Source organism: Staurois parvus, unplaced genomic scaffold (genome assembly GCF_062004578.1).
Source record: "Staurois parvus isolate SC_StPar_1 unplaced genomic scaffold, SC_StPar_1.0 ptg000548l, whole genome shotgun sequence".
Classification (NCBI taxonomy): Eukaryota; Metazoa; Chordata; class Amphibia; order Anura; family Ranidae; genus Staurois; species Staurois parvus.
Window position 1 is genome coordinate 6,547,621 of NW_028318344.1, and position 144,179 is coordinate 6,691,799.

At 42.5% G+C, this 144,179-nt stretch overlaps 1 protein-coding gene across 1 annotated transcript; it reads right to left on the bottom strand.

Moving 5' to 3' along the window:
• Positions 1-11,694: 11,694 nt before the first annotated feature.
• On the bottom strand, positions 11,695-60,756 carry KDELR1 (KDEL endoplasmic reticulum protein retention receptor 1). Its single transcript, XM_089690984.1, has 5 exons — positions 60,567-60,756; positions 24,321-24,421; positions 19,591-19,749; positions 15,260-15,512; positions 11,695-12,439 (listed from the first exon to the last, which is right to left on the bottom strand). The coding sequence occupies exons 1-5, from the start codon at positions 60,655-60,657 to the stop codon at positions 12,405-12,407; spliced, it is 639 nt and encodes a 212-aa protein (XP_089547110.1). The 5' UTR covers positions 60,658-60,756; the 3' UTR covers positions 11,695-12,404.
• Positions 60,757-144,179: the final 83,423 nt, after the last annotated feature.

Genomic DNA, 144,179 nt, shown 5'->3' on the forward strand with positions numbered 1-144,179 from the left:
TTCCTATGGGGTTTAAAGTTCAGATAAGCAGTATTTGACATTAAAAAACAGAACAGAAAACAGGAGTGCAGCACAGTACTTCCACCAACCTCCAGTGGCCTTCACTGATGTCCTGTGTCTGTGGGAGCATAGATTAGACCAGATTAGTCTCTTCCGGACTTTATCAACAAGGATACGGACATAAGGTTCCATATGTCCGTATCCTTGTTGACAAAGTCCGGAAGAGACGAAACGCGTCCAGGGCACGTGACGTTCCCGGAAGTGCTGCGGCAGCCATTTTGGATTCTGGAATCCCTGTGTGTTGGAGGTCTGGAGAGTAACGGTGCACTTCAGGTTTCCCCCAGAGCTACAAAGTGATAGTGCTGGATAGGAGTAGCAAGGGGGAATTACCTGGTGATCGGGAGACCCTCTACACACGGAAAGGGGATCGTATACTGGGCATGAGGAGTTTGATGCTGTCTTGCTGATCTTATCGTTTTTATATGTAAGTGGCTACAATAAATTTTATATATGATTATAATTCACATACTGATTCCTGGTCTGTTTGTGAGGTCCTGAGGAACAAGAGGATACCAATCTAAGGACACTCTGTACATATGTGGTTGATTACAAGCTGGAATCTGTTTGTTTTAGGGTAATTATGCACTTTATATATAGTTTGCAGTGATATTTATTAATTTTCTTTTCACATGAGTGCTGTGACACTGGAGTGTTTTTTTGTTTTTTTTTGCATGATACACGTGTGGCACTTTAGTTCTGGGATTTAAAAGGTAATATACTATGTTGAGATTTTGTTTTTTGAGGTATTTGAAGAGCACCTGTGATTGATTTGCATCTTCTTCAGTGGAGTAGGAAGCGTCTTCCTATCAAGAAATTGATCTTTGTTTGGACACATTATTTGAACACTTTGCATATTGGGACTTTATTTTATTTTTGTTCTTTTATATATATTTTATATTTTTTATTTTTGGGTAATCTCTTTGGGTCTTGATTTTTTCACTATAATTGTGTGTTTTTGGGTTTAAGTCAATGAATATATGTTTTATTAGTACTTCAGGGGAAGGATATTGATATGACTTTAAGGGATTTCTGAGGATTTTATATATATACGTGTGCTGATTTATACTTAAACTTTACAAGTAGTCCCTGTGCATTGCAGGCTAATGCTCTAGGATGGTGGGTAAGCAAGCCCAGATCGTGATCTACCAGTCACCGGGCCATGATCTACTGGGTACTGACCACCGGATAAGACCATAGATCTGTAATAGGCAATGGCTGAATTACATATTGGCATGAAGTTTTAAAAGAGCTCGGGCTCACTTCCCTTTTATTTCCTACATCTTGCCTGTGATGAAGAAATTCAAAACTTTCACAGCACAAATCTGCGTGTAAAAAAACAATCAATCCCACCCCCAAGCATCCCCAATATAATAGGGGTGAGGTTAATGACCAATAGAGAGGCTCAGGGGTGGTGCCAAGGTTGACTTTTCTAAGTAAAGCCCATATTTGCATAAGACCTTAGTTTGTTATACCTCTGGATTTCCTATCATTTTGAAACATGGTTTTTAACTGAATGTGACATCTATCTACATATATATGTGATCTACCTATCATATGCTTAGTTTTGTGACAGGTTTGCTTTATGTTATCTGTCAGCTGCAGTCAGCAAGTGTTTTAATACAGATTTCAGTGAGACTGATGCCTGTCACTTTAACCACTTGCCCTCCAGAGGATTTCCCCCCTTCATGACCAGGCCATTTTTTGCGTTACTGTGCTGCATTACTTTAACTGAGAATTGCGCAGTCATGCAATGCTGTACCCAAATGAAATTTGCATCGTTTTTTTCCCAACAAATAGAGCTTTCTTTCGGTGGTATTTGATTGCCTCTGCATTTTTTATTTCTTGCACTATAAAAAAAAATAAGACAGACAGTTTTGAGAAAAAAAAAACAATATTTTTTACTTTTTGCTATTAAATATGTCCAGTAAAAAAAGTACAAAAATCAAATTTCGTCATAAATTTAGGCCAAAATGTATTCTGCTACATGTCTTTGCTAAAATAAAATCCTAATACATGTAAATTAATTGGTTTACGTGAAAGTTATAGTGTTTACCAATGGCAATATACAGTATCTCACAGAAGTGAGTACACCGCTCACATTTTTGTAAATATTTTAATACAGTGATCAGTACTAATAAACAGCACTGACTAATGACACTGGGCAGGAAGAGGTTAACATATGGGGAAATCAAAGGGTTAACTGTGTGCTGTTTTACTGTGTGCTGTATTAGTGCTTTACACTGTAAGCACACTGCTTTGTATGGCTCTGCTATGCAGAGCCATACAAAGCAATGTGCTGGAGCTTACACTGCTTGTTTACTTATAGTTCTCTCCCTCCGTGGGTAATGCTCCTTGATCACCAGGTGCCGGCAAGTAATCGCTGGCGCGTGCGCCCCCTACCTGGAAATGCAGAGTCACGTACAAACAGGTAGAAAAATATTGGGTCATCGACACAATTCTAACATTTTTGGCTCTATACACCACCACAATGGATTTGAAATGAAACAAAACAAGACGTGCTTTAACTGCAGACTGTCAGCTTTAATTTGAGGGTATTTACATCCAAATCAGGCGAACGGTGTAGGAATTACAAATGTTTGCATATGTGCCTCCAGCTTGTTAAGGGACCAAAAGTAATGGGACAATTGGCTTCTCAGCTGTTCCATGGCCAGGTGTGTGTTATTCCCTCATTATCCCAATTACAATGAACAGATAAAAGGTCCAGAGTTCATTTCAAGTGTGCTATTTGCATTTGGAATCTGTTGCTGTCAACTCTCAAGATGAGATCCAAAGAGCTGTCACTATCAGTGAAGCAAGCCATCATTAGGCTGAAAAAACAAAACAAACCCATCAGAGAGATAGCAAAAACATTAGGCGTGGTCAAAACAACTGTTTGGAATATTCCTAAAAAGAAGGAACACACCGGTGAGCTCAGCAACACCAAAAGACCCGGAAGACCACGGAAAACAACTGTGGTGGATGACCAAAGAATTATTTCCCTGGTGAAGAAAACACCCTTCACAACAGTTGGCCAGATCAAGAACACTCTCCAGGAGGTAGGTGTATGTGTGTTAAAGTCAACAATCAAGAGAAGACTTCACCAGAGTGAATACAGAGGGTTCACCACAAGATGGAAACCATTGGTGAGCCTCAAAAACAGGAAGGCCAGATTAGAGTTTGCCAAACGACATGTAAAAAAGCCTTCACAGTTCTGGAACAACATCCTATGGACAGAGGAGACCAAGATCAACTTGTACCAGAGTGATGGGAAGAGAAGAGTATGGAGAAGGAAAGGAACTGCTCATGATCCTAAGCATACCACCTCATCAGTGAAGCATGGTGGTGGTAGTGTCATGGCGTGGGCATGTATGGCTGCCAATGGAACTGGTTCAATAAACTGTATTTATTGATGATGTGACTGCTGACAAAAGCAGCAGGATGAATTCTGAAGTGTTTCGGGCAATATTATCTGCTCATATTCAGCCAAATTCTTCAGAACTCATTGGACGCCGCTTCACAGTGCAGATGGACAATGACCCAAAGCATACTGCAAAAGCAACCAAAGAGTTTTTTAAGGGAAATAAGTGGAATGTTATGCAATGGCCAAGTCAATCACCTGACCTGAATCCGATTGAGCATGCATTTCACTTGCTGAAGACAAAACTGAAGAGAAAATGCTCCAAGAACAAGCAGGAACTGAAGACAGTTCCAGTAGAGGCCTGGCAGAGCATCACCAGGGATGAAACCCAGCGTCTGGTGATGTCTATGCGTTCCAGACTTCAGGCTGTAATTGACTGCAAAGGATTTGCAACCAAGTATTAAAAAGTGAAAGTTTGATTTATGATTATTATTCTGTCCCATTACTTTTGGTCCCTTAACAAGTGGGAGGCACATATGCAAACTATTGTAATTCCTACACCGTTCACCTGATTTGGATGTAAATACCCTCAAATTAAAGCTGACAGTCCACAGTTAAAGTACATCTTGTTCGTTTCATTTCAAATCCATTGTTGTGGTGTATAGAGCCAAAAATGTTAGCATTGTGTCGATGTCCCAATATTTATGGACCTGACTGTATGTACATGTGATTTTGCGCACTCCTGCAGCAGTATATCTGCTATAGGGTGGGGGGAAAGCAGTTAAAGAAGCTCTAAATAGGTTGCAGCCTACACAGTGGTAAATCATTTGACAGCCTGTAGACTTTTAAAGTTATAGTTGTACTCCAGGCAGATATAAAAGACACCCATGTACTCATTAAGGCCCCGTTCACATATTGTGTAGCGTGAAAGAGCATTCCCACTCGCATTTTTTGTTACGCGATTTCAATGCGTTTTCCCTTGTCGTGAATAGGGCAGCCCATCTACTTGAATGGGCTGTCAGCCAAAAGAACCTTCTGCTTCTTTTTGGGGCGACGACTTTAGTGGAATTTTTTAAATGCGCGTTTTGCCGCAATATGAAGTTGCAGGCAGAATCACAGCGATTCTGCCCATTATTCCAGATCCCGCAATGTGAACAGGGCCTAATACATAGCTACAAATTTGACTTAGTATTATTCTTGCAATCCTCTATACAGCAACATTTACAGACTGGTAGATGAAAGGGCAGAGCTGAAAGCCAATCACAGAGGTCACAATAAAGATGCTGTGCCACCTCCCTGGCATTAAAGCCCATCCCATTATGAGGTAAATAGTGCCTGTGAAGGCCTTGTGAGTTTTCATGGCAGTTCAGAGTAAACTTTGGCACTTGTAGGAAGAGGAGATCCCCTATACAATAGATCATGTTCACATGACTCACACATTGCCCTCATTTTTTTACTAGGGAACTTCTATGATCAATAAAAAAAAGTTGCAATGGAGTCTGCACATACTTATGTTCCTATGCTGTCATCCCCAACCAATGGATAAGCAACCACGTATCTTGCAGTCTTTTAGCAGGTAGGTATTCATATCACATGAAATCAGTATACACAATACATGTGCATCAAAAAGAAACAGAAATCTATAATAAAGATAACAGCGTACAGTCCAATAATATGAATATCTTCCACATGCTATAAGGAAACCAAGAAGTTCAAATAAAGTGGAAAATTCAGCATTTCACCCATCAAGTGAATATATCTTGAATGGATTACCAAACACCTTCTGCCCTCCACTACAGTCTACAAGAAACTATGGCCTCTTACCAAATATAAAATGACCCCTATGACAGAGATCAAATCAGCATGTTTGTATCAAGCCTCCAGATGTCCATCAATGATCACAGCAAACCACCAATATTGCATTTCAGTGACTCCCAGGGCAGCATATCAGGCCAGGGAGTATCCATACTCAAAGAGAAGAACAGAAGCTGCACATAGTGTAAAACCGCTATGTAAAAGTTTGACAGGTACTTACAGAGGTAGATAAAAAACAACATGTAACAGTGTCTCATCACTGGCATCCACTCGACAGGCGTAATGATGTCACTAGTCAAGCCCCACCTATGAAATCAGTAATTACTGTATTTTGCGCTGAACCTTTAGATAATAAATCTCACAGATGTTAATATGGTGCACAACAATACACACTTATGTGAATAATCAAGTGCTCAGTCACTGTGGGATCAATATTGCATCAAGTCCAAATGATCCTCTGTGCAAGTGCTTCAAAATTCCACCACCTCCACATATAAAAACCGCTTACTAGATGGCAAGACCTTGGAGCAAAGGAGGACTAAAAACACATAAAGTGACGTTAAAGGCAAGTTATGTATTTTTTAAAATAACAAACATGGTATACTCACCTGCTCTGTGTAATGGTTTTGAAACAGCAGCCCCAATCCTCCTCTTCTCAGGTTCCCCACCGATGCTCCTGGCTCCTCCCAACTGCCAAGTGCCCCCACAGCAAGCTTGCTATGGGGGCACCAAAGCAGGGTCGCTCCTGAGCCACTGCTCTGTGTATCCATGCACACACAGAACCGTGGCTTGACCCTGCTCCCTCTCTCTCATTGGCTCACTGGCTGTGATTGACAGCAGCAGGAGACAATGAGAAGGGAGAGTCCCCAGTGAGCCGAGGCTCTTGTGCACATCATTGGATCCAGAGGGGGCTCAGGTAAGTATTAGGGAGGGCTGCTGCACACAGAAGATTTTTTACCTTCATGCATAGAATGCATGAAGGTAAAGTAAAAAACCTTGAGCCTCTACAACCACTTTATTCTTAAGGAAGTGCAACACAGGCAGCATGGATGAAGACTGAATTGAGTAAGACTGAACACCATTTATTAAAATGAGGAGATACATAGCATGAAATTTTTAAAACCCATGGAACAAACACCATACAACTTTGGCCGTCAGGTGAGCGTGATGAAGTGAGCGTGATGATGTCGCAGCTCAAAGGGAGTGCAGGGGAGTTTCAACCATGATGCCGGTGTTGAGAGTAAGCATTTTAGACCTCCTTTGCTCTGAGGTTTTTCCATCTGCTCAGTGGTTTTAATATGTGGAGTTGGTGGAATATTGAAGATTTTCATGGAGGATCACCAGTGTTCCAGTTTAAGGACTTGATTATTGATCCCACTATAATTGAGCACCGAGTTCACTTATATGATAATTCGACCATTCACTTGTGTATATTGTTGGGAGAGTGCGTACATGTGCACCCAAAGCACAGGGCTTGCTAGTGGCTACTAGATATGTGTATTTCGTTTCCATTCATTTTTGGAAAGAAAATGTCATTATCAGAGATTTGGATGTATATGAATCTCCAAATGGACACAGTAACGAAGGCCAATAAAAAATTATGATGGAACTAATGAATGCATTTGCTTCATTTCGATGAGGTCACATGATGCAACAGTAGTAAAATTTTCGAATTTGTTTGATAATTCATATTCGGATACCTAATGGATTCGAATTTTGTTCCATTTGGTAATTCAGATGCACATGACACCTGTCGATATTGTCCAATCAGCTTGTGCTATTTCTCTTGGTGGGTTGGACTAGTGTCCAAAAATATTGAATCCATCTAATTCGATATTTCAAATATATAGCAATCTTCCAGAAAAACTGCAGAATTTTTATAATTCACCTGGACCAATGAATCTATGAAAAGAATGCCGAAGATACAAAACAAATTCCGAAAACGAATTGGGTCAACATAACGAATATGGCGAAACAAAATTCTTAAATGAACAAATGCATCCGAATGAAACAATTTCTGGTGTGCACATGTCAAGTGGCTACAGAGCTGTACCTTAGTAATGCCCACAAACCAGATTTCCATCAGGGGAGGACAGAGAAGCTGGAAAGCAAAGGGATATTCTTCACTTATTGTTTGGAGAAACCAGTATAGGTATTAAGAAATGATTTATGGACCTGCATTTAGTTTTTTTAAATGCTTATGAGAGTTCTTATTGAAAGCAACCTCTGGAGGAACCCTGATTGAGAAACCCTGATCTAGACTGTGTTACTTGAAATGTAGTTGGTACAACCATACAACTTTCAGGGCCATTCACACTGTGGTAGAATAGATTTTGACCTAAATTTATGATGACATTTGATTTTTTTAAATCTTTTTACTGGACATGATTAATAGCAAAGTCAAAAATATTGTTTTTTTTCTCAAAATTTGTGGACTTTTTTTTATAGCGCAAAAAATAAAAAACGCACAGGTGATCAAATACCACCGAAAGAAAGCTCTATTCATGGGAAAAAAAAGGCAAATTTCATTTGGGTGCAGCATTGCATGACTGCGCAATTGTCAGTTGAAGTAAGGCAGTGCCATAATGCAAAGAGTGGCCCGGTCAGGAAGGGGGGGGTAAATCCTCTGGAAGGCAAGTGGTTAACCATTTCCATACTGGGCAATTTTACACCTTTCCTGTCCAGGCCATTTTTCAGGTTTCAGCGCTCTCACACTTTGAATGACAATTGCGCGGTCATACAACATTGTACCCAAACTAAAATTTGATCATTTTCTTCACACAACTAGAGCTTTCTTTTGGTGATATTTAATCACCGCCGGGGTTTTTATTTTTTGCTAAATTAACAAAAAAAAAACAAACATTTTGAAAAAAAAACAAGTTTTTCTTTGTTTCTGTTATAAAAGTTTACAAATAAATTGTTCTTCATAAATTTAGGCCGAGATGTATTCTGCTACATCTTTGGTGAAAATAACCCAAATTAGGATGTATTTTTTAGTTTGTAGGAAAGTTATAGAGTTCACAAACTATGGTATAGATCTGAATATTGATCAATCCTGAAGTACTGACAGCCAATCTAATTTCTTGAAGTCCAAGAATGTCAGAACAGTACAGATATCCCCCAAATGACCCCTTTTTGTAAAGTAGACAGTCCGACGTACTTCATAAGAGGCATGGCGAGTTTTTGAAGTTGTATTTTTTTGTCATAATTTTTCGGAAAATGAAAAAATTATCACTATTTTTTTTTTACATACTGTTACCAGTGCAGTACAGCGTCATCATATAACTGGCATGGCGGTGAACAGGGACACTGACTGGTGACAGTATGAAAAAAAAAATATATATATATATATTTTTTTTTTTTTATTATTTTTTTTTTGTTTTTTAAGATTTTTTTCATATTTTACTATAACCAAAGTAGTACAATGTTACCATAGTAACATTATACTACTTTGGGGAAGTGATCAGTATTTTTTGTTTTTTTTACACAATTTGCTTATAGCAAAGAATTACTTTGCTATAAGCAAGCATTTACCTGAATGACATCGATCCATTCAGGGGTTTTTTTTTTTGTGCTTAGCTGTGATTTGGCCACAGCTAATCACATGACATGTGCATGTGACCATTTACAGCTAGGCACTAGTATACAATGGATGGCATGAATGAAGCCATCCATTGTATACAACTGTCATGTGACCTGCTGTGATTGGTCACAGCAGGTCACATGGTACCGGCAACGGGGGCCGGTACTCAGATCTGTCACCGGCCGTGTCCGAGGTACACGGCCGGTGATAGATCGCGCCGCTGCGCGGCTCTTCAACCGCGCGAACTGCGCATGTGCGGGAGGACGCCGAAAGCTAATGCATTTTTGCGGCCGCCAAATGGCTATAGGCCGGGCGGCTTATGGTTAAGATGAGCGATAAAAAAACCTAAATCCTGCAAAATTGGTACCTTTATCCTAAACGATCAAGAATTAACTATAGGCACCGTAAAATAAAAAAATATTTAAACTCCATATTGAATGATAAAATAAAAAACTAAAAACAAAAAAACAGCTTTTTCTGAAAACTTTAATTCAGAGATTTTCTCTGCAGTGTTTTTTCCTGCCTATAGAGGTCTTCAGTCTGATGATCAGCCTCATTCAATCCATTCCTCTGAACCCAGGTCATAGCCTTGCATAGCCTGTGACTTGACAGTGAAAGGGGAAGTACAGTGATGAGCTCATCTTTCTGTAAATGCTGCTTTCTCCTCCAATCATCAGGCTTCTTGTCAGCACATGAACTGAATGGCTCCTTTTACTACTTCTTTCTCCCACAATCCAGACCAGCTATATAGGGAGACTGATACTAAAAAGCATTTGTTGGATGAATGTGTATTTGTCCAGGCTGCACACAAATACCATCATATGATCCCCAGCCAAAATGCAGTATATTTTATGATTAAGGTATTCCAGAAAATGATACTGCATTTTGGCCACTAGATTAAAGTGGAACCTCACTCTCTCAATCATCATGGACTATTTTTAATCCTTATGCTGCTAGCTTTAGTAAATAGCATTAGTAAATAGATAGGAAGGTATATCATATTTACTTTTTTTTAACATTTCTTCAGTTACTTCCTGGTTTCCATGCCTAGGCAAATGATGTCATGCATCCCAGGAGTCTTCAAGAGGGGAGGGAGGGTTCTCAGCTTAGCCAATGCCTGAGCTAAGGGCAGATGGATTCCAGGAAGTAAATGCTACATAAATCATCTGCCCTTACTCAAGATGGCCATGGCCAAAAATGCCAGGGGGTGTTTTTCAAAATGATTTCTCAGCAAAATAAAGCGTGGAGACATGGATGGGTGAGCTTGCTTTGTATATTAACAATTAATAAAAAGCATTTTTGGTTTGTGTACAGATATAGTGTAGTTCTACTGTAAGCTGATTACTATAGGAAGTCATATGGGCAAATTCATGCAGCCTGGGTGAATGCTTGTGACAAAGAATGTTTTATAAATAGATCCCTCTGTCAAATTCAGTGCTTGCATTTAAAAAAATAATGATGTTTTAATGATTCGAACACTGCATAAATTTGTGTCTTAAAGTGGTATTAAACCCATAAACAAAAATGTAACATATTCCAGCTTACTAATCATTAGATGTGGCAGCTGCATTAGTTTTCTTTTTTTCCTATTTCCTTTTATTTCACCTGTTGATCCAGCCAGTAACACACTTCCTGCCTACATTCTGGTTTAACCACTTCCCGTCCGACCCATGTTCATAAACGGCCGGACGGGAGCAGTGCAGAAGCCAATCAGTGATCACATGAACAGTAGTAACCAAGATGTCACTTCCTGACATCATTGCTTACTAAGTGTGAAATCTGTGAATGATCACAGAGGTCACATGGTACAAGGCTATTCACAACAGCCTTGTACCATGTGACAAGCTGTGACCAATCACAGCTCGCGCAGTATTTCTCAATGGCTGCAAGAATGCACCCAGAGAGAAGGAGAAATGATTGCTTTTATAGCCTTTATGGGTGTAAAAGCACTCAATGTAAAAAAAAAAAAAAATCTTCATCACCCCCCCACAAGTAGTACAGTGTCGCTATGGTGACACTGTACTGCTAGGGCGACAGTATGTTGAAAAAAAAAATTATATAAAAATGTAAACAAAAAAAAATTATATTTTTTGGTTATAAACTAAATTTGTTTTTTTTTCTTTTTACTAAAAAGATAGCTGAATACATTTTGGCCAAGATTTATGAAGAAAGATTATATATTTGCAACACAAAAACACTTTTTTCAAAATGTTTGGACTTCCAGTGGTGAATAAATACCACCAAAATAAAGTTTTATCTGTCTCAAAAAAATGCTAAAAAATTCATATGGGTACAGTGTTGCATGACCGCGCAATTGTCATTCAAAGTGTGATAGCACTGAAAGCTGAAAATTGGCCTGGACAGGAAGGGGATGAAAGTGTCCGGACTTGAAGTGGTTAAATAGTAAAGCAGACACCTTTGCACAGCAGGTTTATCAGTCTGAGGGATGGTAGTGTTAGAATAGCAGATTTAGATGGATCTCACTAACAAATTGAAGCTGAACTTCAGCTAACACTTTATAAACAGTTACAGTACACAGTTTTGTTCCTTTTGGGATAAAGGTTTTACATAACTGAATAAAGCTGATCCTTGTAAGCACCCATGTGAGTGGTAAATGGTTTGTCTCAACCCTTTATCCACTACTGAAAAACAACAGACTTACTGGCCAGATCACCCAGCGAAAAACCATATGGAGCAAAAAAAAAGTCTAACAAATTAAAACTAATGCAGCCACCACATCTAAGGACTGGCAAACTGGTTAGAACCCCTTTAAGTTCAAACATGCTCATTTTGTGCCTTGATTTCAACTTCAATGTAGGTTTTTGATGTACTTTTCCAAGCAACCTGGTCAAAAGTTTATGGACAATAAATAAACAAATTTCTAACATTCAACATCATTTAATGTATACAAATCTTGAGATTGCATAGAAAGATTTTCAGGTTTTTTTTTTTGTTCAAAATTTAAATTTTTGATGTTTCTGTAAAAAATATACAGATTATGTTACAGGAACAATATACAGTTCAAAATTCCATTTTCTCCTATTTTTTTTAAAAACACCTGCAATCTGGAAAAAAAGGAAATGTCTTGTTATCAAAGGAAACCCAGGCCTCATACGCTGGCTGTAAATGCTTTAATTGCTATTTAAAAATAAAAACCCAAAAAGGTAAAAATCAGGTTACATAACTGTGGTTTTTCACACCCTAACATCGCCAGCAAAAGATAAGGGATGAAAATAAGAAGAACAAAGGGTATTAGAAAAGGAATACAGAAGAAATCTATACTGAAAGTGTTTTGTTAGATTTTTTTTTCTTTTTTTTTTTTTTTTTTTTAAGTCCCACACTATAAAGAATGGGCGTAATGGAGACCGTTCTCTCGGTAAGAAGTGATCAAAGGTCAGCTTGATAGGGACACTTGTCTTCTTAACGTCTCTTCCTCTTAGTGTCTCTGAAGTGAAAAAGTGGAAAGCAGCTCCTGTTCAGTTTTTGTGTCATAACGCCCTGGAGTTTGCACTTGAAGTGGTACAAATCCTTTTTCCCTGCATTATCCCTCTCCTCTCAGCGGAGACTAGACGAGAGGACCATATCTGCTTATGCTGGTAAGCTGAGTTTCTTCCCCTTCAGAACTGGAATTGACAAAGAAAAATAAGGAGAGAATTAAAAAACAGACACATTTACCTTCTTCAAAATGAGCTCACCAAGGGGTGTCAAAATATGCATAGCAATTTGCTCAGTGAAAGTGCATGTACATTCAATTATGTGTGAATGTTGCAAAAAAAGAAAAAAAAAAAAGAATGTTAGTAGGCTGTTTCCTGTGCCAGTCGAATATATTTTTTTGATTTAAAATGCAAAATACTGTATTTGGCCACTAGACTGTGCTAGGTATCACAGGAATTTTCTAAGAAACGTTTCGCCATCTAGTGGTCAATTGAAGCATTTTCCATTTTATTCAATTAAACATATGTATCCAGCACAGGAAGTAGCCTGATTATTTTCCCTTTTTTTTCAGAAAATGCACCAAAATCACGGGACATCATGATAAATGTGGGTACACTATGCTGTGACTAAAGCACAGCAGATTAGTCTGAAACCGCCCTTACATACCCATATGGAAAAAAATATATATATTTGAAATATATTTTAAAAATATTCTTCCCAAATACATTGCCATATATTTGAAATGCTCCAGTTTTGGCCATATTCAATATATTTCAATAAATATAAATTATATATATATACACACACACACACACACACATACATAAACACACACACTGCATGTTGAAATGCGTTTCTATTACAAAATTTATGAAAAATATTTTTAAAAATACATTTCAAGTATACTGTATGTCTTTAAAAATACAAATCTACATTTTTGGAATGCATTTACAGATATATGTAAAAATATATGTTAAAATACTTTATGTTTAAAAAAATCTGAAGAATATATTTTAAAAAATATATTTTTTGAAAATATATATTTTTAAAATATATTCTTCCGATTGTTTTTAACATAAAAAAGTCATTTTAACATATATTTTTACATATATTTGTAAATGCATTCCAAAAATGTAGATTTGTATTTTTAAAGACATACAGTATAGTTGAAATGTATTTTGTAATAAAAACGCATTTCAACATGCAGTATGTATATTGAATATGGCCAAAATTGTAGCATTTCAAATATATGGAAATATATAAGGGAAGAATATTTTTAAATTATATTTCAAATATATGTTTCTTCCATGTGGGTAGCGCCAGAAGCGTGAGCGGTGGTTTACAAAATTAAGGCCCCTGGGGGTTTGCGATCTCAAGCAGAATTGCAGCGATATTTCCCGTGATCCCAAATCCTCTGCAATACTGACAAATCACACCATGCATGTTCGGGTGCCATTCATTTTGCCTGAGATTGGAAATGCCCAGATGTGAACGAGGCATAGACCAGGTCCATTTTAACATAAAAAATTATTAATGCACATGTTTTTGCAGGAAAACAAATGTGTATTTACTATTTACGTATTTAAAGGAGACTGCAAAGTATTGCACCCACAATCAATGCATGTGATGGTAACCTTTAAAGTGGTTGTAAACCCTTACATATATTTAGTAAAGTGACTGGCTCAGGCGATACAGAGATGAAACAAATCTTCCTACATTAGTTGTACCTGTTTATCAGGAAGCCTTCCCCTCTCTACATCCATTCAAAGTCCAGAATTTTTCTAGCTTGTCCGGGATTTCAGAAAACGGGGCAGAGAGCTGAAATTACACTACTCAGAGCTCAATGAGGAGAGCTCTGAGAGCTCATCTGAGGGAAGGGACACCCCTCCTTGACACTGCCCCCAGGAACAGAGCTGAGGCTGTCAATTACGGGCTGTGTGCTAGAGGTCACTCCTCTGTCAACTTTTTTCTCTGGGTGTCAGGAAAACTTGTAAGAAGTGATTCATGCTGATAGTAGTGGAAAGAAGCAGCAGATGAAAATGTCACTTAGTGCTCTAGATTGAGATAAGTACACACTATGCTTTGTTCCTATTTCATGTCTGAAGTTTACAACCACTTTAAGGCAGACAGTACAATTACAATTCAATCCAAGACAGGAGGGTTTGGTGTCCCTGGTTTGGTGTCCCTACTCATGAGAGCTTACAATCTAAATGCAGATGGGGAATCACCAAAAAAATTGCTGAATCTGCCCCGATCAATGTGCCAAAGAGATGACACAGACTGCTGTTATATTCTATGGCATTTTCTTGTCTGTAAGCAGCACATGAGCTGAACATGGTTCATTGCAAAATGGTGAGAGGTGCAGTGCTGGATGAGGCCGTAGAATCAATTTTGGAAACTTTAAGTACTTGTATGTTTATGCTTAGTAATTCTTAGGCCAAGGGGGGTGTTTGCCAAACTGTTGTATGAAAATGCAGCTGCCCTTTATGTTTCTTTGGTGTCCAAGGGGCTTCCTATTTGACAAAACAGTCTGCCACATGAAAGACACATTGAACATCCGAGCATTGCACAAACTGCACATTCATCTGCTGTGCAGTTCAGTTTTTTGGCCTTGAATGTTTGCTTGCCTTCTGCTGAATCAATTAAAGGGATAGCGAATATGTCACTGTCTGGTTGTCTGATTACAGGATTCTTCAGAACTAGACCAACTTCAATACACTGCTTTTTTGTTTTGTGTTTTGGATTCTTCAGAACTAGACCAACTTTGGTACACTGCTTTTTTGTTTTGTGTTTTGGATTCTTCAGAACTAGACCAACTTTGGTACACTGCTTTTTTGTTTTGTGTTTTGGCGGATTGATTTTACCGTAGCAGAGTTAAGAGGTCACACTGACAATATGCAGTCAATTATTAAAAATTAAGTTATATTCTATGTTTACAAGAGCATACCTACAATTACCAATGTGGATAGTTAGTCAATGATAGCGTGCCCATTCTCTGCATATCTTACCTTTGGTAATGTATAGGTAAAAAAAGTCACAATACAGGATGGTCTGCACAAGTCCAGCAACAAGTGCAATCAGATCAAAAAATCCCTCAAATTGGTAGCGCCAGATCCAGTTGAAGAGATACAAAGTACGGTAGATTCCCAAAGCAAAGAGATAATGACTAGTTATGGTCTCTGCCTCCCCAGTCTTGCTGACCATGAACAGCTGTGGCAGGATAGCAACAGACTCCAGATAAATGGAGAAAGTCCACATAATCTGCAAAATAAATCACAAAACAACAGCCTCGGTTAATGAAATTATTAAACTGAACTCCAGGTATATTATTATTATAATTATAATACAGGAGTTATATAGTGAAAATACTGTAATACACAGTAACCAGATTCTCCAGGTACATTTCTACATAATTCCTGCACTGGTAACAGAATAAAACCCTAGATGACAAGTGGGCAAGGAAGGATACAGTTGGGAGCTATTAACAATTTGTAACTCATGTCTAGCAAGAAACAAGAGATACCTGTGGTCAAATCCCAATAGCTAGTGCATGCATTTATCTATTAGGTGCTAAAGGGGCGCAACCACATATTAATACTAGAAATTCTGAAGGACCCTCTGCACACTGGTATATACCCTTTCCAGCAGACTTTGCAATAAAGAATAGGGATAACTGGTTCACATATATTGCAATACATGTTCACGCTGGCCAACTGTGTCAAAGTAAACCCTCTATGGCCAGTCCTACTCTGCTCTGCCTATGTAAATGCTACTATGGACACAATGCCAACATAGGGGAAAAGACAAATTGGGGGAGAGCTCCCAGGTTCAGGTCTGACTACTAATCACAACAGCTATTGGGATTTGAGCACAGGTATATCTTGTTTGTTGTATTGTGGGTCAGTAGCCAGACCTAGACCTGGTAGCTCTCCCCCACTTTAGCATTGTGTCCACAGTAGCATTTGCGTTTGCAGAGCAGAGTAGGACTGGCCATAGAGGGATTACTTTGACGCAGTTGGCCAGCTTAAGCATGTATTGCAATATGTGTGAATTAAATATCCCTATTTATAGCAAAGTCTGCTTGAAAGGGTATATATCAGTGTGCAGAGGGCCCTTCAGAATGTCTCATGTCTAACAAGAATCACAACTTGTTAGCTCCTGTTTAAAAAGTATATGTAAACCACAATTCACTTTTTTACTCCCCCTCATCTGCTCAGTTACACATATAATTGGAAGCATTTTGTTATTAAATATACCTTTGCTCAAATCCCAATACCTTGTACATTAATTTATCTATCAGATGCTAAAGGGGTGTTGGATGAAATAGAAAAGAAACAGAGGGCGCATCAGCCTAGTACATTATCTTTTTGCTTTATTGCTAAAATACGTGGTAAGCATCATCCTCACAAACCAACAGCAAAATCACAGCATATCAGTATCCAACCGCAAGTGCCAACTCACGGGGCAAGTCAAATGGTGGTATCCATATAGGTCCAACTGGCTGACGTATCTATCCATATAGGTCCAACTGGTGGACGCATTTCGAGGCTTTGCCTCTTCCTCAAAGCCAAATTGGATTTTGCTCCTCGAGTTGGCACTTGCGGTTGGATACTGATATGCTGTGATTCTACCACGTATTTCATCAATAAAGCAAAAGGATAATGCACTAGGGCTGGTGCACCCTCTGTTTCTTTTCCAATTCCTCCAGCATCCACAGACATCCCCACTCTAGAAAGGGCAGCAAGGTGAGGCATATCCAACAACTTCAGGACCAAAGTTTAGCTGACCACCACTACTACAGAAAACTTCAGAGCACAGGAGACTTGTGGAGCCATCCACTTTGCATGCCATAAAGGGGGGTGACCACATGTTAACATTAGAAATTGTGGATAAACCCTCTGCGCACTGCTATATACCCTTCCCAGCAAACTTTGCAACACAAAACAGGGATTTTTAGTCCACACATATTGCAATACAGGTTTAACCCTTTGAGGACCATAAGATTACGGAACGCCAAAAGAATCAATTTTTTGTTTTTAAAGTTCGTACACTTCAGTTGCTGTAACTAAGCCATTTCATGAAATAATTGGAAAAAAGCTAGATCCATTTGTTGATAAGAACTAATATTGTGACTCAAACCAAAAAAAAAAAAAAAAGTATTTTAAATTCTTAATCAGATGATACAGGCAATTAAAAAAACATGGGACAAATACGTCCCTTGGTCCTCAAAGGGTTAAGCTGGCCAACTGCGTCAAAGTGGCCCCTCTATGGCCAGTCCTATTCTGCTCTGGAAATGCTACTGTGGACACAATGCAACATGGGCCAAACAGCCACAAAGTGGGGGAGAGCTACTAGGTTCAGGCCTGGTCACTGACCTGCAATGCAACAGCAGTGTCTGCAGGGTGCAGAGGGTTCATCCAGAATTTCTAATGTTAATATGAGGTCACGCGCCTTTAGCACCTGATAAATTAAATGCATGTAAAAGCTATTGGGAGTTGGGCACAGGCATATCCTATTTTTATTGCATTGTGCACGTCAGTGACCAAACCTAAACCTAGTAGATCTCCCCTACTATGTGTCTGTTTGGCCCATGTTGGCATTGTGTCCGCAGTAGCATTTGCGTTTGCAGAGCAGAGTAGGACTGGCCATAGATGGATTACTTTGACGCAGTTGACCAGCTTAAACCTGTATTACAATATGTGTGAGCTAAAAAAATATGTGTGTTGCAAAGTTTACCGGGAAGGGCATATAGCATTGTGCAGAGGGTTTATCCAGAATTTCAGTACACACTTCCTATGTTATCTCTAGGAGCCTAATTAGCCCTCCTGGTTCTTATCTTGAGACTAGATTAATCTTCATGTTTTGGAGAAGAGAAGAAGGGGTACGATTTAATAGGTTAACAAAGGAATGCTTAGCAGGGCTGACACCACAAAATCAATGCTGTGTGTTGTGCCCACAATATACTTACAAGTTCATTTATGGTAGATCAACAGTTATTTTTCTGTACTTGCAGGGTCTTGTATGGGATAAAACAGGAAAATATGCATGCATTGCAGATACTGCACATTTCTTTCTGTGTCCTACTGCTTTAAATGCACTTGTATAAGGTCTTCGGTTTGGATCACAATTCAATGTGAACACTAATAGCAACTAAAGCAGTTAAGAGTTTCTCTGTGGCAACTTATGTATATTTATTTATGAGACATGGTGGCTCGCTCATCAATGCCATTTTCTTGCACAGCTAGAATTCTAGTCTCAGTTCCTTTCAGACATCGCTGAATTTCCCTACCGTGTACTTGATAGTCTCCTTTGAGTGAGGTGACTTTCTCCTACAATCCAAAAATCTAATGAATCTTAAAGATTGTAAGGTCTAACGAGCAGGGCCTCTGATTACTCTTGTGCCAAATTGTATTGTAACTCTAATGTCTACTGTCATTTTGTAAAGTGTTACGCAAACTGTTGGCACAAAGAAAAAGAAGAAGAAAAAAAGGAAGAGAAAAAAGAAGAAAAAAGAAAAAGAAAAAAAGGAAGAAGAAAAAGGAAAAAAGGAAAAAGGAAGAAGAAAAAAGGAAGAATAAAGAAGAATATTGTTTACTAATTATTGTCATTGGCATGAGTTGTAGGGACATTGGACTGTACACAATAGTGAGGGAAGGAGGTTGCCGTGGAAATACATGACCTAAATAATGCCACTGTAAAAGTCTGGACTTTACTTGCACTATAGAGTAATCACCCTCCATGCCCGGTCATCTTTCCTGTTTTAGATGCCTTGAATACCAAGCCAATATAGTATGGAAACATGGACCCAGCTGCTAAGCCTAAGGCCTGGCCCTGCCCTTCTTTACTCCCCACGTCTAACTACTGTTTCTGTAACGGGCAGCCTCACCAGCCAACAGTGGGGTGTAGGAGAGGAATGGGGATGAGCTTCAGTAAGTTGAGTCGATGTCTTCACAGAGCATCCTGGGGTTCATGGCACCTGGGGAAAGGAAAGGAGGACCTGCCCCTGCCCTTCTTTACCTCCGAAACCTAACTACTGGCTTGTTTCTGTGATGGGCAGCCTCACCAGCGCACAGTGAGGCTTAGGAGGGGAATGAGGTTGAGCTTCAGCAAGTTGGGCTGATATTGTGTTAACAGAGCATCCTGGCATTCAGGACACATGGGCCACTGAAGAGGAAAGAAGTGGAGGCACAAGAGCCTTCTGTGCGAAGAGTGGTTTAGGGAAATCTATGTCATTGTATACCATGGGGTTTAGAAGCTGATGGGGCACTGAACTCATTGGCTTCCGTACAACACTGAGTAACCAGATCTGGAAGGACATTCCCTTACTATTTTCACTTACCTCTAGAGGTGTGAAGTCATGGTTGACAAGAAAAGCCAAAATAGCAGTCGGGACGATGAGGAACTCCACACGAAAGGTGTCATGGTTCCCATCATACGTGGCTTTGAATTTGCTGTAGATCATCCATACTGTGGCATAAGAACTTGCAACATATACAAGCTGAAAAAAAAAGGAAAAAAGTTGTAATAAACATATACTAAAAGGTTCTTACTGGGAATGTCTGCTCTAATGGAAAGGTGAAAGAAATACATGAAATATGAGGTTTCAGGGTAGGCTCTATCAGTGTGGAAGATCTTTAGTAGTCAAAAAAAATAAAACTTTCCAACTTTTCTGGACAGATAGAATAGAAGCTGCATTCATTGAATTTTTACAGAGATTGATCTTGGAAGTCAATGTAAAAAAAGGGGCGCCAGAGGACAAAAGACTGGTCACCAGTATTGTATGAGGTCTCCTTGCAGCTGGTTTTTACCCTATTACTGACTTAACATGCCTTGTTCTACACTGTGACTGTGTGGAGGCAGCCATCATGGTGTAGGCAGGTTTGTGCTTAGAATCAGAATAATCTCCAGCAAGAACAAAGGTGTAGTACAGAAGTAACATCACAAAACGTCACTCTAAATCTACCAAGCTTGGCAGTCAAAGACAGCAGTGCCTTAGATCTCACTTGGCAGATATACAGCTATGAGGCTGTAGCCAAGGCCATTAATATGGGGGTACAGCTGGGCCTCCTGTAGGGGGCCTGGCCGGCAGCTTCAGACTTCATTTGGATGTCAATATGTATAGTCAATCAGGGTATATAATATACTATTCCCCACCAGAGTCCCAAGCAATCAATCATACTCCCTGCTGGGCTGGGAGGGGGCCCCCATCTGTTCACCTCTAGAAACTGGAGCCGGGAGTCAATAGATTGCGGCTGTCAGGGACTTTTTTTTCTTTTTTTGAGTGGATGTATACACTATCCTGTGATGGGATGCAGTAAGCCCCCACTGCTGGACTGGGATTGCCTTGCACACTGCCTGACTCCTCCAGCAAGGAAGTGGTGAAGGAATCATGCAGAAGAAGAGCACTTGCAGGCTGGGGGCAGCTGGCTGGAACTAGAAGGGATCAGTGTACAGGTCCACTCAGCAGGCGACCCAGCAGTGCAGACATAGAGGGATGGCCAGCTTTGAGCCTATGGCAGAAGTCACAGGACAGGTAGATTGTCTCATGACATGACAGCACACACATTTCCCTAGGCCTGCTTTTAATTATACAGCAGAGAGCAGCCACATGTGATCATCATTATCATCATGATGGCAGTCACACTCACACAGTACAGGTGCTTTGAGCCCCAGCACCTGTACTGTGTGATTATCATGATGATAATGATGACGATCATTGATGGAAGGTCAGTGAAATGTAAGCCATAGATGGTTCAAATCTAGACCAACTGAAATTTGAACCATGTATGGGCAAGCTTATTGTACCCAAGTCAATTGTTGAATGGCTTGTGTACAACCAGCCTGTCGGATTTTACATGCGATTATTGCTAGCAGCTAGTATAGCCACTAGCAGTAATCAATGTGTTCTCCTGGCAGAGACTCCCACAGTCTCCTGGGATATGTGATGGGTTTACATCCCAGGAGACTACAGGAGCAGGGAAATGTCATTTGTCTATGGAAGAAAACCACAAAAAATTAAAATGAGTTTACAGATTTAGTTTCCAAAAATGAAAATTAAGTGTCTTAACGTGATTGGAAAGCTTTTTGTTTAATTAAGCCTGGGTTCACACTTCTGCGGTGCAGCACATCACATGTGATTCGCACAGGAACCGCACTGCATTCCTGTGCAAATCACATGCGAATTCTGTGCAGTGCAATTTGAGCCATACATTTTGTACGGCTCAGATCACACCGCATCTGCAGCAAAATAGTGCAGGACCTTTTTTTTGTCTGTACTAGAATCGGATCACATGGGTATTCACACCCATACAATCCGATTCTACACATCGCACCGCCTTTTGTGAACCGAATTTGGGGTGTCATGAACTTAACATACACACCCGCAGTGGTTTGCATGAATGGGGTGTGAACAGAAACTGATGCGAATTCCACACCGCATCAGTGTGAACCCAGGCTAAACCAACAAACATATTATACTTACCTGTTCTGTGTAATGGTTTTGCACAAGGCAGCCCTGATGGGTGGGCGGGATTGGGAGTGGGGTCCGGGGCGGGGTTGGGGGCCCCATCAGGTAGGCTGTATGGGGCCCCATGATTTCTAACAGCAGCCCTGGCTGTACCTATTTGAGTACACTGCTTAATTTCAGGGGGAATTCATAAAAAGGCAACATTTTCATGTTACTGCTTTGGCACAATTTGCATTCCTAAACATTTCATATAACACAGAACATTTTTTGAGTTCAGCTTCACTTTAAAAAGTACAAAATACATTTGCAAAACACATTTTTATTTCTCTTTAAAGCTGATGCTGATTAAAATCGGCTTTTTTACACTCAAACATCATAAGGCAAATGACAGCTTTACCGAATCACATTAATATTTCAAGTAAAAAAAGGACTTCTAACTTCCTAGGAACATAAAATGCTTCTTCGGAGTTGACTCATATGCCCTAAAGCCTAAGCAGCCTAGGTTGGTGTTTCACCGCATTACAAACTGCAGAGTCCACTACCAGAGCCAATGAAGAAGACTTGTATTGAGATAAGAGGATCTGAAAGGCACAATTATTGAGCAGTACTACAAAGCAGAGCCTGTATATGTAATCAGCAAGTTAATTGCAGTGTACACATATATTTACAAACTATACATACACACTGCCAAATGAATAATCTATGCAAGGTGAAAGTTACAGTAGAAAAATAAAAATGGATGTCTGTGTATTTAGTGAGAACAGTGATCACTGCTTGATTGCTTTTCATTTAATAGTCATGCACCTGGAAGTGGGTGGGAGGTAGGAGGGTAGATGATGCAGAGTGTGTGCTAATGAGGTCAGCTAGTCAACTCCTTCCTGTGTCATGAACTAAAGGCTCTGCAGAAAATGAAGCAGAAGTAATGGATACGTTTTCTGGACAGCCATGTGGACATGGACATAAAGGTGGGTAGAAAAAATGGAAAGCTTTTGAATTTCTGCAAAAGAAGTACATTAAAGCGCAGCTCCACCCAAAAGGGGAAGTTCCGCTTTAAGCCTTTGTCCCCCGCTCCCCATTAAGGATTGGCACCTTTGGGGAGCGGATTCCCGAATTTTATAGGTACCCGCTCTCACTTCTGCTGCGATTGCCTAGGCGATCGGAAGCGGAAGTTGTCCTCCCCCCGTCTCTCCCTGTAGTCTTCTGGGACATGTGGCAGGTCCCAGAAGACTATGGGGCCATTCACAAAGCGCAGCGCTTCTCGAGCATGCACAGTTGGTACCTGGCTGTGAAGTCACAAGCTGTCACAGCCGGGTGCCCACACTGAAGATGCCAGAGCTGGGGAGAGAAGATGGTCAGTGAAACCAGCCATGGTGAGGACACCGCTGGGCTGAGGGACAGGTAATTGTATGTATTTTAAAAGTCACCAGCTACAGTTTTTGTAGCTACTGACTTTTATTTTTTTTTTTAAAGTCCACTTTAATGCAATATTGGTACATAGGGGAGCTGGGGTGCGCAAAATCACGTATATATATGTGATTTTGTATTTCGGGGTAGAGCGCGTCGCCCCCTACCCACGCCGCCATTCGCGGCCGTCAATCACTGGGTGCCGACCAGTGATTACCAAGGATCTCCGATGGGGAGGAGGGCTGCTTTGTTTACTAACAGTCCTCCTCCCTGTCGGGCACAGCACAGCCATCCAGAGCAGTGTGCTTACAGTGAAGCACGAACACCAGTTAAACATTCCCAGCACACAGTTAACCCTTTGATCGCCCCTCATGTTAACCCCTTCCTGCCCAGTGCCATTAGTATAGTGTCAGTCCTTTTTTTATTTTAGCACTGATCACTGTATTGGTGTCAGTGACACCAAGTCAGTTCCCCCCAGTGTCAGAATGCCCGCCGCAGTCCCGCTATAAGTCGCTGATCGCCACCATTACTAGTAAAAAAAAATACATTCCAGTATATATTTGTAAACGCTATAACTTTCACTTAAACCAATTCATTTACACGTATTGGAATTTTTTGTAGCAAAGACATGCAGCAGAATACATTTTGGTCTAAATTTATGACAAAATTTGAGTCTTTAAAATTTTTTTACTGGACATGTTTAATAGCAAAAAGTAAAAAATATCGTTTTTTTCTCAAAATTGTCAGGCTTTTTTTTTATAGCGCAAAAATTTAAAAACCGCACAGGTGATCAAATACCACCGAAAGAAAGCTCTATTTGTGGGGAAATAAAAGGATGTCAATTTCATTTGGGTGCAGGGTTGCATTTTAATTGTCGGTTAAAGTAACACAGCGACGTAATGCAAAAAATGGCCTGGGCAGGAAGGGGGGTAAATACTCAGGAGGGCAAAAACGTAAACATAACAGCTAGGAAACTAACATTTTCTAAATGGGAAGTAGCAATGGTATGTAAAAAGTGACAACAGTAAACTTTTACTTATCACTTTCTGTACGGCGGGATATGGTCACTAGGACAAATAGTGTAACCCTTCCCTACTGTATTCCAGACAAAAAGAAAAAAAAAAAAAGTTTAACTACACTTAAATTCATTTTGTATACACACTTGGAAAATGAGATGTAATTTGTGAATTGTCTATTACCTTCATAGAGGTATTATAGAGGGAGATAAAGTTAGTGAACAGATCTAGGTATCGTGACGTGAATACAACAGCAAACAAGATTTGACTCTTCCCAGAGATACCTGAAAGAAAAAAAAAACAGAGACATCATCTCCAGCTTTACATATATTATCATTTTCATATCGAAAGAAATACAAATCACATATGCAAAAGTACGACAAATCCTTATTATCCTCTAACTGCAGTGATTTTGCTTGGAGTAATAAAAATCTTTTGTACTTTATGGATCTTCCACATTAATTCTGTTTGCCCAACGCAGAATATATTTTATATCGCTGTCAGGATGAAAGCTTTTTATGTGCTTTATGGATTTCATCCAGACACAGGTAAAAAAAAAAAAAAAAAGCCATACTAATGCTTTCATGTTTAAGAACATTTCTTTAATATCTGAAATAAAATGCAACAACCTGTCCGTCAATATAAATTTCAATTAAGACTCCTTGAAAATATCTCACTTTGTTAGTAGTGCGATCCTCTTTATCAAAGCATCTTTAGCGTTAATATCCCAAGAGCCTCCTCTTCTGCAGTTTCCTGCCCGAATACGGCCTGCGCATTTAATGGCTCGCAATACATCGATCATTATTCTGAGAACGTGTCAGGAATGCCTGACTGTAAGGCATAACTAATTTATAACAAAGTACTTTCACCAAGGAGTGCGTAGATCTGACAACCTGATATATGGAAAACCAACGTGCAACGATTAAAGCCAAACCCCAGGCAAACATCTAAGACAGCTGCCTTACCTGTCAAACGATTTACATTTTTATCCAATTCAGTCCTGAGATTTACACAGCCAGGAGAGTGACAGCAAAGCAGCATCAGAAGACTGATGAGGTTATCTCTCTGCTCACTCCTGCATAGTTTTTTTTCGTGTAACATATTGGCATGCGGTTCACCTGATTTTGCTCCGTGTCCTGCCCTTACCTCTGCCAAGCTGATAACCAAGACAAAAATCGAATACGTACAATGTTTGTTAAAAAAATACATTTACGAATATATTAAAGCACATCTAAATCCAAGAACAAAAAGTGACAGTATTTCTGCGTAGTTTTCTTTTATTCCTTTAATTTAACCAGTTAATTCTGCCATTTTATAATAATGTGTACTTGTGAGCTACTATGGTGGTATAAAAATACTTGTAAATAATTAACTCCTAAAAATGTGATGGTGCATCAACACAAAAACACATACTCATAATACTGTGTAAAAATAGACAAATAAAATATTAAATGTGTCGCGCTCCTCAAAAGTATTTAGTAATCTATAATATATATAAATAAAATAAATAAAATAAATCATTTTAAATTAAATGAGGAAGCCAGGGGGGATGTTTCCCCCTGAGGAAGCCACGTGACCCTGTGGCGTAACGCGTAGGGGAGGGGCTCTGACGTCACGACGCCACTTTCAGCGGAACGGCGAGCACTGTTATTGTGCGAGGGCACACATTGAAAAAACGCTCTGTATTGTTCTGTGGAATGTGAGTTTGCATTTTTCCGGAGACAAATTAAAACCTTTTATAAAGGATAAAGCACTATGTGGGAATCTTTCTTTTTCATGGCCTAAATTGGAGGAGCAAAAGGGATGAAGAAGAAATAGGAGATAGACCCCAACAGGACGAGGGGAGATATCTATATCTATCCATCCAGCCCTCATAACCCAGAAGAAATTGGGAGGCCATCTAGTGGAAGGAAAGTAATATTACAGTCTACCTCAACAGCAATATATTTTCCATACATTTTTATATATAGATCGGGACGATTATATGTCATCTAAGTCAAGAACAATTAGTATATAGCTCTAATCACTATTTTAGGCTGTATAAGTGAGGTGAGCACACTATATTATTTGCACAGTAAGATTAAATAGAGGTTCTTTTTATTATTATTTACCATTTTTTTATATTTATTTATTACTTTTTATTTTTTCATACAACTGTTTTGTGCATTTTTTGCAATTTTGCACATATATGTTTTGCACATAAATATCACTATGCATGGAGGTTTTTTGTTCATCTAATTTGATTAATTCCAATATCATGTACATGTAATTTGAATAGATTTATTTGCTTTTTTCACATCATCAATTTTATTAACTTAGTAGAATTGCATTATAATTAATTACAGCACAAGGAGTGTTTTAATTTTAAATTATACCACTATGGATTATTATCTATTTAGATTTATTTATTTATTTTATTTATATATATTATAGATTACTAAATACTTTTGAGGAGCGTGACACATTTAATATTTTAATTCTGCCATTAACACACTGTTTGGGAGATTTACTAAAACTGGAGCACTCAGAATCTGGTTCAGCTGGGCATGGTAGCCAATCAGCTTCTAGCTTCACCTTGTTCTATTAAGCTTTGGCAATAAAACCTGGAAGCTGATTGGTTTCTGTGCAGAGCTGTACCAGATTTTGCACTCTCCAGCCTTAGTAAATAACCCCCTATCTGTCCTGGAGTGACAATCATACTAAGCAGTGTAGTCACCCTAGGACATAACAGGGGGAGGTGTTTTGTAGTCCACTGAGATAGCAGGGAACATAGGTTGAAAAAAAGACAAATGCATCTAGTTCAACCAATCGGATAACAGCCCAGAGGCAGAGTATAGGAAGCTGATCTCATCCCCACCTACAGCAACCACCTGACGGGCCCCTGAGATTTTACAGAGGATGTCACGGTCTTCTAAGTAGATGCCTTAAAGCGGCAGTAAAGTCCACTTCATGACTTGTACCTACAGGTAAGCCTATAATAAAGCTTCCCTGTGTGTACAGTGAATATCTCTATCTAAACGTGCATCATTTAGGAGGCATTCACATTTTAGAGGGTGACATCACCGATGCATGCGCACTGAACTATATACTACTATACTGGAGTATGCCATCAGCTGAGAGCGATGTGCCGCGACTGTGACGTCATTGTGCCATTCAAATAGCCGGAGCCCCTGAACCCGGAAGGAATGCTGGGTGAGGATGGAAGCACCAACAGAAGTGACAGAGTGTCACTGGAGAACTTCGTTTTATGGTCTGTCATAATGTGCTAGTATGCGACGTATAGAATATGGATACACGGATTTGAACATTCCTCCCTCTGCACATATAGCCATGTTTGCCATAAAGGAATTATAATTACTTACGATGGAATATGGACTGTGTAGTTCATTTGTGGGTAGTCCCTCATGCCAAGTGCAGACAGTGATTTGTTATGATAATCCTTGGCCGAGATTGTTTTTATCCTTTTCTTTTTGTATTTTTCAGTTTGTTATTGGTATTATTTGGTGTGTAAAATACATGATTATTACTTAGTCTTAGCCAGGTTTTTACTTTCCTTTGTATTGATGTCATAATTGAATAGCGGTAACTCCCTTGCCTTTTTTGTATATGTTCAGGTATTATAGAGGTAACTTGAGGACTTTTTTATTCAGACTTGTCAAAGGTCCCAGGTTCCAGTCACAGGTCTCAGAAGGCTGTGGGAAAAATCACAAAGCACAGCAGCTCACGTGTGCGCTGTGAAGCCATAAGGAATCGCCGCAGGCTGCCCACAGTAAACATGCCAAAGCTGGGGACCCAAAGACTGGCAAAGAACCAGTTCGGGTGAGGATGGCACTGGATCTCTGTACAGATGAGTGTCCTTTTATTGAAAGTCAGCAGCTATAGTATTTGTAGCTGCTGACTTTTATTGTTTTTCAAAGAGGGTGAAGAACCGCTTTAATATATTATAAAATTTATTTTTTTAAATGTAAACAGTGTAAGTACCTGATTTTGACTTTTTAACACCTATGTAATCTTCCTGACACCAAGAAGGGGATCATGCGACTATAACAGGGTGGTTCCACAACTTTTATACCACCCATCCTGTTCTTGGGCAACAAACATCTATACCAGTCTTTCTCAATCATGGTTCCTTCAGAGGTTGCTAGGGGTTTCTTGGGCAACGAGCAACTTCTGCCTCTGATAAGTAACGAATGACAAAACAACCCATTCAGTTTAACCACTTACCTACATGGCACTTATACCCCCTTCCTGCCCAGGCCAATTTTCAGATTTCAGCGCTGTCTCACTTTGAATGACAATTGCGTGGTCATGCAACACTGTACCCATATGAAATTTTAATCATTTTTTGAGACAGATAGAGCTTTCTTTTGGTGGTATATAATCACCTCTGGGATTTTTATTTTTTGGTAAACAAACCAAAAACAACTGAAAATTTTGAAAAAAAATTTTTTTTCTTAGTTTTTGTCATAAATTTTTGTAAATAAGTGATGTTTCTCCTTCACTGATGTGCGCTAATGAGGTTGCAGTGATGGGCACTGATGAGCATTGACAGGCATCACTGATGGGCACTGAAAGGCAGCACTCATATATGGCACTGATAGGCAGCACTAATAGGTGGCACTGACTGGCACTGATTGGCAGCACTGACTGGCACTGATTGGCAGCACTGATAGGTGGCACTGACTGGCATTGATAGGTGACACAGAAAGGCAGCTCAGATGGGCACTGATATGTGGCATTGATGTGCTATGATAGGCACTGATATGTGGCATTGATGAGCACTGACAGCTGGCATTGATAAACACTGACAGGTGGCACTGCTGGGGCTACACTGATCATCGGGGCACACTGATCATCAGTGCCCTGATGATCAGTGTACATGTCCCATCTGAGGAATGCCGATTGCCGGCTCTCCTCTCCTCACGAGCTGGCAGTATGACAGCTCATGAGGAAAGAAATGAGATAACCGGCATTTCCCTATTTGATTGGACACAGTTGATCACATGACCGACCCAACGTTTTCGGCTCTTTCCGTTGATCAGTGATCTGCTGTGTTTGAGGGACACACACACCACCGATCGTCAAATGACGTCCTCCCAGAATGACAGAACCGCCTTGCTCCCGTCATTTCATTATATGGTGGGCGGGAGGCAGTTAAAATAGAAATGAAAGGCAAAACATTTGTGTGTAGATATAAAAACAATGTAAACACCTTATTTTTCCCTGTTTTATAAGTGATTACAACCTTCAGCTGTCTGTAGGGGGCATTCTCCCCAATAACCACAAATGTAAGGAACTGTCTTCCTAGTGGCCATCACACTAATGTACCCTGAGCTGTAGATATACAGTAGTAATTATTAGCAGAGGTTCCCTGAGACCGGAACGTCAGTTCAAGGATTCCTCCATGTTAAAAGGTTGAGAAAAGCCTGATCTACACATTCCATAGTAGATGAATCGGGGTGTCTACCTGTATGGAGATAATGCAGGGGTATCTTCCCGACACTCATTGGAACTGAAGAAGTGGCTTGAAGAAGCTACAAAACATCTTCAACAGTACAGAACAAGTCCAGTTGATTGTGACTAACTACTACTACCTATACCATGACCTTGATAAAGGAGAACCTTCACAGACTTATTGGGAAATGTGCTCTGAATTTGAGCACAGGATCACGGTCATAAGACTCTGGCCATCATGGGGATTCGGTGGCCATAGTCACCTGCACAGGAGGAATATCAGGATGAACATTAGAAGTAGTTAATATGGAAGCTGTGTCACCTGTGTGAATGTAAATGCACACTTTGCATATCTGACTCTGGAGTACCATTTGTACTGGGATTCAGGCTGTGTATATAAGCCAATGAACAGACAAGATTGCTCCATCTTGTGCAGTGCAATGCTGGGATATACACACATCATAGGGCTCCTAAATGGACTTTGCTACAGGAAAAATATACAAGTAATGTTTACCAGCAAACAGTAATAAGCATAGTCACACTTAGTTGACATTTTCTAAAAACATTTCAGTGTTTCAATTAAATTCCATTCACATTAGTAACCCATAATTTAACTGCACATAATTATATTTTCCCAGGCACAGCCCAAAACCAACTTTCTCACCCACACGAGTCCAGACATCCGAGTGCTTAAAGCTAAAGTTTAGTAAAATATATATATTTCTTTACCACAGCTGCAGTCACATAACTTCCGTGGAATAAAGTCCCATGTCCTGCAGGCTGATGGCTCCTGAAGAAATCTTCTCTCCAGTGATACCCGGTCCTCTTCACAGAGTTGAAATTCCAGGCACTGTCGGGAAATAGCTTCAGGTCTAACAGTACTTTGAAGAAGGTCCTGACAGGCACCCAGTCCTTTCTGTCCTCTTCTCCATTAACACAAATCCTTACATTATCTTCACAGAATATAACATGTTTTGTGAATGGAGGAGAGGATTTTGTCATTCATCCACCCTTCCACCCTGAGAATGTGTGAAAGCAATGCAAGGCATTTGGGCAACTGAGGAAATGACAGCAACCGGCAGGACCTTCAATATACTTCAATTTTAGATCCAAAGCTATTAAGCCTCACAGCACCTGGTAATTCAGTGCTGTGAAGAGGACCGGGCATTACTGGAGAGAAGATCTACATAGGAACCAGCAGCCTGCAGGAACTGGGACACACTTTGTTACAGGTAAGTTAAAGTATATGTAAACCCTTGTAAAACAACCCATTCAATTTAAAATAGAAATGAAAGGCAAAACATTTGTGTGTAGATATAAAAACATTGTAAATACCTTTTTTCCCCCGTTTTATAAGTGATCACATACGCACACGCATAAGCTCCTTATGCAGCTGAGAACAGAGAGCTGGGGCTGGAGAAACAGCAGCACAGTGAACTTCTCAGCGAATTGCTGTGCGGGAGAGCAGTGTCAGGATAAGTCTGATCATTGGAGAACTGACCACGCTGTGCTCTCATGCCTAGTGTGGTCAGTTTCAATAAGAAAGCAGAGGGACTGGCAGGAACACCAGTATTTCATACAAAGGAAGCAATATATAGAGAACAGGATACTTTTCCATACAGGTACATAGTACAGCAGGCACATATCAGGAATATGATATGATGGATTTACATAATCTTTAAAGTAGTTCTAAAAGTAGAAGGTTTTTATACCCCCTGGGGGGTGAGCTGGGTGCAGCTCCCTTCCCAGCCCCCACCCCCCCTTATACGATCCAGTGACAGGAGCCTCGGCTGTCCCAGGACTCTCTCTCCTCATTGGCTCATGCAGCAGCAGGAGCCACTGGCTCCTACTGCTGTCATTTACAGCCAGTGACCCAATGAGGAGAGAACGGGGGGCAGGGCCGAGCCGCACTCTGTGTGTAAATGGACAATGTCCATTCACAGGAGAGTGGCTCAGGAGCAAGTCTGCTCGAGTGCCTCATAACAAGAGGCTTGCTATTGGGGGCACTCAACAGAGCAGTTGAGCCAGGGCTGGCGGGGGACCCAAAAACAAGAGGATCAGGGCTGCTCTGTGCAAAACCATTCAACAGAACAGGTAAGTATAACATAAAAAATAACCTTTAGAAATACTTTAAATTACATGACAGCAACTATGACAAGAAAAACAGGTTTAGGTAATTTATTGTCCCATCTTGCTTCCTTCTTTAGAAAATATTCAATACTGGATAGAATTTAGTAAATCTGAAAATTAGTTTAAAAATAGCTTTTTTCAATTACATGCTAGCTAAAATTGCTGCTTTTTATAGCTGATCTTTTGCCCCCCCCCACTCTCCATGTACAGCAGCAATCAGCAAGGATATTTTTTATACCTCACTCCTATGGCTAGAAAATTGTGCATTTGTTCAGTGATGTAACAGCATTGCTTGCTAACTTCCAGCAGTCTCTGGCCACCAAGAGGAGGGTTCTGCAGAGCATGTTATGTCACACCATATTGAAATAGGCGAGGTTTGCAGAACTCCCTGTCACAAGTATTTCTTTTTAACATATACTACCCACCAAACCTAAGTTGGCCATACATTATACAATTTTCTTATTCAATTTCTTTTAGATTTCCTTCAACTGTGTAGTGCAAGGACCTGACTGATTGCATACAAATTGAAAGTGTTTAGGTTTTGACCTCATATAATATGATTTTGGTAAATCTATAGGAAAATTGTACAATAAATTGTATAATTTATGGCCAACTCTGGTGGGTGGACATGGGTGGTGACAGACCAGGGGATCCACCCACTACAGCAAGTCCTACCTTCTAAAAACTACAGGGCACAAGACTGATCATCCTACTTAAAGCGTAGTTCTACTCAAAAGCGCTTATTTGCCTCCTACCCCCCTCCAATGCCATATTTGGCACCTTTTGGGTTGGAGCGGGTACCTGGTATTGACAAGTACCAGCTACCACTTCCGTTTCAATTCGCTGCGGTGAAGTGATCTGGAAATTCAGCCCCCTCCTTGCTCCCGCAGTCTCCTGGGAGCTTTTACAGGTCCCAGGAGACTGCCGGACCAATCAGGAGGTGCAGCACGACTCACAAATGTGCAGTAAGTACCAGGCATAGCAGCAAACAGATATTTGAAGCTGCTGGTGCCTCTGGAGTCTCACGGATATCAAGGTGTAAAGTCCTCCAGAGTCTTGCAACTGTGCATAAACCTTCTATTCGGTCACCACTAAGAAACGGCTGCATTGGGCAGAAAAATACATGAAGACTAATTTTCAAACAGTCCTGTTTACTGATGAGTGCCGGGCACCCCTGGATGGTCCAGATGGATAGAGTAGTGGATGGTTGGTGGACGGCCACCCTGTTCGAACAAGGCTGCGACGTCAGCAAGGCGGTGGTGGAGTCATGTTTTGGGCTGGAATTATGGGAACAGAGCTGGTCGGCCCCTTTAGGGTCCTCGAAGGTGTAAAGATGACCTCTGCAAAGTATGTGGAGTTTATGACTGACCACGTTCTTCCCTGGTACAGAAGGAAGAACTATGCTTTCCATAATAAAATAATCTTCATGCATGACAATGCACCATCCCATGCAGCAAAGAATACCTCTGCATCAATGGCTGTTATGGGGATAAAAGGAGAGAAAGTCATGGTGTGGCCTCCATCCTCCCCTGACCTCAATCCTATTGAGAACCTTTGGAGCATCCTCAAGCAAAAGATCTATGAGGGTGGGAGGCAGTTTGCATCCAAACAGCAGCTCTGGGAGACTATTCTGACATCTTGCAAACAAATTCAAGCAGAAACTGTCCAAAAACTCACAAGTTCAATGGATGCAAGACTTGTGAAGCTGCTATCAAATAAGGGGTCCTATGTTACAATGTAACGTGACCTGTTAAAATGTTTAAAGAGTTAAAATGTTGTTAAAAGTTTGATTGAAATAGCTTTTGATTTCAGTAAATCTGCTGCAAACACAACAAAGGACAATTTTCAGTTCTTTACAACCTATAAAGTGTTTTGATACTTACTGTGCGTAATAATTTGGAACAGTGCATTGTAAGTTTTTTATGTTTAAAAAAAATCCTTAGGAGGTTTGTTCAATAAAATTTGAATTGTTCTCTTAATAGTTGATAACATTATTATTATTATTATACAGTATTTATAAAGCGCCAATAGTTCGCTCAGCGCTGTACATTACAAAGGGGGACAGAACATGTGACAGAACAATACCAATACAATGCAAAACATGAGGGGATTGAGGGCCCTGCTCTTTGGAGCTTACAATCTAGGAGGGAGGGGATGGTGGTACAGGAGGAGATAGCTGTGGGGGATGGAGTGGTAGGAAGAGTGGAGGAGGTCGGTCAAGTTAGCAGGGGGTAGGGTAGGCTTCCCTGAAGAGATGGGTTTTCAGGGTGCGCCTAAAGGAGAGGAGAGTAGGTGATAATCTGATGGGTTGGGGCAGGGAGTTCCAGAGGATGGGTGACACCCTGGAGAAGTCCTGGAGGCGGGCATGGGAGGAGGAGACCAGGGAACTAGAGAGAAGGAGGTCTTGTGAGGAGCGGAGTGTGCATGCTGGGTGGTACTTGGATATTAGGTCGGTGATGTAGTTCGGGGCAGTATGGTGGACGGCTTTGAGAATTATGCTGACTGTTATTTACATCAATTATTTAGGTAAATGAGAAAAATATCATTTGCATAATAATTTGGAACAGGGTGTAGTGCAGATCCCAAAAAGGGTCCTGCACCTTTTTGGTGCAGGTGTGGTGCGATGTATGGCTCCAATCGCACCGCACACAAATCACATGTGATTTGCACAGGAATGCGGTGTGGTTCCTGTACGAATCACATGTGATATACCGAACCGCACATATGTGCCTAATGAGGGTTCTTTGTATTGCGTTTACTGCAAAGATAGAGAAGAAATCCACACAAAACATGAGAAACCAATAAGAATAAACATGCTTTTTCCTTTTGCTTTATATTTGCATAACCCACAGTTCAGCTTTGAAATTCTTGGGAGCTGTAACAAAAGGCCACTAGTCCGAACCGCAAATACGAAGGTGAGATGTCACGTATGAGTGTGTTGATTAGGTGTAGGCATGTTAGTGTGTGTAGTTATGGATAATAATAAAACATTGAAGAATAAGGCTCCATGCACACTAGCGTGTTTTTCTGCTCCTAGAAGCTAATAGTGTTATCCTATGTGTCCATGCACACTATTTTATGCTAGAAGCGTTTTTCAAACTTCAGCATTTAGGAAGAGAAAAAAAATAGTTTTGTAGATTTTTTGGGAGCATTTTCCTGATAAAAATGCTGAATGCTCCTAAATGCTACTAAAGTGATCCTAACAGCTTTTTATTTCTTCATGTACTGTAAAAATGCTAATAAAACGCTCCTAAATGCTACTACAAGCCAGCACAAAAATGCTATTATCAACGTTTTTTATCCAGCGCTTTTTGCTAGCGTTTTTTGAGTTTATAAAAAATTATAGTGTGCTTGGAGCCTAATGGCAGAAAAAGCGTAACCAAGTGTGTTTATTTTATATTTTTTTTTATATCTAGTGTTTAGGCACGTTTAGCCAAGTCAAGCAATTTTTCTGCAAAACGCAGCTGCTTCTGGACGCACTGGCCCTGGGTTTTTTTCCCCTGCTGGTAAACGCTAGTGTTACTTAAAAGTCTACATGTGCATGGACACATAGGAAAACGTAGAGGGCCATTTGGAAAAAAAAAATGCACGACGCCCCTAAAAGCGGATGCAAAAATGCCCTGTGTGCATGAGGCCTTATGGCATTATGTAGAGTACCCTAAAACTGAACTCCAGATAGGTTTGGGTTTTTTTCGCATTGTTACATTGGACCATGTCCTTCTGCTGGTGATCCCTTTAGGGAATAACCAATGATCTATATTCATGAATCAGGACCTTCTTTCCTAATGCTGGTAAACCCGCCAGTGATAATTAAATTTCTGTTTTGGAGTATCAGGACCTCCTTCCTCCTCCTGGTGATCCCTCTAGTAATAACTAAAGATCTATATAGGGGAATAAGGACCTCCTTCCTCCTGCTGGTGATCCCTCTAGTAATAACTAAAGATCTATATAGGGGAATAAGGACCTCCTTCCTCCTGCTGGTGATCCCTCTAGTAATAACTAAATATCTATATAGGGCAGGCATGTCCAAAGTCCGGCCCGCGGGCCATTTACGGCCCGGGGGTTGGTTTAATACGGCCCTCCAACAGCCCTCCCTGCTCTGTGTAATGTGGCCCTCCCACGGCCCTCCCTTCTATGGCAGACAGTCTTCTGCTTGAGAGCAGAGGGCAGTGCGCATGCCTGACTGCGGCGCGTTCTCCCTGGTCTGTGCAAATGCGGCTGTCGCACGGCCCTCCCTTCTGTGGCAGACAGTCTTCTGCTTGAGAGCAGTGCGCATGCGTGACTGCGCCGTGCTGGGAGCGACAGAGGGCGGTGACGTCAGGGCCGGGCTTCCAGCGTGAAGTGTGTTTCTCTTCCCCTCCCAGCTGCCAAGCAGAGACTTCAGCTCCAGCTACCTTCTTCACCCTTCACATTAGTGCAGGTAAGTTTTTCTAAAATTTATTTTCAATACATTGTGAAAACTCAGCTGTCAGTTGATCTTAATATTATGAAATGAAAAGTATGTCGTTTGCAATTAACTTGGCATAAAATAATTTATTTGCATTTAATTGTAATGGTTCAAAGAATGTTCGGAAAAATGTTCGGCCCTCCACCATGTTCACTTCATCCAATCTGGCCCTCTTTGAAAAAAGTTTGGACACCCCTGATATAGGGGAATCAGGACCTCCTTCCTCCTGCTGGTGATCCCTCTAGTAATAACTAAATATCTACAGTTGCAAGAAAAAGTATGTGAACCCCTTGGGATTACGTGGAGTTTTGCATGAATTGGGCATAAAATGTGCTCTGAACGTCATCTAAGTCACAACAATAGAAGAACACAGTCTGCTGAACATAGTACTACACAAACATTAGATGTTGCCATGGTTTAATTGCACAGAACATGTAAACATTCGCAGTGCAGGGAGGAAAAAGTATGTGAACCTTTGGACTTAATAACTGGTTGACCCTCCTTTGGCAGCAATAACCTCAACCAAACGTTTCCTGTAGTTGCAGATCAGACCTGCACAACGATCTGGAGTAATTTTGGACCGCTCCTCTTCACAAAACTGTTTCAGTGTAACAATATTCTTGGGATGTCTGGTGTGAATCGCTCTCTTAAGGTCATGCCACAGCATTTCAATCGGGTTGAGGTCAGGACTCTGACTGGGCCACTCCAGAAGGCGTATTCTGTGCTGTTGCAGCCATTGTTTTGTTGAATTACTTGTATGCTTTGGGTCATTGTTCTATTGCATCACCCATCCTCTGCGGAGCTTCAGTTGACGGACAGATGGTCGTACGTTTTCCTGCAAAATGTCTTGATAAACCCTGGAATTCATTTTCCCATCACTGACAACAATCCGTCCAGGCCCTGAGGCAGCAAAGCAGCCCTAAACCATGATGCTCCCTCCGCCATGTTTTACAGTGGGGATGAGGTTTTGATGTTGGTGTGCTGTGCCTTTTTTCTCCACACATAGTGTTGTGTGTTCTTCCCAAACAACTCAATCTTGGTTTCATCTGTCCACAGTATATTTTGCCAGTAGTGCTGTGGAACATCCAGGTGCTCTTTTGCAAACTTCAAACGTGCTGCAATATTCTTTTTGGACAGCAATGGCTTCCTCCGTGGTATCCTCCCATGTACTCCATTCTTGTTTAATGTTTTCCTTATTGTAGATGTGTCAACAAAAATGTTAGCATGTGCCAGAGATTTCTGTAGGTCTTTAGCTGACACTCTGGGATTCTTCTTTACCTCATGCAGCATTCTGCGCTGTGCTCTTGCAGTCATTTTTACAGGATGACCACGCCTAGGGGGAGTAGCAACAGTGCTAAACATTCTCCATTTGTAGACAGTCTGTCTTACCGTGGACACATGAACATCAAGGCTTTTGGAGATACTTTTGTAACCCTTTCCAGCTTCATGCAAGTCAACAATTCTTGATCGTAGGTCTTCTGAGAGCTCTTTTCTGCCAGGCATGGTTCACATCAGACAGTGCTTCTTGAAACCAGTAAACCCAAAACAGGTGTGTGTTTTTTAAGGGCAGGACAGCTGTCAGCAACAAATCCAATATCATCACACTGATTGGAGTCAAGGTTGGCTCACTCCTGGCTCCAATTAGCTCTGGGAGAAGTCATTAAGCTAGGGCCTCACATACTTTTTCCTCCCTGCACTGTGCATGTTTACATGTTCTGTGCAATTAAACCATGCCAACATCTAATGTTTGTGTAGTATTATATTCAGCAGACTGTGTTCTTCTATTGTTGTGACTTAGATGACGTTCAGAGCATATTTTATGCCCAGTTCATGCAAAACTCCACGTAATCCCAAAGGGTTCACATACTTTTTCTTGCAACTGTATATAGGGGAATCAGGACCTCCTTCCTCCTGCTGGTGATCCCTTTAGTGATAAATCATGATCTGTACAGAGGAATCAGGACCTCCTCCCTCCTGCTAGTAAACTCTCCAGTGATAACTAAAGATCTGTATAGGAGAATCAGGACCTTCTTTCTCCTGCTGCTGATCGCCTCTAGTGAAAACTAAAGATACAGTAAATATAGAGCCCTGGTGCCAACACATGGCCCACAGGCTGCTGGGCACCAAACTGTATAGTCAGCAGAGTGTCAACAGCACGCTGGTCAGCTCTCTAGTGCTGGCACTGAAAGAGAGAGACTGTGCTATGGACAGAGTGAGCTTCATCCACAGTACAAGTAAAGTCCCAGTCTGAGTAGAGAAATCAGCACGGGAACGTGTGATAGGTAGGTGATCAATGGGGAGAAGGGGCTTGGGAGAGTTTACACTTTCACTGACATGACACCCAATATGGGGGTTGGACTTGGGGAGGTTAACACTTTCACTGCCATAACCACTAATAAAGGAGGGGGATAGGTAGGGGAAGTTAACACTTTTGGCTGTCACTGTCATTTCAGAGGAGTTAAAGTCATTAAACTGACCAATGATGTTGCAGGAAGGGTTATTAGTCTTGCCACCAGTGGTGGGGACTATCATTGCTATCACTGACATCAGTGTTAGCGGCTATTGTGTCCATTGACACCAATGTTGGGGGATATTACTGCATTCAATGAAAACAAAACTGGGGTTATTGATCCATCCACTGACACCAATGCTGAGGTTATGTACTCCGACTAGAGTGTGCATTGCAATATGCTGCAAAAAATGCCCCTCAAAAAAAGGACAAAAAGTTTTTGTGCTTTGAGGTGCAAAAATGCACTGCTATTGTGTGGCCCCACTTGAGGCTCTCTATAATTTTCAAGTTCACCAGCACTAGTATAGGGAAATCAGGACCTTCTTCCTCCTGCTGGTGATCCTTCTAGTGATGCACCCCAGAATTTTACCTGCTTTCTCCGCTGTCAGGACACACTATTTTAATTTGCAATTATCTGAATTGAGCACCCCCATATTTTGTCTACTGTACTTCTGACCCCAGAGGACCATTTAACCCCTTTTAAAAGTGCTAAAAAACCACATTAATATTGTGCAATACAAAGCACTGGGATATAAATTGAGCACAAAGGTATTTTTAGAGCAGCACTGCAGAACCCCATAAAAGAAGATATATCTGCTACAAATAACACTTGTTGAAATCATCGCACTGCTCATGTCTTCATGAAGGTAGACATTGCTCTATTTTTCTTTCCAAGCCAAGATAGCAAGATCTTACTTTACATACTATACATTGTAGAATGCCATAGTCTGGATCGTAATTATCTGTCCCTGTGCCAGTTTCAGTTTGTTGCTCCCTCTTCCTCATTCTGCCTAATCATAGGTACCGTTCTATATCTCATATATGAAATAAAAAGGTACATTCAGCAGCAATTTAAGCTGGAACTTGTTAGGATATGTGAACATACATATAAAAACATGTGATACGATCATTAAAAAAAAAATCCTTGCTAGGTCAGTAATAGCCACCAGGAAAGGGAAGAGAATCAAATACAGTCTTACTCTTCTGGGGAATAAGATGGCCCGCCTACACTATTTTGTCTTAGCAATGCCTTGTATTAAAAATCTATTGCCTTCTGACCCTAGAAATGCCCAAAGCAATGTGGTGACAGTTGCCCTATCCATCCGCTTATATAAGTTCTGAACACAAGGTCTTCACAGAGACGTGTCAGAGATTATTAGCCAAGTGCCATATGATGGTGCTGAACACAAGGTCTGAACAGAGGTGTGCTAGAGACTATTACTTAAATGCCATACGTAGATGATGAACACAAGGTCTTCACAGAGATGTGTCAAAGACTAAAACCCAAGTGCCATTTGTTAATGCTAAACACAAGGTCTGCACAAGGCAAGTCAAAGACTAATACCCAAGTGCTATATGATGGTGGGTCTTTGCAAAGATGTGTCAAAGGCTAATACCCAAGTGCCATATGATGGTGCTGAACACAAGGTCTGAACAGAGGTGTGCTAGAGACTATTACTTAAATGCCATACGTAGATGATGAACACAAGGTCTTCACAGAGATGTGTCAAAGACTAAAACCCAAGTGCCATTTGTTAATGCTACACACAAGGTCTGCACAAGGCAAGTCAAAGACTAATACCCAAGTGCTATAGGATGGTGGGTCTTTGCAAAGATGTGTCAAAGGCTAATACCCAGGTGCAATATGTTAGTGCAGAACACAAGGTCTGCACAGAGATGTGTTCAAGACTATTATCCAAGTGTCTTATGTTAGTGCTAAACACAAGGTCTGCACAGAGGTATGTCAGAGACTATTTCCCATTTGCCATAGAATTGCTGAACACAAGGTCTGCAAAGAGGTGTGGTAGAAACTATTATCCATGTTCCATATATTAGTGCTGTACATAAGGTCGGTTAAAGAGGAATTTCCAAGTGCTATACATTGGTGTTAAAAAGGTCTGCACAAAGGTATGTCGGAGACTACCCAAAGGCTATAGTTAGTGCTGAATACATGGTCTGCACAGAGGTGGATCAAAGACCAATACCCAAGTGCCATACATTGATGCTGAACACAAGGTCTGCACAGAAGTGTGGTGGAAACTATTACTCAAGTGCCATATGTTAGTGCTGAACACAAGGATGGCCAGTGCATTCCATTTATAAAGCACAAGCTTAGTGCTTGAACCTACCAAATGTGTTGACATGCATTTTGGTTTATGGACATGCATATCGTTTTCAACAGGGTCTCTTCACAATGAGGCTTTGGACTACAATGCAATTTGAAGATCCTGCATGAAGCCACTTTTGGTGCATTTAAGCAGATAGCAGCACACAACAAAACCAGCCCATGCTAACACATGTGTTATGTTGTTACAAGCCCTGTAATAGGGACCATTCAGTACACAGCAACATGGACAACAACCTGGAGGTGCTTCACTAAAGATGAGTCCATTTTTACCTTGAAGAGAATGACAGAATGCTACACTGTCAAAATTTTGTGCATCCCTAGTTGATTTACTAAAACTGGAGAGTGCAAAATCTGCAAACCAATCAGATTCCAGTTTTTTTTTTGTCAAAGCTTAATTGAACAAGCTGAAGTTAGAAGCTGATTGGCTACCATGCACAGCTGATAGCTGCACCAGATTTTGAGTGCACCAGTTTTAGGAAATCAACCCCAGTGTCTGGCAGAGCAGAAAACCCAAATTTTCTCTGCTGCACTAAAGTAACATTTGACCTGTCCCTCCCCCAGCCTGTGACTGGACAGCAGAAGGAAAAGCAACAGAATGAAGAGCTAATCTCTCTGTCACTTTTCTGGGACTCTGCTCCCACATTCACCATTTTCTTGTTAGACCTCATGCACACTGGACGTTATAAAAATGCCAGTAGAGTTAGCCGTAGAATGCTGCAATAAAAACGAGTTTTTGTGGGTTTTTTAATGTTTTTGCATTAGCTTTTTCCAGTGTTTGCATTTTTTAGCAAAGTTATCCTCTCACAAAATCTTCAGGTTCAAAATCGCTCAAACGACGGATAGCAGTTTTTTTTTTAGCACTTTACAGCTTTTATCAGCGTTTTTCAGCTTTTATCAGCGTTAGAGCGTTTTTACAGCTAAAAAGCTCCTATAGAAACCCACTAGTCCTGGGGTTTTTTTCCAGCCAGAAAACACTCCAGCCAAAAAACATTGATTAAAGCCTATGTGTGCATGAACACATAGGATAACATGCTGGGGAGTTTACTGGCTGTGGAATAAAACGCCAGAAGTCAAAAACAGCAGCTGTAAAAATGTCAAGTGTGTATGAGGACAGGGTACTGCAAAAGGTGGATATCAAGTCAAATTCAGGTACAGCATGCATTAATGTGTGCCTTTTATATCTGCCTAGAGTTCAGCTATACAGTAAAGAAGATTATTATTATTACACAGGATTTATATAGTGCCAACAGTTTGCGCAGCGCTTTACAATATAAGGGAGACAGTACAATTACAATACATTTCAGTACAGAAGGAATAGGATGGCCCTGCTCGTGGAGCTTACAATCTAAAGGAAGGGGGAGATGATACAAAAGGTGAAAGCTGTGGGGGATGATCTGATGGAGGTGATTCAAGTACAGTTCTTAGGTGGAGGTGGGGTAGGCTTCCCTAAAGTGAGTTTTCAAAGATAGCCTAATGGCAGACAGGGTGAGGGCTGACCAGACATGCTGTGGTAGAGGATGGGAGAGGCTCTGGAAAAGTCCTGGAGGCGAGCGTGGGAGGAGGTGATGAGCGAGCTAGAGAGGAAGATATCATGGGAGGAGCGGAGTGGGCGATTTGGCCGATATTTGTGAATGAGGTCGGTGATGTAGCTAGGGGCAGTGTTGTGGATGGCTTTGTAAGTGGTGGTATTTTGAATTTTATACGTTGGGTTATTGGAAGCCAGTGAAGGGATTGGCAGAGAGGGGCAGCAGTCGCTGATCGGTTGGGAAGGTATATGAGTCTAGCAGCAGCATTCATAATAGACTGAAGGGAGAATAGCCTGCGTAATGGTAGGCCGGTGAGGAGGGAGTTGCAGTAATAGAGTCGGGATATAACCAAGGCGTGAATAAGTTGTTTTGTGGTGTCATTGGTCAGGAAGGGGCGGATTTTGGAAATGTTCCGGAGGTTGAGGCGGCAGGATTTAGCCAGTGAGTGGGAGTGGGGCCCAAAGTAGAGGTCAGAGTCTAGGATTACACCTAGCACCCTGGCATGAGGGGAAGGACCACTGGTTGTGCTGTTGATCTTAATGGTAAAGTCGTGGGTGGGGGATTGGGGGGGAGGAAATATTACAAGCTCAGTTTTTGAAAGATTGAGTTTAAGGTAGTGATGTGGCAACCATGCTGATATGTCGCTTAGTAGATTTGTGATACGTGAGGAGATTGAGGGGGTGAGCTGGGGAGTGGAGAGATAGATCTGGGTGTCATCAGCATAGAGGTGGTATTGGAAGCCATGGGAAGTTATCAGTTGGCCCAGGGAGGAGGTATAGAGAGAGAAAAAGAGGGGCGCAAGAACAGAACCTTGGGGTACCCCAACAGAAAGGGGAAGAGGAGCGGAGAAGGAGGAGTTGTATGTGACACTGAAAGTGCGCTGAGAAAGGTAAGAGGAGAACCAGGAGAGAGCAGAGTCACGGAGGCCGATGGAGTGGAGTTTACTGAGGAGGAGCTGGTGGTCGACTGTGTCAAAGGCAGCGGAAAGGTCAAGGAGTATGAGTATGGAGTAATGGCCGTTGGTTTTAGCAGTTAGTAGGTCATTAGTGAGTTTTAGTAGGGCAGTTTCTGTGGAATATTGTGGGCGGAAGCCAGACTGTCGGGGATCAAGGTTGTTGTTGGTGAGGTAGCAGTTCATACGGTTGTGAACAAGGCGCTCAAGAATCTTGGAGGCAAACGGGAGCAGGGAGATGGGTCTTAAGTTATTCAAACAGGTGGGGTCCAGCGAGGGTTTTTTGAGAATGGGGGTAACCAGTGCATGTTTGAGTGGGGAGGGAAAGGTGCCCATGGAGAGTGAGAGATTGAAGATGTGGGTTAGAGAGTTTAGGATAGAGCAGGAAGGAGGCTGCAACAGTCGTGAGGGGACAGGATCCAGGGGACAGGTGGTGAAGTGGGCCTTGGAAAGGAGATCGGTAACTTCCTTGGAGGTAACAGGGTCAAAGAAGGAGAGTGGTGAGTTTGGTGTTGGGCCTGGTATGTTGGTTAGAGGAGGAAGCTTGACACTGGAGATCTCATCACGAATTGTGTCGATCTTCTTCTTGAAGTGACTGGCAATCTCCTGTGCAGTAAGTTGGTGGGTGGAGGCAGTGGGGGGGGGGGGGGGAGTAAGGAATTAAGGGTAGAGAAGATTTACCGAGGATTGGATGAGAGGGTCTTGATGAGAGTGTTATAGTAGGTTTGCTTAGCAGCGTGGAGGCTGGAGTTGTATTTAAGAGGAGCGGATTTGTAGAGGGTAAAGTCTTTCATTACAATTTCTTTTTACAGTTCTGCCCCCTATGGAACAACGTACATGTAGTCCTCATGTTTCTAGGTACTTTCTAATCCAGGGTATAAGGACTTACCTGTGAAAAGGATATGATGACTGACCTTCTCATCAAAATAAAGCATGGAGACATGTATGGATGGGGGGGGGGAGGGAGTTTGCTTTGAATATTACAAATGAACTAAATAGCATGTATGGTTTGTGGTGCGAAGTGCAGTGCCGTTCCACTTTAAATACTTTTTGTAAATAAGAACTTTATACAATACCTTTTAAAATATATCAGTTTATTAACATTAATTAAAAAAATGGACTAAAAACCAATATAGGATTCCTTCAAATTACAATCATGTGAAGATATGTATATTTATGTGTGTGCAGGATAGGCAACATTTTTCTGTATTCCGGTGTCTCGCCGTGATCTCTAATGAAGTACCGGTAGCTGGTATCTACGCAATACAAAGAAATAACATTGGCAAAGCCAGTGTGGTGAAAGGTTGTTATTTAGACAGACGTAGGCAGACACAGCCTGCGTATACACTATTATAGAAAGACTTTTCTAATCATTTCTAAAAGCAATCATAAAATGCCTGATTTCAGCTAATCACAATTAAATGCAAATACAAGACTGTTTCTTTTCGCTTAGAAGTATGTGAGTGGCATCAATTACAGCAACCCCGCAACAGACAGGCAGCTCAATCCCACTGGACAAGCACCATCCATTCAATGCTGGCACAGTAAGATTTGTGGACACAAAGGAAAAAGAATACAGCAGAATTTTAGTGCTTCACATTTAAAGCAGATCTTCACTAGCCCCAGTTGACTGCAGCCTGCTAGGATACTTACATCACACATCCCAGGAGGCTTTGGAGTAACCTGCAACGTACTGCGCATGTGCACCAGGGGGCAGGAAGATACAGCTGGCTCCCTACGACGTGGGCAAAGAGGATGCAGTCATGGACCCGGTGGTCAGCGGAAGATTACAGTAGGACAGTGCTGGATTTGCTGGGTATATTTACCGAGGATAACCCAGGAAATAAGCCAAGAGGAGAATGAAAAAGAAATGTAACATGGGGAGTAGAGTTCCTCTAAAATCAGGCCACCCAAACCAGCCCAGATTGATGTAACAGTCATCCACCCAATCTCATTCATAGGAGGCAAAGTATAAAATGAGCAATTATCAAATCTTCTATGTACAGTATATCTCCCAGTTGTAAAAAATAAAACCTTTATATTAATGATCCAGTTGTCTTTCATTACATTTAAGCAACCCCAAACAAAGCACAATCAACATACAGCTAAAAGTGAACCTGTACATTGTTTTGGCAGCCCTGCCAGCTGCATGTACCTTCCCTTCGCTTCTCTACCAGTCCATTCCTCCATACAACTACCTGACCGCTGATGCTTTGTGATTGGCTGCTTACACAACCAGTGCTGTCTACCTGACAGCTGGTGCTTTGTGATTGGCTGCTTACACAACCAGTGCTGTCTACCTGACAGCTGGTGCTTTGTGATTGGCTGCTTACACAACCAGTGCTGTCTACCTGACAGCTGGTGCTTTGTGATTGGCTGCTTACACAACCAGTGCTGTCTACCTGACAGCTGGTGCTTTGTGATTGGCTGCTTACACAACCAGTGCTGTCTACCTGACAGCTGGTGCTTTGTGATTGGCTGCTTACACAACCAGTGCTGTCTACCTGACAGCTAGTGCTTTGTGATTGGCTGCTTCCACAACCAGTGCTGTCTGCCTGACAGCTGGTGCTTTGTGATTAGCTGCTTAGATAACCAGGGCTGTCTACGTGACAGCTGGTGCTTCGTGATTGGCTGCTTAGACAACCAGTGTGGTCTACGTGACAGCTGGTGCTTTGTGATTAGCTGCTTAGACAACCAGTGCAGTCTCATGGGTATGCAAAGCTTTTCTGAGGGTTTCCTTTCTTCATTCCCAATGACCAAAAAGTGAAAAAAAGGGAGGGGAGGTTAGCATATGCAGCTGGTGGGGTCAGCATTAATATAAACCTGAAAACACAGGTTCATATTAAATGCTCTTCAAACTGCCTACGTTTATATACATTGAGTTGAGGTTCACTTAGAAACGCATGGCATGTGTATTATACAAGGTTTACCAGGTCTATGACAACTTGGAAATCAAGAAAAATTTTCATTTTTTGTATTGTTGTACCTGTAGGTCCCCCCTTCCCCAGAAGCCTGGCCAAAAAACCTCCCAGTTTACAGTCCCCACGTTTCAGCATTTACTCCCAACATTACAGGAGGCATAACCAACGGCTTTTGCATCCTAGCAACAAGGAAGGACATGACGTTGCTAAGTGGGAGTTTTTTGACCAAGCTTCTGGGGGGCCCAAGTGATCTATAGGTATGACAATAATGTTACTGAACATTTTACAAACTACAAATTGTTTAATATCTACTGGGGGGCTCTTGACTGTATAGGATATTTTCTGGAAAAGGTGATCTTGGCCTTTAAGCATAAGGTGTCCTCATTCTTTCCTGCAGTCTGGTCATATGGCATAGGCTTCTCATTTGATCTGTCTGTCCCTGGATCGACAGAATAGTGCCCTTGGGAACAGTAAGGGGGTGAACTTCCCATTTGGCAAAATCACAAAACATCACCCTACAACCAAAATGAAATAAACAGTCCAATATATTGCAGGACAATGCAACATTGATCAGAAACAGGTCATTGTATTTCTATAAAAAATCAACACTATATGACTGAAGGAGCGGATGATTTGAGATGACAGCACCCTACTGGCCTTATATTCATGCACCCAGTAAATCAGAGCGATACAATCAGCTAGTAGTACTGAAAACCTTTCATCTGTGAATAATGTCAAATTACAGCTCTCCTAGACAATCCTTAAATGACACCAGAGGGAACCTTTCTGGGAAAAATCTCATAAGATTCACAGCTGCAGTACTTCCGACGTACATCTAGTTCATAGTATGATGTGCTACGAGTTGTTAAGATATTTTACGGTACACTAGCTAATGCAGAACATTTCGGCTTTTGGATTCAAAGCACACAATGTGGAGCTGAGTCCCTGTACAATATAATGGATCAAGCTCTCTGCTTGTTGGTCAGATGTTTATTAGCCATCATCATAAACGATACCATTTCTCCATAGCAGCTGCCAGTCATTGAAGACTACAAGTACGACCTACATATACTGCAGTAGCTACAGAATAGAATCCTGCAGGACAATGTAGGCCTGTTTTAATAAACCCCAGATCTTGCCATGGACTACCTGCTATGTAATATAACACAAGTTGCATGTCCGCACATACAGTGTTGCAAAAAAGAATTTGCCCCCTTCCTGTGTGGGTTTTTTTTTTTTCCTATTTGTCACACTTAAATGATTCAGATCATTATACAAATGTTAATATTACACAAAGATAACCTGAGTAAATATAAAATGCAGTTTTTAAATGATTATTTTATTAACCTCCCTGGTGGTGTAACTAATCAATATATTTGAATGTGAAAACGGTATATTGTTTTGCATGGAAATTTGTTGTTTTGTATTGTAGGCCTGTAATTCTTAGGAATAACTCACTTAAATCTGTCCAAACAAGAGTCTAGTAAACATCACAGGTATGATAAAGTTTGAAACACAAAATCATAAATTATAATATAATAAATAATTATAAAAATAATAATAATATAATAATAATACATTTAATTAAATAATGTAATCAAACCAAAAACACTGAAAGTTGAAATAGAGCACCAATTTCGTACATCGTTGAGCTCAGCCGCAGAATCCTTTTGTGTCTGATGACGAATTTCCCCACAAATCATTATCGCTCAATTCTGCAATTGATTCTAATTCACTATCGCTGTTTTCTAGCTGGTCTAAAACTGCTTTTGACCTAAAGGGACGCTTTTTGGATGCCATTAATGTTCTCAAGTTTCCAGGCAGAAAGAACAGTAAAAGTGCAGGCATGGCAGTGGACAAAGCAGTGTGATGGATTTGGTAAAATGCCTATTTCGTTTCCTATTGAATATATATATATATATATATAGGCTATTTCTATAAGTTTTATAACTATTTACTTTTATACTTTAATACATATGTTGTGTGAATATTTTCTGCCTGCTGGGCTTTGTGGTACTATAAGAAATCTTTGCTTAAGAAATGTCTGCTCACATACACAGACCCCCTCCCACCGTGCCAACTTGTAACAAAGGAATGTTGTTTTCCTATGAGATAAGGCCTGGAAGAAGATCACACCTATACCATGACGGAGATTGTTTTCGTGTGGAAATGACCAATCAAAGACTAATATAATGCTTATGCTGTTGTCACATGACTCTCGCATCATTCTGCATATATAAGTTCACTTTTTCATTATAATAAACTAGAAGTATTCATAAACTGAAATTGTGTGTCAGCGTGAGTCCCTTCCAATGTGCGCACATTTCAAAGCTAGCGTCATACATTTTGGACAGGAACAGATAAGCAGTGGAGGATTTCAGTCCGTGACTAAAACAGCAGTAGGTACAAAATTTAGGTGAAATTGTTTGATACAGTAATGTAATGTATTGTGTGTATGCTTTGTATTGCTCTGCATAGCAGAGTAATACAAAGCAGCGTGCTTACACAGTAAAGCACACACAGACAACACAGTAAAACAGCACACAGTTCACCCTTTGCTCACCCCAGATATTAACCCCTTCGTGCCCAGTGTGATTAATACAGTGTCAGTGCTTTTTATTAGCTGTATTAGTGTCACTGGGGATGTCAGTGGCAGTTAGTCAGTTCCCCCCAATGTCAGAATGCCCTCCGTAGTCCCGCTATAAGTCGTTGATCACCACCATTACTAGTATAAAAAAAAAAAAAAATTCCAGCACATATATACAATATATAGTCAGGTCCATAAATATTGGGACATCGACACAATTCTAACATTTTTGGCTCTATACACCACCACAATGGATTTGAAATGAAAGAACCAAGATGTGCTTTAACTGCAGACTGTCAGCTTTAATTTGAGGGTATTTACATCCAAATTAGGTGAACGATGTAGGAATTACAACAGTTTGCATATGTGCCTCCCACTTGTTAAGGGACCAAAAGTAATGGGACAATTGGCTTCTCAGCTGTTCCATGGCCTGCTGTGTGTTATTCCCTCATTATCTCAATTACAATGAGCAGATAAAAGGTCCAGAGTTCATTTCAAGTGTGCTATTTGCATTTGGAAACCAGAGTGATGGGAAGAGAAGAGTATGGAGAAGGAAAGGAACTGCTCATGATCCTAAGCATACTACCTCATCAGTGAAGCATGGTGGTGGTAGTGTCATGGCGTGGGCATGTATGGCTGCCAATGGAACTGGTTCTCTTGTATTTATTGATGATGTGACTGCTGACAAAAGCAGCAAGATGAATTCTGAAGTGTTTCGGGCAATATTATCTGCTCATATTCAGCCAAATGCTTCAGAACTCATTGGACGCCGCTTCACAGTGCAGATGGACAATGACCCAAAGCATACTGCAAAAGCAACCAAAGAGTTTTTTAAGGGAAAGAAGTGGAATGTTATGCAATGGCCACGTCAATCACCTGACCTGAATCTGATTGAGCATGCATTTCACTTGCTGAAGACAAAACTGAAGGGAAATGTCCCAAGAACAAGCAGGAACTGAAGACAGTTGCAGTAGAGGCCTGGCAGAGCATCACCAGGGATGAAACCCACCGTCTGGTGATGTCTATGCGTTCCAGACTTCAGGCTGTAATTGACTGCAAAGGATTTGCAACCAAGTATTAAAAAGTGAAAGTGTGATTTATGATTATTATTCTGTCCCATTACTTTTGGTTCCTTAACAAGTGGGAGGCACATATGCAAACTGTTGTAATTCCTACACCGTTCACCTGATTTGGATGTAAATACCCTCAAATTAAAGCTGACAGTCTGCAGTTAAAGCACATCTTGTTCGTTTCATTTCAAATCCATTGTGGTGGTGTATAGAGCCAAAAAGGTTAGAATTGTGTCGATGTCCCAATATTTATGGACCTGACTGTATATATGTATAGACAATACAACTTTCATGTAAACCAATAAATTTACACGTATACTGGAATTTATTTTCACAAAGACGTAGCAGAATACATTTTGGTCTAAATTTATGACGAAATTTGATTTTTTAAATTTTGTTACTGGATATGTTTTATAGCAAAACGTCAAAATTATTGTTTTTTTTTCAAAATTGTCAGTCTTTTTTTTGTTTATAGCTCAAAAATAAAAACCGCACAGGCGATTAAATAACACCAAAAGAAAGCACTATTTGTAGGAAAAAAGGACGTAAATGTAATTTGGGTGCAGCATTGCATAACCGCGCAATTGTCAGTTAAAGTAACACAGCACCGTAACGCAAAAATAGCCTGGTAAGGAAGGGGGGTAAATCCTCTGGAGGGCAAGTGGTTGAATAACAATTTTGATCTCCGAGTCTGATGGCATGTATCAGATTCAACCTCCTAATGGTATATACATCTCTTATTCTGTTATTCACAGAGTGGATCAAATATTTTGTTCCCAAATCATATAGTTGGTTACTTGTATTTACCACTGCATATAAATATTCAAAAATAGATTGGTGTAATATTTAGGTAATACAGTATGTAAAACAAACTTTTTGTTGAGGTTTTTATCTGATTAAACAATAATCGGCCAACTATTTGATTATGAAAATAATTGTGAGTTGCAGCCCTAGATTACAAACTCCAGATATAAGCTGAAAAATTAGCTGTTTTCAATGTGATCACTTGGGTGCCATACTACTGCATCCATAGCAATGGGGTACTCAGCAGGGGAGAGTGCCAGTGGGGGACCCGAGAAGAGGAGGATCGATGTTGCTCTGTGCAAAACCAATACACAAAGCAGGTAAGTAAAACATGTTTGTTATTTAAAAAAATAAAATGCAAAGCTTTACAATTACTTTAAGATTCAGTTTAAAGGTGGGTAAATAATATTAGGTTTACGTGTTCAAGTTCAATTCTGGCCAAAACATTTTATTTCATTTAGTGCAGAGTGGAGACATTTTTACGGTTGTTTTTACCCCTTCTGGGGGTATTTCCCTTATTTGCTACCAGGAAGTGTTAAGAAATCTCTGCAATGGGGACACAGATCAAAAACAAAAAACATATTTTTAGTAGACTGAAGGAAGGGACATAGCTTCTGAGAATGTCTTTATGGAGGTTTGTGCCTTTGTATCTGGACAACATCAGCATCATATAACCCTAGTTTGGCGCTTCAAGGCCAGGAAGTGAGGATCTCCCTAGTGAGGTCCCAGACTCTACACTCTAGCCAAAAAAAAAAAACAAATGTCTGGAGGAAGGCTTTAAAACTTGTGTCCTCACCTCGCCTCTGCATCTTGCCCATTCAAAGTATGCCTCGCATTTAGTGGTGCACCGAAATTACAATCCTGAACCAAAACCGAAAATTCAGGATCCATTTGGCTGAAAACCGAAACTGAAATAAACAGTTTAAAATTTTTTTTTTTCATGTAATTTTATACTATATTCGACTTTTAAATTCATATGAATTTAAATGAATATGAATTTATTTTCAGCACCTTTTCAGCCAATGGGTTGCTTTCACACAGCAGTTTTTTGAAAAAAAAAAAAAGCACAAGAAAAGTTGAAGAAAAATGCATCCCTTTAAATTCAATGTATATCTTCACACTGGTCCATTGCGGTTCCCTTGCGGTGTTAAAAATCCTACTTTTTTTTGGCCAGTAAAAAAAGCAAAACCAAACAAAAAAACCACCAGAAACACACTTCCCCATTGAGGCCTGGTTCACACCAAAACGTATAAATAGGCATCAAAAACACATGTGCAAAAATGCAAAACACACTGCAAAATGGACAAAAAGCCAACTGCACTGGTGTGAACCAGGCCTGACATGCATTTACAACGCATCAAAAATGCACATGACCTGTGAAACACGCACCTTAACCGCTTCCTAACAGCATTATAGCCGAAAGATGGCTACATCGAGGTTGTCTAGTTCTGAGAGGGCGTCCATGGACGTCCTCCAAAAACGCTGCCCTTGTGCGCCCCCAACGGCGCACACCCGGCGCTATCAGTGATAAGGTAAAAGGCCAATCACAGCAGCCTTTATCACGTAATCAGCTGTGTTCAATGACACAACAGATCACAATGTAAATACAGTTGACGGTTATCGGCTGCACTTTCTGCACGCTGTAAGAGCATGAGGAAAGTACTGCCAATAACTGGCAAATGTGACAGGGGAGATCTGCACTAATAATCACAGCACTGATGATCAGTGCCCTGATTATCAGTGCTGCCCAGCAGTGTCACCCATCAGTGCCGCCCGTCAGTGCCATCTGTCAGTGCCTCCAATCGGTGTTATCAGTCAGTTCTGCCCATCAGTGCCGCCAATCAGTGCATCATCAGTGCCTTCTCATCAATCAAATCATCAAATTAATCATCAAACTCCTAGATTGTAAGCTCGAAAGAGCAGGGCCGTCGATCCCCTCATGTTTTGCATTGTATTGGTATTGTTCTGTCACATGTTCTGTCCCCCTTTGTAATGTACAGCGCTGAGCGAACTATTGGCGCTTTATAAATACTGTATAATAATAATAATCAATGCCCACCAGTGCCGCCTCATCAGTGCCGCCTCATCAGTGTCCATCAGTGCTGCCTATCAGTGCAGCCTCATCAATGCACATCAGTAAAATTGCAAAAATTACCTGTTTGTAAAATTTTATAATAGAAACAGGAAATTTTTTTTTTTTAATTTTTTGCTCTTTTTTCATTTACAGTGCAAAAAAAAAAAAACTCCAGTGATGATTAAATGCCACCAAAAGAAAGCTCTATTTGTGTGAAGAAAATGATAAAAATGTATAATGGGTACAGTGTTGCATGACTGTGCAATTGTCATTCAAAGTGCGACAGTGATGAAAGCTGAAAATTGGCCTGGGCAGGAAGGGGGAAGGGATGCCCGGTAGGTAAGTAGTTCTGGGGTGGTCTGGTTGGAGAGAACCTCACATGTGCTTTCTTTCACCTTATGCAGTAGCTCTCAGCTCAGAATTTGAAAGCTCACTCCTGTGATGTTGAAGATGAACCATAATAGCTAGACCTCGCTTAGCAGCAGCCTGAAAACATCCTGGGACTTTTCAGGTCAGGTTTTATGAGGCATGTAAATGGCCTACACCTATAGCTTTAGTCAAAGCTTCCTCCACCTGCTTCAGTGGAAGGCTCATGCCCAAGTACTTAACAACAGCCTCCACACAAAAGAGTTCTGGTGGCACCCTGCTCCTACATGCTGTTAGCCCCATAGATTCCTATGGCTAGGTCCACTCCTCTGGATGGCTGGGGCCACCATGAGTATAGTAGTTAAAAACAAGCATTTGCAAGTCAAATCTGTGTTTTTGTCCATTAGTTTTATTCATATATGGTGTGAACAAGGCCTTTCAGTGTGGGGGGAACCCCACTTGCAAGAGTATCTGACAATTTCCAGGAGTTCGGCTTTAACAAAAAAAACTACAAAAAAACAAAACAAATTATATAAAAACAATAGTGATCTGGAACTTGAGAGGCTTTGTATTGCTTTTCCATCTTGTTTAATTAAAAAAAGAGCAGTCAATTCTATCAGTAATTGTTTTTCTAACACAAGAATTCAATTATCCCCACTATTTTACTTGTTTGTATCCTGTCAAAACTGAACGTCTTGTAAAATAATTAGTTTGTATATACGAGCCCTAACAATAACGCACATATCAGTCTGCATGTCTAATGATGCTACAACATGAAGAAATACAAAACAGAAAACAAGACTAATTACTTCTATTAATTCTCCTGTCACTACATGTAATGGATTGAGCCTCCTCTAATGTACAGAACTAACCCTATAAGGTGGAATTGATCTAAAAAAGGACTTAAAGCAGATATACTCTGCAATAAAAAAAACAACCATCATGAGAAAAATATTTAGGTGGATGCTGCTGATTTATCCTTTTGGAAATGCAAGATACCTGGCTGCCAATCTGATGATTCAGTTTTAATACCTTCTCGGGCCCATAGCAAATATAGAAATGAGGACTTCTGATTCCCAGAAGAAGGGTGATAATGATATTACTATGTAGTAATGAAATCACAGATATAGGATTTAAAGTGGACGTTCACACATTAAATCAACTACTTCTCACATGCCACCTCATCCCTCTTATTAATTGCAAAGGATATCTGCATTTTAAGAAAATACCTTTTTTATTTAGGCCCCATGTTCATGGGGGGTGTATCGTTGCTGTACATCCCTCCTGGCATTCTAGTGCAGCTCCACTGCCTACAGCCTGTCAAAGTCTATGGTAGGCTGCAGCTGAATGGGGCTGAATGCTGTACTGACTAGTTTTGTGTTGCTCCTGCCTGCAATTCAAACACACTATTCCCAATGCAGGTTGAAGAATGTATATTTATCAATCAGCACAAGACTAACTAAATAAATCCCACTCTCGTAGAAAAAGTAATTCACTTCCACCCTTGAAAGTTGATCAAAATATAAATAAACACCTTTTCTTTATACAAAATCAAGTAAACATACAAAATGTCCCCAATGTCTTAAACACCATACGTAAAAGTCTTTTCTTCTTTCAAAATAAATCTCTTTCTTAGTTCGTGAAGTTTCCAATGATCATAAACCTCAAGAAAAACAAACTCAAAATAGTGTCATACCCTTTATAAAATTAATTAATATGTGCCACTCACTGTGAGTCCTGCAAAACACATAACTGGTGAGAAAAAAAAATTTAAAAAATTTTCACGCATCGACGTTCACCGGAAGTGCGATCGCGGCCATTTTGGAAGTGGGAACATGTGGTTGTTCCCTTGCTTCACTTACACATCGTCTCTGCCATGAGGAGCTGTTTTCTCCAATTTTACATGTAAGTTACTGAATAAATTTATATTACACTTTATCCATCATATCTAATTGCGGATTCATTTATGAGGGAAATGGAGGAGAGTTCTAAAGACTGAGTTGGATCCTGAATAAGTGAGCATCAAAATGAAGTAGAATATTGGGAATGATTTTCATGGGCATGGGCGAAGGTCCTCTTCAATTACTATATACCGATCAGCCATAACTTTATGATCACCCACCTAATATTGAGTAGGTCCCCCTTTTGGTGTCAAAACAGCTCTAACCTCTAACATCAACGTCACTAGACTTCTGAAGGTATGCTGTAGTATCTTGCACCAAGCCATCGGTAGAAGATGCTTTAAGTCCAAGGTGGGGCCTCCATTATTCAGACTTGTTTTTCCAGCACATCCCACAGATGCTCAAATGGATTGAAATCTGAAGAATTTGGAGGCCAAGTCAATATTTTAAACTTGAACCTTTTTTGCAGTGGCATGGCCCATTATCCTGCTGAAAGAGGCCACTGCCATCAGGGAATACTGCTTTCATGAAGGGGTGTACTTGGTCAGCAACAATGTTTGGGTAGGTGGTACAAGTCAAGTAACATCCACATAAATGTCAGGACCCAAGGTTTCCCAGCAGAACATTGCCCAAAGTATTACACTGCCTGTGCCAGCTTGCGTTCTTCCCATACTAAATCCTGGCGCCATCTTTTCCTCAGGTAAATGAAAAACATGCAGCTGGCCATCCACATGATGTAAAATAAAAAATGTCATTCATCAGACCAGGCCACCTTCTTTCATTTCTCCGTGGTCCAGTTCTAATGCTCACGTGCCCATTGTGGGCAGTATTGGCTGTGTGCACCCTGACCGGTTTGTGGCTACGCAGCCTGATACATAAACTACGATGTTTGGTCATAAAGTTATGGCTGATTGGTGTATATTCCTGTACTACAGAGGGGTATCCATGTGGTTACGGATGGAAGAGCGACCCTGGATGCAGACAGGGTCATATATGGTTGTATTTTATATCCAACATTGGAAAAGGACAGGGTTGCTTTAAAGGAAAAATGAAAAGGTGAACCAACTCCAAATATCCTGGCCACCCCTATGGGCACAGAGGCTGTGCTACCCAATGCTGTCGATGTAGCGGTCTGTACACTGCAATACACAGCCCCGGAGTGAGCATCACTCATAATGCTTACAACGTCAAGTGCTCATATGTCAGAGCAGTCATGTGATGTGCTGACCAATGAGAAGTGTATGGGAGGCTTCTTCTTCTGGTCATGTGACCCAGAAGGAACAGTACAGAAAAAAATACATTAGAAAAAAGTTTAAAAAAAATACAAAAAAAAATGTATCTTATACCTCAGCTTTTGGCTGCAGTGCCAAGGTGAGGGTGACATCATGGGCCTTCTGGTGAGATCCAGGGAAGGCTTTTCCACTGACCCAGCTCTGATATACCGGAGGGGGCAGCACAGACACAACATTTTTTATGGTGTCAAACAATAAAACGCCTAGTATTTACTTGTGGTCAGGGCAGTAAAAATAGGTAGTTCAGCCTCAGTTTTACTACCCCCCCCCCCCTTCAAAGAAGCAAGCCCTAACCTCACAGATATGCCATGGTATTCTTGTTCAAACCTAGGCTGGCTTCTTAAAAAAAGACAAGTATTTAGAAGATGGCACACAGAAGAGTGCGTCCAGCAGCGATCACCGCTGTGCAGAGAGCCGCTAATAACTGCAGCTGCCAGCAACCTGTCATTATAATGAATGGTGCTGGTGGCCGAACCTAGCCGCTCAGAGACGCAGCAGGAATCAAACGATTCCTGCCACTACAATTTGCACCGGCCTAAATCGCCAGTATAAATGTAGCCTAAAGCTCCTTTCACATGAAAGGCCTGATCAGGTCTACCTGTCAGTTTTTCAGACTGGCCTGATCAGATCCTCCATTCACCTTTACCCCCGGGTCACATATATTCGGCCATGCGGGCTGCGTTTTTTCACGGACAGGAGAGCCCATTCATCTGCATAGACTCTCGTGCACGTGACACGCAGGGAAGAAGTCCCTGCACTTCTTTGGAAAACGCAGCCAGCACGGGAACCTCGATTCCCAGTACGGTTGCGTTTTCCAGTGCAGGCGGCGTGCACGGATTTTCATGCGGATCCGCAGCGGCACCACCCGCACAGATGTGAACCTAGGGTAATGGCTGGACAGGCAAGTGTAAATGGACTTGAGTCCAGGTACACCTGCATGAACTGAAAGGACATGGACCTGTCATCTGCCCACTCTGCTCCAATCAGCAGGGGATCAGTGGGCAGAGTGGCCCTCCTTGTGAGAAAGGGCCCTACAGCTTCATTCACACTAGTGCGACTCCAAAGTTGTGCGATTTCATGACTTTACACTCTCTGACACTCAAGCCGCAAGAAAGTTACATCAAAATAGTGCAGGAAGATTTTTTTTAAATTGAATAGATCAAATCTATGAGCTACAAATGTATGTGTCCAAAGTTGCATGACAAGTTGCACTACTGTGATTGGAGCCTAAGGCCTCTTTCACACAGGCGTTCCATGTGTCTGCTTTTCATCTGCCTGTTGATGGATAAAAACCAGACAGCAATGAATTCCTCTGGGCAAATGAATGCAAATGGACGTTGTGCTTTTACATCTATTTTTCATCCACTTCAGTTTAGGTCCAATATTTTAAAAGGAACCAGAATGCATTTTTGTCCTGTTTAAAAAACGGATGCAAATGGATGAGCACTAAACAGAAGATGGGTGTTAACTGATGTAAACTGAATCCCTTTTTTCTGATTGAACGGATGACGCCCACGTGAAAGGGGCCTAAATTTGCTTGTTGCAATCATTTTGTTTTTCAGATCTTTCTCTTTCATTTCATCCAGCCAGTAAAACACTTCCTGTCTCAAGGTTAGGCAGGCCATAGATTGCAGGTTGCAGGAAAGAAAATCGCTAAATTCCTCCATCAACACAGTGATGATGGATGAATCCCTCCTGCGGAGCTATAGTGTTCTCGGGGGAAGGGGGAGCCATCCCTGCCCACAGAACACAATTATGATTGCTAGCGGCTATAGCCGCTGGTAATACCCGCATGTAGAATCAGATATGCTGGTTGTACCCAAGTCGTACAACAATCGAATTGCATTCAATCAGCCTGCCCATAGATGGTTTGAATCTTTCCTGCTAAACCAGCCGAGACTTGAACCATCTATGGCTGGCTTTACACCACCGGTCACATCAAGCCCGACTTTGAAATCGTGTGTTTTTCAGTGAAGTCGTGCAATTTCAAAGTCGGGGGACATGCTGATTTCAGGTGCGATTTGTAAGACATCGCACCAAAAGTAGTACATGTACTACTTTAGAAAAAGATGCGGCTCCGACCAAGTCAGAACCGCATTGTTTTGACCGCTGTAATTGCAGACAATCGGGTGTGACTTGGAAAACGATTTGTAAGTCGCATGCCAAGTAGCACCCGATGTGACCGGGGTGTTAGTCATGAGCTCAGACGTGTTCAGATCTTAGTCTGAAAGTATACATGCCCCTTGAATACATATGACTCTGTGCAGGAATGGTACAGTTGGGATTGGACTAGGATTTGAAAACGCCTGAGCTCACTACTCAGGGTGTCTCCATTCTAGAAGGAGGAGCAATGGAGTCACCCTTGGACAGCAGCATGGCCAGTCTGGGGGGAGGGCAGTGTTAGATTTTCGAACAGATTTCTACGCTGGTGCTATTTCAGGTGCGATCTGCGAATTGAAGTCGCACCTGAAATCACATCCAATCAATGTGAATGTCAGTGTCTTAACGTGTACAAATTGCTGCAGCGCGATTTCTAAAGTAGTTCCTGCATTTCTTTTTCTGCAATTCTGTTGCGATTTCACATACATCGATTATAATGCAAATTGCCCTGCAAATTGAAGAAATCATTGAAAATCTTCCCAAGTAGCATAAAGTCTTCAGAAATCTCACCTAAAATCACGCTGAATTTGCACACAAATCATGCAATGTTAAATCAGCAGTTTGACTGATGACTTAGATGGACTTGAACAGCAAATTAAGAACAAACTCCTGCTAAAACTTTTTAACCCCTTCCCACTTCTGCCTCCTGGACCTTAAAGACGATTTAAATGCCCGGAGGACAAGGTGGGCATTCCGATCATGTGACCGCTGTGATTGGAAGTCACATGATCAGAAAGTATGCCTCGGGAGTCACAAGTATGCATCAGGAGTTTTATAGTACCCATTTGTTACTATACTGGGAGCATGCTGTCAGCACAGTAAAGTGTTTATAGATGCATATACTGTACAATATGTGGCTGTTTGGCATCAACGTACACATGCAGGAGGCCGCATATATGTGCCAGATGGACGGGAAATGGTTAATCTGTTGCTAGAACAGTTTTTTTCTTCTTTTGGGATAAAGGTGTTATAGAAATAAATAGAAGCTGACCATTGTAAGCACCCCTGACAGTGGTAAATGGTTTGTCCCAACATCTGTAACTGCCACGTTTGCTGGACAGCTTGGTCTGTTAAAGTGGAACTAAACCCTCCTGTCCTTTTCAGTCATCTCAGCCTCTGTCTGATCTGTAGTTGCCATGGCGCTGCACAAGTGATCAGTTAGGGCACCAGCAGGTTTCACAGTTGGGATGACAGGACAAGCAAACGTGACAGTTGGCATTCCAGGCATGCTGGGAATAGAACTGTTTTTTTAAACCATTAACTCATTGGGTGTAGCTTGGATGTAAAGTGGAGTTCCACTCACCTGTCAAAAAACAAAAGTCAGCAGCTACAAAAACTGTAGCTGCTGACTTTAAAAAAACACACACTTACCTGTCTCTCGGTCCCGTGGTGTGTCCCCCGCAGCCGGTTTTACCGGCCGTCTTCTCTGCCTGGGCGCTGACATCTTCAGTGTGGGCACCCGGCTGTGACAGCTTGCGGCTTCACAGCCGGGTCCCCACTGCACATGTACAAGTAGCGCTGCACTTCATGAATGGTCATGTAGTCATCTGGGACCTGTCACATGTCCCAGAAGACTACAGGGAGGAGGATGCTGGTATCAGCATCTTGCAGCCTCAGTACAGCAGAGCTCAGACGGGGGAGGGAAAAGCAGTACAAGGAGCCAATCAGGTCAGAAAAGGCCAATGGGAGGAGAGAGCAGAGTGACAGAGAGATGAGCTCACCTATCACCAGCCAGGAGATGGACCTGCCTGTGTTATTGAATTACAGAACATAAAAGAGAGATGGCTGTGCTGGGTGGCGGAGCTGTATAAATCTCAGAAGTGGATGGGCAGAAGTACACCACCCTTAACAGATCCCATAGAAGTGTAGAATGTGATATCAGTACAGGTGACCACACATTTATACACCTATAGTGTCACACATACTTCCACACCACCCGAGAAGCCCTATACATGAACCCCACAAATCATACTGACAACCCCCCACAGTCAGGTGACAAATCGGGGCTCTCTAGTAGTGATGTGGAAGGTCTGGGCCCGGCACCGCACGGCATGCTGGGACTTGTAGTTCACACCGGGCGGACATTGCAGGGAGGAATGAGCGCTTACCGGCACAGGAGCGGGACTTCCAGATCTTCAGGAGAAGGATGATGATGGCGCAGAGATGGGAGAGATCCCCCAGGAACCTGAAAATGTTCATTATGATGGGGGAGAGGTCGGGGGCCGGGGATCGGAGGACTCAGAGTACGACTAGGCCGTGTGTGAGGGAGGGGAGGAGGATTCCGGAGAGAAGAGGAGGAGGAGGAGAGACCGACTACTGCCGGGATACTCACTGCCCCCACAGGAACCAGGAACTAATACCGGTACACCCAGTACACACCACCCCGCACTCCCAGTACAGGCACCCAACACTCCCAGTACACACCACCCCGCACTCCCAGTACAGGCACCCAACACTCCCAGTACAGGCACTCCCAGTACAGGCACACCACACTCCCAGTACAGGCACCCAACACTCCCAGTACAGGCACACCACACTCCCAGTACAGGCACCCAACACTCCCAGTACAGGCACACCACACTCCCAGTACAGGCACACCACACTCCCAGTACAGGCACCCAACACTCCCAGTACAGGCACCCCACACTCCCAGTACAGGCACCCAACACTCCCAGTACAGGCACCCGGCACTCCCAGTACAGGCACCCGGCACTCCCAGTACAGGCACCCAACACTCCCAGTACAGGCACCCAACACTCCCAGTACAGGCACACCACACTCCCAGTACAGGCACCCAACACTCCCAGTACAGGCACCCCACACTCCCAGTACAGGCACCCAACACTCCCAGTACAGGCACCCGGCACTCCCAGTACAGGCACCCAACACTCCCAGTACAGGCACCCAACACTCCCAGTACAGGCACACCACACTCCCAGTACAGGCACTCCCAGTACAGGCACTCCCAGTACAGGCACCCGGCACTCCCAGTACAGGCACCCAACACTCCCAGTACAGGCACCCGGCACTCCCAGTACAGGCACCCAACACTCCCAGTACAGGCACACCACACTCCCAGTACAGGCACCCCGCACTCCCAGTACAGGCACCCAACACTCCCAGTACAGGCACTCCCAGTACAGGCACCCAACACTCCCAGTACAGGCACTCCCAGTACAGGCATACCACACTCCCAGTACAGGCACCCACCACTCCCAGTACAGGCACACCACACTCCCAGTACAGGCACACCACACTCCCAGTACAGGCACCCAACACTCCCAGTACAGGCACCCGGCACTCCCAGTACAGGCACCCGGCACTCCCAGTACAGGCACCCAACACTCCCAGTACAGGCACACCACACTCCCAGTACAGGCACTCCCAGTACAGGCACCCGGCACTCCCAGTACAGGCACCCGGTACTCCCAGTACAGGCACCCGGCACTCCCAGTACAGGCACCCAACACTCCCAGTACAGGCACACCACACTCCCAGTACAGGCACACCACACTCCCAGTACAGGCACCCAACACTCCCAGTACAGGCACACCACACTCCCAGTACAGGCACCCAACACTCCCAGTACAGGCACCCGGCACTCCCAGTACAGGCATCCAACATTCCCAGTACAGGCACTCCCAGTACAGGCACCCCGCACTCCCAGTACAGGCACCCAACACTCCCAGTACAGGCACTCCCAGTACAGGCACCCGGCACTCCCAGTACAGGCACCCGGCACTCCCAGTACAGGCACCCAACACTCCCAGTACAGGCTCCCAGTACAGGCATCCAACATTCCCAGTACAGGCACTCCCAGTACAGGCACCCCGCACTCCCAGTACAGGCACCCCGCACTCCCAGTACAGGCACCCAACACTCCCAGTACAGGCACTCCCAGTACAGGCACACCACACTCCCAGTACAGGCACCCAACATTCCCAGTACAGGCATCCAACATTCCCAGTACAGGCACTCCCAGTACAGGCACCCCGCACTCCCAGTACAGGCACCCAACACTCCCAGTACAGGCACTCCCAGTACAGGCACTCGGCACTCCCAGTACAGGCACTCGGCACTCCCAGTACAGGCACCCAACACTCCCAGTACAGGCACCCAACACTCCCAGTACAGGCACCCGGCACTCCCAGTACAGGCATCCAACATTCCCAGTACAGGCACTCCCAGTACAGGCACCCCGCACTCCCAGTACAGGCACCCCGCACTCCCAGTACAGGCACCCAACACTCCCAGTACAGGCACCCCGCACTCCCAGTACAGGCACCCTGAACTCCCAGTACAGGCACTCGGCACTCCCAGTACAGGCACCCAACACTCCCAGTACAGGCACCCAACACTCCCAGTACAGGCACCCGGCACTCCCAGTACAGGCATCCAACATTCCCAGTACAGGCACTCCCAGTACAGGCACCCCGCACTCCCAGTACAGGCACCCCGCACTCCCAGTACAAGCACCCAACACTCCCAATACAGGCACCCAACACTCCCAGTACAGGCACTCCCAGTACAGGAACACCACACACCCAGTACAGGCACCCAACACTCCCAGTACAGGAACACCACATTCCCAGTACAGGCACTCCCAGTACAGGAACACCACACTCCCAGTACAGGCACCCCCAGTACAGGCACCCCAGTAAATTATTTGCCATGTAGAAATATTTCTACCAAAAACAGTGATTGATCAGGTTAATGATGTCTGACTGCTATTATTTTGAACACAACTGTATATATTGTACATTCACATGAGTCCCTAACCCTCACGGGGCGTACAATCTAAGGTAGAGTGTACTTGATAAGAATGCTGGGCCGTCTGCCTAAGAGTTGGAAAGTGAACCAGAAATGGATCGTTCAGAACGATAACGTTCCAAATCACATTATCAGATCTACCAAGAAATGATTCAGAGAGAACAAATGGAGAGTTATGGACTGGCCCAGTCAAAGCCCTGAGTTGAATCCCATTGAAATGTGGGAGATTTCAGATGGGCAGTTCATGCAAGGAAACCCACGAACATCCTCCAACTGAAGGGATTTTGCACGTGTTAGTTATCAGGAATTTCATGTCAGAGATCCTAACCTTAAAAATACCACACCATCATGCCACATGCGTTCAGTTGAATGGGATGTGAACGATATTTGCCATGTCTGCAAAGCTTTGTGTGCCACCCCGTCTGGCTGCCTTTGAAACTTAAAGGGGACAGTTGGTGGGCAGTAAAAATGTTGTTCAGCTGCCTGCTTTTCATCCCCACAACCAGAAAGTGTAAATCTGACATTACACCTATTGATATTATTCGAGTATATAACCTTTATGTGTAAGCACTGTTGGACAAAATATCTAATGTTTGCCTAATCATATCTGTTGAAAAAGTCAACATATTCCATTGGGTGTCATTTTTTTTTTAATTTTACATACAGTATATACAATATACACTGCTCAGCCATAACATTATGACCACTGACAGGTAAACTTAATAACATGGACCAGCCTTTCTCAACCAGGGTGCTTTGAGGTTTCTTCAGATGTGTCTTGGCAAAATGTCTAAAAATTGTCCAAAACTTGTATACAAGCCAGCGGGTGGAACAAGCCTGCCTTTTCGTTACACAAAGCCACAGGTTTTCATTGTGCACCATTATGACCTTCTAGCCGCCGGCATCCTGGCAACCAATGACATCATCAGTTGATAAGGATGTCAGCTGACTGCACAGCATCCTAGTTTGACCCTCCCCTGCCCCTCTCCATCAGTGCTGGGGTCACATTATCTCAGTGATGGAGAAAAACTGAGGGAGAAGAGAAACACTGGAATACTAGTCAGTACCAGTGTGTAAAAGTGTATTTGCTTTGGAAGAATAAATCACCTCTAATGTTGGGTGTCCTACATGTGTGGATGTAGCTGTATTATATAAAACTATTAGAATAATTTTTCACATTTTGGAATGGGGTGTCCTTTTAAAATCATGGGCAGTCTAGAGGCACTCCATTTTAGAATGGGGTGCCTGAAGACAGTCCATTTTAAAGGGTGCCTTGGGACTGTCCATCATTTTAAAGGGTGCCTTGACTGAGGATCTCATTACACTGGCATCTGGAAGTGGGTGGGATATATTAGCTGCACGTGAACATGTTGTTGATGGAGTTGATATTTTGAAAGCAGAAAAAATGGGCAAGCATAAGGATTTGCATGACTTTAACAAGGACCAATTATAATGGCTGGACAACTGGGTCAGAGCATCTCCAGAACTGCAGCTCTTTTGAGATGTTCCTGGTTTGCAGTGGTCAGGACCTACCAAAAGTGGTTCAAGGAAGGAAAACTGGAAAAACAGCATTAGGGTCATAGGGGAAAGCTCATTGATGCACTTAGGGAGCAAAGGCTGGCCCGATTGGTCCAATCCAATAGAAGGCTTACTGCAGCTCAAATTGCTGAAAAAGTAAATTCTGGTTCAGAGGGAAAGGTGTCAGAACACAGTGCATCGCAGTTTGGTGTGTGTGGGGCTGCATAACCGTAGAACGGTCAGGGTGCCCATGCTGACCCGTGTCCACAGCCAAAAGTGCCTACAATGGGCATATGAGCTTCAGAACTGGACCACAGAGCAGTGGAAGAAGGTGGCCGCTCTGATGTATCACGTGTTCTTTAACATCATGTGGATGGCCAGGTGCATGTGTGTCACTTACCTGGGGAAGAGATGGCATCAGGATGCAGTATGGGAAGAAGGTTGACTTGGTATCACCTTCTTGCTCTCATTTTTCTGTCCAGTTGCAGGGAGCGGGCACAAAGGTGAAAGTGAAACTGCAGCAGAGAGAGATCAGTTTCCCTAACCCAGTGTTTCTCAGCCAGGGTGCCATTTGAGCCCCTCAGGGCACCACAAGCACAAGACCCAATTTGCTGTATGGATGAGAGGACTCCGTGGTGATGGAAGACTCTGATGCAATGGGGTGACTCTGTGGTGGTGAGTCTCCAAAGGATAGGGGGGCTTCACCATGATCGGGGGATCGCTGACATAAAGGCTTCTGATGTGAAGCCAGGGTGCATTGATGAGAAGTTGGTTGGTTTCCCATTTATAGTGACATTAAAGTGGTTGAAAATCCTCATATATACTCAGTGAAGTGACTAGCATGAGGCGATACACAGATGAAACAAATCCTCCTACAGAAGTTGTACCTGTTTATCTGCCGCCATATCTTCTGTAGATCATTTTAAAAACACACATCTAAGGATTTTTCTTTCCAGCTCAAGCAGCAGAGGTCAGGAATCTGAAGTCTCATAGCGCAGAGCTCAGTGAGGGGAGCTGTGGTGGGAAGGAACACACCCTACTCACAGTACACACAGAACATGCAGAGCTAGCAAGAATCACAGGCTGTGTGTTGAAGATCTGCTTCCCCATCACCTTTTTATTTCTTGGTGTCAGGAAAACCTGTCAGATGTGACTTATGCACATATCAAAGGAAAAGGCGGCAGAGAGAAATCACACTCAGTGCTTTGGATAGAGGCAAGTGCACAGCATAGAAGGATATGCTTTGTTCATGTTTTTGAAAATAGCCTCATCACGATGCAAAGCCATCCATGGCAATGTGTACTGAGGTTTACAACCACTTTAAGTATTTAACATTTTCAATTGGTTGGGAAACAAATTACTTTGAGCAAGGCTAATTGTTTATTGTTTTCACATAGCATTCTAAACCAATGGAGCTACTGATCCTTACCCTCTGTGCTGTGATGCATTGGGTCATCGCCAACTACTGGAAGTCTTTTGATATCCGCTTTTCTCAGGTGATTTGTAGAATGGATGCTAATATGCTGATGGAGAAGATTTTTCATTCCTTAAATAGCACTGAAGCAAAATTTGATGCAAAGTGGGATCTTTAATTCCTCTATCGTTTACCAGCTTCAGATTGAATTTACTACAGTAATCCTTTTTTTATTATAGCTACCTATATTGGCTATGTGAACTGTTATTGTTGGTCCTTTTCTATACGATTCATATGTACGACACTGAAGGTGCCCTTTTGTATGTTTTTTGATATATACATTTACCTTGGAACTGATATATTTGTACATTACCTTTTATATATTTATATTTACTTTACTTACAGATACTTGAACTCTTTTATATTGCTTTCTGCTTGCTCAATTTCTTGTAATGTACAATTAATTTTTTTCAATAAAGGTTTAACAAAAAAAATAAAAAAAACGCAGTCCATTAATACCCCAAAGAAGTAGCCCAAATGACACAGGTTCCTTTCACAATAGTATCATGTACCACCTCCTGAAAAGCAATCCACTGTGGATTGCTTTTCAGAGGGGTGGTGAAAGGAAGTTTGCAGGCATTCAGGAAGTGATACTGCAACTTCCTAAAACCTGTTTTTCTTTTTGTTTTCTGAATGGACATTTTACATTGTGATAATGCACTGCAACTGCGAACCAAGTGTTTGGCTTGGAGTTGTCAAAGTACATCTTTGCCAGTGAACCACAGATCAACAAGTACCATCTGAGCACAAGTACAAGTATGGTTGGATGGTGCATGTTCATCTGTTGTGTGCTGGCTAAGATGTACATTGACCTGTGATCGGGAAGAAGGAGGTGGTGCAGTATAAAAGCTTTTTAATGGATAAAATGTATAGTAATACAGGCCACTCACAAACATTGGAAGAATAGTGCTTGTAATATAAAAAGCATCCGCTTGTAGTGAAGGAGTGTGGAGCCTCTAGGTGGATGGGATGTCTGGCGGTGATGCTGGTGGCTTCCAGCATGTCCTCTGAGTTCCAAGATTCCCTCAACATTCTTTACTGTATACTTACTACATTTATTATTTATTTTCATTGTTTGTTTTTGTTATTGCTTTTATTATTGGTTTTCGGCATATTCCTCTTCTGCTTTGTTTATTAATTGTCATTTATATTACTTGTACCTCCAATAATGCTGTGAACCCTCATTTTAGTGTTCACATCTGTCAAATGCTATATGCATTAGCCTTCAAAAGGTGATTTCTGTATATCAACACATCCCGCTATATCCAGTACTTTTCCTTTATTCATTTTTATGATACATTCCTTGTATTATCCACTCCTGCGCTAAATATCAGCTCTCTTGCTGCTGGTCCTGCTTGCAGGAGGAGTTTCCTTGCCCATTCCTTCGCTGAGGGTACAAATGCTCTGCCTTAAGATGGCTGTCTCTTGGCCTGATGAGAGAGCACGCATGCTCCAAATGCGCAGCAACCCCCGCCATCACGTGACTGACGTGACGTCTCGACTGTACTGAGGGAATCCTGGAACTCGGAGGACATGCTAGAAGCCACCAGCATCACCACCAGACGCCGGATACCCCCATCCACCTAGAGGCTCCACACTCCTTCACTACAAGCGGATGCTTTTAATATTACACGTGCTATTCTTCCAATGCTTTATGAGTGTCCTGTATTACTATACATTTTATCCATTAAAAAACTTTTATACTGCACTTAGAGGGCGCCGTCTCTTTCTTCCTAATCTTCCACAGGGCCTCTCTAGCTCATTATTGGCTGGCTGCCCCCATCCTATGGTGCATTAGAACTCCTACTAGGACTCTTTCCAATAAGGACTTTTTATTTATTATTAATCATTGTTCATGATTTACCATTCATCATTTATGGTTTATATGTTTGTACATACATACTGTACATGAATATATGCAAATCTACGTATTCTCAATTGTTTGCTGCATGTACCATATTACCCAGTTTTGGAGTGCGCCAAATACCCAATTTTCCTTTTTCACATTGAACTGTGATGCCTCCAGTCTCAAGGTGGTTGTTGCTGAAGCCCCTGCTACTTCTGGGCCTAATCCAGGAAAGTGTGCTATGAGAATATTGACATTATCGTCTGTGGGCTTGCAGTTGTGGCGCAGCCCCATTCACCTACACGAGAGAGTTTGACAGCTGGTGTTGCCTATCAAACTCTGTATGTAGCATGAAAATAGCCTCATCACAATGCAAAGCCATCCATGGCAATGTGTACTGCTCTGAGCATCACCATGTCTGCTTATAGGTGGGCAGTCAGGGGGTAAAAACAAGTGGTTGAGCCAAACATTTGGCACACAGTTGTGGCACAGCCCCATTCACCTGCATAAGAGTTTTGACAGGTGTTGGCTGTCAAACTCTACAAGTAGCATTAAAACTGCAGCACTGTGATGCAAAGCCATGGCAATATTTACTGCTCCAAGCACCCCATGTGCAATGTGCATTTGTAGGTGGGCAGTCTTGGGGGGGGGGGGGGGACATGGATCAAACACCTGTTTTTACGACCCCTTGGTTGACATCTTTGAAGAAGCTTTACTGACATGCAATTTTTTAACTTTGTCAAAAGTCAACAGCTTAAAGTGATTGAAAAGGCTCAAGGTTTTTTACCTTCATGCATTCTATGCATGAAGGTAAAAAACCTTCTCTGTGCAGCAGCCCCCCCCCCCCCCCAATACTCACCTAAGCCCCCTCTCAACCCAGGGATGTGCACTGGAGTCTCAGCTATCCCAGGACTCCCTCTCCTCATTGGCTTAGACAGAAGCGGGATCCATTAATTCCGACTGCTGTCAATCACAGCCAGTGAGCTAATGAGAAAAGAGAGGGAGTGGAGCCGAGCCTCTGCTCTGCGTGTGAATGGACACATGGAGCAGTGGGTGTCCCCATAGCAAGCTTCTTGCTGTGGGGGTACCCGACAGTTGGGTGGGGCCAGGAACGCCAGAGGGGAAGCCGAAAAGAGGAGGATCAGGGCTGCTCTGTGCAAAACCATTGCACACAGCAGGTAAGTATACACATGTTTGCTATTAAAAAAACAAAAACAAAAAAAGCCTTTAGAATCACTTTTCCCTCAAACCCATCTCTAACCTCATCTTTTGGACACTAATGCATACCTATTACTCAGTTTTAGTTCACAAATTTGCCATCTTTGAGCTGCTTACAAGCTGAATGATTCATATGTAGCGCCCCCCCTGACTCCCCCGAAGACAGATATAGTACCTCCAAAGGGCAGGGATCAAGCCAGCATTTACCCCAGGGCTGAGTCCATGGCTAAAAAGGGGGATATTAACACAGAAATTGGGCGCCAGTCACTTTAGGTCTTTTTCAAAGCTTTAATGTTGAACTTGAAAGGAGGTGGAAGGAGAAGGTTAGGGATTTCAAATGCCACGCAGATCACTTACAGACTCCTTGGATTCAGAACAAAGTCCAGCTTCGCAGTGTCAGAACCTTTACGCCAACCCAGCAACACTGCATGCGCGTTTTCAGTCTAGTGCGTCCAAGTGAATCAGCAGGCCCTTCTGAGAGACCAGCCTTTATCCTGGCTCTTTCCAACAAGGGACTTCCCCTGGACCTTCTTACCTTGGTTCGGCTTCCTCAACTCCACCACTGGTATCTGTAAAGACTGGTCAAGGAATTCTTTTTGCATTTATAAGGAATAGAGATGAGCTCAGGCATCCTCCATACTAATCTCTGATTGAATTCCAAACTCATTTACTTTTTTTACCCCAGGGGGTTGCAGGCCAGGTCATTCCTGCTTCGCAGATCATGTAACCTTAGAGTCAGGGTAAGAATGACACAGTTACAGGTCAATGGAATAATAAACGAGCACAAGTTCAGAGTTTGGCTAGAGATGGGTTTGGATGATGTCCAAGCTTATATGTAATAGGGAAAATCAGTAGAGTTTACTTGTGGTTATGACCTTAGAGTGCAGTATTTAAAGTCTTGTAGGAAGGTGGAGTCTGTATTGTCTTTACCATCCAGGAGCTTGTTTCCATTTCTCACCTGGCCTAGAAAAATGACAACCAAGGTCTACAAATTACTGACAGTATGGACTCTTGTGCCTGTTGTCTGCATTAGGATTAGCTCACAATGGAAAAAAAAGTATTAGGTTCCTGAAGCATTCTCCAGTCCCTGGCATTCTTCCCAGAACATTCAGTAGCCCCGTATATAGTGATAAGTGGCCCATACTGTAGCCCCATCATAAATTAGGCCCTTTGGGGCCATAAAGCATCCTCAGACAGCCCCAGTTTTCCCATAGCATGGATTTAGCTACATGGTGATGTCATGTGATCATGAAAACACCTTGTTATGTACACTGTATACCAGAGATTCTGGGGATTTTACCAGCCAGCGTGGATCATACCAATTAAAGGTGTACACAGGTGAATGCTGCATATTGCTCAGATAATCCATCCTGCAGCTTGATGTAGCCGTTACACCATTACATTTTTCACCTGGAATAAGCAGGAATTGGTGAGCTGAATACAGAGCTGAGATTTAAACCCACCACCCAATCTCCAGGATGTGAACTACCGTTTAGCAGGGGCTTTGAGAACAGTTTCGCAAAATACATTTATATATAGCAATTATACACTAGCAGCTTTTCTTCTATAAAAGAATATTCTATGAATAGCACAAAATGAATTGATACATAAGCAGGATTTGTAACTATTTTCCTGTGTCTGCTGTCCATTCACATCAACAATTTCCATAACACCCTCAGCCTGTAGCATAAAACATTCTGCTTCCGTATGTTATCAACAACAAAGCAGCTATCGCACACAATGTACCTTAATCCAGAAAATACGATATGTGATAGCTCTTACTGGAAACTGATTTGTAGTCCTGCGAACAGGCAATTTGCAGCAACAAACACCAAAAGCACAATCCATGATATCATGAACATTTAAAGGTGATAATAATTTATTGATGATTTTATCTTTAGCAGTACTCTGTCACTATATATACACATTGGGGCCTAATTATAAAAATGTAATTAAACCCAGACTATGAAAAACTCAAAGGACTTTTTTCTCATAAAATAGGTGCATGTATCTCCTTCCAAATCACCCCTTGTCTCCGCCCCTATCCACCTCCAAGCACTGTCCCTTGATTTCAGCTCCTACCCATATCTCAGTACCCCACCCCTTTAAGAGAGTACAGAATCATTTTGTGGTGCTAAGTAATTTGTATGGAATATGTTAATGATACCAAAACAATCAGTACAACACATCCCCCAACAACAGTAGATTCTCTCCCCCCCCCCCAGCAACAATAGATCTCCAAGAGCAACAATAGATTCACCCAAACTATCAACAGACCCCCCCACCAGCAACAACCGACCCCTCCCTCAACAGTAGATCCCTCCCAGTGACAATAAACCCCCTCCCGGCAGCCAGCATCAGTAGACCCTCCAGTACACCCCAGCAAGCCTTACCAATACATACATTAAGTGTTGGAGGTGCCGAAAGTGCGTTCACCCACGTCCCTGCTGAAAAAAAGCCCTGCTCATTACATGCTATATAACAGAATGTGCATGCTCATAAAGCCACTAAAGCATTTGTTTTGTGTAGAATGAAATATACCTGGTTCATCCTGCCTTCAGCTGTCCCTTCCATCTTCTCTGTGTCCCCATTTCAGCCTGAGATTGTGTAGTGTAGACCAGCTGGTGTCCTCTACTGAGCATGCTCATATTTCAGTTCCCTTCTAAACTCTTCATTTCCTCCTTTTTTTTTATCTGTGCAGCCCACATTACTATAAAGAAGGAGTAGGCAACCTTTGAGAGGTGGAGCTCTACCTGAGCATCATGGAAAAGATCACCAGGGTGCAGTGCTTTTTTAAAATGTTTTAAAGACATTTTTTAAAGGCCCCAATGTTTGTTTATTTATATGAAATATAAATAAACAAACATCACTGTAAAAAAGATGCATGTACTTATCTATTTTCAGCTTGCCCCAGTCTGGTCATGTGATCTTCCTTGTGTCAGCCAGCGACAGCTACAGAGGAGAGATTGCTTAACAACGGCTGGTAAAACCTGGAGCAGTGATGTCACCCATAGGTTCCTATATCCCAGCCGTTGTTGGCACTCCCTCCTCTCTGCTAGCTCACACAGGTGAGATAACATGACCAGACTGGAGTGGCCTGAAAATACGTTAGTCAGCATGGGTGTTTGGAGGGGGGGGGGCATTTTTAAGCCTAGTTAGGTTAGGCTTGAATTCTATTTTATCCACTTTAAGACCGGCTAACATACATTTATGCTGCCATTATAAAGTGCTATACCAGGTTGATCCCTGCAGCTGCAACATCATCTCATTATTGCTTTTTCAGGCAGGCAATGCTGTTTCTTGTAAAAGCAATACTAGTGACTAATTAGCCACTGGATTGCTTTTACAGATGGTGAAAAGGGGGTCCCCCCTCGCACCGCCCTCCCATGCCTCTCGTGTGTCAAAGTACCCTCCCTATTGGTGGACAATGGCAGTTAATGAACCCCTTTGTGCTGCATTAGTGGCACCAATGTCAGTGTTAATTACCCATTTATGCTGCATTAGTGGCCAGTAGCAGTATTTAATAACCCTTTTATGCTGCAGCATAAAAGGGTTAATTAACACTGAAGCTGGTGCTACTAATGCAGCACAAAGGGGTTCAATAACTGCCACTGGTTACATCAGTGACCAGAGGCATCACATTAACTCCTTCATGCTGCGCATTACTAATGTCATTATACCCCCCCATTTCCTCACTATAACAAACCAACTATAATTACTTGCATGGTGCCGGCTCTGCTCTTTCTTCCTTTTCCACCTCCCGGACTCTGAATGACAATAAGTCAGAGGCGGGGACTAGAAACCATCTGTCGGATGGAGATCACTCCACCTGACAGACGTTGTCTCTTCTTTACTAGTGCCAAGTGCAGGAGTGCACTGCACTTGGCACCCTGCTGCTGCTGCATGTGTGCTGTGTGAACTGAGCTGGGCAGTGGCTTTGCTCACTTTTTTTGTAGATTACCCATCTGATTTGATGGGGAAGGCTGGATCAGGAGCTAGTGGCATGTCGGGTTGAGATGTGCCTGTCAGATGGCCACGATCGACAGGTAGATTGCAATCGATGGGTTGCTGATGCCAGCTTTAGAGTCACACATGTAAGAGTATACATAGAGGCAAATGACACTCCCCTCCTTCTCTCCTCCTCCATGTCCTCCTATTGCTAAACACTATGAGAGCAGGATATAGTATGCAGATTGATTACATTCACTAAGAAACTCACAAAAAGCTTAGTTTTAATATAAATCAGTATTGAAGTTTGCAAAAGAGCACCTAGATGTTCTACAGCACTACTGGCAAAATATACTGTGGACAGATGAAACCAAGATTGAGTTGTTTGGGAAGAACACAACACTGTGTGGAGAAAAAAAGGCACAGCAGACCAACATCAAAACCTCATCCCCACTGTAAAACATGGCGGAGGGAGCATCATGGTTTGGGGCTGCTTTGCTGCCTCAGGGCCTGGGCGGATTGTTGTCATTGATGGGAAAATGAATTCCAGAGTTTATCAAGACATTTTGCAGGAAAACGTACGACCATCTGTCCGCCAACTGAAGCTCCGCAGTGGATGGGTGATGCAACAGGACAATGACCCAAAGCATACAAGTAATTCAACAAAACAATGGTTGCAACAGCACAGAATACGCCTTCTGGAGTGGCCCAGTCAGAGTCCTGACCTTAACCTGATTGAAATGCTGTGGCATGACCTTAAGAGAGCGACTCACACCAGACATCCCAAGAATATTGCTACACTGAAACAGTTTTGTGAAGAGTGGTCCAAAATTACTCCAGATCGTTGTGCAGGTCTGATCTGCAACTACAGGAAACGTTTGGTTGAGGTTATTGCTGCCAAAGGAGGGTCAACCAGTTATTAAGTCCAAAGGTTCACATACTTTTTCCTGCCTGCACTGTGAATGTTTACATGTTATGTGCAATTAAACCATGGCAACGGGGCGCATGCGCGGCCAGGATCGATGGCGGCCGCACTTTAAGTGAGCTCCGCTCATCCCCGGCCAGTAAAGACTCACCCGACAGCCGCTTCCACTCCTCTTCAGCTGTGGGTGAGTCCTACGTACCCCGCACCCGGCCCGGCACTTGAGGAAACTTGATGGGGAAGATAGGGCGCTGGAGGCCCCCCTCCCCGCAGTCACGTGACCCGCGGCTGTCGCCGCTCCGGCGGTTCCTCTCCAGGCCGCAATCCCCGGCCTCTAGTATGGCTGGGAGCCCAGGAAGGGATCGCGGCCCCCCGGTGGTCGCAGAGGGTACTGCACCCACAGATGTTCCAGCCTCTGCCCTGACACAATCACTGCTGGAGGACTATGAGCCCCAGCATGCTACTGGGGGGGTTGCAGAGCAGTCTGCATCAGGGAAGCATCCTCCCTCCATCCAGGCACCTCAGCAGGCCACCTCATCAGCTTCCCTCACATTGTCGGCGTTGGATGATAAGTTACAAAATTTTTTGCGCAACATTACTGCGTCCATATCCACGGAGGTGGGAAAGCTGGCCTTGGAGCTTAGAGGGGAAATTGCCCAGATTGGAGACCGCACGGACAGATTGGAAAACGAGTTTGATAATTTGGTACAATACGTCCACGTACTGGAAGAAGATAACGCCTACTTGAAGCACTCCATGTCCCAAATGCAGCTCCAGCAAGAGGACCTGGAAAACAGGGAACGGCGCCAAAATATCCGTATTCGCGGTATGTCCGAGTCTATTGCAGATGCACAGCTGCACCGTCATCTTCTGTCCTTCTTTACTGCCACTGCCCCCTTAGTTCCAGTAGCAGATTGGCGTATGGATAGGGCTCACCGCTCCTTGGGCCCAAAACCTGCTGAAGGCACCAGATCTCGCGACGTTATTGTTCGCTTTCATTTTTTCCAAAGCAAAGAAGCTCTACTTTCTGCTGTTCGTCATAAATCATCGCTGGATTTTGAGGGTGACAGACTCAAACTCTTCTGCGACCTGTCCCCGATTACGCTGGCTAAGCGACGAGACCTGAAGCCGATTACCATGCACCTTCAACAACACCATGTCCCTTACCGTTGGGGGTTTCCCTTTCGGTTGGTCGTAAATAGGGACAATACCCAAGTTGTGCTCCGTGATCTTCATGAGGCGGACTCCTTCCTAAAACGCCTGGGACTTCCGCCTCTGTCAGAGGATGGGTCCTCTCTGCCACCAACTCCGTCTCGTCCGTCCGCCACCCCCAGCGGGATTTGGACCCCGGTTCGCAGAGGTCGGAAGAGACCTTCACGTACCCCACAACGTCCGCGCCATTCTCGGTCAACTGATCCACCTGCTTGACGAATCTCTGGGGCTACCTTCTGGATCTGGTGATGAACCTTTTCCTCCTGGGTTTTTGGTTCTCTCTTGCACTTTTTTTTTTTTTTCTTCTCTACATAATTTTCCCACGGGTTTCCCTTATCTGTCCGGCCAAATTGTGTTGGGTGCTTTTTTCATTTTTGATTACTTTTTCTTTGCTGGCCGGGTTTGACGTCCTCTCCGATGTTCTGGTTGTCGTGCTGCTCCCGATTTTGTCTAGCCATAGGCCTAGACGACTTGGGTCACATTGTTGCTCCCGAGTTTATATCCTTGCGGATACTTATTTCTCTGTTTTTTGTTCTTTACACTATTGCCTTGCAAAGTATTGTGTTCAACTGTTTGATGTTTTTTGTTTTTTACTGTATTACATCGATGGTATTCCATTCATTTTTCATGCTATTACATGTAAAACCGTTGTCGTTATTTTATAATGGCTTTGCGGTTTCTGTCATATAACGTCAAGGGCCTCAACTCCATTCAAAAACGGTGGATGGCTTTGAAGGAATTCCGATCCTCAGGAGCAGACATTATTTTTGTCCAAGAGACCCATTTCAAATCGACTGGCTCTTTCCGTTTTGCCTCGAGATTTTTTTCCCAAGCGTACTCGGCCTTTGATCCCTCTGGGAAGGCCGGGGTGGCAATCCTTATTGGGTCACACTGCTCCCTTCGGGTTGTTTCCTCCAAAGTTGACCGTCAGGGTCGTTATATTATTTTAGAGTGTATGCTTGGCGAGACTCCCCTTGTTCTGTTGAATTTATATGCTCCCAATACAGGTCAACTGCAATTCCTGTCCCAAACGCTCGCTAATCTGGATTCCATTACTACCTCACAGGTGATTGTAGGGGGTGATTTCAATCTGATTGTTTCCCCTCATAAAGATAGGAAGGTGCTTTTTGAAGCCACCCCCTCGAAGCGGCAATGCTCCTCTTCAAAATCGTTTCGTAAATTGATTAGGGAGCATCGTCTCTTTGACGCTTGGCGGATTAAACACCCTCTTCATAAACAATTTACATTTTACTCCAACCCTCACCGTAGCTATTCGCGCCTAGATCATTTTTTCATCTCTGCCTCTTTGCTCCCACTTCTGGTTTCCTCTGAAATCAATCCCATCACTTGGTCTGACCATGCCTCTTTGACCTTAAATCTTTTTTTTCCCCCTTGCTGTGTCCAAACCGTGTCACTGGCGCCTTAATGAGAAATTTCTTTCCACAGATCATCTTAGGGATGAATTGTCACGGGGACTCGATTCATATTTCACTCTTAATGTCGGTTCTGTAGCTTCTTCTTCATCTCTGTGGGAGGCCCACAAGGCGGTTTTTCGTGGACTTTGTATTTCCATGGGTTCTCGTTTAAAAAAGTCCTCGGCGAGTGCTAGGGCCTCTCTCATACAACAGCTCTTGGTGGCGGAACGTCGGTTACTGAATAGGCCATCTATTTCGGGGCTTCAGAGGGTGGCATCTCTACGTGCCCAAATTAAAGCTTTTGACTCCAGTAAGACTGCACAGTCTCTCCTTTGGGTTAAACAGAAATTTTACGAATTTTCTAACAAGCCACACCGTATGTTAGTCAACCGTCTCAAAACTCAGTCCCCTTCTACGATGCCCGATCTTCTAATACAGCCAAATGGAAGCCCTACTTATGACCCTCGGGCCATGGCAACACTTTTTGGCTCATTTTATGGGAAATTATATAATTGTCTGACCCCGGACCTTCACCCGTCTCTCACACAGTCATCATTTGACAATTTTTTTGACCCCTTGTCACTTCCGAGAGTAACATCCTCAGACATGGACGCCCTTAATGCAGACATTACACTAGAGGAATTATTGGACACAATCAAACACCTCCCTTCTCGTAAAGCCCCGGGACCGGACGGATTGCCTTACTCCTACTATAAATCTTTTATTGGTATTTTGGCCCCGCATCTTCTCTCCCTTTACCGAGATCTTTTTAAGGGAATCATACCCCAGACTGACTTCTCCCGTGCATATATCTCGGTTATCCCTAAGCCTGATAAGGATCACTCTATCGTAGATAACTATCGCCCTATTGCCCTACTTAATTCCGATTATAAGATTTTTACTAAAATCTTGGCCAATCGACTCTCCGGTATTATCTCCAAGCTCATACACAGGGATCAGGTGGGCTTTGTACCTGCCAGACAGGCTGCAGATAACACCAGGAGATCTATTGATCTGGTTGATTTGGTCAATCGTTCCTCTACCCCTGCTGTGTTATTGAGTCTGGATGCTCAAAAAGCCTTTGACCGTTTAAGCTGGCCCTATATGTTCATGGTTTTGGAGAGATTTGGTTTTAGGGGTTCATTTGTAGCAGCTTTGAAGGCCCTTTATTCATCCCCTTTCTCACAGGTCAGATTAGCCTCCTTTCTCTCACCACCCTTTCAGATGTCAAATGGCACTCGTCAGGGCTGTCCACTCTCTCTCCTGCTGTTCATTCTCTGCCTGGAGCCATTGGCTATCGCCATCAGGTCGGATCCGGATATCCGGGGAATACAATCCCATTCTCGTGAGTACAAATTATCGTTATTTGCAGATGACATTCTCCTTACACTTACGAGTCCCCACACCTCTTTACCGATTTTGCACAAAACTTTGAAACAATTTGGGGCTTTATCAGGCTATAAGGTCAACACGTCCAAAACTGAGGCACTTCCAATACATGTTTCTCCTGACGTTCTTTCCTCCCTTCAGGCAGCCTTTTCCTACCGATGGTGCACCCACTCTTTAAAGTACTTAGGTACCAACCTCACCTCCTCTTACCAATTCATATATGAGGCCAATTTTCCCCCACTGTTTGTAGCAATTTCTCGCTCTCTGAAACACTGGGATGCCTTGCCCATTTCCTTCCTCGGTCGTATTAATGTCCTAAAAATGACCGTGCTACCCAAACTTTTATATCTGTTTGCAACTCTGCCCGTACCCGTTCCTATGTCCAAGCTCCACTCCCTTCAGAAATCTTTCTTACACTTTATTTGGCACAACAGGCGGCACAGGATTGCTCGTTCGGTTCTGCTTTCCCCACGTTCTAGGGGAGGCTTGGGAGCGCCGGATATAATACCATACTACTTTGCAACCCACCTTCGCTTTCTCATGTCATGGTCCACCCACTACCCTCCCAATACATGGACTGAGATTGAGTCTTTGCAATTGTCCCCTGTTCATCCGTGTTCCCTTCTCTGGTCGACCTCAGCAGTGGAAGTCCTTTCTTTTCGACACTTATTCCTAGGTCCCATGCTTTTCTCATTGAATGTTTGGCAGAAATGTAAGGCTAACTTCACATTGGCCTCTGATTGCCCCCCACTGACAAATATCCTTTATAACCCTAATCTTCCAGACAATGTGGCCAAGTCCCAGATGTCTCTCTGGGTAGGATCTAACCTTTTTCAACTACGTCACTTGGTACACCCGGTGACTCGTAAGTTGCATTCATTCTCGGATCTCCAGAGGAAAGCCTCTCTACCCTCTCGCCATCTGTATATATACCTTCAAATACGCCACTTTTTCTCTACTCTATCTCCCTCATTGAGCTTAGGGAAACCTACCCCCTTTGAACGTCTATGTATGGAAGGTCCCCACCAAAGGGGTATTGTCTCTAGCACCTATAAAGTTCTTATGGAGGCCCCCCCTTTGTCCAATGACGCTCACCTCTATATGCGTAGATGGTCTCAATTTATACAACGTGATATTGACTTATTGTCATGGAAGAAAATATGGGACAATGCATCTAAATCCTCTATTTGTGTGGTTTTTAAGGAAAATATATACAAGATTATGATGTTGTGGTACAAAACACCAGAAGTTCTTCATGTTTATAATCCGAGTGCTTCTCCTGCTTGCTGGCGCTGTAGTAGAGCTTCTGGCTCTCTTTATCATATTTTTTGGACCTGCAGCTCCATTGCTCCTTTTTGGGAAGAGGTTCGCTCCTTGTTGCAATCGTTGTTGCATGTTTCTCTCCCATTTGACCCATTGCATTTTTTGCTGGGCTTGCCATTCCCGGGTCTACCTAAACTAGCCAGAAAACTTGCTGCACATGTGTTAACAGCGGCCAGGAGAAGTATTTCTATGTGTTGGTTATCCTCTACTCCACCTTCATTGCCAACTTTGTATAAACTTATTGCCGATGTAAGACAGATGGAGTGTTTGACTGCTTCACATAGTGGTTTGTTTGCTGTATTTGAGATGATCTGGCTCCCGTGGGATAATTTCTCTTCCTCTATGCTGGCCTGAAATGTAAGACCCTGATTATTAACGCACTGTTAATATATGACTCTATTGGTCTTGACTAAATGTAATCCTTGCCATCGATGTACTTCTCTGTTTTGCTTGTCTTTTTTGTTTTTCTCTCCTTGTTTTCTGTAACATATGATTTCTTTGAAAACCAATAAAAATTGTTAATATAAAAAAAACCATGGCAACATCTAATGTTTGTGCAGTATTATGTTCAGCAGACTGTGTTCTTTTGTTCTATTGTTGTGACTTAGATGACGTTCAGAGCACATTTTATGCCCAATTCATGCAAAACTCCACGTAATCCCAAATCACATACTTTTTCTTGCAACTGTATATGATTTGAGTTTATGAATTATGGCATTTCAACAGGAATCAGAATTTCGGCTGATTCCTGCTGAAATTTAAGCTATGGGTGGCATTGTTAGAACCACCCAGCTTCAGAAAACTTTTTCGATTGTCTTTCGTTGAAGGAACTGGGTGGAAGATTGTTGGCCAAACAGTGAATACATCCAGTATATTAAGTATATTCAAGTCCTTATTCCATTTTTCTGACACCTGAGTGTTGGCAGGTGTTAGTGCCCTTTAACTGTTGCCTCTCCTAGTGATGTAATGGGTGGAGATAGGGCTCCTTTACATGCCAGCTGTGTGTGGGGCCCAGTGCACTTGGGGTATGGGAGCAGGACTTCCCGGTCTGCAGAGATATAGTGCTGAGCTGAAGCTTATCTAAAGAAGAAATTATATAGGGTCTGGGATTAAAAATACCATTTCAGTCTTTGCAGAGGGCACCATCCTTACAGGATGTCTCCAGCTTACACGCCAACCTCAATGCACTGTTTAATTGGGCAACTATGTGGCAAATGAGGCTTAATGTTGAAAAATGTAAGGTTATGCACTTGGGGGCTAAGAATATGCATGTATCATACATACTAGGGGGTGTACAACTGGGGGAATCAATGGTGGAGAAGGATCTGGGGGTTCTGGTAGATCACAAGCTTAATAATGGCATGCAATGCCAAGCTGCGGTTTCTAAAGCAAGCAAAATCATCTCTTGTATTAAAAGAGATATAGACTCCAGAGAGATATCATTTTACCCCTATACAATCATTAGTAATACCTGATCTGGAAATTGCAGTTCAGTTTTGGGCACCAATTCACAAAAAGAACATTGGGGAACTGGAGAAAGTCCAGAGAAGGGCAACCAAACTGATAAGAGGCATGGAGGAGCTCAGCTATGAGGAAAGATTAGAGGAACTGAATTTATTCTTGAGAAGAGGAGATTAAGGGGGGATATGATCAACGTGTATAAATACATCAGTGGTTCATATAGTGAACTTGGTGTACAGTTATTCACCCTGAGGTCATCAAAGAGGGCACACTTTATGTCTGGAAGAAAAGAGATTTAATCTCCAAACACGAAAAGGTTTCTTCAGAGTGAGAGCTGTGAAAATGTGGAATAGACTCCCTCAAGAGTTGGTTCTGGGCAGCTCAGTGTTTTGCTTTAAAAAAGGCCTGGATTCTTTCTTGGATACACAGAATATAACTGTTTACTAACATTTATAGGTAAAGGTGATCCAGGGAATATCCAATTGCCTCTCGGGGATCAGGATGGAATTTTTTCCCCTGCAGGAGCAAATTGTACCGTGCTTTGCTGGTTTTTTTGCCTTCCTCTGGATCAACTGTGGGTGTAGGATTATAACTTTTTTTTTTTTACGATTGAACTGGATGGACTTTTGTCTTTTTTTCAGCCAGACTAACTATGTAACCCTCTGCACGGCTAAACCAATAGGGTGGTGAGAGAGAACACTTAGCAGACAAAGGAACCTTGACCCCCTTAACCCGCACCTAGCAACCCTTGTCCCATGGCTTTGATTAGAATGGCCTCTGGGCCTTTGGAGGATCTCCTTTGTGTGTGAGGAAGGACACCCTGAGTAAGTAACACCTTGCTAATGTGGCAGCTGGAGGAGTGCTGGGCAGTGTGCTCCTCTGCCGCTCTTATTCCTCTCCCCCTGGCGCTATGTTGTGTGGCTGCAACTGCAGGCTTTCTCCCCTCCCCACCACTACTGTACTCTGTCAGAGCAGGCTTTGTGATTACCTCGCTTGCTCCAGCTCCCCCTACTTCCTGGTAAGTAGCAGCAGTGTACCAATCAGGGGAGGCTGAAGGAGAATTATGGGACATTTAGTCCCTTTAAGATTTCCGCCCAATGGAAGTAATAGGGCTTGGACTATAGTCTCCACAAAGCCCTGCTTGAGAATGAGATTTGAAAACTTTTCCTGGGCCTGCACTGGAGGTCGCAGGAGAGTAGAGTGAGGAAAGAGAGTGTCGAGACCTGCTGCAGCCCTTTGTCCCTACATCCAGGTAGTACCAAGCATGATCTGTGTGCTGAGGGATTAAGCCTTTTCCAGGATACAGGCCATGCTGTGTTGAGGCAACTCTGAAGTGAGCAGACAGCTGACCAGAGGGACTACTGCTGCGTCACTGTGTCCAGTGAGAGGGCCTTGTGGCCCTAACCTGTTGACACTAGAGAGAGTGAAACCTTTAGGAACTGACTACACAGCACAGCTACCTAGTAGCCTTATTGCTATCTGCAGGTCTGAATGGGATTGTTCTAATGTGCACCAACGGTACAGCTGGGCCCCATGGCTAGGAATGGGCTGAAGAGTTAGGAAAGACTGTCCCATTACAGTTGTTACACAGGGACGTTTGCCCATTGCTAAGATTAAAAGGTACCTCTCGGTGATATTGCATCATACCCTAGCCATTCTCTTGTGCACTCTAAACTGGTTAAAGCATTCTTATCCACACTGCAATACTCCAGTCTGGTGGTTCAGATCTCTATTCTAGCTTACTTTGGCATAGCAATTACACTATCTAACTGGCTGTGTCTGAATCGCTCTCTGCATTATTTATGCTCATACCACAATTTACTCTAACCTGTACCAATACATTGAATTCATTTACCACTAAATAGTCTTGTGTCTGTTTCCTGGTACTGACTCACAGCCAAGTTAAAAGGTATCTATACTCATGTTCTTATAAGTGCTTGCAGTGACTTTCATTCAATCAGGTGTGTCAGAGGGGCTGAAGCTGTTCTTGGATTCGAGGTGTAGAATAGAGAACTCAAATTACCAGGTGGCTCCTGCGAGAGTAATGCTAGACTAAGTAGTCTGTAACATCTGGAGAATATGGCTTTACTGATTTGGGAGACCATTAAGTGTTCTGCTCTTCTGTGACCACTGTATATCACGTGACGAGAAAGAGGAGAGTGCTCTGCACTGCAAACTGTTGTCAGTTAGTCTACGCTGTTGGTGTGCTGCAATGTTCCTGTAACTGAGGAATTGTGCTGGACTGACTTTTTGGCAGTAAAGCAGTGAAAAGGCAACTGTGTGGACATTTGTTTATTCCAGGTAACAGGCCCCAGGCCTAGAATATCCATGTGAGCGGGCTTATGGTTAGGAGAAGGTGACACAATTTGACTGAGTTGCTCCAAAGCAAGAGGTGATGGATATTTCATAGGAAAGCCGGGTTCAGGGTCCACATGGCACCAACAGCCAACCAACAGAATCCACCTTATGAAGAGGGAGTTTTTTTGCCTTCAAAGCATGATGGCTGTTTTAATGTGAGGATATTAAGAACAATTAAAGACACTTTGGACTCTGGGTATCCATTGAGGGAGACTTGTAATTTTATTTGAAGATCTCCTTGTATTTTCTACCTTTGTAATAAGCATTGGAATCCCTGTCCTTAAATGTGCTTTTCTGGAGATGTATTCACTGTTCAATAGTTGTTTAATAGCTGGCAGAGGAAATTCCTTCACTCCACCCATGCTGTCTAGCATAAGTGGAGGAATCTATTATCCCTTGTTCAGTCTGCAAAATCTATACATGTATGGCTAGCCTTACAAACTGAATCCAGTGTTCAGCGTCTTGTTTGCTGATCTTCTAATTGGTCTTCTAACATTTTTCTATAGGAAAACTAGAAACCCTTATAAAGCAAATTGATTCATACTTTTAAATTCCGTGATCAACTAAGAGCCTTCCTAGGATGCCAAGGTTTTTTTTTTTTATGGCTGCACATTTTTTTCTACCTATCTATGTAGCTTTAGGCTGAAAGCTATAACAATTTGATAACAAATGGAAACCAATGTGATCTGAAAATAACATCTGTTGTGGCAAATAAGACAGGCTTTATAGCTTAGTAAAGGAAAGTTGCTTTTGAACGTTGAGAATAAAAGTGCTGAATATTTGGAAGGACTGTTCAGAAGAGGAACAGAGGCTTTTATGAGTATTAATTATGTATGCCACTCTTATAGTGCCATAATCATCTTGCAACTTTTTTTCCAGTTATAATTTTGTAGTTTTACAAATTTGTTGAATTTTAATGAAACATGGTGAAAACTCAAGTAAAACAGTGCAATAATAAAGGACAAATTCACTCCCTTTTTTTTTTAGTTTTGGCATCAATGTAGGCTGTGTTTCTGGAGGCAACCAAAGAAGACCAAAGAGCTCCAAGTGGGGATAACAAAGCTTCTTTATTAAAATGATTCAGTAAAAAGGACTGCCATTGTTGATCTCTTTCTGAAAATGTTAGTTGCCTGACTGTGCCTGACTTACAGCTGCACTCATTTAAATATACAGGGGTTGGACAAAATGGAAATACCAGGTAAAGAACAAAATTGTTACCTAAAATGGTGTTGGACCGCCTTTGGCATCCCAGATAGCCTGAATTGCAGAAATTGACAAAAATAAGTCCTGAATGATGAATAATGGAGTATGATACCACTCTTCATGCAAAACTAGTTCCAGAGGCGGAAAATGAGCCCCAACCTTGTTCTCCAGGTCTGTCGACTGCGGCACCCAGGGAAGGTGTAAGACTTCGTCTGCATGCTCATCAAACCACAATTTGACAACACCAGCTGTGTGAATCGGAGCAATATCATCTTGGTAAATGGTGCTGTCTTCAATGGTGTGCACATGGTTGGCCAAAATTTGTACATTTGTACACCTTTCAAAGTGATGATGGGGCCTGCAGAATAGCAATATATGGCTGCCCAAATCATGATTGGGCTGGCAACATGCTTTACCATTGGCACAGAAATAGTCCTGCTCGGGATGGTGTTTGCCACATGTAAACACATCCAGTGGTTGGGAGCAGTGTGAAGCTTCATTCATCGGACCATACAGTCTTCCATTGATCGACAGTCCATGATTTATGTGTGTTGCATCACTCTCTCCACTTCTGAGCATTAATATCGGTCACTTGTGGTATGGTAATTGCAGCTCGCCTGTGAATGTTTTGCTTTGCTTATGGAGTTCCCTCTGCACAGTTTTTGTGAACAGGAGCTTTGGAAGACTGAGCTTGAGCTCTGCAGTCACTTTTGCAGCAGTTGTTTTCCTATTTGAGGTCACAATCCTGCGCAATGTCCTTTTGTCTCTTTCAGTCAGTTGACCATGTTGACCACGCCATGCTTATCAGACGACATTTTCCTAGAAACTGTATATGCCGTCATGACCTTTGATATTGTACCTTGCAACACCGCAAATAATTTGGCAACTTCAGTCAGAGGCACCAGCTAAGCGGGCACCAACAATTTGCCCTCTTTGAAACTCAGTAAGCTCTGACATGACTCCGTATTACTAGCAGCGCACGCATCAAATGACGAAAGTGAGGCTTCCCACCTGTTAGCTAGGTGCCTCATCACACAGCGGAAGCAGAATGTTACATCACTTCTGCTTTCCACACAAAACATGCTGTCACTTTCACAACTGTAAATCATGTAGCGTTTCCATTTTTTTGTCTAACCCCTGTATTCCTCCATAGCCACAAAGGATACAGTATAAATCCACTTTGTGTACACCAAATAAGTTTATAAACACAAATATTACCATGTAAACGTAGCAGTGACATCATCACTGTGCTGTACATATTCTGTGCAGAGAGCAGAGCTGTGGGAGGGGCTCAGCAGGCTCCACCCATTACAGGTTGCCTGCGTAAACTAGGGGGGTAGGAAACCAGACCAAGTCACCCTGAACAAGGAGAGAGAGCAGCAGTGACTGGTCTTTACAGGACGCTCCTGCACAGGGTGGAAATTTCACACTGGATTACTGCACAGATCTGGAAGGAATACACAAAGCAAACCAAGATTTAGTCAAGGATACACAGGACTCTTGTATTTGGGCAATATTTGTTTGGCCCAGAGTTCAGCTAAAGTACTTCCACTTTATATTGTGGTGGGGGCAAGTATAATGGGCTTTAATTTGTCTTTGAAAGTGGATAACCTTAATAGGCGTTAAGCTATCCTTTCATGCCAGGCAAACTCCCCTGAACCCAGAGCACATACCCCCAGTCTCTAAATTCTGAGTGTGCTGTCCCTTCTCTCCTGGTCCTTCCCACGGTGGCTTTTCTTAAAAAAGGTGCAAATAAAAATTAGATAAGAGTAATTTTTATTAACCAGATATAGCAAAAAGTGCATGTGTATGGAGACTGAGGATATATAGCAAACAATGTAAGCCAACTGCACGTGGGAAAATAGCAATCAGAAAGATTAGGAAACATTGCCCTATCACCATTGCCACTCTGGTGGTTGCGGTGTCTGCTCCTGATTTCCTCTTCTTCCCTGCACTATCCATGTCATATACAGTATGTGAATGCTTGGATACCCCAAAGTATTCTAGAGACTGTCTATGTAAATACTCACTTATAAACGTCAAACATGCAGGCCAATAAAGTGGCAGAATCTGCCTGTGTAACATGCCATTCTGTAAGAACACCTCAACTGTTCTTAGCAACAGTGTCTGAGAAGCAACAGCCGACTTGGTCTGTCAAGCCCATGTACCTCACCAATAACCAAGATCGAAGAACCAGTAATGCTTATATGCTGAAACAATTGGCGACTCAGTACCACTGTGGGCTCTGAAATGACAATAAGTATCAGCTGCTGTGCTGTCAATTTTACTTTTCTGTAATAACTGAACAGATGGAAGCTGTGCAGTCCATAGGAGCTCATATAGGTCTCCAGATGTACTCTACCACACCAGTCCTTCTGTTACATGCAGATGATATGACCTTATAGGGGCTCATTGAAATGTCACATTGAATTGTTATATTTCCCATCACAATCCTACCTGATCTAAGTGAGCTGGTCATTATGGCACAGGCCAGCCTCAGGGACAAATCAGGATTACACACAATGTGTATCTAAGTTTGGGAATCCCCAAAATATGAGGACACATGGTATTGCATATGACAAATGATATGCAGCTAGCTTTGGTGTTTACTTTTAGTATAACTCAGCTTAATAAGAAAAATTTCAAGGCTGACATTGCTAACCTCTCCTTCTAAATAGCCAAGTTGTCATTCTGAACCTCTGTCTTGAATATTTTAAATCGCTCTCCTGGAACAGGTATGCAAATGAAGACTTCTCACTATTTATTACATGTATTTATGTCACCAGCACTTTACATACTGTAAATTCACATTAATGTTTTTTTCAAGGAACTTTTTCAATCAAAGGTCTCCATCTCACATGCATATGTACTAAGGCAAATGTGGACAGAATCCAATGGACCTTCCAGAATGTCATTTGACCCATGCAAGCACAGGGATAACATACAAAACTCTATGCAGATAGTGTCCTGACTAGGATTCAAACTGGGGACCCTAGTGTTTAAAAGGGAAGTATGGCTAAAGCTTTTTTGTTTGGCCATTCTTCTCTTCTGGGTCACAGGAGTGCACTTACTTTTGCTTATAGCAGTCTAAAGACCATTTTTCAGTTGACTTCACAGAGCCGCTCTGGGTCAACCATATTGTCGGGATCCACCCAGCTGCCTGATTGACAGCGGGCTCCAGCGTAAGCAAACCAGGAACTGAGTTATCAGCTGTCATGTGATCACTCAGTTCTCAGGCATAGAGCTGTAGGGGCACAGCTGCAGCATCACAGTGATGCTGCAGCATAGAGGTGAGTATACATGTTTGTTTTTTGAAAACTTCAAACTTCTTTGAGACAGAGGTGTTAACCACTAAGCCACTGTGCACTTTTCTCTAAGGTTTAGGACCTACATACATATTCTCATCCAATTATCAAACCAAAGATAGCCAGGTATTTTAGAAGAAGGCAGCAATGACAGACTTCATGTTTCTCTCATGACAAAACTGCCATTTCTAATAGGCACTACCAAGCAGAGCACAAGTATGGCTTACTCAGGTCCATTCATTGGTCCCAGCTGTGGTTCCACCCGCTGGCTACTATATCCCTAGCATCTCTGCACCTTTGAGGAACACACTAGTATCACAGCACCTGGCAGGTGGATTCACTGAAGGTGGTACAGGTAAGTGGAATACATGTATTATAAAGAGAAATTGCCCTTAGGTTACATATCCTGCCACTGAATGGCAGTTAGGAGGAGCGTTATCAGTGTTGATAAATTACTGATAACCTTCCTCCTTAATATACCTAAGCACATTGTTTTGTAATCCTAGTGGCTACAGTGACTGCAAAGGGTGACAGCACTGCAATGATCTCCCTGCAAGAAAAACAACATTGTTACCCTGCTGAATAAAGTATTTGGCATGATCTACAAGTATTTAATAATTTCGAACTTTATGCATAGCATACTGTTTTGTTTGCCTATTGACATAGGTCATGAAGGTTGCACAGGGATTTTCCAAAAAGCTGGAGAGTTTCTGCATGATAATGATCACTAATGCCATGAGAAGTATTTGTTATCACTTCCTAGTGGTACTCCTGAACACCTTGTTTCTCATCCAAGTGTCACATGGAGCTGGCCTAACAGAATTAACCACTTAGGGCTCATGTACACTGCAGCTGATAAACTGACATTCAGAAGCTTTTCTGCGTTTTTTTTTTTTCAGCAGCCCCTAATGTTTTCCTATGTGTCCATGTACACATAGTCGTTTACAGTCATTTACAGGTAGTTGAGTTTACAGTCGGTTTTTTTAACGCAGCAAAATTGCATTCAGGAGTAGATTTTACCAGCGTTTCAAACGCCAAACACTTGTAAATGCTTGTAAATGCAGTTAACCGTGTTTATAAGCGTTTGCGATTAGAAGCATTTTTTGACTGGTCTATATCCAGGGCACAATTCACTAAGTGGCGGTGGGCATCGTGATTGATGTTGGATCTACTTCGGGGGACATTCTTTATTTTACTTCTTTTAATAAAGGACTTGTCAAAGAATGTCTCCTGTCTTTTTTCACACTACAGCTTTTTTTTTGTTAATGGGTAGCGGTACCATGTACCCCATACTCATTCACGTGGGGGGGCAGGATCTAGGGGCTTCCAGATTTCGATAAGCCCCCCGCCCACAGACCCCCACAACCACAGCCCAGGGTTGTGGGGAAGAGACCCTTGTCCCAATCAACATGGGGAGAAGGCATCCCCTCAAAATCCATGCCAGACCCGAAGATATTGGTATGGATGGAAGGGGGGACCCCACGCCGTTTTTTAAATAATTTTTTAATTGCCAGCAATTCTTTCTTTTGACATTCAGCTGTCAGTGGGAACCCCGCTGACAGCTGAAACATTACTGCATGGTTTTCACTACTAAAATACCGCATGGCTTGATAAAATAACTCATCCACTACACATCTGTACTAGTCTAAGAGGCTGGTCAGCAGCTCTGAGGAAAGGGACTTGTCCCCGAAATGCGTCAGTCATTTGACCGTACTGACAGTTGGAACACCTTGCTTGCCATTGTGGTCATCGTCGTAATGCAAAAGCTTCTTATATACATGCTTCGTCTGTGAGTATGTTTTTATCTTTTATACCTTTGAATAAACCTTGGATAATGCACTAGGTGTGTGCACCACCTGTTTATTCTTTATCTATGAGCTCTAAGAGAAACTATTTCAGACAGTGCGGGGAGAGCTGCCAGGGGACATTGTGTGTATAAAGGGTGCAAAACTCCAGAAGGGGTTAGAACTGAGATCTGGGGCATGCACTTTCCTGATACATTCAGTACTAGAGGCTAAATCATTAATCAGTAAAAATGGAAGTTACAGTCTCTATTTATAACACACCCAGAGAAGGACTGATGTTCACATATGCTGTGAGCAGCTGGTTGGGCTGATCATTCAAATCTGGACTCTGCTTTATGCATTTAGTACTCTGGAGAAACATAATATATCTTCACTTGTTGGAAGAATCCTTCATTGAAAACCAAAAAGCTACAGTTTTCTTTTAACAATAAAACTAGAGCCCTATGTTTCAAGGGACCCCGGCTACTTTTTTTTATCTGCTCTGGCAGAACCTACAGATACAAGCTTATTTTTGCATGGTGTCATGACTCCCCAGTACAACTAGACCCTCAGCTATGCCTGCTGGGTCCTCCTGAGTCCTTAGAATTAAACATTTAACTGCATCTTTTTGCATGAGGTTTTGTTTACTGCCAAAAAGCTGATATAGTTAAGGTAAGGATCCAAGTTGGGGAGCCTACCTTATAACAATGGGACGCAAAAGCTCCTGTATAAGAAACTGAACAATGACCAGAGAGCTTACTGAAAAAGTTGCAGAAAATTTGAGGTATGCGACAGTCAGAATTGTCTACTTGATGCCCATTAGATGCAGCTCTTACTTCATTTTGAACAGTGCCTCTTATGTATTTAGGTCCGAAGTGTAGAATGGCTGGAATGCCATATACTAATTTTTGATCTGTATTATTTAAGGGTACTAGTAAGTTCCAAATATCCCTTTATTTCAGATGGCACTTCACACTTTTTATTTTCATACTTTCTCAGCCTATTATATTCTTTTCAGGCTGTGATTGGGAGGGAGTGTGTGCCAGAGACAGGCTGTGATTGACCGAAGGTTGTGGGATCTACTGTGATGCCCATACTATGGCGGGGTAGGAATTAGGTCCATTGCCATTGTGATGGAAGAATCTGTCACAATGCTATTACCTTGTCAACTGATGGGTCTACCCTGTAGACATGGCGAAGTAGATGTTGGACCCATTGTCATGGAAATGAAGATGACAAAGGGATCAGTGCTGTTAGCATAGTGGTGTGGGGGGCAGCCTAATGCCACAGATATGGAGGGATTTACCCTACTGTTTATATACAGTATAAATGTATATACTGTACAGTGTGTGTAGAAAAGAATTACCCCCACTTTAAATAATCACATTTTTGCTTTTCAGCCTGAAATGAAGACAGACACAGTTTTTGTTTTATCCAGCTGTATTTTGTCAGTGCAAATTACAACATCCAAGTAAAAGATATAACACCAACATGTCAGAAAAAAATTCAAAAATAGAATCACTGAGTTGGAAAAATGATCACCCTCTTAAGTCATTATTTTGTTGAACCACCTTTTGCTTTAATTATAGCTTTTAGTCCAGGAGTCCTCAAACTTTTTAAACAGGGGGCCAGTTCACGGACCTTCACACTGTTGGGGGGCCGTACTATAGTTTGAAAGAGATATGAGAAAATTCCTATGCACACATATCTTATTTGTAGTGCAAAAAAAAAACAAGAAAAAAACAATACAATATTTAAAATGCACTGTACTCTGTACCGCACTGAACATCGCAATACACTATACACTGTAACGCACTGGACACCGCAATTCATTGTACTCTGTAACGCACTGGGCACCACAATGCATTGAACTCTCTAACGCACTGGACACAGCAATGCACTGTACACTGTAAAGCACTGGAAACCACAATGCACTGTACACTGTAACACACTGGGCACCGCAATGCATTGTACACTAATGCATTGGACACCACCATGCACTGTACTCTGTAACACACTGGACACTTCAATGCACTGTACTCTATAACGCATTGGACACCAAAATGCACTGTACTCTTTAATGCACTGGACACGCACTGCACTGTAATGCACTGGACACTGCTACAGTATGCACTGTACCGCACTGGGCACAGCAATTCATTGTACTCTGTAACACACTGGAAACCGCAATGCACTATACACTGTAACGCACTGGACACCGCAATTCATTGTACTCTGTAATGCACTGGACATCGCAAAGCACTGTACACTGTAACGCACTGGACGCCGTAACTCATTGTACTCTGTAACGCACTGGACACCGCAATGCACTGAACTCTCTAACGCACTGGGCGCCGCATTGCACTGTACAATGTAATGCACTGGACACCACAATGCACTGTACCTGGTGCCTGGTGTACTCTCCTCCTCTCCTGTTGCTCCTCTGGCTGCAGCAGGTGAAATCAGGGACTTCCAGGCTGCCACTCACTGGGTCCTCACAGCAAAGGATCTAGTGAGAAACCTAGCTATTTGCTGGTCCATTTTTTTTCTTCCGATTTTTTTTTTTTTCTTTTTGACTGGCCCGTCCTTTTAATGGCTTTGGCGGGCCATATCTGGCCCCCAGGCCATACTTTGAGGACCCTGCTTTAGTCTGTTGGGAAATGTCCCTACTACCTTTGCACATCTAGCTTGCAATATTTCTCCACTCTTCTTTGTAGAACTGCTCAAGTTCAGTTCAATTTAATGGTGATTGTTTGTGGACTGCAGTCTTCAAGTCATTCCACAGATTTTCAATGCAGTTTAAGTCTGGGCTCTGACTAGGCCATGCAGGAATATTCACCTTTTTGTCCTTGAACACTGTATGGTCATTTCTGCTGTGTGCTTTGGGTCATTGTCATGTAGGGAGGTAAATCTTCTTCCCATTGACAACTTTCTGGCAGAGAGCAGGAAGAGGAGATTACCCCCTTGTGACAGAGGGTAGGCAGGACAGCACACACAGAGCAGATGGCAAACGCACAAAGCTTTATTGAGACAACAAAATGACAGTCACTCAATGGCGAAATGGCAGGGAGGGTGATTTCGCCAGTAGGGGGACAGCAAGAAGGGGCTAAAACACTTGGAGTCCAGTATCGAGAGCAAAGAAAAAGTCTCTGTAGCAGATTGTAATCCAACAGGGGGGTTAGGGGATCATCACAGGGACAGTTCAAGTAAAACAGGGGAAAGCATATGCCCATGGATCCAACAGGGTGTCCAGTCCCCCAGGGATAAGAAAGTAAGACACAGGTACCTGTTGGAGGTCCGGGACAGGTGAGGGGTCTCTCCCTTTGGGCTGGGGGTCTCAGGCAGGCTGGCTTGTGCCGTCTCCCCCCTTTGGACTGGGGTCTCCGGCAGCAGGCAAACAATCTCCCCCCTAGGCTGGGGTCTCAGGCAACAGGCAGGCAATCTCCCCCCTATGCTGGGGTCTCAGGCAAGGCTTGCAGGCAATCTACCCCTGGGCTGGGGGTCTCAGGCAGGCTGGCAGGCTATCTCCCCTCAGCTGGGGTCTCAGGCAGGTGGCAGGCGATCTCCCCCTAGGCTTGGGGGTTTCAGGCAGGTAGCAGGTAATCTCCCCTTAGCTTGGGGTCTCAGGCAGGTGTGGGCGATCTCCCCCTACACTTGGGGGTCTCAGGCAGAGTCTGGTCACGAGGGTCCCGCCGCAGCTGGGCTCCCTCCATGACTGCACAGCAGAATGGATGATCGGAAAGCCCGGCATCAGCCTCTTAAGCTGATGCAGGATGCTCTCCGGTCATCCTGGCAACGAGGCACGCCCCGTGGACAGGGGCCGTGCTTCTCGTGAGTGCGACCTTTGTTCAGGGACATCCACAAGCACGGGAACTTCCCGTGCCCACGCTGCGGATGACAGGGATCGTACGGTGTCAGCCTGTCACCGTGATCCCTCTCATCTCTGCAGGATGTCTGCACTTCTCCTTAGAGAGGTGTGAGCCTCGCTATCCCGTCTCCTCTGGCCTCGCCGGATGGGGACAAGATAGTGGCAGAGGTGAGAGGGGCCGCACCTGTCGTCCTGCGCGGCTCGGCTTCAAAGAGCCGTGGCAGGACAAGAGACAGCAAGGGGGGAAGGTCATCCTGACGGGGGAAGCAGCTGTAACATACCTCAATGCTTTACTGTAGAAATGATGTTGTTTGGATGGTGAGCTGTACTGGATTTCTGCCAGATAAATTGTTTAGTGCAAATAATTCAATTTTAGTCTAATCTGACCAAAACACCTTTTTCCATGTGGCCTCAAAATCTTTAAGGTGCGTTTTGGCAAAGCTCAGTGGTGACTGCATGTGGTCTTTCTTGAGGAGTGACTTTTTTTCTTGCAACCCTCCAATACAAGCTACATTTGTGGAGAATTTGTGATATTGTCACATGCACACAATGACCACACTTTGTCATAAACTCCTGCAATTGCTTCAGATTTGCTGTAAGCCTTTTGGTAGACTCTCTGACCAGTTTCCTCTCATCCATTTTTGAGTGATGTTCTGATCCAGGGAGGGTCTGTGTTGTACCAAATACCTTGCACTTCTTAAAATGTTTCTAAACCCAGGACAATGCATTCACTATATCTGGTGTCCCACAGTACACAGAACATGTGTATTGTCCTGTGACTTCTATAAGTGTCCAGCAGAGTACTGGTTAAAGCTTGTAGGAGTTTTCATTCTCCCCTGATTGTTCTATGAGGCTGCATAACCCCTGACCCTCTGTCTGGACAGCGTTGATTGGCCCTGTGCTGATTACATGCACTCTCCAAAGAAAAGTTCTAGCAATTCATACCAAACTGAGCATGTGCATCTTGCCCCCAAGGCTCTGTTCTATCAGCAGATGGATTGGGGACAGGAGAAGAAGGGAAGGATTAAAGAAGACAGGATCAAACATCCTTTTTACACAATGCAGAGTATTACCCCCTTAGGTTCCAGAGTGAGTATAACAAGTATGCTTTACTGCATATACAGACTGATTTTACAGTTGTTGGTTTAGTAGCACTTTAATAATAGACTTTTCTGTGCTTCTGTGCATTGAGAAAGGCTTTGAATTTTTTTTGTATCCATCTCCTGACTTGTGCCTGTCCACAACTTCATCCCGGAGATCTTTTGACAGTGCCTTGCCAACCATAGTTGATTGTTTGCATCAGTTGTACTATTAGGAACTGAAATGCTCCAGGAAAGCTCTTTTCATGCTGAACTAGTCAAAATAGCTACAGCTGATCACAGGTGAAAATCAAATGGCTTTGTGTGCAATTGAGAAGGTGATTGGCTACACCTGATTGAGCTTACAAGTCATTTTTGGGCAGCATAGTGGCTAAATGGTTAGCACTTCTGCTTGACAGTACTAGGGTCGTTGGTTTGTATCCAAACTTCAGCACCACCTGCCTGGAGTTTGCATGTTCTCCCTGTGTCTGCGTGGGTTTCCTCTGGGTACTCTGGTTGCCTTCCATACTCCAAAGACATGCTGGTAGGTTAATTGGATCCTGTCTAAATTGGCCCTAGTATGTGTATGTATGAATGTAAGTTAGAGATCTTAGATTGTACATCCCATGAGGGTTAGGGACTGATGTGAATGTATAATATATATGTAAAGTGCTGTGTAAATAGACGGCACTATATAAGTACCTGTAAAAAATAAAATAAATATTTTTTTAGGGGGGGGTGATCCTTTTTCCAACTCAATGATTCTGTTTTTTATTTTTTTATTTTTTTCCTGATATGTTGGTGTTCTGTCTTTCACTTGGATGTTATAAGTTGCACAGTAAATACCACTGGATAAAACAAAAACCGTGTCTGTCTTCATTTCAGGCTGCAAAGCAAAAAGATTTGATTGTTTGAAGGGGGGGGGTGATTTTTTTTCTGTCCCCATTGTATACTACATGAAAGTGAAAAACATGCCTCTGTTTTCACACTAATTTGCCAGCAAATATAGGCATGTATAATTCTATTAGACGTCCAATTCTTTTGAGCACGTTTCCTGATGCCATATATTGCTCATAGAATTATACGTGTGTATATTTGATATGTTATGCTGCTCCAGAAGGGGTCAGATCTGAAAGGTGACTCATGCATTTTCCTGCTTAATTCAGTTCTGGCGGAAGAATCCTCCAGTGAGAAATGGAAGTTGCAATTATTTTAATAATAAATACAAAAGTCTGTGGATCAATATAAGGTTAAAAATAAAAAAAATCAGTAGAGAAGATATCTGTGTCTGTGACTGTATGTGGATCTGTCAGTCATTCCCTTTGTATGGAGATAAGGAAACAAATCTTTACTGTGCTGCCATGCTTGTGTATGAATTTTTCTCACAGCAGTAAAATATTGTCATTCTTCCTTACTTTACTAGAAATCTGGTGTTTTTGTCTATGACCCTGTTAAAGGATAAGCTCACCTTTGGAATAAGTTACATGTTCCACTCTTTTTTAAGGTTGAACATGTAACATGTTTCAGGATCTGCAGCCTCTCCCCCCAATCCCTCCTCCCTGTGACAGCGGGCTGGGGATCCTCTCCCTGCACCCACCCCTCCTCCGTGTGACAGCGGGCGGGGATCCTCTCCCTGCACTCACCCCTCCTCCTTGTGACAGATGGTGGGGGATCCTCTCCCTGCACCTACCCCTCCTCGGTGTGACAGAGGGTGGGGGATCCTCTCCCTGCACCCATCCCTCCTCTGTGTGACAGCGGGTGGGGGATCCTCTCCCTGCACCCACCCCTCCTTCGTGTGACAGAGGGTGGGGGATCCTCTCCCTGCACCCATCCCTCCTCCGCGTGACAGAGGGCGGGGGATCCTCTCCCTGCACCCACCCCTCCTCTGTGTAAGAGCGGGCGGGGGATCCTCTCCCTGCACCCACCCCTCCTTCGTGTGACAGAGGGTGGGGGATCCTCTCCCTGCACTCATCCCTCCTCCGTACAGCGGGCAGGGGATCCTCTCCCTGCACCCACGGTCATAAACTGACAACAGCGCAGCCATGCAGGGCTCAGCCCAAATGGCAGCATTATTCATTTACAGTTTCCTGTGAATAAATGGACTACAAGTACCAGTCGAAGAATCTGACTTGTGCCCACCATCAGATCGCAGGTAAAACAGACATGCCTGCCTTTCTCCTTTAAAAAGTGAGTTGCCTATTGACTTTTTATTAACCCCTTCACGCCTAAGGGTAAAACAAATCTTAATGCCTAAGCACAATTTTGCAACGTTGACATGTGTTAGTAAAACCGTACATATCATCACAACTACTGTACATCCAGGTGAATTATACTGCATTTTTTTCAGGAGAAATTAGGCTTTCATTTGGAGGTAAATGGTAATGGATATCTCCTGATTTTTTTTTATTATCAAAGGAAAACTAGTAAAAAAAAAATCTTTTTTTTTTAATTTAGCTGTGTGTTTCTTGTTACTACCATAACCTACCACCAAAGAACAACCCAAAATAAATTTTCCAGCTCTTGACGATCACAGCGATACCATATATGTGTATTTTATATGTTGTTTGTACCCGTAGTACAGCCCAGAAACAATAGTGCGCATTTTGTTTTTGTTTACCTAAAACACACTGACTCTGACACTAACACCAATTTTTTTTAAACCCTGACCTCTGACCTTGACCCAAACACTTACCCTGGCTCTAAACTAGATCAAACCTTGATCTAGGTATTTTTTCTTTATTTTTCCTTTTATTTTTAATATTTATTTATTTATTTTTTTTTAACAAACATTTTTTTCACTCTATGCCAGAAGTTAGAGAGATACAATGTATCTATCTCCTCCATTTATAGAGAGAGAAAAAAAAACAAGGGGGCCGGGCTGTATAGTGATATTGATCACTGTGATAGCCAATCAGAGGCTATCACAGCCATCACGGGACCCGGAATCAAGAGTACCGGGCCCCGATCGTTATAACGGGATGCGGGGCTCTCAGTGACACCCCGGACTTTGTGCTGGGAGTGCGCTGTATGGCACACTCCCAGCACTAAGACAGGTACACAAATATGCGGCCCCGCTGAAAAAAGCCCAGTTCTTTGAGGCCGCATATTTGTGTGCCTCAAGGGGTTAAACTTGTGTTTAAATACTGCACTTAGTTGGCGCCCCCTTGTGTTCCTTGTCCAGACTGACAGTTTTCTTCACATGATGGGGCTGCTGCCACAGTGTGCACTCTCAGCACAGTTCTGCTTTTCTTTGGGTATGCATATGTGCAGCCTCTTGGCGTTAAGGCCCACCTGCCGAGAGGCCACATATACTTCTGCAGCCAGAGGGATGGAATTAATGCATATGTAAATAATATCTTTTCGATGCTCCCTCTACCACATCCCCAACAGTGCAACAACATATATCAGCAAATGTCCACATAAGAGTCCAAATACAGTGCTTTTCAATATAAAGTGCTTTTTCAAACGTTGGGGACTAATCCACTTTGCTGATTTTCAATCCCGGACCCTCAAATCAGGATACCCTCTTCCAATGCAGACCAAGCAAAAACTCCTTCCAGGCAATCCAAAAATTCCCCCTCTTCGGAAGCTTCCTGCTGCTTCCAATCCACCTTCCCCGTTCCTCAAAGGGGCAGATAATACATGACTCAGTGGAGTATATAAAAAGAAATACACAAATTTATTCACAGCTTACATAGAGAACGCCAGCATCCATCCTCTCCCACAGTCCATATAGCTGAACTCCAGTATCCAAGATGGCCGTGCCGCTCCTTCCGGTTTGAAGTTGTAGTGTTACGTCCTTACGCCCCTTTACGTCCCTTTAGGGACGTAAGGACGTAACACTACAACTTCAAACCGGAAGGAGCGGCACGGCCATCTTGGATACTGGAGTTCAGCTATATGGACTGTGGGAGAGGATGGACGCTGGCGTTCTCTATGTAAGCTGTGAATAAATTTGTGTATTTCTTTTTATATACTCCACTGAGTCATGTATTATCTGCCCCTTTGAGGAACGGGGAAGGTGGATTGGAAGCAGCAGGAAGCTTCCGGAGAGGGGGAATTTTTGGATTGCCTGGAAGGAGTTTTTGCTTGGTCTGCATTGGAAGAGGGTATCCTGATTTGAGGGTCCGGGATTGAAAATCAGCAAAGTGGATTAGTCCCCAACGTTTGAAAAAGCACTTTATATTGAAAAGCACTGTATTTGGACTCTTATGTGGACATTTGCTGATATATGTTGTTGCACTGTTGGGGATGTGGTAGAGGGAGCATCGAAAAGATATTATTTATATTTTGTCTACACTTTCAAGGGTGAGAGTGATACTTTTCGTAGGGATATTTAGAGTTTGTTTTATATTTATAATTAATGCATATGGACTTTTTTTTAACTTTGTGTATTGGGGTAATACACACCTTTTTCAGCGCCATTTATATCTATTGCATATTGTAGACTACAAGTACTCTCAGCCATTGGAGCTGATGGCCTGTAGTTCTCAATGAAGTACGAGGGTTCTGGTGAGAGCTCTTGTGGGTCATTGACCTTCCTGCTATCAAGTAACTGCCTACCCATATGAGCTATGGGCAGACAGCTATCCTGAGAGTCTGCGGGAGTCTGGCATTGCACCTGCAATCTGCTGATCACGGGTGCAATGCTTTGCAGGCACCTTAGAAAAAAAAATAATGCACATTTTTTACTTGCAAACAAAAGGTGGATCTATTATTTTTTTCAAAAAGTGAACTTGGTCTTTAAGGAGGTATCCCTTCCAATTCTGACATTAGATAAAGTATGAACCAAAAAAAAAGCTGCACTGCAAATCCTGTACCTTTATAAAACCACAGTGAAAAAACATCTAAATGTGTTGTGAACACCTCCCTATTACTGGAGGTGTATAAGTGAAAAAAATCCCCAAATGTTTACAACTGAATCATAAAAAATCACAATGGAAATGTAGTGGGCGCGCAATAATACACCTCCCCCACCTGTTCATATATGTGTTTGCTGAACCAATCAATGTGAAATAAATATAAAAAACATTTGAAGTTCAGTTAATTCGTGTTTATGACAGGTGCTACAATGCACTTATACACCTCCAGTAATAGGGAGGTGTTCACAACACATTTAGAGGTTTTTTCAGGAGCAAATTGGATCATGCTTTGTTGTTTTTTTTGCCTTCCTCTGGATCAACTGTGGGTATAGGATTATAACTTTTTTTTATTTTTAATGGTTGAACTGGATGGACTTTTGGAAATGAACCTGAAAACATGTATAATAAATAGGGGGATTCCAGAAAACCACCCCCTTAATTGTTAGTTCAATCTTAAAGCGTCATTCCCCCTCAAACTGATATTTCAGTTATAGGCAGGGCTGTATTTACCATAAAACACTTAGAGCAGTGGGATTAGGCAGCCCATAGATAAGTCAGTCCAACCAGCGGGTTGAACAAAAAAAAGACCCAATTCTCCCATGCACACATTCAGTGTGAATGAGGGAATTCTCCCCACTGAGCTATTATACTCTTACAGCAGGGAAACTTCTTCACCATCAGAATACACTGATCAGCGTTGCAGGCTATAGCCTACCTTGCTGATCGAGCAGGGAAAATCTAACAGGGTGGATACACAGAATATAACTGGATACTAACATTTATAGGTAAAGTTGATCCAGGGAATATTCCATTGCCTCTCGGGGGATCAGGAAGGAATTTTTTTCCCAGCAGGAGCAAATTGGATCATGCTTTGCTGGGTTTTTTTTGCCTTCCTCTGGATCAACTGTGGGTATAGGATTATAACTTTTTTTTTTTAATGGTTGAACTGGATGGACTTTTGGCTTTTTCAGCCAGACTAACTATGTAACTATGTATTAAATATTTGTGTTCATTCTACTTTGTTATCTTTAATAAATTAAAGTTATTGCCAGTTAAACAGGCCTATAGTGGAAATCAACTTGAAAACATGGCATTTTTAACAAAATAAATATACAGATAAAGATTTCCTTTTTAGTAGTAAAATCACTCCATAGTTTGTATTCCTGTCCTGGTGATCCCTATGACCTGTGATCTCACCTCTGTCCCTGAGCAGTATTGCTAAAGGTTTCAGTATGTTGAGCACTGCAGTATATAGACATATTGAGCACACACCGAGTGTAAAAATACCTGGAAATCTCCCAGCAAGATCCTGTCAATTTAATCTGTGAGTCCGGCTGTAGCTCAGCTGGGTATAGTAAGAGAAGTGTAAGCAAATTGAACCTGTGACTAATGTTATGTGTGTCACAATTGTTAAATACATCAAGGCTCCAGGTCTTACATGAAGTCAGTCAATCAACTGCCACTGCACTACAACAGCTTTATAGTCAAAAAAGACTACTTACTGTAGTTCATATTTGTTGGAAGGCAACATGTTTTTTTATTTCAGACATTTATGGATTCTTACTGCCTGGTTGTCAAAGAACTTTTTGGCCTATTGGATGTTATCTTGGAGTGTGAAGAAAATCATGTATTTACAACAGGATATGTGTAACAAAAGGCTGCATACCAAAATCCTTGTCCTGGAAGCTCACACATACCCGCTAGCAGTGAGCAGTGGGGCATGGAGATAAGAGAGCTTCAGCCCAGACTCCCTGGTGACACAATTATTAAAAGGACAGATTACCTGGCCTCTAGCCAGAAGGAAGAAGCCAGATGTGATTGACCTGGGTGGGTCCGAGCATTGTTGGCAATATAGCAGTGCCCCCTAGTGGAGACGACATACTTCCGGGAGGATGGCTGGGGTAATTCTCCACTTCCTAATGAACAGGGAGAACAGCCCCTTATGAGTTATGGACATTTGCTCATTGGACGAAGGACTACACTAGGCAGGTCAAGGGTGTGTGTGGTGCTTGAGAGGGCTTTTAACCCCTTGGCGCCGGCACCTCCAGGCCCTTTAAGGGTTTCAGAAGCCGGGAGGCGGGGTTTAGGGTCATGTGACCGCCGTGACACGCCGTCACGGCGGTCACATGATCGGGAGAGGTCCCGATCGAAAGAGGAGATTGGGACCTTTCCAAGAGTACCGGACATGTGTGCTGGGAGCGCGCAGGGCGCGCACTCTCAGCACATATGTTCTTTTTTAATAGAACGCAAATGTGCGGCCGCTCGCCATCTAGGCCCAGACGCCGGGAGGCCGCACATTTGCGTTCAGCCGGCGTGAAGAGGTTAAAGACAGTTTTGGCCAGGCTCTGTCTTTTTGACCATTTTTTACTACCTGGGATCCAGCTAAACAATGCTCAGCTTTGAGGACGAACGTACGTAACGTATCATCTATGCTTTTATTCCTATATACTCCGTAATATTGGTTTAGACTTCTCTGTTAGTGTTTTACTTCCTTTGGAAATAAATAAGATCTTGCTTCTTTGAGCATTGTGTTGGTTATTATAGCTAATATTGCAGTATATTACATCCATCAATGTTGTCAAAGCCTATATATTTACTAATTAATTATAGGAACCAACAAATAGTACATAATTGTATAATAAATAGGGGGTTTCCAGAAAACCACCCCCTTAATTGTTATTTCAATCTTAAAGCGTCATCCCCCCTCAAACTGATATTTCAGTTATAGGCAGGGCTGTATTTACCATAAAACACTTAGAGCAGTGGGATTAGGCAGCCCATAGATAAGTCAGTCCAACCAGCGGGTTGAACAAAAAAAAAAACAATTCTCCCATGCACACATTCAGTGTGAATGAGGGAATTCTCCCCACTGAGCTATTATACTCTTACAGCAGGGAAACCTCTTCACCGTCAGAATACACTGATCAGCGTTGCAGGCTATAGCCTACCTTGCTGATCGAGCAGGGAAAATCTGACAGGGTGGTTGAACAGAAGTCAGTCGGTAGATCGACTTCTGTTCAACCACAATACCCATACAAGGATCGAAATTCATCCAGTACCCGCTGAACCAGCTGAATTTTGATCCATGTATGACTTGCTTTAGAGGAGCAGCTTCACTGTATGTTATTTAAATTTTTTTTATAGAATTGCTACGCTCCTGTGTTTACTTGTATTTTGCAATTCTTATCTTTATTTCATTTAATAGATTAGTGACTACTGATTAACATTGAGATTATATATTGCATGCACCAAACATGTGAAAATGCATGTTTAAATACAATGCACATTAATGCACAAACTGCAGTGCAGTACATTGTGGTGAGGGCTGTAGGCAGGTGGGGGTTTATTTTCTCCCCTGCAGGAAGGAAGTCCAGGAAAAACAATATTTCTCTGTGGTTTCCTGCATCAATGGAGCAGCGTTCCAGTTGGCTGCACTGCACCCATGTGACCTATGGTGGCCATCTTGGGTCAGCAGGGTCTATTTAAGTCCCTAACTGCTGGGTTTTGGCTCTTTGAGCAAGTAGCTAGTTTAGTGAGACAGACCCTGCTTGTTAGGGAAAGTAACTGGCAGTAGGGAAAAGTTTTGCTGAGGAGGGAAAGGAGCTTCACTCTTGGGACCGGGCTGGGTCACGCTTCCAGTCTGAAACAGATGCTGTCGGTAACCCTCCTCCTGCACTTCTGACTAGATTGAACTATGAATCATTTCCCTAGTGGTGTTCTCAAACCAGGGTGTTTGTAACGTTAGCATTCTGCTTAATAGAAGTTCTCATTTTTGCTGCAAACGGACTCTGTGTATTTACTAACCGCACCATGCTGTACCTCCCCGCAGGATCATACCCATTTTTTCCTGCATTAAGGAGGCCTGCTAGCCTTGAAGTTAATGAACTGTCTTAACACAGCATGCCTTAAAATGCGCTGTGATAATACACATGCCTTAATGCAAAGTATAGTGTGAATGGACACTAAATAATCTATGCAACATAATTTTAAAGAACTGTCAGAGAAGAATTTTGTTACTGGTGGAGGTGTGGGAATATATTTGATTTATTTATTACAGACACTTATATAGCACCATCAATTTATGCAGCGCTTTACATATATTGTACATTCACATCAGCCCCTAACCCTCAAGGATCGTACAATCTAAGGTCCCTAACTCACATTCATACATCCACATGCTAGGGCCAATTTGTACAGGAGCCAATTAACCTACCAGCATGTCTTTGGAGTGTGAGAGGAAACTGGAATCCCACGAGGGAGGAAACCCACACAAGCACAGGGAGAACATGCAAACTCTTTGCAGGTAGTGTCGTTGCTGGGATTCGAATTAACAACCCTAGTGCTGCCAGGCGGAAGTAGTAACCACTTAGCTACTGTGCATATACATAAGGATGGATGTACAAGTTCGAATAAAAAAAAAAAACAAGCAAAAATTGAAGTATGGTTGTCAAACTGGGAATGGCAGCAACCAATCCTGCAAAGGACATGCAGGTTACTCGGAAGAAGTCTGGGAGCATGTGTTTTGGGCTGCAAGACCTAATAGTGCCTCTGGGATTGCCTTTCCACTTTACAAATCATATTGAGCTTTGATACTGCTGATCACTGTACAGAACCAATAGAAAGTGGCAGGAGGTGGGAGGGTTGAACCAATCCATGACTTTCTTGACAAAAGTCCCAGGAAGTTCTAGTAGCAATTAAAAGGTACATGTAGATAACTGGGACTGCATGCATTTAAAGTTTGTATAAAGCAAAACAATTTTTTGGATAGAGTCGGGAAGGGTTACACATTCTCTCCAGTATTTATTGCTGTCTGAGTCCCCATTGGAGAGAGTACTACTCCATTCATCCTATTAATGACTGTCACCAAAGCAAAAAGTGAAAGGAAATTCAAAATGTTAGAGTCACCATTAGAGCAAAAGGTGAAGGGATATCTTCCAATGGAGACAAATGTTTTGGTGACAGGTGTCTAAGATGGGAATTTCCCTCACATTGGTGGAATTTAGTCATCATTTCCAAATCTATCTTTCTACCCCTCACCTCACCCCTTCAGTCTCCTCTCACATTACTATCCTACTAAGTGACATATAGTCATGGATGTCACTCCACTTCCTCAAACTCAATCTTTCCAATAATGAGCTCTTAGTATTCCCCCCAGCCTGTGCCCCCTCCTCTGACTTCTCCATCAAAATCAATAACACAATCATCAGTCCCTCCCTTCATGCCAGGGTACTAGGTGTAATCCTAGACTCCCATCTGTCCTTTCAGCCCCAAATCCAATTGCTGTCCAAATCGTGTAGACTTCACCTCCGCAACATCTCCAAGATACGTCTGTTCTTAACCTTGGAAACCACTAAGCAACTTATTCACTCCCTTGTTATCTCTCACCTTGACTATTGTAACTCCCTCCTCATTGGCCTACCTCATCGCAGGCTATCCCCTCTTCAGTCTGTCATGAATGCTGCTGCCAGATTCATCCACCTTACTAACCATTCTGTATCTGCCACCCCTCTCTGCCAATCCCTCCACTGGCTTCCCATTGCCCAACGGATAAAATTCAAAACATTAACAATAACATATAAAGCCATTTATAACTCTGCCCCAAATTACATCACTGATCTTGTCTCCAAATATCACCCAAACCGTACTCTCCGCTCTTCACAACACCTCCTGCTCTCTAGCTCCCTTGTCTCCTCATCCCATGCTCGTCTCCAGGACTTCTCCAGAGCTTCCCCCATCCTCTGGAACTCTCTACCCCAATTTATCAGACTATCGCCTACTCTGCTCACTCTTAAGCGATCTCTGAAAACCTGTCTCTTCAGGGAAGCCTATCCTGCCCTCTGCTAATAATGGAATCTTCTACTCTTCCTACCATTCCATCCCCCACAGTTATTACCTTTCGTACCACTAACCCCTCCCTCCTAGATTGTAAGCTCCCAGGATCAGGCCCTCCTATCCCTCTTGTATTGAACTGTATTGTTGCTGTATTGTCTCCCTTTATATTGTAAAGCGCTGAGCAAACTGTTGGCGCTATATAAATCCTGTATAATAATAATAATAATTTTCTTCTGCATCTCCAGGACAAAAAGTGAAGGAAAACTTCCCCAGTGGGACAAAGAGAGCAAATAAATAAACAAAAATAATTTTGGCTATATCTACACATTAATTCTATTCTATAACCCATTTAACCCATTTCAGTTGAGTATACACACATGTGGCCTCATGGAAGTGGGCCTTCTTCAGTGGAGCCACATATGTGTGTTCCTGTGTTTGTGCTGGTATTAGACATGTGCGGTTCATTTCATTCTGAATCGAAATTCAGCCAAAATTTGAATTATTCAGAGATTCAGATGTAATGAATTTAAATAAATCCGATATAATTAAACAAAATTTTGTTATTTTGTTATCCGAAATAACGAAACATAAACATTGAAAATATAGGAATAGAATAGAAAAGAATAGGATAAAAAGGAGTAGAAAAGAAAAGAAAAATAGAATAGATTAGAATAGCATAGAATAGAATAAAATTAAAAGAATATAGCCATCTTCCGAAATTCAAATTTTGGATAAAATAGAATAAAAGAGAAAGAATATAGCTGTCTTTTGAATTTCGAATAGAACAGAACCAGCAGCATAGCTTAAAGCTTGTTGGCCCGATTCATAAACTGACCTGCCCTCCCCCCCTTCCCCTGTCAAGATATTCCAAGTGGTTAAGAGTTAAACAGGTCATAGATGGTGGAAGGAAAGAAGACTGCTCAATTTTTTCATCAACACAGTCAGTGTTGACGGGGGAACCCCTCCTGATCTAGCCACCAGTAGTAACTGCATGTAAACAATATCTGACTAACTGGTTGTCCTGGGGTGGATTGATGAAAGAAAACTCTTCCAGTATGCACTGCTCCCTCCTGTGCACACTATCCCTCACTATGCACTGCCCACTCCTGCGCACATTTCCTCCCTCCTGTACATATTACCCTCCCATACACAATGCCTCCCTTCTGTACGTATTAACCTCCTCCCTGTACACAATGCCCATTCCTGTACACAATGCCCCCTCTTGTACATATTAACCCCCCTCCCTGTACACAATGCCCCCTCCTGTGCATACAGTATGCCTCCTGTACAAAATTTCCCTTCCTGTACACATTTATAAAACACAATACCTGCACTTAGATGTAACCACACTCCAAAATCAAAAATACAGTAAAAACAAAAAAACAGCTTGCACATAAAAGGCAATATTGCAAATGTAAACAGAAAAAAATGCAGCGCTAATTAAAAAGCATACAAATGTCAGAAATAAAAGTCCATATAAGTCCTCAAATGAATGAAACAAATTGCAAGAGAAGATTCTGATCTCATGAGCCGTCACCATACACCCGACAAAATGAGCCTCTTACCGGACACTTTGATCGTATAACACTGGTCAATAGGCGCAGGGTGATAAGGAATCAGTATGGCAGGTAATCTTCAATAGAAATCCTCTCCCAGGACGGTTCCTCCACTTTAAAGACCTCCAAAACTTGAAATAACTCCCATCCGATATTCAAATAAAGAACAAAAGCAACTCATAGTGCAGTAATTCATTACATTTTTGGCAGATTTATTACAAGTTCCACACACATCAAGAATGTAACATAACCAGCACTGAATTGAAATTGTTTTAAACCAAAAACATGGCCACTGTCCCTCCAGAATGCGGTGATGTGACACACGCCGAGGCTCCATCCAATGCGTTTCGTCATCAGAAAGACGTCATCAGGGGTGTGGCCAGCGGGACGCACCGCCATCTATATACAGGACTTGGAGGGACACTCCCATTAATCGGGATGCGTTCCACGAAGTGGAAGGCATACCCCAAGCAGGAAGGAAGAGCGGAACGGAATGCAAAAGAGGCCCGCCCATACCTTGGAGCATAATCCAGCGGTGAACATTATACTTATTGCCATACAGGAGGGGGGAAAGGAACTGGATACAAAACCAAATTAAATAAGATTTACTCAAACTATTACATATAAAACAAATAAAACTGTACATATTGCCGCCCCCCCCCACACACACATTGCCCCCTCCATACTGCCTCCCTTCCCACTTCCCCTACACATTGCCTTCTTCCACATTGTTCTCAAAAGTATGAGACATCCATTGCTGAGATGCTGCACTAATTAGTACTCAGCCTGGCAAGGGTAAAGCTGATCTCCCACAGGTGCACACTGGAGATCCCTGCACTCCAAAATAAAGCTTTGAGCCCGTCTCTCTCTGCTTATATTCTTGCTGACCTGTCTAGCTTCCCGAAGTACACAGCAAGGACAGCAGAAGTGTAGCAATGTGCGGATTGGAGGTTTCCTGGAAAGATGTCTGCTGCTTACCTGGGGCAGCCAGAGTAGTAGAGATCTGACTTTCTGTTACAGACAGTGGCTGCAGGTTCAGTGTGGAATTACTGTACTGACCTTCAGAGGCCAACCGGCCCCCTGGTGCGTGGTCAGGGTCACAGGTGTGACCCTTGCGACCCCTGACTATGCCAATGAATAGAACCAATTATTCTTTACAATTACAGTGGGGCAAAAAAGTATTTAGTCAGCCACCAATTGTGCAAGTTCTCCCACTTAAAAAGATGAGAGAGGTCTGTAATTGGCATCATAGGTAGACCTCAACTATGAGAGACAAAATGAGAAAAAAAATCCAGACAATCACATTGGCTGATTTGGAAAGAATGTATTTGCAAATTATGGTGGAAAATAAGTATTTGGTCACCTACAAACAAGCAAGATTTCTGGCTCTCACAGACCTGTACCTTCTTCTTTAAGAGGCTCCTCTGTTCTGCACTCATTACCTGTATCAATGGCACCTGTTTGAACTTGTTATCAATATAAAAGACACCTGTCCACAACCTCAAACAGTCACACTCCAAACTCCACTATGGTGAAGACCAAAGAGCTGTCGACGGACACCAGAAACAAAATTGTAGACCTGCACCAGGCTGGGAAGACTGAATCTGCAATAGGCAAGCAGCTTGGTGTGAACAAATCAACTGTGGGAGCAATAATTAGAAAATGGAAGACATACAAGACCACTGATAATCTCCCTCGATCTGGGGCTCCATGCAAGATCTCCCCCCGTGGGGTCAAAATGATCACAAGAACGGTGAGCAAAAATCCCAGGACCACACGGGGGGACCTAGTGAATGACCTGCAGAGAGCTGGGACTAACGTAACAAAGGCTACCATCAGTAATACACTACGCCGCCAGGGAATCAGATCCTGCAGTACCAGACGTGTCCCCCTGCTTAAGCCAGTACATGTCCGGGCCCATCTGAAGTTTGCTAGAGAGCATTTGGATGATCCAGAAGAGGATTGGGAGAATGTTATATGGTCAGATGAAACCAAAATAGAACTGTTTGGTAGAAACACAACTCGTCGTGTTTGAAGGAGAGAGAATGCTGAGTTGCATCCAAAGAACACCATACCTACTGTGAAGCATGGGGGTGGCAACATCATGCTTTGGGGCTGTTTCTCCGCAAAGGGACCAGGACGACTGATCCATGTAAAGGACAGAATGAATGGAGCCATGTATCGTGAGATTTTGAGTGCAAACCTCCTTCCATCAGCAAGGGCATTGAAGATGAAACGTGGCTGGGTCTTCCAACATGACAATGATCCCAAACATACCACCCGGGCAATGAAGGAGTGGCTTCGTAAGAAGCATTTCAAGGTCCTGGAGTGGCCTAGTCAGTCTCCAGATCTCAACCCCATAGAAAACCTTTGGAGGGAGTTGAAAGTCCGTGTTGCCCAGCGACAGCCCCAAAACATCACTGCTCTAGAGGAGATCTGCATGGAGGAATGGGCCAACATACCAGCAACAGTGTGTGCCAACCTTGTGAAGACTTACAGGAAATGTTTGACCTCTGTCATCGCCAACAAAGGATATATAACAAAGTATTGAGATTAACTTTTGATATTGACCAAATACTTATTTTCCACCATAATTTGCAAATAAATTCTTTCCAAATCAGCCAATGTGATTGTCTGAATTTTGTTTCTCATTTTGTCTCTCATAGTTGAAGTCTACCTATGATGCCAATTACAGGCCTCTCTCATCTTTTTAAGTGGGAGAACTTGCACAATTGGTGGCTGACTAAATACTTTTTTGCCCCACTGTAATTCAGTTAATTTCAACCATTTTAATTCAAGTTCAATTTGAATACTTCAAATCCATTGGAAAAATTTGAATATAGTCGAAAACAAATAAACAAAACAAAACAAATTTCAGTATGAATGCAATGAAATGTAATTAGTAACTTAATGAATCAATCTGAAATTAAATATTTTTGTTCTGCGTGTTACTAACTGGTATCATGCCAAAGCGCATGCCCCTGGCATGGAAATTAAGCTGTCAGGTGTTAGCTGCTGGTCTGGTACTAAAGATCGGAACCAGGAGAACCAGCTTCTGATAGCATAGTCATTGTCGTAGCCTGGGATTGGCTACCTTAGTGATTACTAGCTGTAGAAACCTTGACATGTACTCTTTCACCTCTGAATAGAGAAAAAGATGGTAAAAAAAATGTAATTGAAAAAAATAGAAAGTTAGATTAGGCCTTGGTCTAGGTTAGTAACGTAATAAAGCTTTTTTTATTTCATGTCAGCGACCACATCCATCCCCGTGTTAGTGCCAGTGTGTTTAGAAAGGGTATAAAAAAATGTAAATAAGGCACAATGAGTTCTATTGTTTCTGAACCCTACTATGAGTACAAACAACAAATAGCACAAACATAAATGATATCTACATGAACATCGGGTGTAGGAAAATGTATTTTGGGGTTGTTCTTTGGGAGTGTGTAATGGTAAAGGCAAGAAATATACAGCTAAAGTTAAAAAATATATATATTATTTTTACTATTTTTGGTGAATTTTCCTTTGATTACAAAAAAAAAAAAATATCAGGAGATATCCATTAACATTTACAACCAAATGAAGAACGAATACATTAAATAAAATAAGACATAAGAAACTTGCACATACTAAATAGTTGCAAACAAATACTAATACATGCCAACGTTACAAAACTTCATTCAGGCATTAAGATTTGAACATAGGTTACTTTCAAATATAACTTCAAATGTTCTCATGATTGCTAGTAATGTGTGATCATTCTGCTACAGTGTAGATATTGTTTGTTTTTTTCCCCTCTTGTTTTATGTTTTTTTTCCTGCAAATATATTTTTTTTCACAAATCTGTTGATGTTAACGATTAAAGTGCTCAGATGATGTTTTTATGGCACTTGGAAATTGCAGTTACCATGGAAATGTCATTTGGTTGTATATATTTTATGGACTGTGCCACTTTCTTCCCTGAAGTTATTAGTAAATATTTGGCTATTAACATGGAAGGCGATGTCAAATGAAGACACTATGGTGAATTGATACAGGTTTCCAACTGAGGAAATGGGACCTTTGTGTTTATATACGTTTTCTAATGTTTAGATGAGGATAATACATGTTCTACTTCATCACAGCAGGATGCTCAGACAGATGATAGTTGGTGTGTCTTTTTTTTTATCACGTTGACCAAGGAAGAACAGCTCAGCTTTATAACAATGTCACAAAGCCTTCACTGAACAAAGAACAACAATTATGTATAAGTGAAAAGAGAACTATAATCTTAAGCATTTCATTTGTTTCCTTTGATCTTTAAATATGAACCATTTCTAAGCAACTAAACCATCAAAAGCTATTATACTAGTTTTATACTACTTTAGTACAGAGAATTGGATTTCATTTATTAGCTTAAGAACCTTCTTTTTTTTTCCAGTCATTGTAGCTTTTGGACGGTTAGCTAGAGAATTTGAAAGCAATGAGTGAAAGCACCACAAAGAAAATGTCATACAACTGATAACAAAATTATTATAGAGTGAGAATTGTGTTAATGCACAGTTGTAGAAGCCTGAAAGGTCAGTCCGCCCAAAAACCATTATTTCAGTTTTTGGTTGATGCTGGAGAGTTAAACTACCCTACAGTTTCTTACTTCTCTTAGGAACTCCCATCTGCATTATGTTGTCTGGCCTCGCCAGCTGCCACAATCATTACATGGAAGTCCCACTTTCCATGTCAGGTTTTAATTTGTTATAATAGTGTAAAATAGTGTGATTGGGAACCCATAATATCCGAATGTGTGCAAACAGAGCCAGGAACTTGGAAGAGAGACCTGATCCCTGAATATATCATGTTGGCCAAGCAAATCGGAGTTCCAAAGAAGATCTAATTTGTAGAGTGGGACTTTTAAGGTGTCAATATATGTCTACAAACATTTAAAAAAAATAAATATTTATAATTATACATTTAAACTGCACATTGTTAATAGAAACATAGAAAAGTGACGGCAGAAAAAGACCAAGCGGTCCATCGAGTCTGCTCATTTTTTATTTATTTTTTTTTGGGTGGGGGGGTTGTTTGTTTTGAATTTTTTTGTTTTGGTTTTTTTTTTGTTAACTTTTCTTGTCCAAGTAAAGATCTATACTTGTCCCACACATGTTTGAAGTTATTTGCTGTTGACTGGCTCACTACTGTAGCAAACTAGCTCATCAGAGTTGGGAGCGGAGTTCCCCCTTTTTTCTTGTTCTGTTCTGTTTATTTGAGGCATTCCTCAGCCTCATTCCCTACCCTCCTCCCTTCCTGACAGGCAAACGTTATCTTCTGACAGATGGTGTGGGTCAACCAGGTTAAGACATCCTGCGTCCAGGTGCCAGCAGTCTGTAAAGTTTACTTCCTCCCCCATCTTAATCAAGATAAGATAGATTCTCTTCCGGACTTAAAAGAGTAATTGCACATTCCACAGGTCAAATGTATGTTTCATATCATGGGGTATGAAGCTGGTAGTTTAATTCAGAGTTTCCCAATGACTACTCCCAAAAATATAGTCAGAGCCCCCCCTCCCTTTGAGAGGGATTTTTAAGAAGAGGCAAAAGACAAGCCTGAGAGTCAGAGTTTAACAGATCTCCTCAGCTGAACATCGCAACAAAAGGAGATCACGAATCACCCTGCTCTGGCACTTGAATCTGCAAACCAAGGCTTAAATTGGCAAGTAACTTACCCTTGTAACTTCTTTCCCATTACCTCTTTGCTGTATCTTTATACACATATATATATATTTTTGTGATATCTCTTTGTAAATATTTTATTGCACCTGTTTGACTCTTTTAGTAATAAATCTTTCTTTCTGAAAGTGTTAAACTGTTTTTAAGCGCTTACCTGCAATTCACGAATTCCTGCCTTTTGAAGAGACGCTACTGTGTTTGTTTACTCCCTGCCCAATTGACCATATTGGACAGGTGACTTTTCAATCATTATAGTGTATTTCTGACAGAGTCCGTCTTCTCTGTACATTTCAAGACGGTGGTGGCAGTGTGAAGGGTTAGTGGTGTAATTAACCTGACCCAGTAACAAGCGCATTCAGGCTGCAGGCACCGATTGTAGCCCATTAGCTGGACAATCGCTGTGCAGGGTGCAGCTGGGTGGGGCCTTGTTGTGGTTTTAGATTGGCCAGTCCTTCGGTCACGAGTTTGGTGAGAAGGGCTGGGGTCTGACGCCGTGGGCGTGACGTATTACTGTTAGTTGCGATCGTGCGATTGTCGCATGTTGGTAGCGGCGACCGTGGATACGTGACAGCTACCTCTGCTGGAAGTTTATTCCAAGCATCAACTACTCTTTCAGTAAAATAGTACTTTCTGAGATTAGTTTTGAACTTGCTTCCAGTTAGTTTAAAGTCATGTCCCCATTTTCTTGATTTTGGTTTCATATGAAAAATACTGCCCTCCTGAACCCTATTCACCCCCTTGATGTATTTAAAGTTTCCAATCATGTCTCCCCTTTCCCTTCTTTCCTCTAGACTGTACACGTTAAGTTTAAGTCGCTCTTGATATGTTTTATGCACCAGACCTTTCACCATTTTTGTTACTCATCTCTATATTTGGTTTATGTTATCAATATCTTTGTGTAAGTGAAGTGTCCAGAACTGGACAATCTTCTGTACAGAACACACATCATTCTGGGACAATCATTTGTGCCAGGGTACATGACAACATCTAAAAGGGATAACAGGTGCATGGTGTGGCAGTCCATGTATGTTTGATGAGTTGCAAATGGGCAGGGGTGAAGGTAGTCCACTAGGCACTAAGGGCAAGCTGTGTAGGAGCAAAGCATAACTCTGCAGAAGGGAAACAAAGAAACACAGCGCCTCTAAGTGTGTACTGTGAAGGTATTTAATAGAAAGATAAGTAGTAACTGACATCAATTTAAAAACAGGCTCATGGGTAAGAGGGCTGACACCTTTGAGATTCCACCAGGCTTACCATCCATGTTGCACATGCACAGCACCGCCCACTGACGGTCTCAATCGATCTCCTCTCTGGATCAGACACACAACAACATCTGACTACAGACATCTCACCCTCTTACCCATGAGCCTGTTTTTAAATTCTAAGATGTGAGTTACTACTTATCTTCCTATTAAATACCTTCACAATATGCACTTAGAGGCGCTGTGTTTCTTTGTTTCCCTACATGACAACATCTACATTGCACTCTTCACTAGCCTGTTTGACAATTTTTAAATACGCGTTTAATCTCTCCTAACAGTAGCACCAGGTAAACATCTAACTTCCTTTGACACTTCCACGTGATTTCCTAAAGAAACACCCCTTACAATTGAATCATCAACAAGAAGATGACTTCTCCTTTTAGGAGCCTTTTCCACAACACTTGTCTAGAATGGAACCTCAGATAAAACAGTTACTTTTAGCAAAGCAATTTTTTTCCCAGGGTCCTCCTTCCTATGCTCACAATCAACTATGTTTGCAACCTTTGTATCTGCTTCTAGATCAGAAAGAACCACAGTGCCCTTCTCCTGCACAGTCTTTGAGGAAGAAGTGGCTTTTTGCAGGGCAGCTCAATAGAACAAATTGGCTTAGACAGCCTCCTGATCTCAGACTGCAGGGCACCAACCAATGAATTTAGACAAGCCTCTTCAAGGCTGTTAATTCTATAGTATACAGTATCCACAATACATAAATCTAGCAAAACAACATATGAATAACCCTTCACCACCTGCCCTGATCATATCCAGCCTTCAGGATATTATATTTGTTTTCAGCATAACTTTTAACAATTGTAATATCTTGTGTGCTTATCAGTGGTGTGGTTTCTCCATTTCAGCTTATATTTGCATTTTACAAGGAAAGAACATACACATATCAGTTATAGTAACCATTTTTTATACCACATCTGCACAAATAGTTTCAGCTTTATTAGCTAAAGGACATATGTTCACATCTTCATGTTTCAAAAAACACCCACTCCCTCAGGACTCTGATGTCTTACAACTTTTCATTACATTTACAGTAATACCGCATGTTCAGCATTTTTTTACAGCTGATTATAATGGCAAAAAGAAAAAAAGAAGAGTATAATATATAAAACATATTCAAAACCACACAATATACTGGAAAAGACCAGTCCTGTTAGCTGTACAGACCTCAAATACATATGTGGAGTGCACAGTTTTCATTGAACATTTTTCCTTTAGAAAAGGTAGATCATCCACAAGACCAACAGGCACAAATATTCTCTTGTTTGAAAAAATAACTGAAAAAAAGGTGAAGGTCAGCTAATCCCAGAACTTCACGATAGATGAGAGGTGAGTATCCTGTAGAGTCCAAACAGTTGCCACAATAACTTTTATCCAGCGTGGGTTCTGTATACACATGCATTCATTCACAACTATAACTATATAAAGTGTAAATGTTTTAGTTTAATATAGATTTGGTCCTTGGCTTATCTTTGAGTTATTTTCCATAAACTCTACTTCATATCCCAACATTAATTTTTTTCTTTCACTTTGTTCCTATAGCAATATTTCATCATGCTTAAAGTGGAGGTCCAGCCAAAATTAAAAAAAAAAAAGTCAGCAGCTACAAAAACTGTAGCTGCTGACTGTTAAAAAACAGGCGTTCGGGGGCGCATGCACAGCATCCCAAGATGGCGGACATGTAACGGGTGAGCTCTGCCGATCCTCAGCCTTCACAGACCTCCTGCTACCCTTCTGCAGCAGCCACAGACCCGGGAGTGCTCTCCAAGTCAGGATGTCCATCGGAACATCTATGGGCAAAATCAGGCATTGGAAGCCACCCATGCCACCTCCTCAGGATCCAAAGCCTTCCATGCTGGATCGCTTCTTCACTAGACCTGCATCCCCAGCCTCGAGTAGTTGCGGCGGTCCGAGTGAGTGCTCCGAAGGGTCTGCTGAAATGGAGGGGACAGACACAGACACTCCTGCTGCCTTGCTTCCCACTCCAGTGGTCACCTCTCTGATGGTGGATATCTTGGAGGACAAACTGCAAGCATTTTTACACAATATCACCCACACTATCTCTGCTGAAATACCATGTCTCAGTTACAGCTCCAGCAGGAAGACCTGGAAAACAGGGAGCAATGCCAGGATATTCGTTTTGGTGGCATCTCTGAAACGGTCTCTGACTCCCAACTCCAGCATTACTTGCTGTCTCTGTTTACCACTCTGGCACCCAAAGTCCCAGATGTTGATTGGCATATGGACCTGGCCCATAGATCATTAGGCCTGAAGCCTCCTGAGGGCACCAGAGATGTTATTATTCGTTTTCACTACTTTGACAGCAAAGAAGCCTTGCTCTCTTCTACCCACAACAAGTCCTCCCTGGAATTTAAAGGAGACAGGCTTCAGATATTTAGTGACCCATCGCCCATCACATTGGCAAAAAGACGTGTCTTGAAACTGGTCACCACTCACATCCAGCAGCACCGTATTGTATTACTTACCGACGAGAATTTCCTTTTAAGCTTGTTGGCTCCAAAGATAATGCCCAAGTCTTACTTTGTGACCTCCATGCAGTGGACTCCTTTTTTAAACAGCTGGGAGTCTCTCCCCTGCTGGAAGAGGCCTTTCTGCAACCTCCTACACCATCCAGGCCTTATGCTACTCCACGCAAGACCTGGACACCCTCTAAGCCTGGAAGGAAGAGGTTTCCACGCATTCTCCAGTGACCCTGACTTCCTGGTTCGTTGGGCCCTGCCACCTGACTCTTCTAAGTATCAGGTTTCCCACCCTGTTAATTAAGCTTCTATGCTCCCATGTGTGCCTTAGAAAATTAAATTTTCTCTCCCTAATTAGTATGTCCTGAATACAGCTGGTATGTGGATTACTGAGGTAGGCACCTGCCATTTACAGTCAGCTGCCGTGTTGCCCTGTTGTGCGTCAGGCTTTCAGCCCTGTCGGGTACATATCTTTGATGATATCTTTGTTTCCAGCCGTAACCCCTGCGGCCTCTGTTCTGTGTGATACATTTGATTGTACCAGGCCTGTTGCCATGTTAATCACCTGGTTCTCTATTTCTGTTGTTTTCTGTTTTGCCTCATCGATGATAATTTTCCTGTATACTCAGGTTGCACAGCTGCTACACCCATTACTGCCTCATGATGGCTTTAAGGCTGTTGTCATATAATGTCAAGGGACTTAATTCAGTCCAAAAATGGTGGATGGCTCTGAAGGAATTCATATCCCCGGGAGCAGATATTATATTCATCCAGGAATCCCATTTCAAACAGGATGGCTCTTTTCGCTTTGCCTCCAAGAGCTTTCAACAATCCTATTCAGCTTTTGATCCCTCCAGGAAAGCTGGAGTAGCTATTCTGATCCAGAAAAACTGCTCCCTGAGGGTCTCCTCCTCTTGGGTTGACCCACTTGGTCGCTATGTCTTGCTGGAATGTACGTACGAGGGCTCTCCATTTGTACTTTTGAATCTGTATGCGCCCAACTCTGGTCAGCTATTATTCCTTTCTCAAACTCTGGATAAGCTGTGTTTCCTATCTACCCCATGCATGATCGTGGAGGGGAATTTTAACCTCGTTATGTCTCCCCATAAGGATAGGAAGGTGCTCTTTGCCCCCACTTCGGCAAAATGGCTATGCTCCTCCTCGACAGCTTTCCGCAAATTGATTCGGGAGCATCGTCTCTTTGATGCCTGGCGGGTCAAACATCCTCTCCATATGTAGTTCATGTTTTTTCTACTCCACATCACATGTTTTCTTGATTGGATCATTTCTTTGTTACCGCCCCCCCGATCCCCTTTTTGGTTTCTTCGGAGATCAACCTGATGACTTGGTCAGACCATGCCTCACTGTCATTTGATCTACTTTTCCCTAACACCTCCCCTAAGGTCTGCCACTGGCGCTTCAATGAGAGTTTTCTGTGCTTGGACCAACTTCGTGAGGATCTCTCTAAGGGTCTGAATGCTTACTTTCATCTCAATGTTGGCTCGGTATTTTCATTAAAATCTTGTAATCAGAATTTAATAAGGCTATAGGGCGGTTATCTGGGAGGGAATGGTCCTTATCCAGCTTAGGGATCACAGAAATATATGCACGTGTAAAATCATCTTGTAGATGCATCCCCTTCAGGAGATCAAAGTCAGAAGATGGGGGGCCAAGATGTCTATAAAAGACTTGTAATATAAGTAAGAGAAATCGTCTGGTCCCTGGGACTTGTGAGTAGGGAGGTATTTAACAACATCCAACAATTCTTTAATGGAAATGTCTGCGTTCAGAGCTGTAACATCGGAAGGTGACAAACATGGCAAATGGAAGGAGTCAAAAAAAGCATCGAAGGTAGTCATCTTAAAGGTAGGGTGAATATCAGGGGCTAGGCAATTATAAAGCTTCTCATAGTATTCCCCAAATATTGTAGCCATAACATGTGGGTCATATGTGGGTTTATCATCGGACTGGAGTAGATGACCCGGTAATGAGGGGGACATTTGAGATTTAAGTCTATTCATGAGCATGCGATGTGGTTTATTAGAAAACTCATACAATTTTTGCCTAGCCCAAGCAAGAGACTGAGCAGTTTTATGCAGAACGAGAGCCCTGATTTGGTCTCGTATATATGGTAAACTTTCTGGACCTGAGGTATAGATGGGTTATCTAGTAACTGATGTTCTGCTAAGGATAGTTGGCACAAGAGAGATTGTCTGGCACAAACCAATGCACTCTTGTTCTCTACTCTGGTCTATGACCAACATTGAAATCACCTCCCACAAACATCTCCTGCATGGGCCCATGCAATTCACGTTGTCTATATGGAGACAGTGTAGAGATAGATTTGCCCTGTCTTCTTCTTGTTCCCCCCTGTCCAATGTCATATTTAATCCTAATCTCCCAGATAGTTTAGCTCTGGCCCGCATGAGTCCATGGGCCAAAGCAAACCTATTTCAATTGTGGCACTTGGTAAACCCAGTGACCAGAAAGCTTAGACCAGGGGTGTCCAAACTTTTTTCAAAGAGGGCCAGATTGGATGAAGTGAACATGGTGGAGGGCCAAACATTTTTCCGAACATTCTTTGAACCATTACAATTAAATGCAAATAAATTATTTTATGCCAAGTTAATTGCAAACGACATACTTTTCATTTCATAACATTAAGATCAACTGACAGCTGAGTTTTCACAATGTATTGAAAATAAATTTTAAAAAAACTTACCTGCACTAATGTGAAGGGTGAAAAAGGTAGCTGGAGCTGAAATCTCTGCTCAGCAGCCGGGAGGGGAAGAGAAACACACTTCACGCTGGAAGCCCGGCCCTGACTTCACCGCCCTCTGTCGCTCCCAGCGCGGCGCAGTCACGCATGCGCACTGCTCTCAAGCAGAAGACTGTCTGCCACAGAAGGGAGGGCCGTGCGACAGCCGCATTTACACAGACCAGGGAGAACGCGCCGCAGTCAGGCATGCGCACTGCCCTCTGCTCTCAAGCAGAAGACTGTCTGCCATAGAAGGGAGGGCCGTGGGAGGGCCACATTACACAAAGCAGGGAGGGCTGCTGGAGGGCCGTATTAAACCGACCCCCGGGCCGTAAATGGCCCGCGGGCCAGACTTTGGACATGCCTGGCTTAGACCCTTTCGAAAAGCTACTTGTATATCACCTCATCAGCATTATGTCTACCTACAGATACGTCACTTTTTTCTCTCCAAGACCCCCTCTCTGACACTACAGAAGCCTACTCTCTTAGAACGCATCTGCATCCAGGGCCTGTACCAACGGGGCCTAATTTCCGCTACCTATAAGTTGGTTCAAGATGCCTGTCCCCTTTCTACTGATACACACCTTTATATGTGCAGATGACCCGAATCCTTCAAAGTGACATTGCCTTGGATCAATGGAGCAGGATTTGGGAGGCAGCCTCTAGGTCTTCTATATGTGTAGTGTGTAAAGAAAACACTTATAAAATTTTGATGTTTTGGTTATTGGTATAAGACCCCTGAGGTTCTCCATGCTCGCAATCCGAGTGTTTCTCCTGTCTGCTGGTGATGTGGTGAGGAAACTGGTTCCCTTTTCCACGTTTTCTGTACTTGCCAACACATTGCATTTTTCTGGAGAGAGGTCCTTAGCCTTATGTAGCTACTTGTACAGGCTCATATTTTATTTGAGCCCATCCACTTATTACTGGGCCTACCTTTTCCAGGCCTCTCCAAAATTGCCAAGAAGCTATCCTTTCATGTTTTAACAGCGGCCAGGAGAACCATTTCTATGCATTTGCTATCTACTACACCTCCTACGTGGTCAGAACTGGTGAAGGTTATAGTAGAAATTAGAAGAATGGAGTGCGTCACTGCTATGCATGCTAACTCTGTCCCCATCTTTGAACCAGTTTGGGAACTGTGGGATCTTTCCGTTTCCCATTTGTCCACTCAATTGTAAATGCTGACTGATTCACTGTTTGCACTGACATTGTATGTATCTATTTGCCTTTCATAGATGAGCCTATCTTTCTTTGTTCTTTTATTTGACTTGTGATTGTTATTTCACAATTCCATGCAACTCTGTTTGTTGTAAGCTCTTTAAAATGAAATAAAAAGTAAATTATATTAAAAAAAACAGATGTTCACCTGTTCCTCCATTCCGCGGTGTGGAGGCTGATTATTATTATTATTATACAGGATTTATATAGTGCCAACAGTTTGTGCAGCGCTTTACAAAATGAAGGTAGACAGAGTTACAATACAATTTGGTACAAGATGAAACAGAGGGCCCTGCTTGTTAGAGCTTATAATCTAGGAGGAAGGGTTGAGTGATACAAAAGATAATAGCTGTGGGGGGAATGAGCTGATGGAGGAAATAAATGGTGGTTTACTAGGTAGAAGCAGGATAGACTTCTTTAAAGAGAAAGGTTTGCAGGGATCTTCTAAAGGTGAATGACAGAATGGGGTAGAGAATTCCATAGGATGGGAGAAGCTCGGGAGTAGTCCTGGAGGCAAGCATGAGAGAAGGTGACACGGGAACTAGAGAGCAGAAGATCTTGGGAGGATCGAAGAGAGCTGTTTGGTTGATATTTTGGGACCAGGTTTGTGATGTAGCTGATCTGCTGACAGCCTAAAGATTTACTACTGCTTAGGAATCTGGGCTTCAGCAAAATGGCAGTCTCTATAAGCACCCTCCCCCTCTCCTAACTACATCTCCCAAGAGCCCCTTCCCTACACAGTGTGCTGTTACAATAAGATAACACCAGTCAAGAACTATGACTGTGTAAATGGGTGTTCATTGCTACGCTACATGTTCATGGTCAAAGAGTTTCTAAGTGGAGCACATGTGCATACAGTACATACAGCTGTCCACACTGTCTATGTGCAAGGATTCATGATTCTGCTCTGGGGCTCATGATAAATACAATATACAGTGCAGGTTAATAAAAATGAAAGGTATGATCCACAAAGAAAAGCCTGAGCTGGCTGTTTAATGGGATGTATTCTTTCATTCTCTTCTCTAAGCAATATTTTTGTCATAAACATTTTGAATAAGCACAAATCATATGCAATTACATCCTTGGAATCAATGTGGATCTCAGCAGCATCCAGTAACTATATGAACAAGCTTCCACTTGTTCTGATGACACTCATTTTAGTCATTTCCATTGTTTAATTTATGAGTGATGAAAATGTACAAGGGCAGGAACAAAAATCTGTATTTCTGAATATGCAGCATGCTTATTTCCAGCTTTTGTAAATCATAATTCATTTGACCAGAGATGTAAGTGGTAATTACTGCAACCTGTTCACCCTGCCCACTACACAGCAGTATTCCCTAGGCTGATGCTGTTCTAGCTGGACTAAAACTACTATCCACACTGCTACTTGTGGCTGTTCATCACATTTAGGGCATGGAAAAAAATGGTCTTGCAAGGTTATCAAGATATACTGTATAGAGTTTAGTCCCAAATCTAGGAGAAAGGAGTTTGAACTCTTTTTCTCAAACACCCAAAAGTAAATTGGAGGCTGCAATATACTCTTTCATTGACAACTCAGGCCTGAGCAAAGCAGCTCCAAAAAGGCTCACCACCACATCAACAACTGTGCCAGGGAGTGTTTCCCCATTAAGGTCTCTTCCATCACACACTGTGCACAAACCTCCAGCACAGGGGCCACAGGGAGCTCTCATACCCAGTTATTACAACACATCTATGTCAAGGATTCTTTCAAACTAAAAACTCAATGCTTTGCCCTTCTTGGTGTGCCTTGTGGTCCCTTCTCACCCTGAAGCCTCTCATGGACAAGCAACACTAAATACAGAATACTGGGGTTTATGTACTAAAACCGTGAGTGTGCAAAATCAGGCTCACTTCTGCATGGAAACCAATCAGCTTCTAACCTCAGCTTGTTCAATTAAGTTTTGGCAATTAAACCTAGAAAGTGATTGGTTTCTGTGCAGAGGTGAGCCTGATTTTGCACTATCCAGCTTTAGTAAATAAACCCCATTGTGTCCATTTCTGGAAACCTCAATTGCAAAAAACATAATAAAATGGTGACCTGGTACCTAAAATGTAGTATCTCCATCCCTATTCAACATATACAACACAAACAATTGTTTTACCTGTGGGACTTTAAATGAGGTATGACGTATTGCTGGGTTATACATTATCAATTTATTCAACAAAGCATAAAGTTGTTAATACATACATCAGAGGGTTGAGAATAACAAGTTGGTTCTTAATGCAAAGTAAAAATAAACGAGTGCTGGGTGAATATTAATGTTTAGATAGCTGCCAGCATAAAAAGTTGGTTTTTATATTTGACAAGCAACTACAGAAAGTATACTCTTCTTCTCTAAAAACCATTCCATATAATATTTCAAAGAACACATCCAATAAAAAAGAGGGGAATACATCCTAAAACTCAATGCGTTTCGTGAATATTATCTTCACTTCCTCAGGAGTAGATGCCCTCCATATATTGTCTGTAAGCTACAAAATGGCAAACATTTTTTATATTTGTAATATTATAATACTCCCCTATAATAAAGAGGGAAGTCAATGTTATTTCTGCTGTTAACATTTGTTGCTAAAATAATACTTACAACCCAGCTTGATAATTGGTTAAAAACATTGGTCTAACACCTCCAAATGAGAGTCAGCTTATCACCTATCAGGGTAAAGAGTCAATGATGTTGGCTCTTTACCATGTGATCACCTGTATCCAATCCTAGAATGGGAGACGTCCTGGCCTATTGTGCAGTGATGGGGGGAACCAGTTAAAGAGGATATATTTAGGCACTTGTTCTCTTTCTATGCTTGAAGGTTGAGCATTGCACACAGCTAATATATATTTTATTCTATTCCTCCTTTGGCAGGGTTATGTGCTTGTCTTTGTTAGGATTTAGGTCTTCCAATCCCTGTCACAGGAAAACCAGTTATTGGCTTTCCTTTCCTCAGCACTGAGGAAAGATAATGCCCATAATTGGCTTTCCTGTGACAGAGGACATTTACAGTGATAATCAGGGCACTGATTATCAGTGCCCTGATCATCAATGCTGCCCCATCAATGCAATATATCAGTGCCCATAAATGCAGCCCTATCAATGCTGCATATCAGTGCCCATCAGTTGCAGCATATCAGTGCCCATCAGTGCCATCTATCAGTGCTGCCTTACTAATGAAGCCTAATCATTTCCTCTTCATCAGTGCCCATCAGTGCCGCTCCATCAGTGCAGCCTCATCAATGCCCATCAGTGCAGCCTATTGGTGCCCATCAGTGCAGCCTCATCAGCACACATCAGTGAAAAAGAAAAATTACTTATTTGTAATATTTGCAAAACCAAAACAAACAAAAAAACACCCCCCCCAAAGGAAAACAAAAACGGGCAGATTCCATGGACTACTCAGTCTTTTTCTGCCGTCACTTTCTATGTTAAAATTTTTGGTCTTTTTTCATTTGTTTAGCAAAAAATAAAAACTCCAATGGGGACTAAATTACACCAAAAAAAGCTCAATCTGTCTCAAAAAATGAAAAACTTAATTTGAGCACAGTTGCATGGCCGCTCAGTTTTCATTCAAATTGTGATAGCACTGAAAGCTGAAAATCACCCTGGGCAGGAAGGCAGTGAAATTCCCCAGTATTGAAATGGACAAATAAATGTGCATCAAACTAGCTATATAAGGTATGTTATAGATAACCAGAAAATAAAAAAGAAAAGAGAAGAAAAAAACATAAGTTGAGTGATGTTAAGCTCAAAAAGTGATAAAATATGGGCATAACAAAAAGCAAAACACTTTTTGTTTCCACAGATGGATGAGAAGTCCACACATTGAAAGTTGCAGTCCAAAATGAAAGAAGAAACTGCTTCCATCTGTCCCATCAATTTATCCTACAGGGGAAACAAGAGCCGCCACTTTCAACAGCATGTGTGACCTGGTCTGACATTTATTAGCTGTGTGCAGTGCATTACCACCAAGCATAAACACAGAGCAAGTACCTAAATATATCATTTTTAAAGAAATGTGCATCAAGGATAGCAGAATTGTGTTATTCCATAATCTTATAAATAGCAAAAAATCAGAAGTAAAAAAGAAAAGAAAAAAAAGGAGAAAAAGCATAAGTTAAGTGATGCTGAACTCAAACAGGGGTAAAATGTGTTACAATGTGTGACCATGGGTGCATAAGGAGACCACACATTGAAAGATTCAATCCCAAAATGGAAAAGGAGACTGCTGCCATCCGTCCCACCAATTTATCCTGCAGGGAAAACAAGGGCCGCTCCAGCATCATGTGTGCCCATAGCTAATGGGACCTAGTCCCAACCATATAAGTCCACTCTCCATGCTGGAAAAATGCGGCCAGGGCAACTTCTTACAATGAAAACCCATGGTGACGTTGTGCGCTCTTGCGCCCACTTCTTTCCAGTGGGAATGCGCGCTGATGTAATGCATCGGAAATGCATGGTGGTGATACCGCCGCCTAACCACCATACAAAGAGAGGACAGAGGGAGGTGGACACAGCCAACCGCCCCATCCCAAATTGTAGGGGCAGGCAGAGAGCAGTACTGACCAAAGCATTGCAACTCCCAGAAAAAAAGTTGTATATGTGGAGGCTGACAAGCGGCCTGTTAGTGAGGACTTGTATTTTTGTGTAGTAAGTGCTGGGATATGGTTAGGCTTTGTTTTAGTATTTTTTTTTTTGCCTTCTTCATTTTCTGAACCACTATACAGCATCTCTACACAGTATGTGCCTGACAGACTGCTTGCCCCAGGGGGCTTGTACCGGCCACTGATCCCCAGCTCAGGTATTCGACCAGCTATAAATCAGTGTAGCATCATGTATTGACAAATCAAAGAGATAAAATATTGCAAAAAGCACAAAATTGCTATAATCTTATGGATAAATACATAAGAAAATACCTTAATAAAAAGAAAAATATGCATAATTTGATTTATTAGAACACGCTTTAATAGCTATTGGGTCTCAATGGGCTCTAAAGGTGTCTTCCACCTAATCATGATTCAATCAACATTTAATAAAATGGTAATTTGGAACCTAAAATGTACAGCCTCCATTCCTATTCAACATATACAATACCAACAATTGTTTTGCCCGTGGGACTTTAAATTATGCATGACATATAGCTGGGTTATACATTATCAATTTATTCAACAAAACATGAAGTTGTTAACACATGCATCAGAGAGTCGAGAATAACAAGCTGGTTCTTATGTTTGACAAGCATTAACATAAAGTATACACTTCTTAAAATAAGCATTCCATATAATATTTCAAAGAACACATCCAATAAAAAAAAGTCCTGCTGGGGTGTCATGGGCCCCTTTCACAGCTCCCGGGTCAGACACCCTGCAACTGCTCTCATTTGGAGGTGTTACACCAATGTTTTTAACCAATTATCATGCTGGGTTGTAAGTACTATTTTTGTAACCAATCATAACAGCAGAAATAGCATTGACCTCCCCATTATTATAGGGAGTATTATAATATAAATAATATAAAAATATTTTTTTTGCCATTTTGCAGCTTACGGACAATTTGTGACAGGCATCTACTCCTGAGGAAGTAAAGATAATATTCATAAAATGCGTGGAGTTTTAGGATGTATTCACCTCTTTTTTATTTGATGCTTTTTTTAAATATTTCATAGAATGGTTATTTTAAATGTATACTTTCTGTTGGTGCTTGTCAAATATAAGAACCAACTTGTTATTCTCAACGCTCTGATGTATGTATTAATAACCTCACTTAAAATAAGATATCTATAAGATGGAATGCGTTGAGACAAGAAACAAAAATATCATGGGGGACTTCAGGAACCATGTATAGTCTTGAGGAAAGAAGGAAAAGAGGAGTCATGATTGAGATCTTTAGATACACTATATTGCCAAAAGCATTGGGACACCCCTCCAAATCATTGGATCCAGGTGTTCCAATCACCTCCATGGCCACAGGTGTGTAAAATCAAGCACCTAGGCATGCAGACTGCTTCTACAAACATTTGTGAAAGAATGGGTTGCTCTCAAGAGCTCAGTGAATTTAAGCGTGGCATCGTGATAGGTTGTCATTTGAGCAATAAGGCCATCCGTGAAATTTCCACAGTCATCTGTTAGTGGTATTATAACAAAGTGTAAGCAACTGGGAACAAAAACAACTCAGCCATGAAGTGGTAGGCCACGTAAAATCGTAAAATGAAAGAGCGGGGTCAGCGCATGCTTAAGCGTACAGTGCACAAAAGTCACCAACTGTCTGCAGAGTCAATAGCTAAAGACCTCCAAACTTCATGTGGCCTTCAGATTAGCACAACAACAGTGCATAGAGAGCTTCATGGAATGGGTTTCCATGGCCAAGCAGCTGCATCCACACCAAACATCACCAAGTGCAATGCAAAGCGTTGGATGCAGTGGTGTAAAGCATGTCACCACTGCACTCTAGAGCAGTGGAGACGTGTGCTCTGGAGTGACTAATGCCACTTCTCTGTCTGTCTGGCAATCCGATAGACGTGTCTGGGTTTGGTGGTTGCCAGGAAAACGGTACTTGCTTGACTGCATTATGTCAACTGTAAGGTTTGGTGGAGGGGGGATTATGGTGTGGGGTTGTTTTTCAGGGATTGGGCTTGGCCCCTTAGTTCCAGTGAAGATAACTCTTAAGGTGTCAGTATATAAAGACATTTTGGACAATTTCATGCTCCCAACTTTGTGGGAACAGTTTGGGGATGGCCCCTTCCTCTTCCAACATGACTGCCCACCAGTGCACAAAGCAAGGTCCATAAAAACATAGATGAGCAAGTTTGGGGTGAAGGAACTTGACTGACCTGCACAGAGTCCTGACCTCAACCCGATAGAACACCTTTGGGATGAATTAGAGTGGAGACTGCAAGCCAGGCCTTCTCATCCGACATCAGTGCCTGACCTCACAAATGTGCTTCTGGAAGAATGGTCAAACATTCCCATAGACACACTCCTAAACCTTGTGGACAGCCTTCCCAGAAGAGTTAAAGCTGTTATAGCTGCAAAGGGTGGGCCAATTCAATAGTGAACCCTACGGACTAAGACTGGGATGCCATTAAAGTTCATGTGGGTGTAAAGGCACGCCTCCCAATACTTTTGGCAATATAGTGTATATTAACCCTTGGTTCACACCTATGCATATTTATTGTGTTTTGCAGAAATATACTACAGTCCATTTAACATGGTCTCCTATGGATCTAGTTCACATCTGTGCATTTTGAGCTGGTTGGTTTTTTGGAAAGGGTCTTTTTTCCCGCAGCAGACTGTGTTTTGCTTGTAATAGACTTCAATGGACCTGCAACAAAAACACAAGTGTTAAGTTGTATATGTGGTTTTGATGGTTTTTTTTTTCTTTTTGGTTAATGGGAAAGTATGACAAATTTGTTCATGTAGTGTGACATTTATGTGTCCAAAACTGCATGTTAGCGTTAGGGTTAAAGTCTATCGTTAGGTCTATCATTAGGGTTAAATGTTAGGGTTAAAGGTTAGGGTTAAATGTTAGGGTTAAGGGCTAAGGTTAGGGTTAAATGTTAGGGTTAGGGATAAGGCCTAGGGTTAGGGTTAATGTTATAGTTAGTGGTAATCATTAGGGTTTGAACACTAACCCTAACATTTAACCCTAGCCCTTCACTCTAACTCTACCATGCGACTTTAGACACACAAAGGTTGCTGCACTACTGATGAAACTTTGATAATGGCCAAATCTAGGTGGGTGCTGGTGTGGGCTATGCCCCCCCAGATTCCAGTTGCTCCCCCCAAAGCTTCCCACTCACAAGTCACAACCCCCCTCCACTCCTAATGATGTGTCTGGCCGTCCCCCATCCCTGCACTGTGCATGCACCGTCTTAGCACAGGCAGGTAAGATCTCCTCCCACTACAACACAGAGCTGAAATCTAATTCTCTTTCACTCAGCTATGATCTGCAGAGTGTGTAGCTGGTTACTCATTTGCACTACTGACATGTGAAATTCCCTGGTCAGAATGGCAGCACAGCTGTAGTAACCAGCTACACACTGTGCAGATTGTAGCTGAGTAAAAGAGAATCAGATTTCAACTCTGTGTTTTGTGGGGAAGAGCCAAGGAGGAGATCTTGCTGCCTATGCTCATGCATGTACAAGGGAGCTATGCTGGGTCCCTACCAGCAGTCATCCTTACCCTCTCCATGACCCATGTATTCTGCCCTTCAGGAGGTGACCTCTGTCCTCCTTCTTTTGAGCGCAACCCCTGCCCTCTCTTCTGAGAGCAGTGACCCCTATCTTTTCAGTGATGACCCCTGTCCTCTATCCTTTCAGTGGTAACCCCTGTCCTCTATCCTTCCAGCGGTGACCTCTGTCCCCTATCCTGCCAGTGATGACCCCTGTCCTCTCTTCTGCCAGTGGAGACCCCTGTCTTCTGCACTGCCAGGGGTGACCCCTGTCCTCTGCCCTGCCAGTGTTAACCCTGTTCTCTGCCCTGGCACAGTGACCCCTGTCCTCTGACATGAACAGAACTGTCATACTGTCCTATTAGCCAAAAAAAAACAAAAAGCAAAAGCATTTAAAATGCTTGTTCAAAAATGCAAAACGAACCGCTGGAAAAATGCATCAACAGCAACCTGCATAGATGTGATCCTAGCCTAAATGTGAGAATAAGGTTCAGGAGGGCAATATGAAGCCAAGATCAAGAACACGGGGACATGACCTCAAACCAACTGAAGGATAGTTCAAAATTAACCGTAGAAAGTATTTTCTTAACAAAAATGTAGACGATGATTGGAGTAAACGTCCAGCAGAGGTAGTGAGTCTGTCAACAGTAAGCGGATTCAAACATGCATGGGACAAACATAGGTCTATACTCAATAAAAATAGTTTGTATTTTATTTTGTTCCCAGATTAAGGTTGGTTTCGTTTGCTATTTTCAAACACCAGGCTCTTAATTATCCCCTTTTAAATTTACTTGCTTCAAAAGCACAGGATAGATCATAGACAAGGAACATATGCACAGATCATGGAAACTGCCACATCTTTATTTGGACTAGAGATAAGCTATTTCATGATTTGATGGGTAGCTAAGCTACCCTTGTTGGTGCATTTAAAAAATCAGACATTCCATCTATTTGCCAGTCTTATACTTTCCACAGCTATCTCCTTCTTGCCAAGCAGCACACAAGAAACACAGAAAATAGAATGTCCATGAGTCTCTTTCCAATTTCCATATCACAATATACCTATATACAGGGGCAGACTGACAGCTCATGGGGCTCCCAGGCAATAGTAAATAATGGGGCCCCTGTGTCCTCTCCCACACTCAAACCACACCAAAAAAAGCCTATGAAAGGTACCAGGGGCATCTCATGGGATCCCCTACTGACCTCGGGCCCTCGGGCAGTGCCCGAGTGACTAAATGGTCAGTCCGCCCCTGCCTATATACATGACCAATCCTTTTCTGATAGAGAACACATAGAAGATGGACCAAAAAACAGGTATAGATAAGCCCTTAGAGAGGTTATTGTGCTTTTTTTAAATTCTGATAAATGTTGTGATAAATGTTGTGCAAATTAGTGAAAAAATGTTAAAAAATGCTCTTTGTGGAAAAATAGTAAGGAAGCCATTCCCAGTGGATTCAGGTGTTTTTAGATCATTCAGGGTTGTTGTGCAGTTGCAAAGACTTTTTACCAAGTGATCAAAAAATATGCAAGCACCCCAAAAGGTCACATGTCTAATTAGTGCTTTTCTATGGTTTTTGTGAGCTGTTGCTAATTTGGTAGAGACATATCTTGTTTTGCTTGCATAACTAGAAACAGGCAAAGAGGCAATGCTAACCCAAACATAGGTAGGTTCATTTTTGCACAAACTCAGCTGAGTAAGGGTTACTTTTACCTTCTATTCTGTTAGATGTTGTCTTCAGTGTTCATCTGCTTTCTAAATGATCAATATGGTCACCAAGACTATCCTTCATCTTGTAATACAACTCTCTGTAGAGGTCAAGAAAGTACTTTTGCAATAAAAAGCAAAAAAGAATGCTTGCAGACTAATCCAGTAGTTCTCCTTTGTGAGACTGTGGTCAGGTACATTCTTCTTTAAAGCTTTCATGCCTCAACACTCAAAAAAAAGGGGTGGGTAGAATCAGGGCTGCCATTAAAAATCATTGGGGCCCATTACAACCTGCCTGACAGGATCCCCCTTATTCTCTCCCCATATGCTTCTCATACACTACTCTGCACTTTGCAACTTCTACATCCCTCATTATACCTCACTCTGCGCACACTGCACCCCACACAACCCCAACTCTTTACATCCCATGCATTATCTGCACCCCCTGTATCCCCAATACCCCAACATTGTACTCCCTGCACCCCCATTACACTTCACTCTGCTGCCCCTACTCTTTCTGCACAGCCATTACTTCTAACTCTGTTCCCTGCATACCCCTCTACCCTATTCTTGCACCTCCTGACACCCACCACATTCTGCACCCCCCATTACATCTCCCTCTGCACCTTCTGAATCCCCCAATAACTCACAACCCCCCCATTGCTATCTCTACTGTGTGTGTTCTGCATTACCTACACTCTGCAATCCCTATTACCCCACACTATGTACCCCCTGCATTCCCATATACCCAAAACCACTTAATTTGTGACCCATTACACTTCACTCTGCACCCCTTGCCCTGTGCTGTTGTGCATGGATAATAGCTCTGCCCAGACACCCCTTCCCTACTGCTGGTAGTTGTAGAAGAAGCATGAGAATCAGAAAGAAGGGGGACCAGGGGATGGAAGGATGAAGGAATCTGACCCACCCACAGGCAGTGAGTCCCACCACATGTGCAGAGGGGCATGATACAGGAGGGGTGCCTGTACTGCCCTTTCAGCAACCCTGTGGTAATATATTTAACTACTAAAGAAAGGGATGGAAAAAAGAGAAAATTAACTGAAGTGTGGTATTAAGGGAAGATGAAAATAGTATTTATTAATTCACACAAGGTAAAACATAGGTATCCCACATACAAAGGGGGGCAATGAATTCATTGCAATAATCATTAAAAAGAGCAGTGCAGATTCTTTTTATTGTTTATTGCAATGGAATCATTGGTCCCCTCTGTATGTGGAATATAAATGCATGAGTTTTACTTCACGTGAATAATAAAGGTTTCATAAATGGATTAATAGGTCCCCACTGTTTTTTTAAGCTTCCTTCAATTCTCCCTTTTTAATCTTTCTTCCTTTATTAATTTTATTGCCTCTTCATCAATGCCTTCTGCTGTTTCATTTCTGCCTACGCTGCCGTTGTGAGAAGAAGCTGCATTTTACTCTCATCATGCAATAGGCTCCTCTCAGCCTGGTGTTTAGGTGCTTTCTACTAGGCGGGTCAACACATGGGTAGTGCTTACCCCCGCATGAGCCACTGGTGATGACGGGTTATCTGATCTGCCATGACTCTCTTAACTACTCCATCCTCTCTGACACACTTGGTATAGACTAAAGGCTTTTTACACCTGTGTGACATAAGACTTAGTAATCTACCATTCTATAATAATGCACAGCTATTAGGCTAAGCAAATTGGTGGTAAATTAATAAAATTAATTATGGCAAAGCAACTAAACAAGGCATAAATAAATGAAAAGATAATTACACAAACTTAAGGCACTATAATACAGTTGTGGCCAAAATTATTCAACCCCCAATGCTGTAAAGGGGTTTAGGGACTATAGTGTACATTTGGAATTGTATTCAGAATCAAATCCTACAAGGACGTTGTAACTACCCAAATGCAACTAAAATGACATCAATTGTTTATGTAATACAGTAGTAAATGGTTCTTATGTGGTTTCTTCATTGCCACAATTATTCAACCCCTTAAAGACTACCACTCTGAAGAACAGAGGTTCATACAGGTGCTTTCCATCAGGTATTGAAAACACCTGTGGATGTCACCGAGCAGCAATCAAGCATAATAAGCACCAATTAGGCAGCTTTAAAATGACTGTGATACTCAGCTCCTTCTAGACATTTACTGGTGTGGTTACAAACATGGTGAAGGCAAGAGAATGGTCCAGGAAGACAAGAGAAGAGGTGATTTCTCTTCACAGGAAGGGCAATGGCTATAAGAAGATTGCAAAGATGTTAAACATACCAAGAGACACCTTAGGAAGCATCATTCGCAAATTCAAGGCAAAGGGCACTGTTGAAACGCTACCTGGTCGTGGCAGAAAGAAGATGCTGACTTCGACTGCTGTGCGCTACCTGAAGCGTAGAGTGGAGAGAAGTCCCCGTGTGACTGCTGAGGAACTGAGAAAAGATTTGTCAGATGTGGGTACAGAAGTTTCAGCCCAGACAATAAGACGCACACTGCGTAATGAAGGCCTCCGTGCCAGAACTCCCAGGCGTACCCCCTTGCTGTCTCCAAAGAATAAGAAGAGTCGACTGCAGTATGCCAAAAGCCATGTGGACAAACCACAAAAGTTGTGGGATAGTGTTCTGTGGACTGATGAAACAAAATTAGAACTGTTTGGGCCCATGGATCAACGCTATGTTTGGAGGAGGAAGAACAAGGCCTATGATGAAAAGAACACCTTGCCTACTGTGAAGCATGGTGGAGGGTCAATCATGCTTTGGGGCTGTTTTGCTTCTGCAGGTACAGGGAAGCTTCAGCGTGTGCAAGGTACCATGAATTCTCTTCAGTACCAGGAGATATTGGATGGAAACGTGATGCAGTCCGTCACACACCTGAGGCTTGGGAGACGTTGGACCTTTCAACAGGACAATGATCCCAAGCATACCTCCAAGTCCACTAGAGCATGGTTGCAGAGGAAAGGCTGGAACATTTTGGAGTGGCCATCGCAGTCACCAGACTTAAATCCGATTGAGAACCTCTGGTGGGACTTAAAGAAAGCAGTTGCAGTGCGCAAGCCTAAGAATGTGACTGAACTGGAGGCCTTTGCCCATGAAGAATGGGCGAAGATACCCGTAGATCGCTGCAAGACACTTGTGTCAAGCTATGCTTCACGTTTAAAAGCTGTTATAACTGTAAAAGGATGCTGTACTAAGTACTAAGATTGAATGTCACTTGGGGGTTGAATAAAACTGATAATGCTGTGAGCACAGAAAAGACATTTGTGGTTATTTCATTATAACTGTTATGTTATATTTGTCTGACCTACAAGTGCCTCTTTAATGTAAATGTAAGCAAGATGACTGAATGATCAAAAGCAATGTCAAACTGGCCAAAACACTCAATTTCAGTGGGGGTTGAATAATTTTGGCCACAACTGTATATATGAAATGTCAATAACTCATTAACTGTCGTTAAAAAAACTATAGAAAGTCATATTAAACTATAATGGGTGCAAGCAAAATATCTAGAACTGCATCAGTTAACTCAGAGGATTCATAGAGTCCATGTGTGCACACTATTTATTTTATTTATTGTTTATTACTGGTACTTACATAGCGCCATCAATTTACGCAGCTCTTTACATAAATGTTGTACATTCACATCAGTCCCTAACCCTCAAGGGGCGTACAATCTAAGGTCCCTAACTTACATTCATATACTGGGCCAATTTACACAGGATCCAATTAACCTACCAGCATGTCTTTTGGAATGTGGAAGGAAACCGGAGTACCCGGAAAACCCACGCAGGCACAGGGAGAACATGCAAACTCCAGGCAGGTGGCGCCGTGGCTGGGATTCGAACCAATGGTCCTAGCACAGCCACAGCTGCACTCAAAACCTGCTCCTGTCACTGTGTCACAGTGGGCAAACTGGTGAGTGGGAAATCACACAGCTGGCAATATGAGCGGACAGCACCGACACCTGCAACCTGCTCCTCTGTCTCCAGCAGCATGGAATAGAGGACACCGGGGGGGGGGGGGGGGGGTGGATGAGCGAGTCAGCACACACACAGCATGCAGCCTCAGCTCTGCACCCAGCTACACATGTTAACAAACAGCACCAAGGTGCTAAGACAGTGACAGTAGTAGCTGTCAAGCCAGAGTGGGGGTGGAAGCATTTATTGTGGGCAGGCAGGAAAAAGGTCCACAGGCTCTTCAAACACAGTACAACCCAGTGAAAGGAAACATGTTGCCTGGCTATGGATCATGGCCTGGTACTTGACAAACACTGCACTGATCACCTACTCCATGGATATCGAACTGGCGGCCCTCCAGCTGTTGTCAAACTAGCCATGATGGGACTTGTCAAAAGAGGCATGATGGGACTTGTAGTTTCGCAACAGCTGGAGGGCCACCAGTTTGACACCCCTGACCTACTCCTATTGAAATGAATAAGCTAAAAAAACAGCATACATTGTCTACAACAAGATTGGTTTGCAGCATTTGCAATTCTATCCTGAATACTTGCTTAGCTATGCTACAAAAATCAGCCATGAACTTTCTACTTTGCCTGACACGTCACAAAGTAGGCATCTGATCATGGGATGTTTTAGTCTTAGTTTACTCTTGGGGGGCATACAAGATTTGATTGTATAATCTGATCAAAATGTAATTCGATCAACAGTTGATCAAAATAATTTAATTGGCCAGGGCAGAAAATGATTGATTATTTGCATTGGCAGCATCAAGATGCTAAGATCATTAATTTGTTCACATTTCAATTGAACAGATTACAAGATTATATGAAAACAAAGACGTGATAGATAATTTACGATATAATCTTCCAACTGTAGATCAAATCTTACTCCCCGTTTGTGGCATATTGATTGAATGAGTTTTACACTATAGAAGCAATTATTCCTACCTGGAGAGATTGATTGGAAAAGAAAATGATCATTTATCGAAGTGTGCATGTGCACCCTTATACAGATATTCCTGGAGGACCTGCAGCAGGATTTTCCCCAGTGTCATCTATAAAATGTCCTAGTTTTCACTGCCTGACACCAGTATTTTCCAAACGGTGTTCATGCATATACTGCCATCAGGGATTCTTAGTTCAACCAATACTATTTTTAGCTTGATATTAGTGCTTTACTTTTTTTATAATAACTTAATTAAAGCTGAAGTAGAGGCAAATATAAAAAAAAGTTATAGTTATATATTTGTTAATAAAAACTTAAATATATTTTAAATGCCACTAATAAAAATGCCTAAAATAATAGATTACAGCCTCTTTCAGTTCCTGAAAATGCCATTTACATTTCAAAGTGGCTGTTGTGCCTTTGATGGCTTCATTTTTACTGGTTGGGTTTTTGTGACTGCAAAAAGGCAAACATTGTGTTTAAAATATGTGAGGTTTTTTTTGTAGAATGAAACATCCAGCAAAACATCACTTCATCCAGTACTGTATAAAAGGGGGAAGAAATAAAGCATAGTCCATATTGTCAATCCTAGAATGCCAGCTCATGCGCCCAAGATGAAGGCCATCAGAAGCATAGGGCACAATTCACTAAAGCCTATCGCATGAGTTAAGTCAGTCACATGACCACATATCGCATGTGATACTGAAAATGTCAATTCACTATTGCTAGTATGTGGTTTTTACCAAAAATAGCAAAAACACTAGGTACATACAGCATAAAAAGACCTTAAAGTCAATTCACAAAAGGAAATAAATAATGAAATTCATGCAGTAATTAGTGGTCCAGGCTCCAACATGGGTTGTTAAGGAATGGGTGGTTGCTGAATCCCTAACAACCTATGAGTCATCACCTCATCACCGGCAATAACATTTTTTTTTAAAAATGATGTGGAGTCCCCCCCTTCCCATCCATCCCAAGCCCTGCAGGTCTGGTTTGGATTTTGAAGGGGAACCCCCATGCCAAAATTAAAAAAAAAAATGGCGTGGGGTACCCCTCAAAATCCATACCAGACCCTTATCCGAGCATGCAGCCCAGCAGGTCAGGAAAGGGCGGGGACGGGGGGCTTATTGTAATCTGGAAGCCCCCTTTAGCAAGGAGGCCCCCAGATCCCTCCTCCTATGTTAATGAGTATGGGGTACATGGTACCGCTACCCATTCACAAAAAAAACTGTAGTGTGAAAAAACACAGGATTATCAGAATCTGGAAGCCCCCTTTCACAAGGGGGCCCCAAGATCCCAGCCCTCCCCCATGTGAATGTGTATGGGGTACATGGTACTGCTACCCATTCACAAAAAAAACCCTGTAGTGTGAAAAAAGACAAGAGACAGGCTTTGACAAGTCCTTTATTAAAAGAAGGAAAGTAAAAGAATGTCCCACTAAGTAGATCCAACGTCAATCACGATGCCTGCCATTACCCAAAAAAAGAAAAAAAAAAAAAGGCTCCGTTCCCCATGCTGGCTCCCAGCCATCTGATTGCTCTGCTGGCTTGACAGTTCTTAAATATGTAAGGGGAGGAGCCACCCAGTGATATCACGCATGTGACCCCACCCCCGTGTGACATCATTGACCCAGCATGCCTCAGTTGATGATGTCACATGGAGCAGGGACACCTGGGTGGCCCCGCCCCTTACATATTTAATAACTGTCAAGCCAGCAGAGTAGGCAGATGGCTGGGAGCCAGTGTCGGGAGAGGAGCCTTTTTTTTTTTTCTGGGGAGGCGGGCATCATGGTTGACGTTGGATCTACTTCGGGGGACATTCTTTTATTTTCCTTCTTTTAATAAAGGACTTGTCAAAGCCTGTCTCCTGTCTTTTCACACTAGATTTTTTCTTATGTGAATGGGTAGCGGTACCATATACCCCATACTCATTCACATGGGGGGGCAGGATCTTGGGGCCCCCTTGTTAAAGGGGGCTTCTAGATTCCAATAAGCCCCCTGCCCGCAGACCCCCAAAACCACCAGCCAGGGTTGTGGGGAAGAGGACCTTGTCCCCATCAACATAGTGGCAAGGTGCTTTGGGGGGAGACCCCTCCCCCAAAGCACTCCCCCTTGTTGAGGGCATGTGGCCTGGTATGGTTCAGGAGGGAGGGCACTCACTCATCCCCCCCTTTCCTGACCTGCCGGGCTGCATGCTCGGACAAGGGTCTGGTATAAATTTTAGGGGGCCCCCAATGCCTTTTATTTTTTACATTTTGGCGTGGGGGTTCCCCTCAAACCATACCAGACCCGAAGGGTTTGGTATTGAAGGAGAGTAGGACCCCACACCGTTTTTTAAATTATTTTTTAATTGCCGGCAACTCTTTCTTTTACATTCAGCTGTCAGTGGGGAACCCCGCTGACAGCTGAAACATTAATGCATGGTTTTCACTATTACAATATCACATGACTTGATAAAATAACTCATGCTGTATTTTAGTAGCTTTTTTTAGTGAATTGAAACTTTTTTTTTTTAAATGTTGTGCGATATTCTACCTCATACTCGGATGTGGTAAGATACCGCTTAATGAATTGTGCCCATAGTGTCAAAAAGAATATACACTCACAGGCCTCTTTATTAGATACACCTGTTCAATTAATTGGTACTACAAATTGCTAATTTGCCAATCATGTGGCAGCAACTCAATGCATTTATGCAGGCCATAGACGGTTTGTTTGTCGGCCGATTTTTCATCTGAAAGATGATTTTTGCACCGTTAGTGGGGCAATGTCATCAGCCGATTTTCATGGTTCCTCCTCATTTCATTTATCAGTCATGCTGGAAAATTTGCGAAAAACAGCAGATTTTCGCAATCATTTGTGGCAACAGAACGACCGATGTTTCGTTTTTTGGCCGAAAAAATTGGCCGGTAAACGAACTGTCTGTGGCCTGCATTAGGCATCTCGATGTGGTGAAGACAACTTGCTGAAGTTCAAACCAAACATCAGAATCAGGAAGAAAGGGAATTTAAGTGACTTTCAACGTGGCAATGTTGATGGTTCCAGATGGGCTGGTCTGAGTATTTCAAAAGCTGTTGATCTACTGGGATTTTCACACACAGCCATCTCTAGGGTTTACAGAGAATGGTCCGAAAAAGAGAAAATATCCAGTGAGCAGCAGTTGTCCAATGTACTGTTGTCCAATGTGCATAGCGAGAATCAGTGTTTGAACAGGCAGGGAGCCTGTACACAGCTCAAGCTTAGCAATTCAATAGCCAGGAGGATGACTTTGGGTATATTCACACCAGATGTGGCGGGACTGCATTGGGTGGTTATCCCAGCACAATCCCACCGCATGACAAGGCAAAATGCCTTGTCTCCGTATGTGCCTGGTTCACACCACTGTGTTGTGGTGGTGTGCTATAAAAAAGGTACTTTGTGCAGTACTTTTTTCAGTACAGTGCAGTGTGACGCAATCCAAGGTTGCCAATTTAACTTTATGGAATGTGTGACATTTCAATAAAGTTTGTTTAAAAAAAATCCAAAACAAATAGTGAACAGTGCCATGCACCAAGATAGCCGCATCAGCACTGCACTGATTCAACCAGACCGAACCACACACCTGCCCCTGTTGTGAATGTACCTTTATTGCCTGTGGAGAGGCAGACTGAGCAGACTAAAATAGCAAGGAAGCTGAAAGCATTGCTAGGTTTTGTGTTCTATGTGATGGTGAGAACCCCTGAGAGGTACAAGAACCTCTCTTTTAAATAAAAGTGGGCATTAAAACCCTAAGAATGCAAACTGTTGAGAGAACTGGGTCCCTGAAAGCTTCTGAAACTAAACCCCCACCAATATAAGGGGGCACTACACTGACCACCAATGTAGAGGAGCACTACATTGGCCACCAATGGACATTACTTTAACCTCCAATGTAAGTGGACAGAATACTAACCAATAAAAGGGGGCATTACTCTGATCACCAATGTAAGGAGACATGGCACAGACCACCAAGGTAAGAGAACCCTATACTGGCCACCAACGTAAGTAGCAGTACATTGGCCACCAATGTAAGAGGACACTACACTTACACCAATGTAAGCGGACATGGTACTGATCACCAATGTAAGGAGGCATTACTCTGATCATAAATGTAAGGAGACATGACACTGACCACCAATATATTTGAGAACACTACACTGACCACCAATGTAAGGGACCACTATTCTGACCACCAGTGTAAAGGAGCATACATTGACCATCAATATAAGTGGACAAAACACTGATCATCAATGCAAGGGGGAGTTACTCTTATCACCAATGTAACGAGACATGACTCTGATTACCAATGTAACGAAACATGACACTGACCACCAAGGTAAAAGAACCCTATACTGACCACCAATGTAAGGAGCAGTACATTGGCCACCAATGTAAGAGGACACTACACTTACCACCAATGTAAGGGGACATGGTACTGACTACCAATGTAAGGAGGGATTACGCTGATCACAAATGTAAGGAAACATGACACTGACCACCAATATAAGGGAACAGTACACTGGCCATCAATGTAAATAAGCACTACATTGACCATCAATGTAAGTGGACAAAACACTGATCATCAATGTAAGGGGGCATTACTCTGATCACCAATGTAACGAGACATGACTCTGATTACCAATGTAACGAAACATGACACTGACCACCAAGGTAAAAGAACCCTTCCCTGACCACCAATGTAAGGAGCAGTACATTGACCACCAATGTAAGAGGACAATACACTTACCACCAATGTGAGGGGACATGGTACTGACTACCAATGTAAGGAGGGATTACTCTGATCACAAATGTAAGGAAACATGACACTGACTACCAATATAAGGGAACAGTACACTGGCCATCAATGTAAAGGAGCACTACATTGACCATCAATGTAAGTGGACAAAACACTGATCATCAATGTAAGGGGGCATTACTCTGATCATCAATGTAATGAGACATGACTGTGATTACCAATGTAACAAGACATGACTCTGATTACCAATGTAACAAGTCATGACACTGACCACCAAGGTAAGAGAACACTACACTGACCACCAATGTAAGTGAGCAGTGCATTGACCACCAATGTAAGAGGACACTACACTGACAACCAATGTAAGGGAGCACAGTACTGACCACCAATGTAAGGGAACACGACACTGACCACCAAAGCAAAGAGACTGTAAATTTTACTGTCTGCATTTTCTGATCATTATTGTTATGTTTCCTTTTCTGACTAGTTTTTTATTTATTTATTTTTTATATACAAGAGGTGTCAAAAAGCATCCTCCCTAAGTTGCCAATTATGCTAGGTATCCCACCTTGCTTATTCTCATTTTTTATTATTTCTTAAACTGACTGATCGCACTAATATACAACAAGCTGTAGATCTAATGGGGACAAATAACTAAAGTCCCCTTTCAAAGTAAATGTTTAATTAAAAATACGCTTACTTTGCAAAGTGAATGTTACTGAACAAGGTGAAGCTGTGTTCAGTTTGAACACCCATATAGGAGGAACATTTATTAAGGCCAGCACATGATTGAGCACTTAAAGTAAATACAATTTCAATTTATTCACTAGCAATTCCTTTGCAATTTGAGCATACACTTTCCAAAGTGAACAACATCTATTCCTTTACTAATTCACCCCCAATCATTCTTAACTGGGGGCATAAAAATGATTTCAAGGTAAAAGTGTTGAGTAAGGTCACCTTAATCAATGCTGTCTTATATATTCCGGGAAGAGAGGTTCAGCCACTACAAATGTGAAATGATATGTAAAAACACCATGAAATCTAGAATTCCAAAGAAAAAGATACAACAAATAAGCTGCTTCACACAGAGTATTCGAAACATCCTTTAATTCAATTCCATATACACACAATAACCTCCCAGAGCTCCAGGAACATCCTTATTAAAGATTAAATTCACTAATTAGGACATTGGTTGTGTCATAAATGTGTGCTGCGAAGCTGTTTACTATAGAACTGTGCAGTAGTGAGACTCATTATTTAGGGAAATGTGCTAAATAGCAGCTAATGAATATATTTAGCATTATGCCTCTATTGAATACACTGAGCTGTTTTTACTATTTGTCAATGTGGAAGTTGTGTTTGTATTACAAAACAAAAGAGCAGAAGGTTTGGAAATCACTGTACAGCTGTTTTTGTATCATTAAAGTGGTATTAAACCCAAAAGCACCCATTTATTTATTTATTTCAGGTACTTATATAGCACCATCAATTTACGCAGCACTTTACATACATATATTGTACATTCGCATCAGTCCCTACATTTACTATACAGAACTGCAGCTTAAGCCTGAGTTCACACTTCTGCTTTGCAGCACATCGCATGTGATTCGCACAGGAACCGCACCACATTCATGTTCGAATCACACGCGAATTCTGTGCGGTGCAATTTGAGCCATGCATTTTGTATGGCTCAAATCGCACCGCATCCGCAGCAAAAAAGGTGCAGGACCCTTTTTTTTTCCGCGCTAGAATCGGATCACATGGGTATTCACACCTATGCGATCCGATTCAGCACATCGCACTGTGTTTTTGCAAACCGATTTTGGGGTGTTGTTAACTTAACATACACACCTGCAGCGGTTCGCATGAATGAGGTGCGATTGTGATGTGGTGTGGAATTCGCACAGAAAATGCTGTGAATTCTGCACCGCATCAGTGTGAACCCGGGCTTAAAGCCCAACTTCAGTCAAAAGCTCTTACATGGCAGAAACAATTGAGTACTGTCCGTAATACTTTTTTTATTTGCACTAACATACAATTTTGAGGACAAGCTTTCGGGGTATGTCCCCTTCTTCAAGGTGCAAGCAGTACTATACAAATCACAAAGTTTTAGCCAAAAATGATGGCAAAAATGATTTTTGTTGGTTTGAACAGAGCGAAAAGAGTTAGAATATTTGTTATTGCTGTCTGATCCCAGCAGATACAAACACCAATACAAAGCCTGATGGAGGGATTGGTTACATGTGACACGTGCTGGTGTGCGTACTGCTCTCAGGTCACCTGCCTGGTCTCAGGGTTGGCGGGGGTTCCCTATTAGCTGATCTCTTCCTCTATCTGCACCTCCATCACTCCCACCCGCTACCACACTTGTTTCCCTTCTTACCACTTTTAGTCCCCCACATAGCCTATCACCTTATCTCTCCCTCTGCCTGCACCTCTTGTGTTCCTCCTCCAACACTACACTTCCAACTGCCACTGTTCTCTTTCCCACTCTTCATTACCTCTCAGCCCAGCTCTTTCTGTCACTGAGCCCACCCTGCCTCTGTATCTGCCCAACCTGACCGTCTGCCCATACATCCAGCGTTCCTCTTCTGGCACACACACTCACTGACACCAATCCTTGTGATTTTGTTACTGCATTGACACCAATCTTGAGGGTAATTTTACTCTACCGACACCAATCCTTGTGATAATGTTACTGCATTAACACCAATCCTGGGGGTATTTTACTCCACTGACACCAATCCTTGTGATAATGTTACTGCATTGACACCAATCCTGGGGGTATGTTTACTTTACCGACGCCAATCCTTGTGGTAATGTTACTGCATTAACACCAATCCTGGGGGTAATTTTACTCTACCAACACCAATCCTTGTGGTAATGTTACTGCATTAACACCAATCCTGGGGGTAATTTTACTCTACCAACACCAATCCTTGTGGTAATGTTACTGCATTAACACCAATCCTGGGGGTAATTTTACTCTACCGACACCAATCCTTGTGGTAAATGTTACTGCATTAACACCAATCCTGGGGCTAATTTTACTCTACTGACACCAATCCTTGTGATAATATTACTGCATTGACACCAATCCTGTGGGTATGTTTACTTTACCGATGCCAATCCTTGTGGTAATGTTACTGCATTGACACCAATCCTGGGGGTAATTTTACTCTACCGAGACCAATCCTTGTGCTAATGTTACTGCATTGACACCAATCCTGAGGGTAATTTTACTCTACCGACACCAATCCTTGTGGTAATGTTACTGAATTGACAACAATCCTGGGGGTAATTTTAATCTACCGACACCAATCCTTGTGGTAATGTTACTGCATTGACAACAATCCTGGGGGTAATTTTACTCCACTGACACCAATCCTTGTGATAATGTTACTGCATTGACACAAATCTGGGGGGTCATTTTTCTGCACTGACACCAATCCTGGGGGTAGTATTACTGCACTGACACCAATCCAAGGGTAATAATACTGTATTGACATCAACCTTGGGGTTTATTTGCTGCTCTGAAACCAACCTTGGGTTTTATTTACTTCCCTGATACCAATCCTTGGTTTTATTTGCTGCACTGACACCATTATAGGTTTTGTTTGCCCCACCAATACCAATCCTAAGCTTTATTTGCTGCTTTTGTTTTGTTTTTTTGCTGCACTAACACCAATTCAGGCTTTTTTTGCAGCAGCACTGACCCTAATTCTGAGGGTATTGCACTGCACTGACACCAAATCTGGGAGTTTATTATTGCAGTCACTGACCAACATTGGGGGTTGTTATTGCATTTACTGATACCACAGTTAGGTGTTGATGCTTGCAGTCACTGACACCAATGTTGTGGATTGGTATTGCAGTCATGGACACTAGGGGCGGACTGACAACTCATGGGGCCCCCGGGCAATAGGGGATGCCCCTGTGTCCTTGCCCAAACTAAAAAAAACCTATGAAAAAGGTACCAGGGGCATCTCATGGGGCCCCCTACTGACCCCGGGCCCTCGGGCAGTGCCCGCATTTCCAAATGGCCAGTCCGCCTTGACGGACACCAATATTGGGGGTTGTTATTGCACTCACTGACGCCAGGGTTAGGTTTGTTTCTTGCAGTCACTGTCAGTGAATGCTGTGTCCTACGGACTCAGCTGATTACATGACAAGGTAAAAGGCCAATCACAGCGACCTTTTAACGCATGATCTGCTGTGTCCAATGACACAGCAGATCACAAAGTAAATACAGTTGCCGGTTATCAGCTGCACTTTCCTCATGCTGTGACAGTGTGAGGAAAGTACTGCTGATAGCTGGCAAATGTCACAGCAGATTTGCACTGATGATCAGTGCCCTGATTAGCAGTGCCACCAGGCCCGGACTGGCCATTTGCGGGAAAAGCGG

Bases quoted from the DNA above. Each gene is read 5' to 3' on its own strand.
- KDELR1 (XM_089690984.1), bottom strand. From the start codon at position 60,657: ATGAACATTTTCAGGTTCCTGGGGGATCTCTCCCATCTCTGCGCCATC. The intron at 24,422-60,566 runs GTAAGCGCTCAT...TTTTTCTTTCAG, and splicing joins GAAGTCCCGCTCCTGTGCCG to GTATCTCTGGGAAGAGTCAA. The intron at 12,440-15,259 runs GTAAGATATGCA...TGTCAATTCCAG, and splicing joins TTACCTATACATTACCAAAG to TTCTGAAGGGGAAGAAACTC.